This window comes from Notolepis coatsorum, assembly GCF_963971535.1.
Source record: "Notolepis coatsorum genome assembly, chromosome: 7".
Classification (NCBI taxonomy): Eukaryota; Metazoa; Chordata; class Actinopteri; order Aulopiformes; family Paralepididae; genus Notolepis; species Notolepis coatsorum.
The window spans coordinates 114,304,207-114,424,183 of record NC_140171.1 but is presented as its reverse complement, the minus strand read 5'-3'; the positions used below and the strand labels follow the sequence as shown (position 1 = coordinate 114,424,183).

The 119,977-nt window shown below is 44.2% G+C and overlaps 2 protein-coding genes across 2 annotated transcripts; both read right to left on the bottom strand.

The window, feature by feature from the left end:
• Positions 1 to 23,568: 23,568 nt before the first annotated feature.
• LOC311232114 (protein AF-17-like) lies at positions 23,569 to 86,998 on the bottom strand (the record flags this gene model as incomplete). The annotated part of the gene is made up of 20 exons (XM_084318801.1): positions 23,569 to 28,107; positions 29,229 to 29,441; positions 30,197 to 30,290; positions 33,148 to 33,440; positions 33,885 to 33,946; positions 34,652 to 34,852; positions 59,731 to 59,879; positions 60,151 to 60,217; positions 60,394 to 60,511; positions 76,560 to 76,765; positions 77,606 to 78,457; positions 79,750 to 79,897; positions 79,991 to 80,104; positions 80,182 to 80,289; positions 80,484 to 80,577; positions 80,864 to 80,967; positions 84,124 to 84,233; positions 85,747 to 85,801; positions 85,928 to 86,007; positions 86,890 to 86,998. 20 exons carry the CDS (start codon positions 86,996 to 86,998, stop codon positions 28,072 to 28,074), a joined length of 3,213 nt encoding a protein of 1,070 aa, XP_084174927.1. The 3' UTR covers positions 23,569 to 28,071.
• Positions 86,999 to 94,045: 7,047 nt separating this feature from the next.
• Positions 94,046 to 116,013, bottom strand: LOC311231371 (zinc finger protein Aiolos-like). Its single transcript, XM_084317940.1, has 9 exons — positions 115,949 to 116,013; positions 113,181 to 113,283; positions 111,732 to 111,789; positions 111,001 to 111,093; positions 104,273 to 104,707; positions 101,862 to 102,029; positions 99,613 to 99,729; positions 97,475 to 97,585; positions 94,046 to 95,377 (listed from the first exon to the last, which is right to left on the bottom strand). The coding sequence occupies exons 3-9, from the start codon at positions 111,781 to 111,783 to the stop codon at positions 94,761 to 94,763; spliced, it is 1,593 nt and encodes a 530-aa protein (XP_084174066.1). The 5' UTR covers positions 111,784 to 111,789; positions 113,181 to 113,283; positions 115,949 to 116,013; the 3' UTR covers positions 94,046 to 94,760.
• Positions 116,014 to 119,977: the final 3,964 nt, after the last annotated feature.

Here is a 119,977-nt window from a genome sequence, read left to right as displayed (position 1 = left end):
GCTGTGCCGGAGCAAAGGGAGCGTGAGGAGGACTGGGGGGTGAGGAGTTCCTTGAGATAGGCAGGGGCACCACCTATGTACGCACTGGTGAGTGAGGAGGGAGACCTTGTACTCAATCCTGTGGTCCTCGGGGAGCCAGTGAAGTGATCTGAGGGTGGGGGTGATGTGATCATATTTGCGCACCCTCATCAGGATCCTAGCAGCGACATTCTGGATGGTTTGCAGTTTTTCAATGCTTTTACTAAGGATTCACATTCTTTTACGGCTGAGGTAGGGCATTCCACATTGTTGTGGCATAATTGCTAAACGTGTTTAGTCCCTTGTTTGAGCCGAATCTGGGTTGAACATGATTTGTGGAACTCCCTCTGGTGTTGTGGTTGTGGTATTCACTGACCTTTGGGAAGTATTTTGACATGTACATGGGTACCTTAGTGGTGTAGTGTATCTTGTAGACCAGGCCCATTGCAAGTTGCTGTACTCTGTCGTCTACTCTAAGCCATCCTAGGTTGTCAAAATGGGCAGTAAGGTTTTAGGAGTAAGGTCAAGCGTCTGACAATTTTTTTTTTTTTGAACAACTTTCTTTTATTATTTTCAATTTTTGACATGACATAAAACTAGACACACAAACATTAACAGTAAATATCCACAATAAATCACAGGACTATGCAGTCCAGTATTTGAATCAATATAAATGTAGGTTACGAGATATATGCATAATACTTACAATACAATACTATACATACATATGCTCTTGCTCGCTCTTCTTCCCCCCCCTCAGGACCCCCCTTGGATAATCCATCCATTATTTCGTTTCTAACCAAGGATTACAAATTCATATGCTATGCTTTATCTTCTCCACCACAACTGACCAAATTGCTATGCTGGCTTCATTAACATCTAGGATTCGTGCGGTAGATATCTCTAAATAAATCACATCAAGATAGGTAAGAATCCAAACCTTCAGGCACATTTTATCTGGCTGAATCCAACGTGATGCTATTAGCTTTTTGGCAGCCGTAATACCGGACAAGATTAGCCTCTTTACATGTACAGAGTGTGATAACTGAGAGACATTATTCAGCAACAATACCGAAGAAAGTACAGGTATGGTCAGAGATACAAATTCTGATAATTGCATGATTACTTCTTCCCAGAATATCTTAACAGGGGGGCATTCCCAATACATATGCATAAATGTACCGATATCACCCTTTAGACACAAGGAGCATAGAGAGTCTTGTTTAAGCCCCATTCGGTTCAATCTTATAGGAGTCAGGTAAGTCCTATGAATAAAATTAAGATTAATCTGTTGATGATCCGGGTTGCGTGACGCTAGTCGAACGTTTGCCCAGACTTCAGGCCAATCAAAATCTACTTCCAAGTCTGGTATATCCTTCCACCAAACTGAGTCTAGGGGAAGGATTCCATACGAAGACGTAAGTAAGTGATGATAAAAGTCAGAGACGAAGCCTCTTGATGTCTCCCTTTCATAAAAGAATTTGTGATATCTGTGGTGCTCAAGTGGTATCTTTAATGGGACTCCATGAGCCTTCAAAGTTGCTAATAACTGTATATAGAAATAATAAGTGGAGCTGGTGAGGTTAAATTGGTTATGAATATCTTGATAGCTACAGAAACCCCGTTCGTTGAAGATATCTCCCAATGTATGTATGCCCTGCTTTTCCCATTTGGGATATCTGATAGGTCGTTGTGCAATAAGGAGTGCATTGTTATTAAATAGGGGAGAATGGCTATGCCATTTATGTTGGTTAGTAAATTTTTTCTGTGTGTCTGGGTGGTAACGGCAACATTGAGCTAAAGAAGTTGATTCTAGGTAAAACATCCAATCTTAACTATTGATACTCGGGCCTGTACTGAGTTTTTAAGTTTTGACCACCTGTCAAAGTCATTTGTGATCCTATCTTGGATTCTTGTATAATTATACTTCACCGTTTGGCATATAGTAGGGAATATTTCAACTCCAAGACATCTAAAGTGTTCTACCATTGGTATATTTTCTGGAAGGAAGGTAGCCTTCGCAGAGACATTAAGTGGAAGGAAGGCCGACTTTGGCCAGTTTATCCTAAATCCAGATAGATTGCCAAAATCATCAATCAGCTTGAGAAGATGAGGCAGTGAGGTGGTAGGGTTTTGCATGAACAATATTACGTTGTCCGCATATAAACTAATATGATGCTGTGTGCCCTTAATTGAGATTGGCTCTATGGATTGGGATTGTCTTATATACTGTGCTAAAGGCTCTACTTTACTTACTTAGGCCTTTTTATTCCTTTCGGAACATAGGCCATTGATGAAAAGTTTCCACCCCCGTCTGTCTTGCGCCATCCTCTTCAGCTGTTTCCACGTCAGTCCCCTTGTCTTGAGTTCCTGCTCAGTGTCTCTTCTCCAGGTGTTTTTGGGTCTTCCTCTGCCTCGCTTGCCTTGTGGGTTCCAGGTTAATGCCTGTTTGGTTATTGCGGTTTTGTGTCTTCGAAGTGTGTGCCCAATCCAGCTCCATTTTCTCCTGGTCAGCTGGACCTCCACTGATTCTTGCTTGGTGCATTCCCACAGCTTGATGTTGGTGATTGTGTTTGGCCAGAAGATCCTGAGGATACGTCTCAGACAATGGTTGATGAAGGTCTGCAGTTTATTGTTGATGTTAGTGGTGGTTTTCCAGGTTTCAGAGCCATATAGCAGAATGGATTTGACATTGGAGTTGAAGATTTTGAGCTTGGTGTTGAGTTTGATGTTTCGGGTTTTCCATATCTTGTTTAACATGTTGAATGTTGCTCTTGCTTTTCCTATTCTTGCCCTTACGTCTTCCTCAGTCCCGCCATCAACAGCTATAACACTACCCAAGTATGTGAATTTGTCAACCTCTTCCAGTGTCTGGCCCCCGATGGTTATGGGGTTTGTGCTTTTATTATTGACTCTGATTACTTGAGTTTTTTGTCGATTTATTTTGAGCCCAAGTCCAGCTGCAGTTGTTTCTAGCAGCTGGGTTTTGTCTTGCATCTGTTGATGGTTGTGTGAGAGTAGTGCGATGTCATCCGCAAAGTTCAGGTCTTCGAGGTGCTCCGTTAGACTCCACTGGATGCCAGTCTTTTTATTGGTTGTGGTTTGCCTCATGATCCAGTCGATGCATAGGAGGAAGAGGAAGGGGGATAGGCTCTAAGGATAGAGCAAATAGTCCTGGACTAAGAGGACAACCCTGTCTGGACGAGCGCGACACAGGAAAGAGTGTGGAGGTGAATTTACCTGTTATAATCATGGCCGATGGCTCTTTGTATAGTACTTTTATCATATTAATGAATCCGTTTCCTAACCCCATCCTTCCGAGTACTGCCCATAAATAAGACCATTCCAACCTATCAAAGGCCTTCATCGCATCCAAGGATAATACAGCTGTAGGTGGCACGGCATCCTTGCTGGCGTCTAACACATGTAGTAACCGTCTATTATTATCCATGATCAGGCGGCCTCTTATGAAGCCAGTCTGATCAGGATGAACTAAAGATGTCATATGCTTTTGAAGTCTGATGGGGTCTTTGTCTTTTTTAAGGACAGATATGAGTGCAATATTGACGTTCCTATGGAAATTCCCCTCTTCGATTGAGTATAAAATCATATCAAGTAATAGGGGTCCAATTACATCCCAACATGAGAGGTACAGTTCTGGAGGGATACCATCCCATCCAGGAGCCTTACCACTTTGCATTTCAGATATAGCCTCCCTAAGTTCCTCTAGTGTAATAGGTGTATCTAACTGTTTAGCGTCTTCCTCTGAGAGTTTAGGTAGGTTAATTTGATTAAGAAATGTATCCAGTTTATTATGATCGAAAACCACTTCTGATTTGTACAAGTTGGAGTAAAACTCTGAAAGTCTTGTTAATTTTTTTTAATGTTGTCTTTTGCTGCGTATTTGAAATTCAGATTGTTGTCTTAAAATGGAGTTAATCTCTTTTTTTAACACATTAATTTGAGACTCCAATCGAACCGAGTAGTTGCGTTGTAAAGAGGAGAATAACGAGCCGCGCAGGTGAAAAGATGCGACGGCTGTTACCTCGAAAAAGTGGATAAAAAAAACATTCTGGGGTCCTGTACCGAACCTGCATTACTCTGCAGGAATTTAATAAGTTCAACTTTGAATTGTATAATGTATTCATTGTTTTTCAGCAGTGTCGAGTTAAATCGCCATCTTGGGGCTCGGGATGACAGTCTACCAAATGATCCCTTCAGGAGTAAATAGCTGTGATCTGCATTGGGTACCAATTCCATGTCATAGCTATCAAATAGTTCCTGGAATCTCCCGTAGACATTCTGCCGGTTGTCGACAAAAAAGGTAAGCGTTGGGCTTGTTATTATAAATATCCGTCAGAGTTTCTGCGGGAGGAAAAAGTGAGCTGGCTGTGTGAACTGGTTTTCGGATATGGACGACTAGAAAATGAACACGAGTGGAAAATGAACGCCTCAACTGTCCCAATTCTAGTTAACTGCCTACCAGACACCCTCTCTCCCTTCCTCTCTTACTCTGGCCCCCTTGATCTCTTTACAGACAAACTTAATGCCGCCCTTCGTAGCACCCTCGACATTGTCGCTCCCCTTAAACCTAAAATTAAACGTGCTCCGCAAAAACTAACTCCCTGGTTTACGGAGGAAACGCGCTCCTTTAAAAAGGCTTGTCGCAAACTTGAACATAAATGGCGTTCGACCAAACTCGAAGTATTCCGCCTCGCCTGGAATGATAGTTTACGTAACTACAAAAAGGCACTCTCACTTGCCAAAACCTCTTATTTTTCCAGGCTCATAAATGAAAACAAAAACAACTCAAAGTTTCTGTTTGACACAGTTGCAAAACTTACGCAGAAACAACCAAGTGCCCTAAACCATGCGTTCTCGGCTAACGAATTCATGACATTTTTTACCAAGAAAATTGACCTCATTAGAGATGAAATTGTTGCTTTACTCAACAATCAGAGTCCCTCCCAACCTTTGACGGGCATTCCCCCTGACTTTGATTCCAGTCATACGCTATGCTGCCTTGAAAACGTCTCACTTAGTGCCCTCTCTAAACTGGTTGGCGCGGCTAAACCTTCAACCTGTCTGTTTGACCCTCTCCCAGCAACTCTCATCAAAAAACTCTTCCCAACTCTAGGCCCTGCCCTACTCAATATCTTCAACACCTCTTTGTCTACTGGCGTGGTGCCCCTGGCCTTTAAATCAGCCGTCATTAAACCATTACTTAAAAAACCGAACCTCGACCCTCTAATCTTGAAAAATTACAGACCTATCTCCAATCTCCCATTCCTATCCAAAGTGTTAGAACGGATCGTCGCAACGCAACTTACTGACCATTTATCAAACAATAATCTTAATGAATCATTTCAATCTGGCTTTAGAGCCTTACACTCCACCGAAACGGCGGTTACCAAAGTCACAAATGACTTACTGCTCTCTCTTGACTCAAACCTCACCTCTGTGCTCTTATTACTTGATCTCAGTGCAGCCTTTGACACTATCGATCACTCGATTCTTCTAGGTCGGCTTGAGAACCATGTTGGCATTCGGGGTCTCGCACTAGCTTGGTTTAAATCCTATTTAACTGATAGAACACACTGCGTGGTCTATAATGATTTAACATCTGAGACCCTCCCAGTGCAATGTGGTGTCCCACAAGGCTCTGTCCTGGGCCCTTTGCTATTTTCGATTTACATGCTACCCCTCGGCGATATCATACGCAAATTTGGCATAAACTTTCATTTTTACGCTGATGACACCCAATTATATATACCTATTAAGCCAAATGATTCCTCCCAACTACAAAACCTTGAGGCCTGCTTGCTTGCCGTCAAAAAATGGATGTCGCAAAACTTTCTACTCCTTAATGCAGATAAAACTGAGATGTTAATTGTTGGCCCCCCAAACCACAGAGGCCTGTTTCAGGACATCTCCCTCAACTTTGATACCTGTCATGTATCCCAGAGCTCCACCATAAAAAACCTCGGAGTCATTTTTGATTCCTCCCTCTCATTTAATGCACATATAAAAAACGTCACCAAAATTGCATTCTTCCATCTTCGTAATATCGCAAAAATACGCCCCATTTTAACTCTGGCTGATGCTGAAACCCTGATTCATGCTTTTGTCTCATCACGTCTGGACTACTGTAATGCACTTTTTTCAGGCTTACCTAATTCAAGCATCAAAAATCTTCAACTCGTGCAAAATGCGGCTGCACGGATACTAACTAGAACTAGAAAATTTGATCACATCACACCAGTTTTGTCCGCCCTACATTGGCTTCCTATCCAAGCCCGCTCTGACTTTAAAGTGCTACTCCTCACCTACAAAATTTTAAATGGGCTTGCACCGCTCTATCTATCTGATCTCATCTCCCGATACTCGCCCGCTCGTGCTCTGCGCTCACAAAATGCGGGGCTTCTATCGACCCCTAGGGTTAAAAAGAAATCCGCCGGCCACAGAGCCTTTGTCTACCGCGCTCCCTACCTGTGGAACAAATTACCTGCCGTCATCAGGGGCGCCTGCTCTGTCGAAGCTTTTAAATCCCTGCTTAAGACTCATCTTTTCTCTCTCTCCTTCAACCTACCTTGATCTCACCTGGTCGGGGACTGACCTTTAGATTAATCTGTGTAGTTTAGTTATGGTACAGGGTACTACATGGTACCACTGGGTAGTTTACTATAGGGTAGTTTAGTTAGGGTACAGGGTACTACATGGTACCACAGAGTACTACTTGGTACTGCATGGCATTACAGGGTACTACATGGCTTACACAGCTCTACATGGCACTACAGGGTACTACATGGCACCACAGGGTACTACATGGCACTACAGGGTACTACAGGATACTACGGGGTACTACATGGCACTATGGGGTACTATAGGGTACTACATGGCACTACGGGGTACTACATGGCACTACAGGGTACTACATGTCTGCTCCTTTGCAGCACCACAAACATGGGAACTCTCTAACTCTTCCCCCCCCCCCCCCTCCCCCCCCCCCCCTCTCCCTCCCCCTTCTCTCTGAGTACCCGTCTCCTGGCGCTGACCAAGGTGATGGATGCCTCGGGGTCTTGGCCAAGCTTGTAGTGACTGCTCTACATGCACCTCCGAGGCATTGGATCAGTTATTCACCGCCGTCTGTCCGTGGTCCTGTCAACTGATTAACAGACTGTTAACAGATTAACAGTCAACGCGGTTTCATTGCTGGGTTAAGTACTTCTATTCTATTCACATAATACGCTTACTTCATATATCTACTCCATTCACATATATGCCTACCACTTGTATCTATTGCTATGTCCGCCTACTACAATCTCATGAGCTGTCTAACGCCTGTCCCGTCTCCCTGTCTTCCTATGACTTGCTGTCCTGGAGTGTTGACCGGAGTGTTGGACGTCCCGTGACGAAGGCCGGGAGATTGCGACCCCCTCTGCGTGCCCCCCTGTCTTCGGAGGTTTCGTAGTGGTGACCGGAGTGCCGGATGTCCCGCGATGATGTCGGGGAGTTCGCGACCCTCTCTGTGCCACCCCCCCTTCCCCCTGTCTCCGGCTGTCCCTGAGCAACGACCGGAGTGCTGAATGTCCCGTGACTAAGACGGGGAGGACGTGACCCTCTTGCGCCGCCCCTGTGCTTCAAATAGATCCGCTATCAACTCTATCTTTAATTTTTCAAAATGTACAGTTGCTATTGCATGCACTCATCTGTGTTTCACTACACACATGAGTGCATGCTTACCAACTGTCCGTCTGCAACACTACTATCACCGACATCTAAGAAGGGAGATCCCCCCTTGAACGGCCCTTCTAAGGTTTCTCTCCTCCACATTGCCTGTGGAGCTTTTTTCCCTATTGTTAGGTTTTAGTGAGTTTTTCCTTACCTTCGCGTGGGGTATGTCTGGGAGTGCTTGCATTCTTTCATTTATTTGCATTCATCTAAAAAATTTTTGGACCCTATGGTGTTCTTGTTCTGTTCTTGACTTATTGTTATGTTGTCTTCTTGACTTGTTTAAAGAAGACCTGTACGGCCCATGGGGACATTAACGTGTGTTGTCGGGCCCTATAAATAAATTTGATTTGATTTGATTTGTGAGGTGTTTACACTAGGGCGAATCCTCTTTTAACAGGCTATAAGTGCGCCACTAATCAATTTTTAATTGCATGTTTTCGACCTCTGGTCAAATTTTTCTCCATCTGCTCAAACTTCTCCCTGATCCCTTTACGACACTCTCCACATTCCCCACTTCCTTGTTATAACTGTGCCTTCTGTCCTCTGTAGATAAGACTCTCGATTTTCAAAACAAAAACCGGTGCCGCTCTGCTGTTATTCAAAACACACTATTACAGCTGGCATTCTCTGTGTCAAACTAATTACGTTTACGGATACACTATTGTTCGTTTTCTTATTGGCTTGTGAAGTTGTTGCTACAGAGAGGCTAGCTGTGATAATATGAGCAGAGAGTAAAAAACAATTTGGGCAGCGTGAGACGAGACTCTAGCTTGTTTGCACTATTGGGCCTACACACACACATTCCTGTGTCACAATACACACATACAATACACACACATGTCTGTGCAAAGACACACACACACAGACACACACACACACACAGTCACTACACACAGACACACACACACACACACACACACACACACACAGTCACACACACACACACACACAGACACACACACACACACACACACAGACACACACACACCGACACACACACAGACACACACACACACACACACACACACACACAGACACACACACACCGACACACACACACACACACACACATTCCTGTGTCCCGGTAGACAGCGGGTTGTGACGCACACACACACAGTCACTACACACAGACACACACACACACACACACACACACACACACACACAGTCACATACACACACACACGTCTGTGCAAAGACACACACACACAGACACACACACACAGTCACTACACACAGACACACACACACACACACACACAGTCACACACACACACAGACACACACACACACACACACACAGACACACACACACCGACACACACACACACACACACACACACATTCCTGTGTCCCGGTAGACAGCGGGTTGTGACGCACACACACACAGTCACACACACACACACACAGACACAAACAGACGCACACACACACAGTCACACACACAGTCACACACACACACAGTCACACACACACACACACAGTCACACACACACACACACACAGCAAAGACACACACACACACACACACACACAGACACACACACACCGACACACACACACACACACACACATTCCTGTGTCCCGGTAGACAGCGGGTTGTGACGCACACACACAGTCACACACACACAGTCACACACACACACACACACAATCACACACAAACACACACACACACCGACATACACACATACACACACACACACACACAGACACACACACCGACATACACACACACAACCACACACACACACAACACAATAAACACACACACACACTAAACAACGATGCATACAGCAGAGGACATACTGTTAGACCGGAACCCGCTCATAAAGAACCTAATTCTCAAGATAGGTGTCCGTTGGCAGAGGCGTACAAAGGCCGGGGACACAAAATGGCCTTCCGGAGGTACTTTTGATCTCGACGTATGCGAAGAGATGAATGTAATGATTCGTAACCACAAGCCAGGCGACAACAGCAAAAAGAGGTTGAAAAAGAGGACAGAAGAGTTGGGGGTAATGAAGCTCTACGCCCAGAAGGGGAGAGCATACAGGCAGGAAGCTTTAGCGCTAAATCAGAGAGAGACGGATATAGGGAAACCAACATCCCCACCTTATGTCACGCAATTGCCGGTGGGCACTGTGACAATAAGAGGAGAATATGAGGAGACGGAATTAGGGACCCCCGCTAGGTCAGAAACCCCCGCTAGGTCAGAAACCTCCGCTAGTTCAGAGACCTCCCTTAGGCGAGATACCCCCCCCAAACTGACCCCGCAGGATCTCTATCCGAAAGCCCTGGCGGCATATGGTGAGACAGTACGTCGGAAGTTGTATACTGCAGAGGAAGAGGAGATAGAGAACCTGGGCAGGCAGAGGGAGGGAGTCGGGAGGAAGATAGAGGAAGAGCCCCGTCAGAGTGTGGCACAGCAGACATCAGAGAAACACGGAGCGTGTGGCCACACTAAACTGTTGAATGAGGAGGAAGATGAGAATGACACGAAACCAGGACAGGAGAAAGGAAACATTACAGGAACCCTGACTTTCGCCCCTACATTCGTGGGAAGTGTGACAAGCACAGGCCAGTTTCCCCTGCTAATAAAGGGGAACGATATCTTTCACATGCCATGGTCACCTCTAGACATCGATGGTTTAATAGTAAGACTACCGGACCTTTCAGAAGGAGCCTCCAGGTGGATCACGCAGTTTGAGGAAAATACGTCATCTTTTCTGCTAGCAGTGGGTGACGTCAAATCCCTGTTGACGCGTTTGCTAGGAGTTGGTGCCTGCCGGGACATCATGGGTGATACATCGATGCGAGTGGCATGCGACACGCAGGCCCATGATGGAGACATATTCAACGCGCATAGAGCGGCGTTGTGGTACAAACTCAGGAATCAATATCCATCACGTATTAATCCGGCAAAACTGGCAGGCAACCCCATAATGGAGACGGAAGGGCCTGGCGCCTATGTGAACAAAGTACTGAAGGAGTGGAGAGGTGAGCTAGGACACAACCCAGAAATTGACCCGTTGCAGAGAGCGATGTTTAGAGAAAGTGTGATGAGAGGGCTTCCAGAGGTGGTTAAGAATAGACTGGAAGACGTGGTGGGGTTAATGGACATGACTTATCCTTTGTTCTGTGCACATGTAACACATAGTGTGGAGAAGCAAAGGGCTCAGGAGCAGAAAGTCAGGGATCAGGATAGAAATGACGCAAGGAAGTTAACTCAGCAACAACTGCAGCCCCAAAGGAGGTTGCAGGCAGTAATGGTGTCATCTGCTACCTCTCCACCCATGCAGGACCAGGGACCCCCGCCTGCACCTCAGGTAGTGAGAAGCTATGGCTATAGTTCACAGAACCAGGCGTCCAGGCGGCAGGCAGGGAATGGGCAATCAGGCCCACGGTTTACACAGGGACCGGGGAACGAACAACAGTTTCCCCGTTTCCACTGTTGGAACTGCGGCATGCAGGGACACAGGGAAATGAGATGTAGGCAACCATACCGTCCCGGCTCGGAGTATGGAAGACCTGTGCGCCAGGGGGAGTCACAAGGGCCCCACGACCAGGGGGAGACAGGAGGGCCCCGAAACCAGGGGGGTAATCACTAGGGGTGCCCAGAGAATGCGACGGGGGGAAATCAAATGATTGTGGTTTCCAAGGGAGCTGAGCAAGAACCTATTCTGCAGGTCCTAGTGGAGGGCAAATTAACAGAGATGATGGCAGACACTGGAGCAGGTTTTTCCTGCATAAAGCAAAAATACGCCGCTCACTTACCCCAGTCTGGACAGTATGTTCGGACGGTCGGATTCTCGGGAAAAACACAATTAATACCCACATCAGATCCAATCTCTATGACGTATAACAACAAGACCATAACAATACCTGTATTAATTTCGGACAGCACCCCGCGCAATCTCTTGGGACGAGATGCAATGTGTAAACTAGGCTGTAAAATCCTATGTACGCCTGAGGGGATTCAAATTGAACAAGACGTGTACCAAATGATGCTACAAGGGACGGGGGAGAAAGAGGCCACTGTGTTCTGGCTGGGCAACATAGATGCAGAGCTGCAAAGGGTCTGTGACCCCTGGGAGCCATTTCTGAAAACCCAACTGCCTCAGTCTAGACAAACAAACATGGAGGCACATTGCACACTACAGTATTTGACGAATAGTGACCTAGTTAGGAACAAGGCATGGTTGCAGGGACAGCCCGAGCAGGTGCAGATTAACTCATCTACGATAATTGTAGGGAGACAGGGCGCGGCGTTGAGGGTTAACACGAGTAAGTATCTACGGGAACAACATAGACTAAGAGACGCCGCCCCACACATCACACTGAGAATAAATCCTGGTTACGAATCCGAACATCTAGGTTCAATGATACAGGAATCCGAGACTCAAAGGTGGGTCTCCACGGAATCTCCGCTAATTTGGAACAGCGCAGATGGGAGTTTCATAAAAATAATGATTTCCTTTTCAGTTTTGGCAAAACCGCAAGTAATCAGATTACCAGGAGACCCTTGCGTTATTCCAGAGGCGGATGCTTTGCTGGAACAGGACATGTTGGCGCGCACCCCGGAACGGTTGTGGTCAAAACACGACACAGATGTGGGTCTAATATTGTCGGCACAGCCAGTGAAGGTCAGGTTAAAGAAGGGTTGTAGACCACCCTTTATCAGACAGTATACAATGAAGCCAGAGTCGGAGGAAGCTATATCACATCAGATTGAGGGACTGTTAAAGGGGGGAGTGCTCGTCCCTTTCAAATCCAGATGTAATACACCTATCCACCCAGTGCTAAAGGCGGACAGGGCTAGGTACAGACTGGTACACGATTTGAGGGCGGTGAACGACGTGGTGTCTGGACCAGAGGCGGAAGTCGCTAATCCACACACCCTCCTGACAAACATCCCGAGTAGCTCGCAGTACTATACGGTCATTGATCTCACGCAGGCATTCTTCAGTGTTCCATTGGAAAAAGAGTCTCAGTATCTGTTTGCTTTTACCCACAGGGGGAAACAATACTCGTACACCCGGTTGCCACAAGGGTTCGCGCACTCGCCGCATTACTTCTCGAAGGCGCTCAAGGAAGACTTGCAAGGAGTGTGCGACACACTACTCAGCACGGTTTTACTGTATGCAGATGACATTCTAATCTGCTCGGATACACGTCAGCAGTGCCATGAGGACTCCATCAAAGTTTTGAGTGGATTGGCCGTGGGAGGCCACAAGGCATCCCGTTCAAAACTGCAGTACTGCCAGCCAAAAGTTGAGTACTTGTCTCGCGTCATTCAAAAGGGCATAAAAAACATCTCACCCACGCAACTCGAAGCTGTATCCAAGGCACCTAGGCCATTGACGGTCCGACAGATGATGACGTTTTTAGGGATGACTGGGTACAGCTCTGAGTGGGTGGAGGACTATACGATAGCGACAGCGCCGTTGAGGATGATGATAAAAGAGGCGGGTACAGACAAGCTTCGCGCTCCCTTGACATGGACCGAGGAGGGGGAGGACGCGTTCATAAACATTAAGCGTCTGTTGTTACAGGCCCCTGCCCTGGCGCTGCCGGATTATGAGAAGTGTTTCCACCTATTCGTCTCACATAGAGCGCAGCATGCGACAGCTGTCCTGACTCAAACACAGGGGGTGAGTGGGAAAAAACAACCGATAGCATATTACTCTAGAGCTCTTTCGCCGGTAGAGCAGGGTCTGCCACCTTGTTATCAGGCCCTGGCCGCAGCACATTTGATGTATGAGAAGGCAACGGCCGTGACAATGGGATATGACATTTGCATTTGGACACATCACAAATTGGCAAACTTGATTGAAAGAGGCAAATTTGTTCTGACCAGCCAACGGCAACAGGCTTACATGAGGCTCCTGCAGTACTCGGACGTTACGATAAAAACATGCCACGGCAGTAACCCGGCGGATCTGGTACCACTCCCGAGCGAGGGTCAACCGCATGAGTGCGAGGTGGAGGTACAGGCTTTCGTGAAACTCCGTCCTGATTTGGGAGTCGACCCGCTCGCGATAGCAGAACTCTCACTTTTTGTGGATGGGTCCTGCTATCGGGAGGGGGAAAATTTAAGGTCAGGATACGCCGTCGTACAGTGCAAACCTAACGGAGAAACACTAACAAGAAAGGCCGGACAATGCATGCAACCATGTTCGGCCCAGCTTGCAGAACTAATAGCACTAACAGAAGCATGCATAATAGCTAAAGATCGCACGGTTAACATCTTTACAGACTCTGCTTATGCGCATGGCGTATGCCACCTATTCGCGGCCATTTGGAAGGCAAGAGGCTTTAAGAAATCGGACGGCTCACCGATCCTTCACCACAAGCAGGTTGTGGCGCTTATTCAGGCTGTAAAGTTGCCCAAAAGCATTGCTATCGTAAAGTGCCAGGCACACAGAAAAGACCTGTCTTTTGTGACGACGGGAAACAACGCGGCGGACGAGGCCGCGAAGGCGGCGGCTGCGGTGCCGTCCACGGCTGTTCTGATGTTTGCGGCCGAACTGACGACTGAGGTAACTGAGGATAATTTGAGTGATCTTCAGGACTCAGCCACGCAGGCCGAGAAACAGTCGTGGACGGAGAGGGGGGCTGTAAGGGGGGCAGATGGTCTGTGGAGGAGTCATAACGGTTTGATAGTCGCCTCCATCGATCTTCTGTCCTTGGTGATACCTGAGGCTCATGGTGTTGATCACTGTGGAAGAGCAGAGACCCTGAAACGAATCACAAAAATGGGATTTTGGTCCCCAAAGCTTCAGGCACAAATTGACGTTACACTAGCCAGGTGTTTAACATGCTTACAGGGCAATGTGCGCAAAGGAGTACCGACAGTGGCGGCTTACACACCCCTCCCTGAGGGACCATTCAGACATCTGATTATGGACTACACAGATTAGGGAGGGGGTAGGCACCCCGAACCTCTAGTCTGTAACAGGCGGCAGTGGGCTCGCAAGAGTCTGGGCGCACGTTAAACACAATCCATATAGTGCTGGGGAGAAACTGAAGGCCCTCGTGCGTAACGAGGTATGAAATAACATACCACTGTGGTACCGTCTAGTCGGCCCAGGAAACGTCGCACGTAAGTTGGTGTGGGCACTGGGTGGTACGTGGACGACAGTCCACACCTAGGAGCAGGGCGGTGCACCGGAAGGGGCACAGCTCCTGCCGTGAACAGGCAAGGCTGGCGAAAACGGTCAATATTTCCATGCCCGGAGCAAGCGGGATGGGGACAAGACCGTCGGTTTCTAAACTGAGTGGCTGATAGGTACTACGGACAGTCAGCCGCTTGGGGTCCCGACTTGATGACGGACTATGAGGTCGCTATCGACTGGGTCGCCAGCCGGTTGGGAGAGCGTTATGACCCTGTTTATAGTCACAGACATGCGGGATGTGGGACCGTGAGTGACTGGACAACAGTGGCATGAATGCACCTGGCTCAATGTACAGTCAGGCCACAGTAACCTTACTAACCGATACAGGGTTAGTAGGCGAGTTGTGCTTCTGTGATCAGCAGGTTTGAAAAGAACCACTGGGAAGCAGAAGGGTAAGGGGTGTCAATTCAGAGGAATCTGGATTGTCTCTCCTAAGGTTGGAAAGGGACCCAGCCTTAAACTGCACCTGAAGGTAAAATAAGGGGACTGCTTCCGTTCATGAGAGGAGACCTTACCGCCGGAAGTGGAGACCTGCATCTCTGTTGGGGGAGAGGGGCCGACGTCGGACAAGGCAGTCCTAAGAAAGGAGCTGGTTGTTGCGTCGTAGCGGACTGCCTAAACCTTACGGGGAGAGGTGCATCTAAGTAGGGGAAGGAGTGCATCCGAACGGGAGGAGGGTACTCTTAACTGGAAGGAGGTTAAAAGGGTCAAAGCGATGATAACGCCAGTGCAGGGCAAACGATACCTCCTGGTAGTAGAGGACTGCTTTAGTCGCTGGATTGAGGCCATTCCATCTAAACACAAGAACGCGGACACAGTGATCAAGTTCCTGTGTCGCGAGGTCATTCCGAGATTTGGAATTCCCACGATATTACAAAGCGATAATGGCCGCGAGTTCATCGACAAGGTGGTTAAAGGGCTGATGCAGAAATTAAGTATAAAACAGCGCCTTTCCTGTGTCTATAGTCCCGGGTCGCAGGGAAAGGTGGAAAGGGCCAATCTGGTCATTAAAAACAAACTGTTGAAAATCTGTATGCAAACTAAGCTTAACTGGATTGATGCTTTGCCACTTGCTCTGATGGCTATTAGAAGCAGCGTAAACCGCCAAACACAGCTAACACCGCATGAAATGCTTACAGGCCGCAGCATGCCAGCACCGCCATTTAGACACCTGGCTAGGGGCCCGGCATTAGATATTTTTGAGCAAGATCTGAAAAAATATCTTCAGCAAGTGACTAAAATACATGAAGCTGTGTTTCGACAGGAGCAGAGAAAGGAGAGAAAGGGGGTGAAGGAGGCGGAGAAGGAAGCCACCAAACCGAGGCTGATCCCTGGGGATCTGGTCTTCGTAAAGGTCCACAAGAGAAAGTGGTCATCACCCCGGAGAGAGGGCCCGTACGAGGTGATCCGATCGACTGGAACGGCAGTCCAAGTCAAAGGATCAACGACCTGGTTCCACTTCAATCACTGCATAAAGGCGATCTCTTGGGGGATACAATCGATCGCAGTTATGCAGAACCCGACATGGAGGGCCCGAGACGGCAACTGGAAGGTGCAGTGCCTGCTGATGCTCCCGCAGATGTTGGCAGCAGTGTGCGGACGGTCGGCCGGGCGCAACGACGTCATTGAGAACCGTCACGGTCGACCCGTCCTTGAGGATGACGGGTTTGAGTGGGTAGGAGTCCCACGGGGTCCCGCTCAGGCTCAAGTACCGGCAGGCTTTCATGACCAGGCTCAGAATCAGGCGCCCCCTCTGCCCCCCATCGAGGAAGGGGGGGAGAAGATAAGACTACAACCAAAAGGGGTGTTTCCCGGAGGACCGCAAGGGCATGTTTTTGATTTTGACCATTCCCCCGTTACAGGCGGGGATACTTACCATTATACTAACGAGGATCGGGTTGTGGGGGTAGATAGGAGGGTTGAGCCTGTCCCGAACCAGGCACAGGGGAGAGGGGTGAGGGGAAAAAGGGAGGTCAAGGACGCTGAGTCGGAAGAGGTGGGGGGACAGGATATGTTCCAGAGGACAGCCGGAACGTTGAGGGACTCAGTGGGCTCACTCTGGGCCAGGTTGAGGGGTTTGCTTCCTTCCGGGGAACAAGATGGGGGCGACTATGACTATGACGAGGAAGACCCGGAGGCTGACCCGATGTATAGGGCGGCTTTAGGGAATGAGTGGTTTAAGTGGGTCCAGTACACGAGCGCACAGAATCAGATAGAGGATTGTTATGTCTGCTCCAAGGCACGTCCGGATAGGCTGCTGGTGAAGGGCACGAAGTTCAGTTGGGCTCAGTGTGACAGGGACGCAGAGGCATGGGAGGGGCCCCATAATAGTCGCCCTTGGTGCGAGGCAGAGTGTTTGGGGTTTCTCGGCTCTAGTCGTTTTAAGGCGGCAGGAAACGTCACGGATTTCAAGGATGTCACTATGCGGGAACGTTGTAGGAAATTGGATGTACGTGTGCAGGGGGTAGCGACGGGGTTGCCAATACCCAGAGGTGTCAAACTATGGCTGACCAAGGATTTCGAGTGCTTGCAAAAGGAGGGGACCCGGGACGTAGGGGAGGTGGCAGAGGGGCGGTGCACTACTATTTGGAGCATCACGACTAACTGCACGAAAGAAGGAAAGTGTGGACACGGGGTCGTGTTAAAGGGAGTGGATACCAACCCACGGCCTGTAGCTTGCCCTTTTCATGTCCAGGATATGGCACTGGCGGACCAATACTGGCTCTGCGGCGGTAGGAGGTTGAGGAATACACTTCCTTTAGATTGGTCAGGTAGATGTGCCCGGGTTCAGGCGATCATGCCAATGGTGGTCCTACCATTATCAGTGACGGAAGGACCTTCTGAGTCTCCTATCTCTCGAACGAAGCGTAGCTACAAGGCAGACCCAAGGGTGTATCTGGACAGCATAGGACAGCCAAGGGGCATTCCAGCCGAGTTCATGGCTAAGAATGAGATTGCGGCAGGGTTTGAGTCTATTCTGCCATGGATATCGGTCAATAAGAACACCGGGTGGATCAACTATTTGTTTTACAATCAGCAGCGGTATCTCAACTACACCGAGGAGGCGTTGGATGCAATGGGGGACCAGATGCACGCGACCAGTACGGTGGCGTGGCAGAATAGACAGGCTCTGAACTGGTTAATGGCGGAGAAGGGTGGAGTCTGTTCCATGTTTGGACAGTACTGCTGCACATTCATTCCGACGAATGTGGGGCCAGGGGGAAAGTTCTCCGAGGCCATGGCTAAGCTGAAGGATTTGAGGGAGGAGTTGAGGGGGAATTCTGGCCGGAATGAAGAATGGTGGGGGAGTGGGGTGTTGGAAAGATTGGGACAGTGGGGAAGCATAGTGATGCAGACGGGGATATCCATTGGGGTGGCAGGGTTGATATTGGTTCTCCTTTTCTGTTGTGGTATGCCTCTCTTGGGTAGGCTGGTAACTTCACACGTAACGAGCCGAATGCTGTGGTGGGACAGGAAGAGATTGAGCCACAAATCGGGCCATGCCCTCAGCTTTATGCTGCCTTAGAGGGAGACGAGGGGATAGAGGATTAGGGGTATGGTGAGGTAGGGACATTTTCTTTTTGTTGGTTCAGTTTTGTTTGTTTTATTCCTTTAACTAGGCGTATGGTGAGGAAGGGACATTTTCTTTCTGTTTGGTTCAGTTTTGTTTGTTTTATCCCTTTTGCTTCAAAAAAAAAAAAAAAAAAAAAAAAAAAAAACATGTAAAGGTTTTTTGAAGACATTTTGTATTGGTTCTTTCCTTTAAGAGTGACGGGGGATGGTCTGAGTGATGGTTTATTTTTTATTATTTTTGTTTATTTTACTCATGGTCCTGGTCAAACCGGAATGGGAAGGGGCATCGGTATGGAATGGTACGGAGTGTCGGTTCTGAGCCTGAGGAAGCATTGAGAAGAAGTGTTCTGGGGATCGGTTCTGGGGACTGGAGGGACAAAGGGGGGGGCTAACGCAGTGGGCAAGATGGGCACCTCCCGTCGAAGATGGGGGGACACGTGGTGAGGTCGGTACCAGCGCCTCCCGTCCAGGCATGGGGACATGCTTCTACGGGGACTGGAGGTGTGGCGTGGTGGTTGCTGTATTGGCAAAATGTGACTTTTGGCAATATGGTGAGGAGACTATGGCGTGGGCATGGAAGGGGGGCTGAGCGATGGACACTAGGACTCAATGTTATGGAAGAGACAATGTCATTTTTTTTGGGGGGAGGGATGTTCTATGTTTAGTTCTGACGGTCAACTTCTCCTTTCCCTGATGAGAGTCGCGGTTTCCGGCCGGAACTGTGGCTCATTTGGTAAGCGGTGGAGGTTGGGGGATTTGTCTGTCAGGTTAGGATTATAAGTTGGGGTGTTTTTTTTTTTTTTTATGTTTTATTATTACTCTTGTTTTGAGCGGTTTTGTGTTTATTGTGAGAACGGTAGTCAGCCTTTGTTGGTCCGTTAGGGGTCCAGTGAATGAAGTAAGCGTTCTTGTTTAGTTAGACATTTAAAATGTATTAGGTTTCTCGTTTAGTTAGACGTTCACATTTTCTTGGTTATATGATTTGGGTGGGACTAGGGATAGCCCCAAATGGGGGAATGTTGGGGAAAATGTGTATATGAGGTGAACTAGTTTAATATGGGTCAACTAAGCAGTGCTGAAAGACGGTCTGGCTGACGTTCTTAAAACAACTTGGACAGATGGACATTTCAGTACGGCACGTTGTGTGCTTGTAATCTCGTACATCATATCGCTTTCATATCTTGTTCTTTTCTCTCTGTCATACATACACATATACACGCACACATCTCATCTCTATCTCTTTCATACACACACAAACCTCACTAATCTGAACTCTTTCACACACACACATATACTCTTTCACATTCACACACACACACTCATTTTCACATTCACACACACACATATACTCTTTCACACTCACACACACACACTCATTTTCTCTTTCACTAATCTTGACTCCAGACTCCAGCTTTGTCCCAGGACGATAAACCTTTAGACTTATCTTCTGTTTTTATTCTCTCTTCTATGTTAAATCTATGTGTCATCTTAATGTACGTCATGTCATATCTGATATAATATGTTACGTCATCATATCTGTCATGTCGGGGCAGGGCTGGGAAGGTATTATCTGGGGGAACGGGGGGTTGAGGAGTCAGAGTGTTTTCCTTCAACTGTGGTGACCGTCTACTGAGCCATAGCTTTTGCTGTTAAAACTTCTTTTCCTAAATAAATTACCTACTTGTTAAAATTGGAAATATCGTCTCCTGCTGTGTTAAACAACCATCAGCCACAACACTTACTTACTTACTTACTTACGCCTATCGCTCCTTTTGGGGGAGCATAGGCCGTCGACAACAGTTCGCCAGGGTCCTCTGTCCTGTGCTTTGCTTTCCAGCTGTTTCCATGTCAGTCCGCTCTGTGTGATGTCTGTCTCCAAGTCCCTGCGCCAGGTGTTCTTGGGCCGGCCTCTCTTCCTTTTGCCTTGGGGGTTCCATCTCAGGGCCTGTCTGGTGGTGCTGGTGTTTGGTTTGCGTAGTGTGTGGCCGATCCATCCCCACTTTCTTCTCTTGATTTGTTCTTCCACTGGTTGTTCGCCCGTTCTCTGCCAGAGATCATTGTTGCTGATGGTATCTGGCCAGTGGATGTTCAGGATCCGCCTCAGGCATCTGTTGATGAATGACTGCACTCTAGTCATTGTGATCTTGGTTGTCCTCCACGTCTCTGATCCGTATAAGAGTACTGGCTTGATGTTGGATTTGAATAGTCTGATCTTTGTCTGCTGACTGATAACCTTGGAGCTCCAGATGTTCTTTAGTTGGATGTATGAGGCCCTTGCCTTGCTGATTCTTGCTCTGACATCTGCCTCCGTGCCACCCTTCTTATCTATGATGCTACCTAGGTAGGTGAAGGATTCTACTTCCTCAAGTTCTGTTCCCTCCAGGTTTACTGGGTCTTTGTTGTTTGTGTTGATCTTGAGTATTTTGGTCTTTCCTTGGTGGATGTTGAGGCCTAGTTGTGTTGAGGTGTCTGCCAGTCAAATAGTCTAGGGGATGTAAAACATAATCTATTCTGGAAAATGTCCTGTGTCTTGCAGAGCGAAAAGAGTACTCTCGGGCCGTTGGGTTGAGTAATCGCCATAGGTCATTTACACCTGTATTCTTGGCCCAATCCTTTAGTGCATTAGATGCATGTTTCTGATCATTGGAAATGGTGGGATTAGATTTATCAATCAAGGGATCCCAAATGGCATTCAAATCCATGCCAATTATAAATGAATACTCAGGAAGGTCCAACATTGCTCTAGTGAGTGTAGCGTAGAAGTTAGCGTCGTAAAGATTAGGCATAAGCCGCTACCAACGCGATTTTCCTGTTACTGTATTCTATTTTAGCAATGGTTACTCTACCATCTGCATCAGACCATACGTCCATCAATTTAATATTCAACTTCCGTTTCGCGACTATAGCAACCCCACGGGATCTCGTTCCAAAAGATGAGTAGCTAATGCTATGATATATTTTGTCCGCCAGCTTTACATTGTCAGCCACTGAAAAGTGCGTTTTGCTTAAAAGAGCCACATCAACCTGTTTGCTTTTCATCAGTGTAAGCACGCTTTTGCGTTTATGTTGTTTGTTTAGTCCCCCAGTATTCCAAATCATTATATTCAAACTAGCCATAATCTAAACATGTTGCTGTATTCTTGTGTGCAATTCGTCTGGAGTACCAATTCACAATAGATATATATCCAATTCTTGAGGTCATGTTGAGAGCTGAGCTTGAGAATGATAACATATAAAAAACCCATACATATAATCCCGTATTCCCCTTTCCCCCCCTCCCTTACACGACCAGTCAGCCCAAATTGAGCCATTTATCCTTAACTTTCCTATGCTTTACCAGTTTGTTTTGTGATGTTTGTAGTCTTGTTTTTAGTGCCTTTAAGGACCTTCAAGTCCTCCTCGGAAGCTCCCACTTCAGTTTAGGAAGTGGCAAATGTTGTACTCATAACTCATAACATAAATTTGGATGTGGTAAAAGAACGTGTCTTTTATGTCTTTGATGATCTTATTTAATTTTATAAATCATGCAACACAAAACTATATTACACATAACAAACGTAATTTATGTTTTAATTAGTTGCTTTTGAGCCAATAATAATATCTTTGACCTGAAGCATTTGTGTGCGTTAGCCCGCGACGCGGCAACTCTCATCTCGTAGAAAAATCCAACTTTCCAAAGCGTAATGCTGCCTTCAAGTCCTCCTGGGAAGCTTTTACTTCCCACTTTGGAACAGTGGCGTCGCGTGGGTAAAATAACAGGGGAAGCCAAAAAAAATTATTAAAAAAAAAAATTAATATTTTTATTAATGTTTTTTTTTTTTTTTTTTTCAATCAGTCACCATGTACACTACAGTATGGCTCGGCGGCCAGTCAAACTTTCTTTTTATTTATTTAACAGATTGCAGAATGGGTACAATACAGTACGGCTCAATACACACAATTGTATAAGGGGATGCAGACCAGAGAAAGACGTTTGTCTTGTTTACATCAGGGTCATTAATACTGCTGGAGCATTGGTTCATTTTTGGTCAGATTTTTCCTTGCACGATTTTGCGCGCCGCGTGGGAGCAAATTCGAGACACATATTCGGTTGCAAAAAGGTGTCCCACGGTCTCCTCTATGGCCGTGAATATTTTCACGCGGATCGGAATCACGGCGCGCCCGTGGGACACTTTTCCGTTTCGGCGAGTTTATTCCACGCTTTCGGTTTTCCTTTTCTAAGCATTTTCGGGGCTACATGTGAATGAGTAAAAGTTGCGGGACGCCCAGATGTTTCCACGATAGAAAGCTTGCATGGATCCCATAATAGGCTCACTTAATACAGCGTTTTTAAAATCACGCGACCTTTTCCCCTTGTTTTCGATGATGGAAGTGATTTAGGAAAAGCTTCGGCACGCCGAGAGGTACCCGTGGATTTAATCTCGCGAGGATCGGGGCAATATTCGGCCCGTGGGAGCAGTCACGGGTTAATACAATGTTCAGAGTGCAGAGGGGAGGCCACACTCAGGATTCTTCTCACAGCCCCGTTTTAAACTGTGGCAGTCAGCTCGAATCTGATTGGCTAGGATCGGATTTGGACTCTAGATACATGAATCACATGGTTGAGGCTGGAGAAAGAGACCTACCCCCTGCCTCCTCTCCTCTATAGCTGCAGTGAGCACAGTGAGTCTGACCGTGTGTTAGAGGGAGTGAGGAGAAGAGGGAGACATTAAAAAAAAAAAAAAAATTATAACACAGATGCAGATGAAAAAGAATGTAAACTATATTAAAAAAAATTATATCTTTTTTTCTTTTTCATATTTGATATTAATTCATATTTTAATAGGGAGGCATGGCTTCCGTTGGCTTCCATAAGGATTCGCCACTGCTTTGGAAGTCGTAGATACAACATGTCATGCTGTGCCTTTGATTGTAAACTTGGAATTAACAACATGGACATGGTAAAATATTGTTTTAGGTGCTTTGTTTTACCTCAGAAATACATAGGCTTTCAGTTATTGACAACCCAAGAGAAAATTTAAACAACTCAGCAAAATACATTTGACAGTAAAAGTTCAGTTGTCTTAATTGTTCCTTTTAATTGTACAGACAAAAATATCAAAATACTTTACAGGGCATTAATCTGAATATTGTCAAATAATTTTTCGATTTCAATTCTCTCAAACAAATACATTGTACAATGACGACGTGCTTGTCCTTCTTAAAATTCAGTGCTCATTTAATTTAATTTACTTTTTCCTTCAGGGAACAATGCATTTAAAATCTATGCATAGTCATTACTTGGTATTTAGCAATTCTTTTTGAGAGACTTCACTGCATTTCATGCAATTCATATCCCAATAGGTAACTCGTTCTTCATCAAACATCATTCAGAGCCAGGTGCTTAATAAACAAAGTTGTAAATATATAAAACATAAAAAGATACAGTACAAGATTCATAACAAGGATTATCTTACCCAAAATTAATGTCGAAGCTTAAAAAAAATTAACGTGACTTCATACAAACATGTTTTGAATAATACAATTTGTACTCAAACAAAATGTTAAAAAGTACAAAAGAATAACAAACAGATTTACAATTGGGCCAAAAGCGCCCCAGTGCAACATGGGAAAGAAACCCCTTCATAAGTCCTATGCAGCACACCTTCAGACATATTCTCGCCTATTTTTCCTAAAGTGGTGCAACGACTCATAAAGACATACTTGGTAAATTGCAGACCTCCAACTAGGAGGTCCTGGCAACATGTAGGCTCATGGGTTATCAACATAATAAAACATTCTCCTTCACTCATTGCTACAGTATTTCGGAAAAAACAAAAAACAAAGAAATATTTAAAAAATAGTTTCTTGATGTTTCTTAATGACACCTACAGTAACTATGAACAGAACAAACTAGCATTCAGATATCACATGTATGGGAGATCACTTTCCAGGTTGCAAACACAAATGTTAAGACAGAATTCAGGAGAAAATATGAGAAAGTAAAAAAAAAAAAAAAAAAAAACACAGGTTAGAGTAAATGAGTTTCACACCATGTGTCAAAACAATGAAAGAGGGAACACACTCCTAAGTATGATTTCTTTCTGTAAATTATTACTGGCTTTCAGGTCAGAAAGTGCCCATGGAGGGCTAACAGTAACTTCTGTGCTCAGAATAGAAACCTATACTATTGGTTGAAAATAGGAATTACCTAGCTCAACAGAACAATGTAATTTTCACAATAAAGGTATATCTTATCTTAAAGGTGCATTATGCAGTTTTTGGAGGGGGATTTGTTTGCAGAGACTGTAAAATACATTTACTGTAATTTGTAGAATTATTCTATCTCATGTTATCATGAATGAAAACAAAAGAACTTTAGGCAATATGAACCAAATGTAAGCCTAGAGTATGTTTGTTAACAAAATTACGGGCCCTGCCTTTGTAAACCACAGCAGTGAAATAGTAACTTTTCAGGTAGCTTTCCAGCTTCAAACAGTGATCCGGGGATCCACTTTTCAGGACAGTTTGTTTTTTCAGTTATGAAAATATACCTTAGAAATTATTCACTTATCTTACTCACACAAAACTACATAGTGCACTTTTAAAACGTGGAAGGGGAAAGACCAACACTGTGGCAATGAGTTTCAACCATTGTCTTTAGGTGAAAAAAGAAAACATCCCGCTTAAGAGTGTGTTTCCCTTCTCTCTCTCTCTCTTTTTAATTTGATAAAAACAATCCCTTGCCTTGAAAGAGGACATTTAGGAGTGGCCTTTGCTAGTGAATGATCTAAGACACCTAACGTGGAAGTGCGCATTGGAGGAAGAAGCAAAAGTTCAAGAGTGTTTCCTCAACTTCAGCTTTAACACAACAGCACAACCGTACAGACCAACACTGACCATATTCCACACGGGGCCCATTTTGCTCTCACGCTCACCAAGCTGGGAACAGGGTGGAAAGGTTACAGACCCTCATCTGCACCACTGTTTATTTTTCTCATATTTCTATATTCACAGTTAATTATATTGTTTACATTGTTTATTTTTTCTCATATTTTTATATTAAGATCTAATTGTATTGCCTATATTTATTTATATTTCTACTATTACCCTGCCCATACCTGTACCTCCCTTCCCCCCTCCCCCATGCTGCTATGATGCCCGAATTTCCCCAAGGGGATCAATAAAGGAATATCTTATCTTATTTGAGCGTGACATAAGAGCAAAATGGCCACCGTGTGAATATGGTCAATGGCTGTGACACAATAATTACATCGGCATCCCTATGTCCCCATGTCCTAGCTACCTAACAGCTGACACCAGCTACATTGTGAATTTTACATTGTTATGACCTTACTGTAGTAATAACATTTGACCATTTTACCATGACCATAAAGCCAGTTGAATGTCTGTTTAGAACATCTCCCGTCACGTTACTTTATTATTACTTCCTGTGGGAGGTTCAGCAAAGTCATTTCTCAGTTCTCCACGGCACAAACAAACAAACAAAAAAACATTGCATCTTAAGACATTACAATACAAAATGATTCGACACTAATTATCACTACAGTTATTCACACGTTGAAACTTATTGAAATTATCCTTGTTACCTATCAAAAGTATAAATGAGTTTAGGAGGAGTGCTTTCCCCATTTACTAAGTACTCATTGTACCCCGTATAAAAAAATACCATTAAAGAAGAAGAGGAGAGGGGGGGGGCCTTTTGGGCTCTTGATTCTCTCTGTATATCTAGCATCATTAAGGCAGTAACTATCCAGTATTGCTAAAAGAACAACTAGTTTCTAGGCAACAAAAATAATATGTATGTACGACAAAAACTTAACAAAAGAAAATAAACTGAGGATAGAGTGCAAAATACTCAAATGAAAAGAATAGTCAGTCCCCTGTGGCCCGTTAAGTACCAGATGTCCTTTATAAGGTACTATTGCTGATGGCTAATTTAATTTGTTAACTACTAACATGCAAAGTGCACACTGGTTTAGGAAATACAATTAATTTCTCACTTACGGCATTAAGAATTTTACAGTTTCCAAATGTTTGGTTTTGTCTGCTTAATCTCGGTAGCAACTGGTAGGATATACAATTATTTAAATACTGGGGGCAATTAAATAAATCTTAGTAGGCTACTCAACTTTTCGAGTGTTGACGATGCCAGTCTTTAATGAGCAATAGCACCATTTCTGACACACGGGTCCTGTGTTATTCTTACCTTACTAAGGAGGTAATAACTTATTAAACATATTATTTTCCATTGTTGATATTTGGTACCCCTTTACTGCATATCCAGTGAAGGATAAATGAATCTGCACAAAATGGCTACCAGCTGTCTCAATAATGGAAAAATATGTCAAAAACAGTCTCAAAACGATACAGAACCCATGTAAGAAATGGAGGGATTATGATCATCCATTACAATAGGCGCTTTCGGACCAAACGGTTCTGGGGACTCCCTGAGAACTACATACCTTCAGGGCTTTTTTTCTGTTTGCATTCAGCCAATAAGAACGCTGATGTGATGTTGGCCGACCGTGTTTCTGCCTTCTCTCTGGAGAAGAACAGTGGCTGGGCATGAGAAAGCTTGGCTGTATTCTAGTCTGGCCAAATTGGGCGAACATTGGGAATAACGTTACTTCACCTATAAACACAACAACACTGTTTAACTTATACAATCTTGTTGTAACTAAGAGATTAGATGGAAAAAAGGAATAGTCTTCGTGCATAGATCACACTAGATTGATCAACTTACAACATAAGCATTTCCTGGTCGATAACAAGATGAGATGCTAAAATGGCCAATAGCGAACTTTAAATACTTAACCTACAAATATGAGACTGTTCCGACAGCACAATATTGATGTAACTGAGAGATCCGCAGGGAAGATATTTATAATGCATAGGTGTTTCAATGACGTAGGACGAGGATGACTCAGGCGCCAACATGTCTGCTCCCCAGCCCCCGCACAGCTGAGCGCACTTAGGTCTGAGACCATGAATTGACGTCTGGACCAATCGTACAATTACGTCACTCATGGTTCCCCTGGGCTGGGACTCTGGGAGAGTACCTAGCCTCAAGTAGGAGCTAAAGAAGTCCCTAAAAACAGCATTCTAAGAGCTACGATCATCCTCAGTTCCTATAGTGTCGCCAAGAGTTCAAACTCATAAGCTGGACTCACTCCAGAACCCTGGAACACGCCAGCCTCAGGGCGGAAGAACTCTGGCCTTTGCCTACGAAAAAGCAGCCCCATTGGTCTTGTTGACAAATTAGTGCAATTTAATGAGAGACCACTGTACCCATGCTCTCCAAAAGCTGCCTACACAAAGAAAGATGCTACAAGAAGAATCTCAGATGTACAGAATTTCACAACATGAAAAACATTTGCTAAACGTTTATGTCCATCCCTATTATACATTCATAAAAGAGGGTGTATGACAGAGAGATGACAGAGAAGAGAGTTCATGAGTGACAGACGAGAGGTCAAAGGTGAGACCTCTCATCTCTCGATAGGGCAGCTCAGTTTAAGACCACCTCCCGTTCTCCTCGTATCAGCTGCTCCGATTCAAACGAGAGACGTCAGCCACTCTTGTCTCCACCCTTCTCGCCCGCAGCCTGAAAACAAGGGAACACATTTATTTATAGAATAGAATAGAATAGAAATACTTGATTTATCCCGAGGGAAATTCAGCACTACAGATCGCTCACAGTAAACAGTAAACTTTATAATGCATCAATGTGCCTCACTGCATCACTGAGCACAGGGTGACAGTACTATCTTCCTGGACTTTTACTTTTAAACCGACATTGTAAAATGTTATACTTACTGTATATTTCTGTATATTTTACTGTATATTTTATATTATAATATAAATATATATATATATATACATATGTATATACATATTCTGATATGTATATACATTCTAAAATATACAGCCAAAAATATACAGAAATATACAGTAAAATGTACAGTAATAAGTGTAAAATAGTAAAGTGTCGATTTAAAAGTAAAAGTCCAGGAAGATTATGCCAGATTGTACTGTCACCATGTGCTCAGTGATGCGTTATAAAGTCTGATGGCTGTCGGAATGAAGGACTTCCTGTGCCGTTCACATTTATTTATTTATTTATTTATGTATTTTAAAATAATTTTTTGTTTTGCTTGATGCTTTTTTCCTATGAGAATTGCCAGCCCCACGATGAAGCAATACAAAACATGCATTATCCGGGAGCAGCAGTAAAAGAGGTTAAAGAAGTGGGCTTGTGACCAGAGGGTCGCCATTCCGATCTCCGGGCCTGCGTGTTGTGGGTGGAGAGTGAATGCTTCCTGCAAAGCCCACAGCTGAAAGGCCCTTTAGCAAAGCACTTAACACATTGGGTGCCAATCACGGCTTTTTACGTTTCTGGGCCCCAACCGTTGAGTGCTTTGATTCCCGCTATACACAGTTGCCCAGAGCGATCTGCATCATTTAGGCACGTCCCAACAATTTTGAACTGCATTCTGATCGACCATCACCAGGTGGCAGTATCGTCCCGTGTCTGAACTGCATGGGGCTCTGGTCTGGTAGCCAGATTCACTTTCAGTTTCTCCTCGCGAGTGGCCACTCCTTCTCCCGGGACAGAAATTCACAGTCCTCGCCTCTGGATTGCGTTGCATGAGCATATTTGACCATCGAAACAGAGTACAGGCAATAGTCCGCAATCCTTACCAGGACAAAATGGTAAAAACTCACCCCAGGTTTATGAAGTGCATTCTCTTGCAGGCCAAACAGTGGGCTTCCCTGGCCGCCCTGCAGGGGCGAGGCTGTCGCTGAGGGCAGCAGGCTGGGTGACTGGGCGATCAGGGGAGAGGTCGGGGTGGAGGTGAGTGCTCCCGACAGCGTGAGGCGCTGTAGCTCCCTCTGCCTCTGCTGCTGCAGCATCTGGTGCACAGCCACCTGCTGCTCCTGAGGGAGGGGGCAGACGGACACCTCAACACACCAATACACTCAAGAGTATTCATCTATTTATTTATCCATTTTCACACTACATTAAAAAAAGGATTACTCTTACTCAATGCTCGAAACTGGTTTGAATTATTACATAAAATCTTTCAAATGATTGCGCATTCCGTACGAGCTCTCGCCAGATGCACCAGGTCCCAGTAGCCCAGCAAAAAAACAACCACTTGAATACAAAAACATTTAATATTTCATATAATTTCATCTGCCGACAGCCGGGCTACCCCCCCCCCCCCCCCCCGTAAAACATATAGAAAATGTGCACGAGGCCACTTCATGAGGAACCACAGTGAGAGGTGATAGTAATAGACCTGTTCGCTATTTACAAACATACCGTGTTCGAGCCAATCAGCAATACCAACTGAGTCACGTGACTAAGTTGCCCCCCAACCTGCGTGAGCTGCTGCGCTAAAAAAGTACAACAGGGCTCTATGGAGAAACCATGACACTCCCCTGACTAAAAGTAGTTTCAAACGAAAACTGCTGGATGTCATTTAGCCAAATCAGTGTGAGTGTGAGTCTTTCACCTTTTACATTATCTAGCTTCGGCATGGATTGATTGTTTAGATCGCTATGCAAATATATTGTAGTCTACCCCGCTGTTATGACCAGGATTACGTTCCTTTTGCCCCCTTGATGCGCGCGCACACAGAGTCTGACGTGGACAGCGAACAGGTCTATAGCATTAGTCGTTTCATTACGGGGGTGAAGTTCTGTGACGTGAGGAGCTGCTGGAGCTGCTGCTGTTGCTGCTGGACGAGGAGCAGCCTCTGGTGCTCTGACAGCAGAGACGACCTGCGGGACAGACAGTGAGGAGACAGACAGTGAGGAGACAGACAGTAAAGAGACAGACAGTGAGGAGACAGACAGTGAGGAGACAGACAGTGAGGAGACAGACAGTGAGGAGACAGACAGTGAGGAGACAGACAGTGAGGAGACAGACAGTAAAGAGACAGACAGTGAGGAGACAGACAGTGAGGAGACAGACAGTGAAGAGACAGACAGTAGAGACAGACAGTGAAGAGACAGACAGTAAAGAGACAGACAGTGAAGAGACAGAGTTAAGAGACAGACAGTAAAGAGACAGACAGTAAAGAGACAGACAGTGAAGAGACAGACAGTAAAGAGACAGACAGTGAGGAGACAGACAGTGAAGAGACAGACAGTGAAGAGACAGACAGTTAAGAGACAGACAGTAAAGAGACAGACAGTAAAGAGACAGACAGTAAAGAGACAGACAGTAAGGGGACGGTTGAATGCTAATCACGTCACACGTTAATGCGTGTTTCACACTGTGGGTTCTGTTTCAGAGGAATCAACACCGACCTCGTTAGCATTTTCCAGCAATGCTATTGCAAGTCTGTGGTTTATGATACTGTAAACTATGGATTAGTCGGTTGCAGTTAACCAGCACCTGCTAACGGGCCGGACCCTTTAGCTCAGCTGGTTAGTGCGGCTGCCTGTGGATCCTATGGTCACAGGGTCAAATCTCTCGGTTACATTGGTGACAGCGGTGGGATCTCACTGCCCTGTGAATCAGGTTCACGTAGCAATGGGGGTGGGATCTCAGTGCCCCCTGGGAAAGTGCATATGTGGATGAAAGAAAGTGCAAGGGCGCACTTCTTGGGGGGAGGACGTATGTAAACTATGGATTAGTCGGTCGCAGTCAACCAGCACCTGCCAACTGATTTTCAGGACTTGTGACTCGACTTGGACTTGAGCACTGATGACGCAGACTTGGACTCGAGCATTGACTTGTTAATTTATAAATAGTTATTATTATTCTCTTTTTGTAATACGAGATAGCATATCTCAAGGGGTTTATCCTTCTAATAAAAATTTCAAAATAATAGGCCCTAATCATTTGGCATAGGATATTGATGGCTATATTAACACTTTCGCGGCCAACCACGTATATATATGTTATTGGGCGCCAACGGTTAATGGCCAAAAGCGTATATATATATATATTATATATATATATTAATATCCTATTCAATGCCAGGGACCTGTATGTTGCCGTTAAAAGGCATACTGGGACTCCGAAGGTGCAGTACCGGCCAGATCCTGCTAGTAGGCAGTATCGAGAGTGCAGTAAACCCTGTTCCAGACCGGGTGCTACGTTTAAACCGCTCCGGGCGCTCTTTTCTAGTAATGGGAAACCTAGGGCTTCACTCGATCACATTGAATAGTTTTCGGGACTCCCGATCCATATGTTGTGGTGGGTTATGTTGTGGACCAGATGGGCATAGGATGGACCAGATGGCGATTAAATAATTGGAATATTCTTTTTGGAATACCACCGACCACAGGTAAGGACAATCTGACGTCAATTTCAGCTTGATCGTGCATGGTTTTCATACCCATCCCCCTGATCGGCGTGTGTTGTGGTAATAACGAATGCCGTTATTGGCAATCAATTAATCAGAAATACCCCCCCCCCCCTTTCATGCATTCATGATGAAACATAATACCTATCATATGCATTTGATTTTAAAATAGTAGCGTGTCCGGGGACGAAACGCCAATGGTTTTAGTAGAATTCACGTTGCGCCCTATAGCCAGCCTCCCAGGAATTAGCCCAGATCATTCCGAAATTATACTTATATTCACCACGGGATAACGCGTGAACGTATTCATGATTTTCTTTTTGCATCTTGAACGGAAGATAGTTACTGTCAAATGACCATGGTATTGTAGCCATAGCTATAATATAAAATATAGATTTAGCTCTACAAACAACGTGACGCACAGTGAAACTATGTAATGAAAACCTGGCCGTGCTAGAACATGATGGGGAAATCGAATGGCCCTGAATGGGTTAATACCGTAACATTATTTAATTTCATGCAAGGGCAGACACGTGTGTTCCACCTACACATGGATTCATGTAGATACCCTCATGTTCAGTACTTAAGATGCCTAAAGAGACGCCTTGAATCGTGCGCTTTGCTTACACAGATTTTACATAAAATTCCAGCAAGAACACTGGTAGATGTTCGATATGTAAACAAACTATTGAAGAGAAGACCGGGACAACCTCAAACTTCAACAGACATCTGTGGAGTGGACTCAACCTTGATGACTTGGACGTGGACTTGGACTAGGGTAATGGGGACTCGACTCAGGCTCTTCTTTGGTGACTCGGACTTGGAACACTGGGGACTCGAGACTCGACATAGACTCAAGAGTTAGTGACTCGACTACAACACTGCCCCATCGATTGGCATTTGCATTACTAATAAATGCTAACCGGAGGTCGAAGATAATGCCAATTTCTCTGAGACAAAAACCAGTGTGAAAACCTTTTGAATGTCCTAGGAAAAGGTTTCATGAGTGATCAATAGGAAAGACTTCTACAAATCCTGAACTCCCTTTAAACAAATTCACCTGCACCTTCCAAACACAACGACACTCAGACAAAAACAACCATTGACTGATCATGGGTTTAAATAAACCCAGTAAGCTGGCATAAATAACACCAACACACCCAGGCAAACTAACAATCAGCCGTCAGCGACTGTCCATATAAACAACAGCTGGTCACAGATATAAGGCTTTGATTGCATAGAGACAATCATATCAAAGGGGAAGTATGAAGCTTCAGACTACAGTCACTGGTAAGTCTGTGTTTTATGGGTCGTGTACGTACGGGCTCACGCTCTTCGGGAGCTGAAGACCCTGTGCCAGGGCCTGGGGGTTTAGAGGTGGAGGCTGGGGGCGGAGAGCAGGAAGGGTGGGCTGGGGGGCGTTCTGTGCAGGTGACTGGATCACCCCGTTCACGCCCAGCTGGGGGCTTCCGGCGGCCCCCAGGCTGTCACTCAAACCACGACCCAGTCCGTTCAGCAGGGGTTGGCCGAAAGAGGCGGGACTCTGTTGAGGGGGCGGGGTGCTCTGGAAGGAGAGGGAGGAACTGCTGCGCGAGGGACTAGCGGAGAGTAACTCCTGGAGGAGACACGGGACAAGCCACATAGACGTGTTTGGTTTGGGTATGTATGCATACCACCCCCCCCCCCCCCCCCCCCCCCCCAAGAGGCCAAACGATACAATATTATCACTATATTAGAGTCACAATATTGTATTGCGATATATTACGTTTCTTTCAACTGCAAATGATGTTCCCAATGGAAAACTGTCAATATCTGCAATAAAAAAAGATATATACAATGTCTGATACCGTTTTCAGTCTGTTAATCTGTTAACCTCACTCCAATAATTTGTACTGCAGCAAAATAAAAAAGGAAATATAATTTAATTTTTTATATATCGATACTTGTCAGTATATCAATATTATACCGGGACACAAAATATTGCAATATATTATAAACAGTAGGCTGATGTAATGGTATGATACAATGTTGGGGTTCAGTTGGATCCCCAGGTTCTCACCTCAGAGGAGGTAATGAAGGAGGTGTCATTCAGGAAGCAGGTTTTGTGAGTGCTTAGAGCGTCTGAGGAGAAAGAAGGCACAAACAAAGGGATTCAGAATAAAAGACTACAGTAATGTAGTTAAAACGTTTACTATTCTTCTTACTAGACTACATTATAGTATTACAACAATCAAGTAGGTGTGCTTGGTGTGTGAGTGCATGTTGCCAGTTCAAGCAATATGAGCAAACTCACAGGTACAGTATGAATAATGCATGCAGTACATATAGGCAAACATCTGAAAAGCTAGCTCATTCCAGTAACAAAGATATTAGAAAATAAATAAAACAATGGTCCTGACTTTCACTCAAAAACAGACAGACGTCCAAGTCCAGGGTATCTGCAGGTTTCAACAAGTTACATTTAAGACTTTTTAAGACCTTTTTAATACCACTTAGAGCAAAATTAAATACCAATTTCACAAGCATAGTAGCAAGAAAACAACAACACACTGAACGGCTGCAATTTAATTAATAATTTAAATGATTGCGCGTTCAATACAAGCTCTCGCCAGGCGCACCAAGCTCCCGGTAGCCCCGCAAAAAACAACCACTTGAATACAAAAACATTTCATAATATTTAATATAATTTCATCTCCCGACAGCCGGACTTTTTAATACCTTTTAAGGCCTTAAATTGAGATTTTAAGACTTTTTTATACCCGCAGATACCCTGAAGTCAGACTTATCCCTTTTCTAGACAGGGGAGATGGAGATTTAGGACCTGACCGTGAGCAGAGGACAGGAAGTTGATTTGGGCGGACATGTGCATGGACCCCTGGGCGGAGTGAGCTTGCGGAGGGAAAGGCACGGCCAGCTCCACGTTCAGCAGCTGCAGTCGCTCCTTCTTGGCCGTAAGGCTGAGGATCTGGTCCTGGAGGCGCTGGTTCTCCTGCTGCAGCGAGTGGAGAGACTGGAGCATCTCTACGACTACAGACAGGGAGGGGAACATGGCAAGAGTTAACCAATCAGAGTGTATGACTTTAACCCTTTCACTACCACACTACAGAGGGTTAACCCTTTCACTAACACACTACAGAAGGTTAGCCCTTTCACTACCACACTACAGAAGGTTACCCTTTCACTACCACACTACAGAAGGTTACCCTTTCACTACCACACTACAGAAGGTTAGCCCTTTCACTACCACACTACTGATTGATTGATTGATTGATTGAAAAGTTTATTAACAGATTGCAGAATGGGTACAGTACAGTACAGCTCAGTACATACAATTGTTAAGGGGATGCAGACCAGAGAAAGACTTTTGTCTTGTTTACATCAGGGTCCCCCATTTTCAATTCATCATTCATCATTCAATTCCTACAAAGGGTTAACCTTTCACTACCACACTACAGACGGTTTGAAGGTTCCCAGGCTAAATACATCTGATAGAATGGTAAGTTTCCATCATCAGGAACTCCTATGAGGGACTGACATGCAAGGTGGTCCACGGAGGGCAGCTCACAGAGGCATTCCAAATGAGGACCGGGGTCAGACAAGGTTGTCTGCTCTCGCCCTTCCTCTTCCTGCTGGCCATTGACTGGATAATGAAGACCTCCACAGCACAGAGAAGGTACGGGATTCAGTGGACACCTTGGACGCAACTGGATGACTTGGACTATGCTGACGATTTGGCACTACTGTTGCACACCCAACAACAGATGCAGGAGAAGACCAACAACGTGGCATCCACTTCCGCGCAAGTGGGACTCAACATCCACAAAGGCAAGACTAAGATCCTCAAGACCAATGCAGCTAACACCAACGCAATCATGCTGGATGGCGAGGCTTTGGAAGAAGTTGAAGCCTTTACCTACCTTGGCAGTGTTATTGACAAGCAGGGCGGCACAGATTCTGACGTTAGAGCACGAATAAGGAAAGCACGTACAGCATTCGTGCAATTACGGAACATCTGGAGCTCAAAAGAACTGACTTCCAACACCAAAGTCAGATTCTTTAACACCAACGTCAAGGCAGTCCTACTATACGGAGCAGAGACGTGGAGAACTACAGCTGCAACCATCAGGAAAGTGCAGGTCTTCATTAACAGCTGCCTGCGGAAGATCATTCACATCCGATGGCCAGACACCATCATCAGCAACTGCGAACTCTGGCAGAGAACAAACCAGCTGCCCGCAGAAGAATAAATTAAGAAACGTAGATGACGCTGGATAGGCCACACCCTGCGAAAGCCCGCAAGTACCATCACCAGACAAGCCCTAACATGGAACCCGCAGGGCAAGCGGAAAAGGGGCCGCCCGAGAAACACCTGGCGCAGAGACCTGGAGGCAGACACCAAGACCATGTAGATGACCTGGAACCAACTGGAGAGAACAGCTCAAGACAGACAGAGATGCTTGGAGATCACTAGTTGACGGCCTATGCCCCAGAAGGGGTAGCAGGCGTAAACAAAAAAACAAAACAGAATGGTAAGTTATGTCACCAGACATTGGGGTGCATCCCGTGTCACTGCCCAATCTTCTCACACTGTCCTATTTGCCTGACCCTAACAGATTCCTAGCGCAACATTAGGCTTGGGATGTAGCTGTACTTCCAGATAATATCCTGTGTACTGGATATGTGATATATATTTCTTTGAATACCCACGCCTGGGCCGGACACTTCAGAATGAAGAAAAATCTCTTATGCTACATCTTCGTAACATTTACAGTCAGTATTGTAACAACTGCCTCTTTGCACTGCTGTGGTCAGGACAGTACAGAGAGACTCCAAAGGAGCTTCTATTCCCATCAGGATGCTTAATGACTCTATGCAACACTAACCCATCCATCTACATTCATTGCACACACATCCACATGCACACAGTCACTTTAAAAATTGCACACACATCCACATGCACACACTCACTTTAAACATTGCACACACATCCACATGCACACACTCACTTTAAACATTGCACACACATCCACATGCACACACTCACTTTAAACATACACTCACCTTCAACATTCACTTTAGACACTTTAAAGGCCCACTTGCATGTTGTATTTTTGTTCAATAAACAATGTGACTAGGCCAACGGTGACTTTCATGAAGAGGGGGGGGGGGGGGGATTATCGAAATTGACCCAGTTTTAGCGTTTTTATCAAACATTTTGTCCGCCCAACCACAACCACCACGCACGTGGATATTTTAATCCATGGTTCATAACGTGCGTGTGTTCATAACGTGCTACTACTAGCCGAGGATCTAGTATCTGTTTCACCTAACACTATTGCTCCGTGATCATAGGCATTTATCTCTAAAGCTAACCACTATTTGTAAAAGCCACAACCACGTTACCATATTTGTAATAATGTAAATCATTGTGTCGTTGTACATATTGTGTATATAACGTTAGTAGCTAGCTAGCTTGCTAGCCAGCATTCTCGAAACTCCTAACATGCCCCGATTTAAAATGGTTCTCTCCTCTTGTATACCTTTGTCCTCACAAACAAAGTATTCTGCCAGGGAACTTATGGACACGACAGTAGTAGTAGTACCGTACTTTTCGGACTATAAGCCGCGGCTTTTCCCCCCATTTTTCGACCCTGCGGCTTATATAACGGTGCGGCTTATATGTGACTCGACGTGACCAAACCCGAAAATGTTAAAATCAAAATATTGCTTTTTTGACTGCATTGAAATGTTATTTATCTGTTCCCTTATTTGCTAAACTTAATACAACTTGTAAATGAGTTAATTCTTGTTATTTGTCCGACAGTATTGTGTCTCAATGCTAATTACATATGGTAATTAAACATTAAAACACCTGCGGCTTATAGTCCAGTGCGGCTTATATATGTACACATCATTCAATTTAGCTGCTGCGGCTTATAGTCAGGTGCGGCTTATAGTGCGAAAAGTACGGTAGTTATAAGGTGTTTGAGCTTGTAACGTTAACGTTAGTTAGCTATCGTGGTAGCCCCTTTCGTGATCAGTCACAAAAGGGGCTACTATTGTATCAACATGCCGTGACGTGTAGCTTGCTAGCCGGCATGATGTGTGCAGTGCTTGCCCCACAGGTCTGAGAAGAGGACCTGCACATTTTACTCGTTTTCCGAAACTCTTTTTTTTTAAACTTTATTTTTTAGCGTTTATCGCTTTTCTGGTCAAGTATGACCGACAGAAACAGGTTGAAACGGGATGTAGAGCAGGGGAAGACATTCTGAGAAATGACGGCGGGTCCGGGAATCGAACTCGTGTCCCCCAGATCCGTGACGAGCACGGTTTTCCCCGACGCAGAAATAGCGCCGAGATATGCGGTGAGCTACTGGAGCTCCCCTTCCGAAACTCTTTTACATGCCCCGATTTAAAATGGTTCACGACAGTAGACATAATGCTAACGTTAGCGGGGTAACGTTAACGTTAGCCAGAGCCATATAGCCAGCTTGGTACTATGACCCGCGACAGCCCACAGACCAATAGCGCTGCTGTACTGGACAACAGGCTGCCTAGTGGTACATGTAGTTCTTTTTTTTACGACATTAAAAACCTTATAACTACCTTGTTTCAACCAAAAATGCAGTTGTAGCTGGTCCATCAAAGTCTCTCCGACGATTAAACCCATTTGAGTCTTGTAAGGCGTCCATTTGGATCAAGAAAATAGCTTTCTACACTCTTCAAAACTCCATTGTAGTGGATCAGAAGTAGGGGAAAGTTACCTGCAGTGACGTCACGGCCCTGATAGCGTCTGATAAGCTTTTTGATTGGCTCCATGTTATTCGTGCATGGAAATTTTTAACCCTTTCTGAGTGGAATTTCCGGCGTCAAATGGAAATAAATAAATAATGAAATTAGATACCAATGATGTAAACTACCCATAATTGAAGAGTAGGGTTTAACCTGCAAGTGGGCCTTTAAACACTTTTTAACACTACACCATATTTTCTATCTATTTATTACAAAAATATTTGCACTACATCCATACCTCATTTTGCATTTTAAAAAGTTAGCATTTTGTACCTCATTGTTTGCATTTTGTACTTTAGTTTGTATATTGTATATTTTGTATAGTGTTTGGACCTTATTCTTTTAACCTTGTTACTGTATGAAGCACATTATCAGGGGGCTCATACAGAACCAAGCATTTCACTTTAATGTACATGTACAGTACTTCATACGTGACAAATAAAACAAAACTTGAAATTATCGGATCAAAATAGCACATTACCTGAAATACTATTAAATATGTCCAGTGAACGTCTATCCTTTGTGAGATGCTCATGGTTTTGGCTACAGGAATGCAACTCAAACAACGCTGAGTAGCTACTGAGAGAATGGACTTAAAGGAACACGGCAACATTTTGCCAATGGTTAGCCTAGGCATTGTCCAGCTAACACCTCTCCCCAAGGCTAACAGGTACTGTCCGCTTCCATTCATTGTGCTAAGCTAGGCTTACGTGCAGCCAGATAGCTTTCTACTGAACGCACAGAGAGGAAACTAGTATCTATCTTCTTGTCTCTCTCTGGAGAAGACGATAAGCTAATTTCCCAAAATGTTGGCGTGTTCCTTTAAGGACTCTGACTGCATGCATGCGTTTAACCCTCAGGGGCCTTGGCAGACATTACTGTCTCTTTCAGAGGCTGTAGCGGGCTCAGTTTTAAGAGCTAGAGTGAAGATGCAGTGGTGGAAAGTAACTAAGTACTTTTACTCAAGTACTGTACGTAAGTACAATTTCAAGCTACTTGTACTTTATGTGAGTATTTTCATTTGAGGGAACTTTATACTTTTACTCTACATTTCAAAGGAAATATTGTACTTTTTACTCCACTACATTTATCTTAACCCATTGGTTACTAGTTACTTTGAAGAAAAAGTAATGGACCTGTATGTTGCCGTTAGAAGGCATACTGGGACCCCGAGGGTGCAGTACCGGCCAGATCCTGCCAGGTGGCAGTATAGAGAGTGCAGTAAACCCTGTTCCAGACCCTGTGTTTCACTCAAATGTCTCCGGGCACTAAATTTAGACGGAGCCGAGTGAATCGCTTTAGCAGACCACTTCGAAACGCATCTGGCACACTCGATCCATGGACACAAATACTGGAAATCGCGATCAGACAATTGGAATATTCTTTTTGGAATACCCCCGACCAGAGGTAAGGACTATCTGACATAAATTTCAGCTTGATCCAACAATGTTTTCATATCGATCCAGCTGAATCCCATGTAGTTTCTGGACAAAAACCATGCCGTATTTTTTTCATGCAGTATAAATGTGTAATTTTTCTCCTATTCTAAAAATGGTGTATTTGAATATTTCTGCACACTGGGGTCTCTAAACAGAACTGCATAGATCGGGTCTGACTGGAAAGCGGAGACTCTGGATCCATTGAGCCCAAACTGTGTTCACGTGTGATGATGTTAGTCCCCATAGTAACAAACTGTGTTCACGTGTGATGATGTTAGTCCCCATAGTAGCCATTTCATTGTAGCGAGAGCATTTTTTGGAACTTGACCTCACTGTATAAAATTACCTATTGTGATTCTATCATTATCTAGGATAATCACAGCCTCGTGAAACTTTACAAGCACAAACTAAAGACATAGGGCATTCAGAGGTACCTGGCTTCCCTAGGTATATATTTTCAGTACAGTAATACAATTCTTACAGAAATCTCCAAATGTAAAAAGTTATTGATAACAAACCACAACATGCATTTCTACGATGTTCCTCAAGGTCTTGGTGTGGTATTTTGGAGGAATTCTTGATCATGTTTATAAATTCTAGAGCGGTACATTTTTTTAGGATTTTGCATCAAATCTATGTAACAAATGGTATCAACTCAGAAATTGCTGCTGCAACAACAACTTATGAGACATTACTGAGCATGGGAATGGCCCTGATACACTTCCATCATAATGTTCTAAGCCCTTGACTCTAACATGTCAATATCACCACTTCTATGTGGCTTCTACTGTTGACCCGCTATCTCCCCCTAAAGATCTACTGTTGACCCGCTATCTCCCCCTAAAGATCCTCTAAAAAGACAGAATTGGGTCAATGGCGTGTCTCTAAGGCGTAACTGAATTAATTTAAGAACATTGTTCTGCTACCTTCAAGAAGTGAATTGACGAGGAGGAGATACGGTGCCAGTCAGACATTGACCTTCTACACAATGACCTTGTCCATGTGCACCAACTGCACCTTCAACACAATTACCCTACCTTCAACACCATGCACCAACTGCACCTACTAAGCTACTGGCAGTGTTCTCAGTGTACTCAAGTCCGAGTCCTGGACTGATTTTCTTGGACTCGAGCATTGACTGCATTCGGACTTGGAAGGTGCAGACGAGACTTGTTAATTGATAAATAGTAAATTTTTTGTGATAGGCCCTAATCATTTGGCATAAGATATTGATGGCTATTGCATTTGTTTGGCTATTGTGTCACAAAGTAAATAAACTCCCTTTGAAATGGTGACCGCTGTGTCATTTATGTTTAATGTAGACCTTTTATTTTTCTACTTGTATGTCAGCTCTTTGACTGCCAGAGTGGAGTGGACTCAACCTTGATGACTCGGACAACAGGGACTCGACTCGGGCTCTTCTTTGGTGACTCGAACTCGAACACTGGGGACTCGAGACTTGACTCGAACTCGAGATTTAGTGACTCGACTACAACACTGCTTTGTTCTATATTCTATTATTATTACTACCTATCCTACCTGTACCCCCATGCTGCTATGACACTTGAATTTCCCCAAGGGGATTAATAAAGGAACACTTGACTTGATTTATGCCCAGTGTCCTTCTCGCAAATTAAGTAAATTATATTGTTTACACTGTTTATTCGTTCTCATATTTTTATAATCAGATCTAATTTCATTGCCTGTATTTATGTCTTTCTACTGTTACCTGTACCTTCCCCCTCCCCCATGCTGCTATGAGGCCCGAATCAATAAAGGAATATCTTATCTTATGATATTCTTATAATTAATTCTTCTCTCCAGAATATATTCAGTGATCACAGCGGTACAGTGACCCACAGATGCAAGGGGGGCATTTTAAACGATGCGATAGCGGTCATAAAAATGAGTTGTGTGGAAAAGGTGTAGAAATGGAGGTTCAGTTAAACAGCACGCTGTCGCCTGCAGCTTCTCTAATGGTCGGTGGAGCCATTGGTTACTTTGCGGCTGGGTGAGGTGTGCCAATATTATAACTTTGATCATTTCAATAGTGGCCACAGGGTTACATTGATGACAGAGGGGTGGCTATGAGATACTAAGCTGTAGAAAATTATAATTTTGTTATCATGTTGAAGTTCAAATACAGGAAGCAGGAAGTCCCACCGAGAAACAATATCTATTTTAGAGAGACCTGGCCGCAGTCCATATATAACTCTTGAGTACATACATATTAAGAGGCTGACAATGAATGGGTGACTAACTTTGTGGACATGATATGAATGTTTTAATATTTATACCCAAAAGAGGTACATTTGATAGTTTTACTTTTGTATGGCAGTGAATGCTGGACCTTGAAGCCCACCCTGCAGAAGTCCTTGGATGGGTGCTACACCAGAATGATGCGTGTGGTGCTCAACATCAACAGGGATGAGCATGTCACTAATGCAAACTTGTATGGGGGGGTGCTAAGGGTGAGCGAGAAAGTGGCAGTCAGGAGAATGAGGCTGGCAGGTCACTGCCAGAGACACCATGAGATGCCAACCAGCAAACTTGTGCTGTGGGAACCAACACATGGGCATCGATCACAAGGACGTCCCACATTAACCTACGTGGACGTACTCAGGAGAGATGCAGGAACAGAAAGCACCGGCGAGCTAGCCAGATGCATGGAGGATCGGGATGACTGGAAGCACCGATGGAGGGCCCGTCCGAGGACGACCTAGATAGATATAGTTTTACTGTCAGTTCTGAACTAGAAAATGTACCCCTATCCTCTGAAACTCAAGTTCTCAAATTGATAATTTTTTTGTATCCACTTTTTCTCCTCTTTTTCCCCCCTCTATTTTTCTCCCATCCCAATTGGCCGTGCCAATTATCCCCTCCCGTCTTGATCGTTGCTCGCATGTGCCCCCCACTGGCCAGTTGTAGGGAGGATAGAAGCCCATCGCATTTCCCCTCCAATACATGTGTAGGCAGCCAGTCGCATCTTTTCACCTGCCAGCGCGGACTCTCATTTGGCGAGGAGTAACGTGTAGGAGGCTCACACTGCCCCCGCCATTTTCCTGTCTCTGCTGTGCAGGCGCCCCAACCGACCTGTAGGAGTCGCTGTTTACAACGTCCAGATTACCACCCATCGACTTCCCACCCGCTAACTCTGCCAATTGAGTTAGTATGACGGCCGGCCCAACCCGGAGGCAACGCCGATAGCCGGATTCGATGCCGGTGTCTCATGCGTTGGTGACGAGCACAATGTCCGCTGCGCCACCCAGCCGCACCCTCATATTGATTCTTAATGGAGCCGTCAGTGTGACATGACTGAAATCAGAGACACAATTAACCTGGCTAACGTGCAGCTCTCTGTGGAATACAGAGCCTAGAAAGGGTCCTTTGATCTTTGTCGGCAGGTCCTTTGATCTTGGCAAATCCACGGTAATGAGGTGACACATCATTCTACTCCACCACCACTATGCTCTGCCATACACCCGGCATGGGGCACTATCACAAGGCAGAAATAGCTAACATGCTAGCTAGTTAGCGGGGTCAGCCCTATGTTCCCACTGCCCAATAGTCCCACAGCCCTATGTTCCCACATTTCTAAGATTATTCCAGAAATTAGGCCCTATGTTCCCACAGCCCAATGGTCCCACAGCCCTGTGTTCCCGGACGAACCCTCTACTACCAGAGGACAATTGGATAATAGGTTGGGTGTAATTGGCTACCAAATTAAGAAAAAGGGGGATAAAATCGGATACAAATGTATGAAAAAAGGAAATGTGGTAATATGTAAATGTATGTTTGTGAGTGGTAGCCAATCACCACCCTTGCACAGTTTTGCAGAGGAGAATATTGTACCAAATCTATGGGTGTAACCGTGTAACGGTACACAAAAACCACGGTTTGGTACGTACCTCGGTTTTGAAGTCATGGTTCGGTATGGTAGCCTACATTTTCGGTTTGGCTCAGGGGTGATGTAGTGTGCAGTTACTGTTAACACTATGATCGCCGGGGACGAGTTAAGACGTCATTCCTAGCCATGCTCATTCTGCCGAAGACGCCGTAACTCGTCTTTGATGTCAATATTTCAAAAATCTGTGACCGAAATCATATTTCCCCTCCGGAGCCCTGAGACACACTGCAAAGCTCCACTCAACTCTCTAGCGGTTCAAGAGCGCCATCTGGTGGCCGATCGGCAGATCGCCAACCGGAAATGAGCCTTTGAACTGGTAATGCTCATCTATATGTGGTCCGGGCACTCGCTATCGTTAGAGAGACTCCGTATTGACACAGTGAACATCAATCGGTGCAAATAACTCGAAAAAACAACATGATTTGGACGTATATACTATTATACAACCTGGAAATGGATCTGGCATTTCTCCATCCCATAATAGAAAAAATTCTGTTCCACGCTCATCTGCCAGCGGCGCGAGGTAAGATTCAGCGTTATATTCTAACGTGTTCCATATAAACTGCTATGATGAACATATGACCCACTCTGGATGAATCATCTAACGCTGCCCACGGAATTATAAACGATCCCCCGCCCATCCGGTCATCATCAGATGATACGTAGAAACTTCTAGAAGCACATCCAGTTGACATTTTTTATCTCGCGCCGATTGCTATCAAACTGTATTTCATCATCAATATAATGCATTTGGAGCTATAAATCAAGTTCTGGAGAAAGCTGCAGAAAATGATAAAAACATACTTATACTTTAGACCATATTTTAGTATGAATGAAAAAGTTTAACGTTGCTACACCCTGAACAATACATATAGGACATTGAATGGGCCATAATAATGGCAATTTAGCAATAGAATTTAAAAAGTTATAGCCCTGCAAAGAAGGGGAACTTCTCCATAGACAAATAGAGCTGGCGAGGGATGGTAAATTATGAATTTAACCCATGGCGATCAAAGTGTTAACTAGGGCTGTCAATGAATATTATATATTCAAATGAATAATCAATTTGTAAAAAAAATAAATAAAAATTATAAATGAATATTAGATTGTGAACCTGTGGACCTGAATGTGCTGCATGATGGATAAGAGACACGCAATATCACTTTCATTGAGCTGAAGAACGTGCCAAGAGTAACAAATGGACAACAACAACAACATCAACATCAACAACCGTGACCATCGGTCGCAAAGACAGTGATTTACACTCTGAACCGAAGGTCCCGTACCGAAACGGTTCGGTACGAATACGTGTACCAGTACACCCCTAACCATATCTATATATACAGTCACCTTTCCAGAATAGTCAACCAATTTGGCAAAACTCCCTTTGGGTCAACGTACTTGCACTAAAGCCAGGGAATCTGCCCACAGGGGATGACGGTGAATGTTATTGATAGCCGGCAAAACGGAACTGTAAAAAGAGGGAGGGACAATGTTTAATGAAAATAAAGAAGGATGAAAAAAGTAAAAAATGGAGAGAAGGTGTGTGAGAGAGAGATAGAGGGGGAGAAGGTGTGAGAGAGAGATAGAGGGGGAGAGAAGGTGTGTGTGAGAGAGGGGGAGAGAGAGAGAGAGAGAGGGAGAGAGAGATAGAGGGGGAGAGAAGGTGTGTGAGAGAGGGGGAGAGAGAGAGAGAGAGGAGAGAGAGAGAGAGAGAGAGAGAGAGAGAGAGAGATGGAGAGAGAGAGAGAGAGAGAGAGAGAGAGAGAGAGAGAGAGAGAGAGACGTGTGTAACGTTGTGCCATTGCGTCTTTGAAGTATCGTCCGTACAGTGTTGCTGTCTCTCTCTCTTTGTGCTTTTTGCCTTTTGTTTCCGACAGCGTCCTGGAATACATTCATAATATCTGAATAGCACCAGGCACCGTATTCACAGAATAGCACAGAGAGTGGCGATAAACAGAAGCAGGTGGATTAAAAATGCAACGCTGCTTCAAACAGTGTGTAATAATAACTCAGCGGCAAAGAAAGAAAAGCTGTCTATTGTGTCTTCCTGGCTCAAAGGTTGCCATGAAAAAAGAGTACTACAGAAAACTGACAGACACAGGCATAGAAAATACTGTGTTTGAGTAGACTCCTGTACTGCACCCGTTAAAAGAACTTCAATGTAGATGTATTTCAGACTCAGGGTCTGAGTGGAATATAAAGAGCTTGAAAGGAAACAAAGAGCAAGGAGTTATTTGTAAAGTCCTGTGAGATACTGGGCTCTCAGATCCAACATTTATGTTGGACATTTGTAGGGCTGTCCCCGACTAAGGATTTGGATAGTCGACTATGATTGGCCGAAATTTTCTTTTTGAATTTTTTTATTTATTTTTTATAATTATTTATATATATTTTTTCCATTCCATTTGGGCTGTGGGGGGTGCTTAATGTCTGAAGGAGTCGACTGAAGGCTTCTTGTCCTCTGCAAAAGCATGCAATTGGTCCACTGATGGATACATCTTGATATTTGTCTAGTCTAGTGTGTTCATTAGATGGGTGAAATCCTCTTTCAGTGCCTCTGTGCCTGTTTTCTTAGGCAGTTAGCCTCTGGTATGCATGCCATTAGCGTTAGCCATGCTTCTAGGCCTCTTTTATTTTGGAAAGAATGATAAAAAAATATATATAATAGGGCGGCTACGTGGCGTAGTGGGCAAGGCACTCGCCACGAAATGCTGGAGACGCTGGGCTCGTCGGTTCGAGCCCAGCGCTCCACATTTGCTTTCAGTTTAGCTGGTCGTCCGTACTAATACACATTGGCCGTATTAGGGGGTGGGAAACTGATGGGTGGGGATCGGGCGTTGTGGACAGCGACTCCTACAGGTCGGTTGGTGCGCCTGCGCAGTAGAATCAGGAAGTGTCGGGGGCAGCGTGAGCCTCCCACGCGTTACTCCTCGCCACTGAGAGATCGAGCTGCGCAGGTGAAAAGATGCGACTGCTGTTACCTCAAGTACCGGAGGGGACTTGTGCTATGTATGACTTAGTCCACATTGCAGCCGGCTTGTGGGAGGCAAGAAACAGCGTCCGTGACAGGGGAGGGTTGAATTGGATGATACGAAAATTGGGATGGGAGAAAAATATAGAAAATGGGAGAAAAAGTGGATCAAAATATATATATATATATAATAATTATAATATATATATATATATATTTTTTTTATTCGACTAAGAGGTTGGCAGTTGACTACGGCTCCTTTCGATCGATTAGTCGACTATTCAACTAATAGCAGGGCTGTACGCTGCGATGATCTCATCGCAAATTGCCCCTTTAATTGGCCGTTGCGATTGGTAAATAATATTTGGGGGCGGGCTTGCGAGTAGGGATTTCAAGCCTTGCATTCGCATTTCACTCCTAAATGATCCAAGGCGTGTGATGACGCTGAGCACTCAGGTATGATCAGCGGGGAAAATCAACTGAGCACTCACTCTGATAGACTGGCTGACTGTCTGATTTAGCTATGAAGAAAAGTAAAGTTAGTAGTAGGGATGGGAATCGATGGTTCCTAACTGGGTTTTGGCCATATGCTCCCGAAATTCTCCCGCTGTTTGGCTGCTTCTATGTGCAGTGAAAACTACTCGAAATGATGTCATTGATTTAGTTCAGGGTTAGCCGCGGAGCTAACGCTAGCTAACGTGAGCTAATCAAGCTCACAGAGAGAGATAAACAGCTGACAGCAGGTAGTACAGGTACAAATACAATAAAACAAGGGGTGGGGGCTGTTGTGTAAACCTTGTGTCGCGTCAATCTGGTCCACACGTTACTCGTTCATATCTCAGCCTGTGCTGAGATATGCCCATTCCGCGGTCTGTTAATAAAGTTTTCAATCAGACAGATGTATGGAAAGGCTTTTATTATAACATTCGTTGAGGTAAAATCATTATGCCTCATTTAGTCATCCTGCAGAGCACTGGTCTCCTACTCGTGGGCCGCGGGGAGCTAATGTAAGTAGCTTTGTTGATGTCAGCACACGGGACATTCAGGAAGTCAAAAACGAATGCGCTTGCCGATTGGTGCTAAGAACAGCAGGGCGGGTGCAAGCGTTGTGACGTAATTGGCAGACTCTACTGTCAATCAAAATTATTCTGTTGTCCGTCAGAATGAATGAATGAGAACTTTATTAACAGATTGCATAATGGGTACAATACAGTACAGGAGGATGAAGACCAGAGAAAGACTTTCGGCTTTTTTACATAAGGGTCCTCCATTTTCAATTCATCAAAACATTTAGAGACATACAAATATACAGTAGTTTCATAAAAATGCTAAAATGCTATTTATTTATTTATTTATTGATTGATTGGTTTAAAACTTTATTAACATATTGCAGAATGGGTACAGTACAGCTCAATACATACAATTGTTAAGGGGATGCAGACCAGAGAAAGACTTTTGTCTTGTTTACATCAGGGTCCCCCATTTTCAATTCATCATATTTCATATCTAAATCATATAATATCTCATTGCTAAATATATGCAATATATAATCTAATAATCCAATAATCTAAATCTAATATATAATATAAAAATGCTAAATGCATGGGTATTTTATTTTGTCTTTAATGTTAGCTTGCAAACTCATACTGTCTTGGTAAGCCTCATAATGAATTGTTTGGGGTAAAAAAGAAAAACATTGTGATGTTTATCGTGTATCGCCGAAAGGTCAGAAAATATCGTGATATCATATTTAGGCCATATCGCCCAGCCCTAGTTGGTTCATTATAAAAGATACAAACTTGACAACAAAAGCACTTAAATGTTAAATAAAAGGACCACAGTAATGAGGCAGGAGGAACATATTTTTTTGCACTATAATGGTAAAATTGTTATTTAAAAATGTGCCCCTAAAACATATTTTTTGCCCCTAAATTTCTAATTTAGGGGCAAGTGTGCCCCTAGTGAAAAAGCTTAGCGTACAGCCCTGAATAGGGGTCAGCCCTAGACATTTGTAAACTTAGCTTATTTACAATATGAAAATGTTTTTATGATAGCATGAAAAATAGACATGGCTAAGTACATGTATGTCAAAGTTCACTTTCAAATAACAATTGTGACTGGAAATACTTATTTGATCCCATGTTTTGGCAAGAGAAGAGCAACTATGTAATTGAAATATAGTATTATTGAAACATAGTGCTGTATATTGAAGGATTTGGGGTGCTTGGGGTGCTTTTTCAATGTATGTGATGTATAGATTGGGGGGAGTGACCACAGCTAAAACGGTGCCGGGTCAGAGAGGTCGAAGTGCATGCGGACGGTAGAAGCAGGAGACGGTGGTTCAGTAGAGCAGGGTGATTGTTGTGAGGCACACTGCCAGCGAGAGAATGTTTGTTGACATTCCTTGTAAGAACATCTGAGATAAGAGCAAGTGTCTCCCAGAGCGAGGGAGAGCGGTTTATTTTAATGAAACAGTAGAAACTGCATTTTAATGTGTGAAAGGTTAGCAGTTGTCATGACAACACGGCACATGACAACCAGAAAGGGGTGGGCTATCGTTGCTACGGCGAGGATTTATAAGTCGAACGGTGTTTCCGGGTGTAAGGCAGACTAGAATCTGACCAAGAGCGAGTAGGACTGAGATCACACAGAAGACACTCTCTCCTCTCATCACAGAGAGGAGGGGGGGGGGGGAAGAATGCCACATCATCAGCATTAGCTTCGGCTACCACGAGGATGGTCTCGGCTAACGAACAGGCCTGACCGCTATTGGACTGAATAACAAAAGGACGATAGACGAACACACCGAAAGATCATTAGAATAGACTCTTCAAGGACAATACAATCTGTTAACATCTGAGATGAGGTTTCCGTTTATCAAATAAAACCACGCTTTTCCTTGTAAGGTATTTCACGTTGTCGAAGTGTCGGATTCTTACGGAGGTGGAGAATTAGTATGGTTTATGGATTGCACTAACGGGGGAGATAGGATCTTATCAGCCAGTGTCGTAGACGTCAGGACCATTAAAAGTACACAACGCAGAGGAATTGGATGGAGAGCCAAACAGACGAAGACGTGATACTGGCCAGTTTGATCAGGATCTTACAATATATACATACATAATTCTGTCAAAACATTTAACATCATAAATATAACAATTTGTTTTTTTTTGATCCACTTTTTCTCCCATTTTTTTCTATATTTTCTCCCATCCCAATTTCGTATCATCCAATTCAACCCTCCCCTGTCACGAACGCTGTTTCTTGCCTCCCACAAGCCGGCTGCAATGTGGACTAAGTCATACATAGCACAAGTCCCCTCCGGTACTTGAGGTAACAGCAGTCGCATCTTTTCACCTGCGCAGCTCAATCTCTCAGTGTCGAGGAGTAACGCGTGGGAGGCTCACGCTGCCCCCGACACTTCCTGATTCTACTGCGCAGGCGCACCAACCGACTTGTAGGAGTCGCTTGTTCACAACGTTCGATCCCCACCCTTCAGTTTTCCCTCCCCGTAATACGGCCAATGTGTATTACTGCGGACGACCAGCTAAACTGAAAACAATGTGGAGAGCTGGATTCGAACACGCAAATCCTAGCGTCTCCACACTGGTGGCGAGTGCCTTGCCCACTACACCACCTAGCCGCCCATAAATATAACAATTTGTATATTTTTCCATACTGAAAGTATATCTTTAATAATAATAATAATAATAATAAATTCAATTTGTACCGCACTTTATATTTGTGAAAATCTCAAAGTGCTCAAATCTTTAGTATATAAAAGTATATTTCTACCCATATGTACTTGCAGTATTTTTGGTGCTTCTTATGTGCTTTTATGTACTAATTCATGCTAGTTATTAATATGATCAAAACAAATTAAGATTTAATTAAATTGTACTTTAGTTCACTTATTTAAAGTGTACTATTTTGGTAAGCAAAAGTTACCAAAAATACATCAAAAGTATCATTTATATACAGGGAACTGTACAACTTATGTGGTTTCAATTTAACACAACTTTAATATACTTTCTGAATACATAAGTATACTAAAGTACACACACACAGAATAGAGGACTAGACATCAAAGCAAATATTGGTAACAATATATCACAGTGCTCTACAATTTAATTAATTAAGTTTGTACTTAGTTTTTGTAATTACATACTCATTGTTACAGTGTACTTACCGCATTACACTTCCTTAACATTAACAATAACCCTAACTATATTCCTAATCCTGACCTTATTCCTAGGTATTGAGTCAATTCAATGCAGTAAGTACATTGCAACAATGACTAAGTACAATACTTGTTATACTGTCATTACACAAATAGCTACACAGGAACAGAGAATGTAAAGTGTGACTGTCTGGGTGGGTGGGATGTTCGTGTGGGGACAGATGTTATTGGATTAGATGTTATTTTATCACACACCACACTACTGACACTTTTTGGGTCGGGGCGCGCGCGAGTGTGGAGAGTTTTGGCTGGTGAAAATGCTGAGCTGCTAGTGACTTTGGAAAACCACTAGCCACAGTGGCTAGTGAGCCAAAAAGTTAATGTCAAGCCCTGATTGTACCCATTCTGCAATCTGTTAAATAAAGTTTTCATTCATTAATTTATTCATTCACTATCTATCTCTCTCTCTCCCTCTCTCTCGCTCGCTCGTTCTCTGCCTCGCAGTCAAACCAGTTTGAGGAAGTGTCGGGTTACACTATGCGCTACAACCCCTCTCTCTCCCTCCCTCTCTCTCTCTATCTCTCTCTCCCTCTCTCTCGCTCGTTCTCTGCCTCGCAGTCAAAACCCGTTTGAGAAAGTGTCGGGTTACACTATGTGCTACAACCATAGAGCCAATCAGATCACAATAAGCTCCATCAGCTCCTTGCTACGTGACATTGCGAGTCAAATCAGAATGACCTAATTCACTGGAGGAGATTGTCTCAACTGAATTAGAGCAATCCGCCAATATGGTAATTAGAGACAGACCCATCGATACTAACCCCATATTGCTATAAAACAATGCTAAACACTGGAAAAAACCATTTATAATGCACGGGACCTTTAAACAAAACCCAGCAGCTTTAGCCTGGATATAAAAGGTTCTACCATATCTGATAAGGTGGAAGGGTGGAGAAGGATTCTGGTGGCGATGAGATGGAGGGTTCCCCCTCTTGGGGGGGCCCTCCAAGAGAGGAGATGATGTTTGTATTGTGATTGTATGACAAGAGGAGCAGAGAAGAAGGAGACAGACGATAGAAATGTGTTTTGAAGATGAGAAGAAGAAGAGGAGTGTAAACTTTCTCAAGTGTGGGCGAAGCAAGAATTGTGGAGGGCAGTAATACGCCACGATGCGTCTACACTGCCGGAAATTCAAATAAGAAGAAGAAGAAGAAGAAGAAGATAAGGTGGAAGTGGCAGAATGCTTAAATTACTATTTTACTTCTGTGGCAAGCAACCTGGTTAAGGAGCTCCCTTGCCACTCTGGCACATATGGTGGATCACATGTTCAGAGTTTTTATCGTCAACAAGGGCTTCAAGCCAACTCCTTTCATTTTAGCAGGGTAATGGAGAGTACTGTTTTCAAGAGGCTAAATGAACTAAAAGACAACAAAGCCACAGGTCTCGATAATATACCGGCCAGGTGACTGCAACTTGTTCCTGTTTGCGGACGACTCAGCCCTGCTGGTCTCTGACAAGAACAAGTTACAAGTTGAAAAAACCCTCCGCTCAGAACTAGGCAAAATCTGCATATGGCTCGCCAATAACAAACTATCATTACACATGGGCAAAACAGAGTCCATTCTCTTCGGTTCAAATAACAAACTCAGCAAGACCGACGGCTTCTCAGTTACAGTGGGTGACAATATTGTCACAAGGAAAGAAGATATTACCTACCTGGGTTCCATCCTAGAGGCTAATCTTTCCTGGCATCCAATGTAATAAAAAAAGTCAACCAACGAACTCGATTCTTGTACCGGATCTCCTCTCTGGTAAACAAGAATACCCTGAAGACTCTGGCAGGAGCACTCATTCAAGGGTACTACGACTATGCTTGCACCTCATGGTACCAAAGCACCTCAAAGGCACTAAAAACTAAATTACAAACATCTCAAAACAAACTGGTCAGACTACTGCTTGACCTGACTCCTAGAACCCACCTAACCCCTGCCCACTTTGACAACCTAGGATGGCTTAGAGTAGACGACAGAGTACAGCAACTTGCAATGGGCCTGGTCTACAAGATACACTACACGACCAAGGTACCCATGTACATGTAAAAATACTTCCCAAAGGTCAGTGAATACCACGATCACAACACCAGAGGGAGCTCCACAAATCATGTTAAACCCAGATTCGGCTCAAACAAGGAACTAAACACGTTTCGCAATTATGCCACATCAATGTGGAACGCCCTACCCAAAGCTGTAAAGGAATGTGAATCACTACCCACTTTCAAAAACACTCTCAAAGAACACCTACAGGAGACTGCAATTCGAAACTGGCCCCTGCAAATGTCCTAACCCAACCCCCTCCAATGTACAGTAAATGACCAAGTATGGCTTTTTCAATATTCCAATGTACAGTGTACAGTGTCCCCCCCCACCCACCTCCAATGTACAGTTCTTCAATTTTTTTAATGTTTTTTTGCTTTTATTGACCTATAGTCCATTCATGCTGAGTGAATCAGTTCCCCCAGCCACATTTGTGTATTCAACATTTTTTGGGGAATTAACTGATAAAAAATGTATCAACAATTTATCGAAAATTAATTGAATCGAATCGTGGTCAAATGAAGAGATTTCATGATGCATTGAATCGCCTGAAGAATCGTAATCGAATCGAAGTGAGGTCGAATCGTTACACCCCTAGTCGATATAAATGTTACCTTTTCCTCCCCCAAGAATGTTAGCTGTGGGGTCCCTCAAGGGAGTGTGCTAGGGCCTAGGGCTGGGCGATATAACGATAACGATAAATATCGCGATATATTTTAATAATCGATATCGAATATCGAAGTTAAAAAAAAATCGAAAAATCGTTGTTGTTTTTTTTACCTGCAACAGGGCAGTTTTAAAACCAGAGACAGTGGACAGACTTGTCTTTCTTGCCTGCAACTTAAAGTAATGGCTTTGCTTGTCCAAATGACAATACTGACCAAATTCAGATTTCTTTTTCTCTTGTCCATTTATTTTGTTTGCTTTCTAATTTAAAATACATTTTGAAACCGTCTGTACACAGTAGGTTATGTGTGCTAGCAGAACTAGACTCCAGTCACGAGTCACAGTGCACATGTGCGGTGGTTTGTCCACCAAAAAAGCACCAAAAGATCGAAAATAAACGAGCAGAGCCAGAACTGTTCAACTCCTCTGGAGCCACAGCCAGCAGAGAAGCCGGTTTACTTTAGCTTTTAAACCAGCTGCAGCCTGAGAACTAGAGTGTGAGGGGATGTAACACTAAAGATGGCGGCAATGACAAAGAATTGCTGCAAAATAAACATACATCTGTTATAATTTTTTTTTTTTTTTTTTATACTTATAACAATTCGATAATTATCGATATCGAGAAATAAAATAAAATTATCATATCGTTATCGCGATATGATTTTTTTCCATATCGCCCAGCCCTACTAGGGCCACTATTTTTTGTTATTATATATTAATGACATGAAATCTGCCTGTATGTCTGACCTGTTTTTATACGCTGATGATTCTGCCATTCTTGTGTTTCACCTTAAGACCTTAAGTAAGGAGCTTCAGAGTGTGGGAACATGGCTGGCCAACAATAAGCTGTCTCTCCACCTCAGGAAAACTGAGGCCATACTTTTTGGATCCAAAGTAAAGCTGCGAAGGTCCCCAGGGCTGAAGATCCAGGTAGGAGAGTCGGTCATTGCTGGTAATGATTCGGTAGTGTATTTAGGATGCACCTTGGACGAATGTCTCACAGGGGAGGCTATGGCCTTGAAAGCCCTGGCTAGGATAAGCCAAAGGACCAAATTCCTAGCACGCAAGTCTGAGATGTTGGATAGTAAAACACTTAGGATGTTGTCAGGTGCCCTGATCCAGAGTCATTTTGACTACGCTGCCCCCTTCTGGTACAGTAATGCACCCCAGAAAATAAAGAATTTATTTCAGACTGCCCAAAACAAAATGATTAGAGTAGTGATGAAGCTTCCTACCCGCACTCACCTGGATGTAGCCATATTTAAACAACTTAACTGGCTCCCAGTGGAAAAACGGGTTATTCAAATTAAGTTGGGCCTTACCCATAAAATAATGTACAATAGGGTCCCCTCATATCTATCAAATAATTTTATGTGCTTTAGGGACACCCACTCCTATGCAACCAGGGGCAGTTTAACTGACATCAAACGTTGCAATTTCAGGACCTTAACTCAATGGCCGCCAACAACGTTTTAATACGTGTTAGTCCGCCAATCGTTGAACGCCAACCACGTATATATACGTTATTGGATAGTTATTTCTTTTATTCGCTATTTATATTCATAACACATGCAGGCAACTGTGTGTTATCACTGGGGATGGGCCTGAGATCGCAAAAGTAAAAAAAATAAAAATAAAAAGCCTGCCACCTTGCGGCCGCTATTGCACTCCATTTGAAACGATATGGCTTGGTGTCTGGGCCGATCTGCGGCCTGAGTCTAAGTACTCGGGCAAGCAAAATGCTTATAACGCATGCATCAACGAGGGTCGGGCCCCCCGGTTCGTGTTCATTGCTGGATTACGTTGGCAACACGGTCGACATCAGTACTTGTGGCGTGTTCCGTTGGTAGCGATCAAAGCACGGAGGGGCGCCCCCCCCCCCCCCCCCCTTTCATGCATCCATGATGAAACATAATACCGATAATCTAAATTTGATTTGAGAACAGTAGCTAGTCCAGGGAAGAAACGATAACGCTTTTACTAGAATACAGGTTGCCGGCCATTACCCAGCATTTTGGAAATTACACCAGACCGCCCTGAAACTACACTCATATTCACGACGGTATAAAATGGGAATGTATGGATGGAAAAATTATGTGTTTTTTGCATCTTGACCGGAAGAAACTCACTGACAATCGACTATATTATTAGATCCATAGCTATAATATATAATATAGCTTTAGGCCTGTGTGGGATATTGTATTGTGAATATCCTGAAGAATGTTCTCAGTCAACCGAGGTTCAGCTAATAACAAGGTTTATTAACTAGACTAGATTAACAGATCGTCCCAGGTGATCAGCTGAATGACCCAGGTAGAGACCTCGAATGCTGTCGGGAGGAGCCCTTTATAGTGAAAAAGGGGGAGGAGGGGGGACCCATTTGATAGGTCAAATGGGTGGGGGGGGGACACAGGATAGGAGACAAAGGGGAGGGGAATGTCTTTAAATGAGAGTTGGGGAATTAATATATTATTCCACAGTTACTCACTTTATTAATTCCCCAACTCTCATGTAAAGGCATTCCCCTCCCCTTGGTCTCCTATCCTGTGTCCCCCCCCCCCCCCCCCACCCATTTTACCTATCAAATGGGTCCCCAAATCAAATGGGTATTGTATGTAATTTTGATTGTCAAATAAATTCAATGTGCCACCTGCAGAAGTTCTCCGATGACTCCTCCATCGCCAGCTACATCATGGATGACGATGAGGCTGAGTACAGGGCTCTGGTGGAGAGCTTCGTAGGTTGGTCCGACAGTAACCACCTCCAACTCAATGTCAGCAATACAAAGGAGCTGGTGGTGGACTACCGGAGAGGCAGGAAGGGTCGCCTATAGCTTATTCCCAGCGGAAGAGTGCTGCCGAGTGCTTCCGCGTTTTCCCTGATTGGCAGAGCTTGCGGCATTATGTAGCCGTAATCCCAGATGTTTTTCATTCGACGCTTAGCTCAACTGGCAGCGCTGCATTGCTGTGGATCGTGCGGTCCGTTGGTGACAAGTTCGAATCCCTTATATATTTTTTTTTTTAACGTGCATTCTTTCGCCGGTTAAGTTTAGGCATGTTAACTTTAAGCATTGTTTCGGAGTTGGTTATGGTTAAGGTTAGGCATTGTTTCGGAGTTGGTTAAGGTTAGAAGGGTTAAGTTTAGGCGCTGTTAAGGAGCTGGTTAAGGTTAGAGTTTGTCTTAGAGAATGGCAATAGACAGCCTATTTCCGCGCTGCAGCTCTCGCGCTGCCGTGGTCACATGGGCGTCATGGCCAATCAGAGAAAACGCGGACGCACGCAACGCACTCTTCCGCTGGGAATAAGCTACACGCGGAAGGGTCCCCCTTCTCCCATAATCCTCGGAGGGGAGGAGGTAGAGATGGTGGAGTCCGACAAGTTCCTTGGAGTACACCTGAACAAAAAACTGGACTGGTCGGACAACACTGAGGCCCTCTACAAGAAGGGGTAGAGCAGGCTGTTCTTCCTGAGGAGACTCAGGTCGTTCGACGCGTGCAACCGACTGCTGCTGTCTTTCTACCAGTCGGTTGTAGCCAGCGTCCTCTTTTTTGCTATGGTGTGCTGGGGGGGGGGGGGGGGGGCAACATCAGCTCAAGGGACTCCAGCAAGCTGAACAAGCTGGTGAAGAAGGCTAGCTCCGTAGTGGGTGGTGAGCTGGCTAATCTAGAGGTGGTGGCTGAGAGGAGGATGCGGAAAAAGCTAGAAGCCATCCTGGAGAAGCCCTCCCACCCCCTCTATGAGGAGCTAGCCAGAATGAAGATCACGTTCAGCCAAAGACTCATTCCTCTTGTTTTATGTTGTGGGACTTGTACAGCACTTTGTTCAACTTTGTCAGTGCTGTAAAGTTTAAACCTTTTTGAATCTTAGACAAACAAAACACTTTCTTTTTCTTTCTTTCATGAAATATTGTAAGTCGTCATTTGAGGCTTTATAAAAGCAGCACAATGAACACAAATCTGTCGGTGCAGAGTCCGACCTCATCTTAAATAACAAACAGCATCGCTTGTTGTAGTTAACAAAGAGAGGCAGAGTTGATTTAGCAAAAAAAAAATCATATATATATATATATATATAATATTTGATGCAGCCCAGCCTCACCCAGACTCTACCTCCAGCGGCCCCCAGGTAAATTGAGTTTGAGACCCCTGCATTACACACATACGTTCGGATCGCAGTGAAGGAATTATAGGATCAACGCAAGATTGATACCATATAGCCCTTACCTTGACTAGGATGTACTCCAAAAAGAATATTCCAATTATCTGATCGCCATTCCAAGTATTGATGTCGATCGTGTTGCCAACATAATCCACCAAAGAACATGAACCGGGAATGCTTGATTCTCCTCAATCCATGCGTTATAAACGCTTGTCCTGCCCGACATGGAAAACCTCGCTCGGACACTTTAGATCAGGGGTCTCAAACTCAATTTACCTGGGGGCCGCTGGAGGTAGAGTCTGGGTGAGGCTGGGCTGCATCAAATATTCCACAAAAAAGGGTTTCAAGTATTCAAAAAAAAGTACAACTGATCTAATCTTCTCAATCTTTAGCAATAACATTTCAGAACATGAACAGTTCTTCAGAACATGAATGGTTCTTCAGAACATAGGCTTCTCATTTGTGTCAGTGGACTCATCCACAGCTATGGAAATGCACTGTGCATTTTTTTTATTCTATCACAAAGCTGTTTAATCAAATCACCAGCCAGTATTTCAGTTATTCTGGTTGCTGTGCGATCTGAGGGGGATTTGCTTTTGTTTGCCTTCAAACATGGTCTCCATCACTCAGTCATACATTATTTTCAAATTGCCACCCTACAGCTACAGTTTCTTGGCATATAGTCACATTGGTTTGGTGCTGGGACTCAGGATGAACGCATATTTTTCAGTCCATTCACCTTTGAATTGCAGTCGACTTTTCTTTTACTGACCATCTTTGAAAATGCCATCTTTTCCCGCTGGCTGCCTGCTGGCGAAACTAGGCTAGTAGCTACATTTATCTCACGGAGATAAAACTGGGAGCGAGTTTACTGTAGATGCGCTGTCAACTCTGCTCTGACTGAAAGAGAGAGACGACTTGCATTCCGTGAAAACCCGCCCTACTCCCCTACTCTGCATCTGATTCACAGACTGTGGGTGAGGGGGGAAAACGCTGACGGGATGCTGAATGTGATTGGACCAGACCCGTACACAGACACAGACAGACAGTGTGGCAGTGCAGCCGGACATGCAGAGCACTGCTCGCAGTCAGAGGAGATAGCGAGGATGCATTTGCCTTCCACTTTACTTGATATCACTCCGGAATCACGTTTCAACCAAGTCACTAACATAACGTTGCTGTCATGACTCATGAGCCTGCGCTATGGTAGCCTACAAGTGATAAAATAAATCAAACTTCCAACTCTCACGCAACGACTCGGCAAACAGTTGCGCGCGGGCCGCATTAACACTAAACTTTGATGTCATCCCTCGGGCCGCAATTGGCCCGCGAGTTTGAGACCCCTGTGTTTAGATCGACACAGCCCAAGACAGAGTTTCAAAGGATGTGCAATACCGGCCGCAAGGCGGCCGGCGGCGGTATTGGACGTTTGCGATCTCAGACTCATTCCCAATGATAACACAGGCTCCCTCGATGGATTATGAATGGGAATATCGAATAAAAGAAATAACGATAGAAAACCCGACTTTTCTCTGGTTTGGCGCTCAAGCGTCGGCGAGTTAACCCGACTTTATTCATGAGTGGCGTCCAATGAGTTAATGTCCAAAAATCCAAACGATCGCTTTAAACACAAATACTGAAGTGGAAACACTTTCAAATGGCTGAACTAAATTAAACTGTAAATGAAACCCACTCACTGTTGACTCCCATCTCTCCGTTGCTGTGCTTCTCCAGCAGAAGCTCTATATGGGAAGTGGAAGGAGGAACGTTCTCTGGCCGCGCTCTGAACCCTGGACCCACCCCATCCCTCTGGTCAAACAACAGAGGAAGACAGCTCATAGGAGACCTTGGGGGCAGAGGAGAGGGGTGTAGGTGATCAATTAACAGCGCTACAGCTACAAGGTCGCTAGGAAGAAGAAAAAAAGGTTTAGACATTGACAACGTTTCCTTGACAACAATGTGGAAATTCAGCGACCACACGACAGCGCTGGGACCACAGGATTCTATTTAAGTGAATGAAAGGTTTAGAACGCTGGTCCCAGTGGTTGTTTTGCTTCACGGCTACAGGAAGAGAAGTCACAGAATGCTGTTGCTATAAGATGACAAGTGAGGCTTACTGTGAGGACAGGCTCTCCCTCGGTGAGTTCCCCTGGCACGGGAAGCGACAGTCATCGAGGTCGGACTCTGAGGGGGGGAAAGATTACTTAATGAGATCTGGAAATTACATCATATCCTCTCTATTGATGTCTGTCTGTCTGCCTGTCTGCCTGCCTGCCTGCCTGCCTGCCTGCCTGTCTGTCTGTCTGTCTGTCTGTCTGTCTGTCTGTCTGTCTGTCTGTCTGTCTGTCTGTCTGTCTCACCTGGCAGTGAGGTCTGGGCTTGGCTCAGTAGTGGTGGCAGTGTTGAGGCTGAGGAGAGGCAGCTAGCGAAAGGCTGAGTGGAGGTCAGGCTGTAGGAAGAACTGGAGCCCAGGTGGACCTGCAGCACCACGACACAGAAAGACATCTCACTGAGAAGAGACCCACGGAAGATCTGCATTGGACACGCTTATAGGAAAGAAAAAACAGTTGATACTTGAACTTTACACTTGAACTAACTTTTTCCACAAGGAGCACTGGCGCTACCTACTGAACGTTTTTTTTTTATCCACTTTTTCTCCCATTTTTTCTATATTTTCTCCCATCCCAATTTCGTATCATCCAATTCAACCCTCCCCTGTCACGAACGCTGTTTCTTGCCTCCCACAAGCCGGCTGCAATGTGGACTAAGTCATACATAGCACAAGTCCCCTCCGGTACTTGAGGTAACAGCAGTCGCATCTTTTCACCTGCGCAGCTCGATCTCTCAGTGGCGAGGAGTAACGCGTGGGAGGCTCACGCTGCCACCGACACTTCCTGATTCTACTGCGCAGGCGCACCAACCGACCTGTAGGAGTCGCTGTCCACAACGCCCGATCCCCACCCATCAGTTTCCCACCCCCTAATACGGCCAATGTGTATTAGTATGAACGACCAGCTAAACTGAAAGCAATGTGGAGCGCTGGGCTCGAACAGGCAAGCCCAGCGTCTCCGTCATTCGTGGCGAGCGCCTTGCCCACTACGCCACGTAGCCACCCTACGCTACCTACTGAAAGTTTTAGTAGCACTGGTCCTACCTACTGAAATTCTTAGTAGCACTGGTCCTACCTACTGAAAATGTTAGTAGCACTGGTCCTACCTACTGAAATTCTTAGTAGCACTGGTCCTACCTACTGTTAGTAGCACTGGTCCTACCTACTGAAAATGTTAGTAACACTGGTCCTACCTACTGAAATTCTTAGTAGCACTGGTCCTACCTACTGTTAGTAGCACTGGTCCTACCTACTGAAAATGTTAGTAACACTGGTCCTACCTACTGTTAGTAGCACTGGTCCTACCTACTGAAAATGTTAGTAACACTGGTCCTACCTACTGAAAATGTTAGTAACACTGGTCCTACCTACTGAAATCCTTAGTAGCACTGGTCCTACCTACTGAAAATGTTAGTAACACTGGTCCTACCTACTGAAAATGTTGTTAACACTGGTCCTACCTACTGAAAATGTGAGTAGCACTGGTCCTACCTACTGAAAATGTTAGTAACACTGGTCCTACCTACTGAAAATGTTAGTAACACTGGTCCTACCTACTGAAAATGTTAGTAACACTGGTCCTACCTACTGAAAATGTTAGTAGCACTGGTCCTACCTACTGAAAATGTTAGTAGCACTGGTCCTACCTACTGAAAATGTTAGTAGCATTGGTCCTACCTACTGAAAATGTTAGTAACACTGGTCCTACCTACTGAAATTCTTAGTAGCACTGGTCCTACCTACTGAAAATGTTAGTAACACTGGTCCTACCTACTGAAAATGTTAGTAGCACTGGTCCTACCTACTGAAAATGTTAGTAGCATTGGTCCTACCTACTGAAAATGTTAGTAGCACTGGTCCTACCTACTGAAAATGTTAGTAGCATTGGTCCTACCTACTGAAAATGTTAGTAACACTGGTCCTACCTACTGAAATTCTTAGTAGCACTGGTCCTACCTACTGTTAGTAGCACTGGTCCTACCTACTGAAAATGTTAGTAGCACTGGTCCTACCTACTGTTAGTAGCACTGGTCCTACCTACTGAAAATGTTAGTAGCACCAGCACAAAACGTTGTAGCGCTAATTCAATTGACCTTCAGCACAACACGTTTAATTATTTCCCCATTCTATTCAAATGGGCTGATGGTGCTTTACAAATGCAGACAATTAAAATGCATTAGACGTTTATGTCATTAGGGTGCAGAGATATTCCATTTCAAATGTCAAATGGTCTCAGTGTCTACTTCTAGCACTGTGCCATTGCAGGATAAATCTGTGCCTGGACATTTTATGTTCTGTAGTGTTATTGTGCTTTATGAGTGCTTCATGTTTTAAACTGTGTGGCTGATTCTGCAAATTTACGGTAGTTTTACCCATAACTGTTTGGCCACACTGAGGACAGTACCTTTCCTGTCTGCCGTGTAAATCGTCAAAAAGCCATTACTGTGGGAGAGAGTCTTTTACTGGATCACCTCCTGATGACTTGCCTAAATTGTCCTCATCATATTTATGGGACTACTGTCTGTGGCATGGAGGTCTCTGTATGATCTCTTCTTATGAAAAAGGAATTAATGTGTTTTATTGCAGGAGACAAGTGGAGGAGATGGAGAGAGAGAGTGAAGGAGATGGAGAGAGAGAGAGAGAGAAGGAGATGGAGGGAGGGAGGGAGGGAGGGAGGGAGGGAGGGAGGGAGGGAGGGAGGGAGGGAGGGAGGGAGGGAGAGAGAGAGAGAGAGAGAGAGAGAGAGAGAGAGAGAGAGAGAGAGAGAGAGAGAGAGAGAGAGAGAGAGAGAGAGAGAGAGAGAGAGAGAGAGAGAGAGAGAGAGAGAGAGAGAGAGAGAGAGAGAGAGAGAGAGAGAGAGAGAGAGAGAGAGAGTGAAGGAGATGGAGAGAGAGTGAAGGTACTGGAGAGAGAGAGAAGGTACTGGAGAGAGAGTGAAGGTACTGGAGAGAGAGTGAAGGAGATGGAGAGAGAGAGTGAAGGAGATGGAGAGAGAGTGAAGGAGATGGAGAGAGAGTGAAGGTACTGGAGAGAGAGAGAAGGTACTGGAGAGAGTGAAGGAGATGGAGTGAAGGTTGTCTAGTCCCTTCCCCTCTCTCTCTCAAACACACAGCAATTGTCTGTCCCATGATGATTAATATTTATTTTTTAATAAAATAAAAACAGGGGTATATTTGCAAATTGCACTGGGTCGCCTAGTTATACATTTTAGTCGCACCATTAAAATAAAAAATAAAAAGGTTGCAAAATGAAGCCCTCTGATTATACAGTAAATATCTTCCAATATAATGTATGTACGAAAATACAAATAGGTGCTAGGGATGCTCATGCTCTAATGCCCTTGTCAAGAATCACTCCTCCAATTACAACCGTTGTTTGTCCGAGGGTAGCAGCAACAGTCGTGATTGGATCAAGAAAAGAGGGGCGGGGTTTGAGATGGATCCAGGCTACTAAAACTATTCCCCATTAGGCTATATTAAACAACTCAACCTCCCTATTGGGTAAAGCTATGGTACAGAGCTGAACCAGAGCAGGCCAGGCTGGAGGCGACGGTGGTTGAAAAGCTTACACTAACAGCTGCAGCTGTTAAGCAGCGCCGCAGAGTGTACACACACACAGCATACAAGTTTAGTATGTGACGGAATGTCTTTAAAATAGGCTGCCTTATCAGTATACAGGAGATGACTGGAGCTATCAGCTGATATGCGCAGCGCATGACTTGGCGTGTCCTGCCTCAGAGGTCGCCACGCCTGTTCTTAACTGCCGATACTGATTATATGGCCTTAAAGGACCGGGGATGGTGATAAACCATTTTACATTCGATTTTATTTAACCAGGCAGCTCAGTTAAACATTTGGGGAAATTAGATTATCGTCTTCTCCAGAGAGAGACAAGAAGATACCCGTTTCCTCTCTGTGCGTTCAGTAAAAAGCTATGCTAAGCACAATGAATGGAAGCGGACAGGCATTGTCCAACTAACCTCTCCCGAAGGCGTCTATGCTTTTACCAAGCGGTTCGTGTTGCCGCGTTCCCGTTTTGTGCTCTGATTGGCCATGCACGTTTCTGGTCATGTGACATGTGCGCCCAATCGCATGACGAGCAGTGTCTTAGCCCATTTCCACGTCGAACAGCCTGCAAACGACCTAACGCCTAGTTTATCACTGGTTAAGCTTAGGCGACTCTTTCGCAGTTGGTTAAGGTTAGAGTTTGGAATCAGGGCTGGCATTCTATCGCCATGCTCTAAGACATAGGTGTCAAACTCATGGCCCACGGGCCAAATGCGGCCCGCCACGTCATTTGATGTGGCCCCCCAAGAGCTCTGGTAATTTTTTTTTTTACATTAATCTTGGGTTAAAAAATAGCGGCGTTAAAATAATTGTGGGTTAATGCGTTAATAAAGCTTTGACAGCCTTAGTTATTACACATTCTTACACATACATGTGTGTTGAACATCTGAGGTATTGATGAAATAACAAAGGAAAAAAGCCAAAAGCACTTACTCCTCAGACATTCTTTGACAATTTTAGAGCCCAAAATACAAAAAAGATCCAGGCGGAATAGGTAACAAAGGGTTGAAGAAATATTGTCTGAACTGTCAGATGCAAGCTGGCTGTGTGACATAACCGAGCATCTCGCTCAATTGAATAAGAAGCTGTAGGGACGCAAACAAGTCCCACCCAAAACTTGACCAATATAGTTGTGAACTGAGACAACCCTTATTTTGTTATTTTTGAGTACAGTTACAGTTGTGTGTTCATGCAGACACATAATAGCAATTTCATTACGAATTGAAAATGGGGGACCCTGATGTAAACAAGTCGAAAGTCTTTCTCTGGTCTGCATCCCCTTAACAATTGTGTGTATTGAGCTGTACTGTACTGTACCCATTCTGCAATCTGTTAATTAAAGTTAATTAAACTATCTTCCATTAGTTGGATGTATGGCCTCTGCAAGGTTGTGTGCAGCCATTTGTTTTTGTAACATCTGCTACATCTGTCCCACGTGTTCTTTGCAGCTCACAGTTGTTAGTTCTGCCCCGCTTGACTGTGACAAAAAGGTTTTGAACAAACTTAATGTCATAGCTTGTATTTGATGATATTCTTCTTTGTTATTTACTTGAATGGTTTGATCATTGATTGATGGAGTAATATGGGGTTCTGATAAACTAAAATTATTTGTTAAAATAACATAAGCTAACATATATTTTTACATCTATGCAAATGCATATGCAATATGTATAACTTGAATAAGTAATAAATACAGAAACAACATGTTTAACAATATGTAAATGAGTAGCTACATTTATTTTACATTACATTAACATTTATACGGTCTTTGGCCCTTTGAGGGCAACCATAATGCTGATGTGGCCCTCTGTGAAAATGAGTTTGACACCCCTGCTCTAAGACAAACTCTAACCTTAACCAACTTCTAAAGAGCGCCTAAGCTTAACCGTCCAAAGAACTTGCCGTCACACGATTGGGCACACATGTCACATGACCAGAAACGTCAGTGGCCAATCAGAGCGCAAAACGGGAACGCGGAAACACAAACCGTTTGGTGAAAGCAATGAGGCCTCCCGCAGGCTAACCGGTCATGTCTGCTTCCATTCAGTGTGCTAAGCTAGGCTAACGTGCAGCCAGATAGCTTTCTACTGAACGCACAGAGAGGAAACTGGTATCCATCTTCTTGTCTCTCTCTGGAGAAGACAGTAAGCTAATTTCCCGAAATGTTGGCGTGTTCCTTTAAGAACACATTTTTATTTACAATGTCGGCCTGGTGAGAGGACAAAAAGGTCTCTCGAAGGGTAACAGGGAAAGGGGACAATACAATAAAAAAAAATATATCATAGAAGTAAGGGAAATAATTAAAACAAGCAACCAAATAAAATGACATGGTATGTAATACATGAAGCAGAACAGACAAATTACAGCTAAAAAGGTTAAAAGTAGTGAGGGGGATCAATTTGTCCATTTTCAAAGTATTTTGCATCTCGTTCCAACTGCTGGGAGCAGCAAATTGGAAGGAGGATTTATCAAAGGAAGTGTTAACAGGGGGAACATCTAGCAATATATGGTGAGCAGCTCTGGTGTCATAGGGAGTAGATGACAATTTGAACAGCTTATGTCTGTCTCCTGGTTGTGCTAAAAAAGACAGTCTCTTATAAAATAAATTGATGCGTGCATGGGACCTTGCAAAACTGAGTTTAGCCCTTTTCACACAGCCGGCAAAAAAGTGGCATTCTTTAAAGCAACACAAGCACAAGTGTTTGTTTACATATCAGCTGTTAACACTTTGAGTGCCAACGATGAGATCTCGTTTTTTTTTTAATTTATTAGCGATTTCCATTCATATTTCATCAATCTAGCCTCACGTTACCACTGGAACTCTCTCTGAGCTCCATTGGGAAAATACCGCCCCCTATCGTCTCTCCGGATGGTACTGCACCCCTTTGGATTGGATTGAATGAAACGCATGGAAAAAAACAAGTCCTGCTTCCACATTTTACTTCTCAGGCATGTAACTCGAGCCGATCGGATTCATTGTGGACCATCAGAACAGCGTGGAATCGGTGTTTCGACCACCCAGCGCCAGCGTTGGATCAATAAACGCGATCGATATTTGGAATGGCGATCAGGAATTGGAATAATATTTTTGGAGAACATCTGATCTGAGGTAAGGAATCTATTTTACCAGTCTTGGGATAATCTGAGCTTTTTTCACCTATATATCAACGTGGGCCCTATGTGTGTGTGTGCGTGTGTGCTGATCAGGAAATGGATAATCGATTTTTCAGCCCGCTTCTAAAGCGTGCATAAGTACACATATACTATCGATAATCTAGCGTTTATTTGAAAACGATTCATAAATAGGCAGAAAAATTACAAATTTTTTTGTATTCCAGTGTATTCCACTAAAGGGCGAATCTTTATATTTTCCTGAAACTTTAAAAAAACAAGTTTTTCAAAATGGTATAAAACGGAAATGAACCGATTAAAAAACAATCCGTTTCGACAATGTTGACTGCAAACAAGTCATTGATAAGCGACGGCCATATTATACACATAGCCATAATTTAAGATAGAGTTTATGCGTTCGCAAATATGAGAGCTCTATCATTGAAGTGAGTGTTGGCACGCAACAGGGTTCCGGGGCACCGCATGGCTGGCACGGAAAGTGGCCCAAACTGTATATGGTAAATAGACTGCATTTATATAGCACGTTTATCCAAAGCACTTTACAACTTATGTCTCACATTCACTCATTCACTCAAACACAGAGGCAACCATGTAATGTGCCAACCTGCTCATGGGGAACAGTTAGGGGTTTGTCTAGTGCCTTGCTTAACTCATTCCCCGCCAACGACGAGTATACTCATTATTGGCCGCCAATCGAATAACGCCAACAACGAGTATACTCGTTATTTGATCGTAATTTTTTTTTTTTACTTTATTTTTTAGCGTTTATCGCTTTTCTGGTCAAGCATGACCGACAGAAACAGGTTGAAAATGGGATGTAGAGCAGGGGAAGACATTCTGAGAAATGACGGCGGGTCCGGGAATCGAACTCGTGTCCCCCAGATCCGTGACGAGCACGGTTTTCCCCGACGCAGAAATAGCGCCGAGATATGCGGTGAGCTATGGGAGCTCCCTGATCGTTATTTCTTTTATTCGCTATTTCCATTCATAAATCATCCAGGAAGGCTGTGGTACCATAGGGAATGAGTCTGAGATCGCAAAGGTCTGGTGGTATGCGGCCGATGTTGCATTTGAGACTCTGTATCTCTGTGCGTAGATGAAAGTCATCCGGGCGGAGTTTTCTAGTAACGTGGATCAAGAGCTTCACCCGATCGCATTGAATGTCTTTCGGGACGCCCGATTCATTATGCTGTGGGGGGTATGGCCCAAAATGGACATACGATCTAGCAGATGGCAATCAAATAATTGGAATATTCTTTTTGGAATCTCATTGGCCACAGGTAAGAGCAATTTAACGTACATTTCAGCTTGGTTGTGCATTGTTTTCACAGCCATCGCCCTGATCAGCGTATGCTGTTGTACTAACGAATGCCGTTATTGACAATCAATTAATCAGAAACGACCCCCCCCCCTTTCATGCATGCATGATGGAACATAATATACCGATCACATGCATTTGAATTTTTAATTGTAGCGTGTATAGGGATGAAATGCCAATGGATTAAGTATAATATGCGTCGCGGCCTATTACTAGCCTCCCAGGAATGATCCTAAACCGCTCTAAAACCATACTTATATTCACCACGGTATAAAACGGGAATGTATGGATGGAAAAAATATTCCTTTTTCACATCTTGAACGATAGATACTTGATGTCAAATGGGCCATATTATTGCATCCATAGCTATAATATTTAAATAGTTATAGCCCTGCAAACAAGGTGAGTGACTCCCATCGTTTACAGCGGTGGCGGTAGCTACTACAGGATGAGGCTAATGCCCGGCGATCAATGAGTTAAGGACACATTGACATGCTGCCGGGAGGAGCCACAATCAAACTGGGAACCTTCCGATTACCAGACGACCGCTCTACCTCCTGAGCCATGTAAATGAGCCACTGTCACCCCAGACTGTATAGAGCAAGTTGTGCATATTATTATTATATTTTTTTTATACTGTTTTAACACTTTGATTGCCAGGCAGCAGGGGGCACTGTGGGCCTTCAGTGCCAGCGTTCTATACAATGGATAGAATGGCGTGTTTGCACTGCTAAAAACTATATTTTATATTATAGCTATGGATCTAATAACAGTCGATTGTCAGTGAGTTGCTTCTGGTCAACAATGCAAAAAAACTAGGGGTGGGAATCACCAGTTTCATCACGATACGATACGATATCGATTCTTTGGACAACGATACGATATTATCCGATATCACAAAGTCTGCCACGATACGATACGATACGATTCGATTCAGGTGCCTGCGATCGATATGAGACGATATTATATGCCCATTTAACACAATCAGTAACATTTAAATCAACACAAAAAAAGGCAATGGAAATATCATTTGACATTTTTATTTTTGAGCTCTTCCAGACATTTAAATGAAAAACAATCTATTGTTTTTAATACAAATAGACCTCCTGTTCACTGTTTTTGGTTCGTTTTTCTTTTTTCTCTCGATATTAATATCCTATTTACTGTCACAGAGCTGTATTTTGGCTGGAAAAGCCGGCCAGATCCTGTTAGTGGGGCTATCCCGAGAATGCACCCTCCTTCCCAGTCCCCACTTCTCTCTGCCTATGGCTCTGGGTTAGCTTGTTAGCTTACGCTAACGTAACGTTATCTTCGATCTTTAATGCGACGTGGGCATAATGGAGTGGCGAGGATTGCAAAGCAGGTTAGATGCATTGGACCCGTTGCGGAATAAAATGGCAGGGACATGTTTTGGGTCACAGAATAGGCACACTAGTCTTGCTCGGCTCTGGGTTAGCTTGTTAGCTTACGCTAACGTAACGTTATCTTAGGCACACTAGTCTTGCTCTAGTGACGCTCTGTGTGCTGTTGATGTTAAACGGAGTTTCACAACACTGGGCGCGGGGCGATGACGTCGGCGGATTTTCAAAATAAGAGTATCGCAATATGAATCGATCTTTTTACGTTGAATCGATCCTATTTGATTATTGATAATAGATCGATATATCGATCTGGATCGATGTATCGTCCCACCCCTAAAAAAACAGATTGTTTTTTCATCCGTACATTTCCGTTTTATACCGTTTTGAATATGAGTATAGTTTGGGTGATTCTTACTATTCCCAGGAAAAGTTGCGATAATAGCCCTTTAGTGAAATCCAGTTATCACGTTGTCATTTTTTGCCTGATTATCTAATCATCCTGAAATCAACGCTAGATTATCATTATTATCCTTCCTCATGCAAGAATGAAATGTGGTTTAGACCGGCACAAGTTGCAGTATACACATGGTGCCCTAACTGACATCATACAGGGGAATGTTCTGAGTTTATAGGTACAGGGCTGTATGCTAAGCTTTTTCACTAGGGGCACACTTGCCCCTAAATGAGAAATTTAGGGGCAAAGAATATTTTTTAGGGGCACATTTTTAAATAACTATTTTACCATTATTAAAAAAATATGTTCCTCCTGCCTCATTACTGTGGTCCTTTTATTTAACATTTAAGTGCGTTTGTTTTCAGGTTTGTATCTTTTATAATGAACCAACTGAGAAAGTGTGTAAATCACTAATAGAACAAAAACAACAAACTGTGTGTGCGCGCGCTTGTAGTGCTCCTTGAATGAGATCATCACAACACACACACCATTGCATTAATCAGGAGGACAAGAAACTCTGCATACCTTTGTTTCACAATGAAAAGTGCTTTATATATAAAATGAATTATTATTATTGTAAATAACCACATGAAAGGTTTATTATTTTTATGGGTAATTACCCGCTTCATATTTGTGATGTTACTGGTTTCAGGGTGTGCCTAAAGTGATCAATGTGTTGGGCCGTTTATAGAGATCTATGCCAATTAGTGTTTATGTATATCTGGGACTTTTTTGTATACGAATTGAAAGGCCTACTACGGTATTTGTATGTGACCTTTATTTTGAAAACCGTGTTGCGACGCAACCTTGTTTAAGTTTGTGCTTTTGACAGTGAAATGTTCAGTTCAACTTAGCTCGAAGGAAAGACTCTAATCAAAAAGCTTTAATTGACCTGTATGAGAGCAAAATTAGCGGCTTAAACTTATTGAAAGGAAGTTCTTCTTTGACGATGCAACATTCAGTTTCGTTTAGATTGTTTGCTAGGAATTATGGGATTTGGTGTTGGATGTATGGACTCTACGCAGACAGGACATGGTATTTAATCGCACGATAGACTACAACTACCAAGTTGCGTGGGCCAGATTCACTCCACACGCAAATCTTTTTTTCCACACAGGCTCATCGCCGACAGATTCTTTCATAGCATGGGCGTGACATTATGTCGCACTGTACAGCCCTGGTTGTAGGCTAATGTTTTACTATTTTTTTTATCCAATTTGTATGGATTAATTTAGGAGTGAAATGCGAATGAAGGGTTGAAATCACTACTCGCAAGGTTGCCCCCAAATATTATTTTCCACTCGCACGGGCCAAATTAAGGGGCAATTTGCGATAATCTCGTCGCAGTGTACAGCCCTGAGGTACATGTTCTGTTTCAGAACTGAGACCACTACTATAGAATAAAGCTAATAATTTTTTTCTATCCTCTTTTTCTCCGCCTGATTTTTCTATTTTCCTCCCCATCCCAATTTTGTCGTTATGCCAATTCCCCCCTCCCCTACCTGGTTGTTGTGCGCATGTTCCTCCTACTGGTCGGTACAAGGGAACCCTGAAGTCCACCACATGCTTCCTCCGACACATGTCAAAAATCAATGCTGATTTATTTTGCACATAATCTCACACGCATCCAGGAACTATAAACTGTTTTGAACACATTCATTTAGTTTGACAGTTATTGAGTAAATGTTTAAAAAAAAGAAAAAATGTAATCCTCTTTTTCTCCTCCTGATTTTTCTGTGTTTTCTCCCCATCCCAATTTAGTCGTTATGCCAATTCCCCCCTCCCCTACCTGGTCGTTGCGCGCATGTGCCCCCTACTGGTCGGTCAAGGGAGCCCTGAGGTCTACCACATGCTTCCTCCGACACATGCGGAGACAGCCAGTGGCTCTCTTTTCACCTGGCAGCGAGGACTCTCATTGGTGAAGCGTAACGCGTGGGAGGTCACACTGCCTTCACCATTCCCTGCCTTTCGCTGAGCAGGCGCCCAGACCTGACCTGTAGGCGTCGCTGTCCACAACGCCAGATTACCACCCTCGACTTCCCTCCCCCTAACTCAGCCAAACGAGTTAGTATGACGATCGGCCCAAGCCGCAGGCAATGCTGACTCCGGGAGTCGAGACCGCAGCCTCTTGCATTGGTGACGAGCGCAATCTCCGCTACGCCATCCGGCCACCCAGAATAAAGCTCATTTGGATATAAAAAAGAAAACAAACATTCCGTCAGTTCAACAAAATCAGTTCATCCATTGTCAATAGAGCAGCTCCAGACTTGATCCTTGATCACAAGTTTGCGAATCACCGTCCCAGTCAGTAGCCTAATTTGGGGTTGTAATTTGTTCTTGGTTCTAGTATAGTCAATACAGGGAGGTTTTTTCTCCTACATTGTGAAAAGATTAACACCATCCGTGATTCATACATTTTAAGATTTTAAATTATTCAAGATTTTTAAGAATCCCAAACTTTTCTCTATTATATATTATATTATAGGGATCAGCGTTTCCGTTAGCCGGTAATTACCGGTATTTGACCGGCAAAATCTGTTGAAGTCCGACATATTTAATCTCTCCGGTCTTAATGTCCGGTGAAAATAATTCCCTGAGTCTAAGCACAATTTGATTATTTGAATTGTATTAAAATAGGCTAAAATTAAATAGCCTATGCGATGAACGAAACAATCATTACATTTGTTTCATCGTTGCTTCACCAAGCAGGTATAATAATGTTGTCAGCGAGAGCTTAGTGCTGGGTTTTGCGAGTGCATGTGTAGCTGCAGAGCCGGAGCAGCAGCGGCCATTACAGCGGCCATTGCAGTACTCCAATTCAGCCATTGGCAATTCAATGTTGGGTGGGGGGCGCTGCTGTGCGGTCCCCAGATAGAGCCAGAAAAGAGCCAATAACAGCTGAATCTGCTGCTCTGCATCGACATACTCTCGCAAATAAGTCGTTGGGAGGTGGAGAGAGAGAGTCGTCACGCAAACCCACGATAATGTTGCCGTCTCTCTCTGCCAAATTTCTCAGTTCTTCGCTTGATATAATTAATACAAATGTCCAATATAACGGAATTCGTTAGCTCATAAAAATGTGATTATAACAGACTGCTGTTTATTATTGTCGGGCGACTGCCCACAGACACCTATTTGATTCGGCAGCAGCATGGAGTCTCTGGACTTATTTTATTTGGAATATAATGGCTTTATACGCAAAAGTAGCCTAGTTTTAAGTAAAAATATTATAAATCTACATGCCTTGATGATGTCATTCTTTTGTTTTGTTGTCATTCTTTTGCCTATCAATTGTTTTTAAGCTCAATAAACTCTGACCGGAATTTCTCTCATTTGACCGGTAGATTGAAATCTACCGGACACTGAGGCCGGCAACAATTTTTTCTAATGGAAACCCTGATAGGGATGCCCCGATCACGTTTTTTGCCACCGATACCGATCACCGATCGTCGTGAGCCATATCGGCCGATACCGATCCGATACCGATCGTTTTTGATTAAAAGAAATTAAAATTTATTTTATATAATTTTTTTTTTATATAAAATATATATATTATATAATTAGACTTGTACTTGTATTATCTGCGAGACATCGCCACCATGCAACAAGCTCCACTGTCTGTGTGTACTCTAGTAACCTCCAGCTATGGCCAGGATTCTCCGGCGCTGCACCTGGACCCTATTGGTATAACGTTACTTAACTGTGCTCAGCAAGCCCTCAGCTCGAATACGCATCGAATCAGTGTTATAAGACATTGATATCAGGAGCTATCTGTAGCTACTGCTAGCTGGATATATAACGTTAATACAACGCCTCAGTGAATTATTTAGTAGAATGGGACATTTCGTTTTTAACAGTGAACTAACTTGCGCTAACGTGAGCTAACAGCTAACAGCTAACAGGTATCATACATACCTACTATACTTGCTGGAGCGTTTGTTGATGTCAGGAGCTATCGGTAGCTGGCCGGCTAGATACCGTTCGGTTAGACAATGCCTCATCATGTATTAAACTAAAAGTGAATAGTTGACTGGGTCATTTTGTAACGGTAGCTAAGCTAACGTTAGCTCAAGGAGACGCCGTCCTCCCGTGTCCCGTGTCTCACTAGACTAGACCCGTGTTTACATGCGTACGGGAGGGGCTGGAGGAATGAGCAGACGCCGCACCACCGGTGTCTGAGACAGAACTCAGCGACAGCGAGTGAGATCGGGTTTGACGATCGGTGAAAATAAAGCATTATCACTGATCACCGATCGCATATTTATACTGATTATCGGCCGATAACGATCGGTGGCCGATCGATCGGGGCATCCCTATTATATTATATATATATTGTATAGTGGAGGGTGCCACTGCTGGACTAGCTGCCCAGGGGATCATCCCTATGTTCCCCGGGTTCTATGTTCCCCGCTTTGATTGATTAATAGATTGAACATTTTATTAATTTTTATTATTTTATTAATTATTAATGTCCGCCTTGTTTCGAACGGTTAAGCTTAGGCCCTCGTTCGAACTGGTTAAGGTTAGAGTTTGGAATCAGGGCTGGTGGTCTAAAATGTTCAATCAATCAATCAATCAAAGCGGGGAACATAGAACCCGGGGAACATAGGACCCGGGGAACATAGACATGCTCCCCTGCCCAGTATGTGTCAGCATGAGGGACTGCGTTGTGACTTAATGTCAAATCCTTTTAGGTACATTCTGTAGTGTATTGTACTGCTAATTTGGAGTCAACCTTTCTATTTATTATAATCATTATTACATTTTATGAAACTTGTGTTTTGTTTTGACATCCTTTTTTTGTATTATGTTATAAACCGCTTTGGCAATGTGACGGATGAGTCTGTGCGCCGCACCCATGTTAACTTGTTCCCTCACCCTTATTGTGTGGTTTAGTTCTCTCCCATAGTTGATGTTTGTACATGTTTACATTCATGATGCACATACAGTAGTTACACTATTTCTATTTCACATAAAGACACACAACACATAGATTTGCGTACTGATATCATATTCAATCTTTATTAACCCTTTCACTGCCGCACTACAGAAGGTTAACCCTTTACTACTTGACGTACTTGACTTCCATTTTATACTTGCTATACTTATTTTATACTTATCTATTTTTGCCTAGCACAGTCTCTGGAGCGTAACAGAAAGAAGCATTTTGTATAGAAGTATTCTGTACTTCTGTATGACAACTAATAAAGAAACTTGAACTTACTACCCGTTGGTCGGTAGTGTGATAGTAAAGGGTTAACCTTCTGTAGTGCGGCAGTGAAAGGGTTAACTGACTTACATGGCACGCATCCCGTTTCTCACGTGTTTGTTTGTTTGAGTCTGCAGCCACACCGTCCTCAGGGCAAAGGGAGCAGCTGCGACTGGTCCACACTAAATAGCCGGATGGGTGTGGTGGACCGAACCAAGTCGCGGGGGATGTCAGGGGGGGTTCATTCTTGTGTGATTTTGTTTGTTATGTTATGTATTTCTTTATTTCTTAAGATTATTGGTTGTTCAGTTCAGTAGATATGTTGTATGTTGTGTGTTTATTGTTTATTAGATTCATCAACATTTTTAGATATTTCAGTAAAATATTAATTGTATTAATTAACCTGCCTATGTTTATGTTTCTGGCCAGGACCTATATAGCTGAGTTTACCATTTGTGAGTTGGCTTTCTTTCAGTTCCGGTCTGTTTTTGTCCTGCCTTCTATTTTTTGGGCCCATTTATATTCTGTTTGAAAATTATGTATTTGTTAAACCTTTGTTTGGGTAAATAAAATCCCTTATTTTTGCCTGCACCATCTTCTGCATCTTCTGGCTGCTTGGTCCATCACAGGCAACATTGTTAATAAAGAAGCTTTGAATAAAAAAAATTTAGAGAGTTTTCTAAGGAGCTATGTCTTTGTTAGTACAACCAGGAGATGATTTCTGGCTTGGTTTCTTCTATATAATTCTATGATTTATCACCATAAAGTGCAAAAAAACTCAAATGTAAACAAAGCAAAATATTTGTAAGGGATGTTTAGGAAAATGTTCGCGGGCAATAATATAAAATATGTGTGCTGATTACTAAACAATAATGAACAGCATAGATTTAGATCATTAGTGACTCGACATTGGACAAAAGATAAATAGATAGATGATAGATTGGATCATATATTTATCTCCATCAGAGAGATCTAACATGCCAGGAATGAAGAAAACCAAGTCGTTTTGCTTCTTTGATTTCAGACATGTTATACACGGCTTGTGGTAGAAATGACAAAACGGGCAGCTCAAGTCAAGTCATCTGATTTGGTTCATAGTTCAAGTTTCAAGTTCAAGTTTCTTTAATAGTTGTCATACAGAAGTACAGAATACTTTTGTACAAAATGCTTCTTACTGTTGCACTCCAGAGACTGTGCAAGACAAGATAAGTATGAAATAAAAACATAGTAAAATTAGAAGTAAAAAAAGAGGTCACAGTGTTCAGTTTAGACATATGTACAATGTTCGATGCAGAAGTAGGTAGCGGCCTGATATCAACACTGGTGCATCCGTCATCGGTACTACTATACATTTCCTTTCTGTGTTTTTGCAGTACCTGTGCATTTGAGACGGAATTGACTGCAGGAAGAGACAGTGTGGAGGCGAGGGACGGGAGGAGTCCTGAGGAGAGAGGAGTGCTGCACACACCCCCGGCACCACCCAGGGACAACGAAGTACTGCACACTCCTCCACCAAGGGACAGAGCGGTACTGCAAACACCACCACCCAACCTGAGTGGGTCTTTGAGACTGGTGTAGATGCCTGAGGGAGAAAGAGAGAGCGAGAGAGACATTTTATTTTCAATACAGGCATAAGCACAGAAGCAAGTGCACACACACATTCGCTGGTTTCCTCGTGGTGGCGAGGTTGCCAGGAGCGGGGGAGATGGGGGGTGGCCTGCGGGGGTGGCATTCCCGTCGCTGTGCATGGTGGTGTGAGTGGCACGCACTGTTTGCGTTTTCCTTCGGTCATGATGTGCTTTATCAGGGGGTGTGTCTTGGATGGGGATGTGGTGGGGATTGATGTGTGGGGTGTTTGGGCTGCGGTCCATGTGTGAAAGGTGCTATATAGATAGTTATTATTAATTATTATTATTATTATATTGTACAAATAAAAATTTATGAATTAAAATATCTGTAAGTCTCAACGACATCGAAAATGAGGGTGACCTCAATTGTCCTTTTCGATAATAAATAATGGTTTGAATGAATGAATGAATGAACATACATATACACACACGGACACACACACACAAAGTGGTGATAGAACCAGGGAGTGTAACTAGGGCAGGAAGTCTACTATTGACGTATGTAAGAGTGTCGACAGTGCACCACCATCTGGAACAGTATCTCAACATCTTACAGATTACACAAATACTATGAGACAGCTTTACAAAACAGATTCTGAACTGCCTGAAAATCTTAAGAAAATAATTGTTCAACAAAATGTTGAAAGACTAACATTACTTTCGTTTTACTGTATCTCTGTGGTGTGATATCTTTGGAGCTAACTTGGCATAATTTTATGTTATCAGTCTCTAGTCAAGCTGCAAACACACACACACACACACACACACCCCCCCCCCCCCCCTCACAGACTCACCGGAGCCCAGCAACGAGTTGCCGCGGCTTGTGGAGAAACTCCCGGTTGAGGAGGAAGAAAAGGAGGAGGAGGAGGAGGCGGTGGTGGCGGGAGGCAGAGTGGAGGGGAAGGCAAGGTGGGGTAGGGAGGAGGATGTGCTGGGGAAAAGTGAGGAGGAGGAGGCTGGGGGCGGAGGAAGAGGAGGCGCTGCGTGGTGGTGATTGTGCTCCTCATCCCTCCTCTCCCGGTTCTTGCTCCCGCGCGGGCGCCCCGGGCCGTGGCGGCTCTTCTTGTTGCCGCGGTGCCTCCTTTCCCGGGGAAGTGGTGGCGGAGGCGTGGGCGTGGCTTTGTCCTCCTCTAGGCCCGCCTCCTCCAGGATAGGGGGCGTGGTCAAGTGCGAAGGCTTGCAGAGGGAAGGCTTGGAAGGCTTGTAGTCCCCGCCGCTGGAGGAGGAGGAGATCTTACGGATCTTGCTGCCGCCGGCCAGCCCCGAGGAGGAGGAGGTGATGCGCATTATAGATCCAAAGGTAGAGATGGTGACCTTGGTCTCAAAGGGGCTGGCATTGCCCTCCGACCTGTCGTGACCCTGCTGTGACCCCGCGTGGGGTCCCTCGGCGGGGGTCAGCGCCGGGGGCTTGTGGTATTTACTGTCCCCTTCCTCCTCCTCCTCCTCCTCCTCCTCCTCATCTTTCTCTTCCTCTTTCTCCACCTCCTCCTCCTGAGCTACTGTCCGCCGGTGACGCTCCTTGCGCTCCTCTGTACTGTGATCGTCTCCTCCTCCTCCTTCTCCTCCTCCTCCTCGGTCGTGGTCACGCTCGAGACGGGAGGAAGAGAACTGCAGGAAGTCCTGCGCTGACGAGAGGGACCCGCCACCTGGAGGAACACATTAGTCAAACACACAACATAAACCTGGCAGTTTAACATCATATTGACCCTTGTGCCGTGTTTGTGTTTTGTTTGTGTTCTTCTGTTATACACCACATGTCCGAGGGTCTGGTTATAAAACAATACAGCCATAACAATTTATGTACGAAATACTTAACAGATGTAACTTAAGCTATATAGACGGCACATATGGGTCATATTTACCATTTACCTCTGCTAGATCACATTTATCAATAAAAGTGCTATTTGTTTTTTTCCTTTTCCAGACATGAGTGGAATAAATCATGTTTATCTTCAACAAATATAAATGAAAGAAGATAGATGCAAACGGGTAAGGTACACAGTGAACCTTTTTGTTTCATATTTACCATATTTACTTGTTTTCACCTACAATTTCCACACTTTTGTGGACCCAAACACCACACATGTAATATAGATGTGTGTGAGGGGTGAGCATTCAATGAAAGTTTGCTCTTTCATATGCTCTCTCATTCTTCACAGAAAATTAGGCCAATGGGTCTCAGGTTGAAAATATATTTCATTGTATCATTTCTCTTTCAACACCACAACAGTCTTAATTAACAATTTTTCTTTTTTTTATCCACTTTTTCTCCCATTTTCTATATTTTCTCCCATCCCAATTTCGTATCATCCAATTCAACCCTCCCCTGTCACGAACGCTGTTTCTTGCCTCCCACAAGCAGGCTGCAATGTGGACTAAGTCATACATAGCACAAGTCCCCTCCGGTACTTGAGGTAACAGCAGTCGCATCTTTTCACCTGCGCAGCTCGATCTCTCAGTGGTGAGGAGTAACGCGTGGGAGGCTCACGCTGCCCCCGACACTTCCTGATTCCACTGCGCAGGCGCACCAACCGACCTGTAGGAGTCGCTGTCCACAACGCCCGAATCCCCACCCATCAGTTTCCCACCCCCTAATACGGCCAATGTGCATTAGTACGGACGACCAGCTAAACTGAAAGCAAATGTGGAGCGCTGGGCTCGAACAGGCGAGCCCAGCGTCTCCAGATTTCGTGGCGAGCGCCTTGCCCACTACGCCACGTAGCCGCCCCTGGTCTTAATTAACAATTGTTATTTAATCATTTAATTCATTACAAATATTGTGATGAATTGGTTTATATCATATACTGTACCACAAAGTATATGAGGTGGTAGAGCCATTTATGTCACCCTGGGAAGCTCTACCACCTCCTTAGCAAAGGTTAGCTGTGGAGTGCCCCAAGGAACTATTCTGGGTCCCATTTCGTTCCCCATCAGGTACCTGTGTTGAATGGACTAGAGGAGCAGGAGGAGGAGGAGCAGCTCTTGCCAGTGCTTCCAGTCTTCTTACTGCGATGACCCAAACTGTGAGAGCTCAGTTTCTTGGGTTTCCCTTCGCCATCTTTGCTGCCGTGGTGACTGGAGGAGAGCTGTGTCAAGACCAGACAGATCACAGAAAAGACATGTTAGTGTTAAGATGCCATAGGAGTCTATGCTTCTACCGGCAAGTTTACTTTTCTTACCTTGTCCAGGCTGCTGGTCAATGAAGAACCCAGGGTATCGGGCGACTTCTTGTACCGCTCCTTCTGTCGCATCTTGTCTTTATGACTCTGAAAAGAGGGGGGGCAAATAAAACTCTTTTAAGAAAGTTAACATACTGTACCAGGAAGGAGTGAGGACATCGTATCTAAATGACCCTCGCAAACAACCTTACCTTCCTTTGTCTGTGGTGGTGGTGTTTGTCCTGCAAAGGGGAGCTGGGGCGCCCCCTGGCGTGGCCAAAGGGACTGCCTGTAGTATCCCCGCTGCGCAACTTCTTCTGCTGCACAAGCCAATGGAAGACAAAAAGGAGTGTCTAAAAGCTGAACGTAAACAGCTGGCTGCGGATCACCTATTGGGCAGCGTGTGCGGAGTAAAACGATTCCTTTAGTGAAGCGGTGGTGATTCCTCGCTATGTAATGTATATGCGTGGTGTGCACGGCCTCTACATGGCCAAACCCCTTCCACATGTCTTACCATCTTGCTGTAATGATGCTTGCAGTAGCCACAGTATTTCACATTGTCAGCCTCGGGGCCCTCCTCCTCACACAGCAGACCAGCCATCTGAGCACTGCACAAGGTCACGGGGTCAGACAGGAGAGGAAAGGGGGAGAGCGCGCGCACACACACACAAATGCACGTATACACACACACAAATACACATGCACACACACATGCGAGCATGCACGTGCGCACACACACACACACACACACTCCAAAGAGTTCTATGTATACACACACACACACACACACAGACACACACACACACAGACACACACACACACACACACACACACACACACACACACACACACACACACACACAGATACACTCATGCACACGCTTAAATACTTACCAGGTGACATGGAAGGCCTGTCTGCAGCCCTGTCTGTTGCAGGTCATGCAGGCCCCGCAGGCAGCCTTGCTCTCCCGCCCGTGGTCCTCACAGATGTAACAGGTCTAGTGCAGCAAATACAAAGGGCTGAGTGAAATAATGCAGGTAACATAATAAATTATATTATATAAATTACATGTTTTAAAATGTTCATAGACACCAAGTTGACACCGACTACGTTTACTTAACAGTGTCAATACATCTGCATTCTTATTGTTGTGAGAGAAGTTGTATTGTCGGGGGGGTGGGGTGGGGTAGGGGGAGGTGGCAGACTGTCTGCCAGCTTGATTCAATGTGCAGCCAAGAAATTAGGATGGTGTTAATCCTGGGAATAATCCAGGGAAGGTTGCGCGTGCCATCAGGCCAAACTCACTGTCTGATATGAAATCTATGAAACATTCTACACACACTCACACACATGCTTACGTGCACACACACAAATGTATATATATATATATATATATATATATATATATATATATATATATATATATATATATATATATATATATATAAACACACACGTGCAAAACATGCATACACACAGATACATGCATGCGCACGCACACACAGACACACAGACACACACACACTGTCACTTTGTACTTCGAATCAGTCTCTACCCAGAGAGAGGGGGCTGCTGGTAGGGGGCAAGAGAGGCCTAGCAACAGGTGCTGGACAAAGGAACAGCGGGCTCTTTACCTTCCTCCTTCAACTCTCTCTCTCTCTTTCTCTACTCTTCCACCAGCTCCAGGCCCAAGCCCCCCCCCCCCCCTCATAAGATGTCAGCGATGTAATGCAAGGCCAGAGAGACAAGCATCTGGGTCTGTATGTAAGAGGAAGAGTGCTTCTCAAGTTTTCACTGTCCATTGAAATGCTGTCTAGGAATGCAGGCAGCAAATCTGGATGAATGGCTCTGACAGGGCAAAGCTGCATGCAATTTACTGTAGCTGACACAGTAATATGAAACCAGGCCCATTGAGAGTCACACAGACACTCGCATACATACAGTGCACGTATCCATGGATATGCTCCTGCGCACACACACACACACACAAACGCACGCACAAACACACACACACACACACACACACACATAGGGATGGGAATTGATAGGATTTTATCGATACGATTCCATTATCGATTCTGCTTATCGATTCGATTCTTTATCGATTCCCTTATCGATACCTGATCAATTTATAATTTAAATAAATAAATTGGAAATGCAACAGAACTACATTTAGTCATTTAGCTGACGCTTTTATCCAAAGCGACTTACAAGTTCTGTACGACAAGCCATCAGGAAGGGCACAACTCTATCAGCTGAGCAACAATGTTCATCAAAGTGTTGAGTGCTACAGTGTAGGTTAGTTTATTAGGACAAGTGCATGACAGTACGGTTAGTTAGGGTTAGATATATATTTTTTTATTCAGATAATGGTTGAAGAAGTGCGTCTTTAGTCGACGGCGAAAGATTGGACGTGATTCGGCTGTCCTAACTGGGGTGGGTAGTTCATTCCACCATTGTGGGGCAAGGACTGAGAATAGGCGACTTCTCTTTGATGACCCTCCCGGAGCTCGGATAGGAGTAGGTCTGAGGCGGCCAGAAGATGCAGAGCGTCGGGGTCTAAGCTGGTTAGAATAACAACATGCAACTTGACATTTCTGATTGTCATTTATTGTTGAGCCCCCATGTCAGAAAAATACAAAAACTGTAAAAAATAAAACATTAACTATAGCCTACACTTAAATAAAATAATGTATTTGAGATTCTCTTAAAATGTATTTATTTTTTTTATTCTTAAACGAATTTAATCTATTGAATAACAGGTTGTTATTCCTCTGACTTCTGTCTCTCACTCACACTCTCTCTCACACACACACACACACACACACACACACACACACACACGCACACACACACACACACACACACACAGAGAGAGAGAGAGAGCTCCCTCCCCGGGCCCCTGTCCTTTAAAGTATTGGCTTGTGTTGCTACACGGACACATTTGTATGTTGCACCATGGTACTTCCTGTCTGACGGACTCAGAGTAGACTAGTAGAGACTTAGTAAACAAACAATCCGGCTCTTATTATATGTGAACTAAAGAGTACAAGGTTTACACAACAGTCCCCACCCGCTGTTTTATTGTATTTGTACCTGTACTATCCGCTGTCAGCTGTTTATCTCTCTTTGTGAGCTTGATTAAATAGCGTTAGCTCACGTTAGCTAGCGATAGCTCCGCGGCTAATTTTAGCTCACCCTAAACTAAATCAATGACTGTTCTAAAGCATTCAAGTAGTTTTCACTGCACATAGAAGTAGCCAAACAGCGGGAGCATTTCGGGAGCATATTACCAAAACCCAGGCAATTTCGAGCCCTTAAGGAATCAAATAGAGTCTGCCATGGCTACATGCTAACGTAACGTTATTGCGCAACTGTAGGCAGCGATAAGGGAATCGAAAGTCACAGGAGCCACACGGTTCCAGGCATCGGCCAATTAGGAACCGGTTCCCAACGGGAACCGGTTTTCGATTCCCATCCCTACACACACACACACACACACACACACACACACACACACACACACACACATACAGGATGCTGGTAACCGGACATTAACTCCAGTAAAGATATAATACGATAATATTAAGCATTCATTCAAAGTGCGCATATGTTGAATATCAATATTTCTTTTTGGGGTAGTCGTGGAAATCAATCAACAAGACCATTATCTCTAAAGGCATTTAAGGCTGCTGGAGACGTAGCCTACTGCCACTTAGCACGCTACCAATGATCAAAGACTATACAGAGTGGCAGGTGGGGGTAGAGGGTGGGGCTATACGAGGGCTACAAAATACATCACATTCAGCGTATTAATGGTAAATGGCTGTATTTATATAGTGCTTTTATCCACATTTCCTCACATTTTACCCATTCACTTCACACACCGACGGCGGAGGCAACCATGCAAGGTGCCAACCTGCCCATCGGGAGCAATTAGGGGTTAAGTGTCTTGCTCAAGGACACTTCGACATGCTGCCCGGGAGGAGCGGGAATCGAACCGGGAACCTCCGGATTACCAGACGACTGCTCTACCTCCCGAGCCACTGTCGCTCCGCGTACAACCAACACATGACCTAGCAATCCACAGGTGAAAGATGAGGCTCACTGACACAGACACTGTCGGTTGCGCTCGCGGTGTGTGGGTCAGTACCTTGATGTATCTGTCGTGGGGCACGTACTGCAGGACAATGGGCTCCATGGTGAGGACGTTGGCGAACTGCACCTCCGGGATGTAGAGCGCACACACCACGTGAGCCCAGCCTGGCGGCAGGACCGGGGGGTACGGTTAGTGTGCGGAGTCATGCAGAGGCAGGCGTGTGTACAAACACGCCAAGCACACACACAACATAGGGTCTCATGTTCAAAATAAAAGGAACACTTGGAGAGTTTAAGGGGGAGAGACACTGGGGGACCAGTGAGAGCGAGAAGAGGTGGGAGTGAGATGGAGAGAACAGGTAGGAGTGAGATGGAGAGAAGAGCTGGGAGTGAGATGGCGAGAACAGGAGGATTGGTGAGATGGAGAGAAGAGGTGGGAGTGAGACAGAGAGAAGGAGTAGGAGTGAGATGGAGAGAAGGGGTAGGAGTGAGATGGAGAGAAGAGGTGGGAGTGAGACAGAGAGAAGGGGTAGGAGTGAGATGGAGAGAAGAGGTAGGAGTGAGATGGAGAGAAGGGGTAGGAGTGAGATGGAGAGATGGGGTAAGAGTGAGACAGAGAGAAGTGGTAGGAGTGAGATGGAGAGATGGGGTAGGAGGGAGACAGAGAGAAGGAGTAGGAGTGAGATGGAGAGAAGGGGTAGGAGTGAGATGGAGAGACAGGGTAAGAGTGAGATGGAGAAGGGTTAGGAGGGAGATAGAGAGAAGGAGTCGGAGTGAGACAGAGAGAGGGGGTAGGAGGGAGACAGAGAGAGGGGGTAGGAGGGAGATAGAGAGAAGGGGTAGGAGGGAGACAGAGAGAGGGGGTAGGAGGGAGACAGAGAGAGGGGGTAGGAGGGAGACAGAGAGAGGGGGTAGGAGGGAGATAGAGAGAAGGGGTAGGAGTGAGATGGAGAGACAGGGTAGGAGGGAGACAGAGAGAGGGGGTAGGAGGGAGACAGAGAGAGGGGGTAGGAGGGAGATAGAGAGAAGGGGTAGGAGGGAGACAGAGAGAAGGAGTAGGAGGGAGACAGAGAGAGGGGGTAGGAGTGAGATGGAGAGACAGGGTTGGAGGGAGATAGAGAGAAGGGGTAGGAGGGAGACAGAGAGAGGGGGTAGGAGGGAGATAGAGAGAAGGGGTAGGAGGGAGACAGAGAGAAGGGGTAGGAGGGAGATAGAGAGAGGGGGTAGGAGGGAGACAGGGAGAAGGGGTAGGAGGGAGACAGAGAGAGGGGGTATGAGGGAGATAGAGAGAAGGGGTAGGAGGGAGACAGAGAGAAGGGGTAGGAGGGAGACAGAGAGAGGGGGTAGGAGGGAGATAGAGAGAGGGGGTAGGAGGGAGACAGAGAGAAGGGGTAGGAGGGAGACAGAGAGAGGGGGTAGGAGGGAGATAGAGAGAGGGGGTAGGAGGGAGACAGAGAGAAGGGGTAGGAGGGAGACAGAGAGAGGGGGTAGGAGGGAGACAGAGAGAAGGGGTAGGAGGGAGACAGAGAGAAGGGGTAGGAGCGAGACAGAGAGAAGGGGTAGGAGGGAGACAGAGAGAAGGGGTAGGAGGGAGACAGAGAGAAGGGGTAGGAGCGAGACAGAGAGAAGGAGGTATGGAAGGAATGGTGTGCAACAGGGGCATCGTCCAGATGTTTACCTCCACTGTCTGTCCTCTTGAGGGCGCCATCTTTGTGGGGGCACAGCTCACATCTCTAGGGCAAGAGAGAGAAGGCTCAGCTCGCCATGCGTCGCGACAAGTTAAAACAGCGGCAGTGATGAGACAATAACAATAACAGAAACCACGTTATACAGGCTTGTTGGGCTCCTTCTGTACTCACTACTCGAGCCGCTCTCTCCTGTGACTCACACTTCCGACAGAACCACGGCCCTGTGGGCACCTGCACGATGCCGTAGCATGCTGGGAGATGACACACACACACACACACATTATATATATATATATATTGAGCTATAGTTCAGTTTAAGTGAAATGATACAGTATATACAGTTCCATCAACTTTGTTTACTGGTGTGACTTCAATACCTGTTAGTGTTACATATATTCAAAGACAATGGCAATGTAGGCCTACTTCAACCTTCTTGATATTAAGAGAGGATGACAGAAAGAAAGAAAGAAAGAAAGAAAGAAAGAAAGAAAGAAAGAAAGAAAGAAAGAAAGAAAGAAAGAAAGAAAGACAGAAAAAAAGAAAGAGAGAAAGAAAGAAAGAAAGAAAGAAAGAAAGAAAGAAAGAAAGAAAGAAAGAAAGAAAGAAAGAAAGAAAGAAAAATTAAGAATATAATCTGGACCAATACAAAACAAGTGCTTTAAGCAGTCAAATCATCATTTTGGCTTTTTGTTAGAAAGTATTTGGATAAAGCCAGGAATGCCTTATACTATGACACTGTAATTGCACTCTGCTGACCATCTAAACAAAGCCACGGGGACACATTGAAATCACGAATGACTCTTAACAATGTCTCCAAAAGAGGCCTCGCGTGTTCTGTAGCAAAAGCTAACGGGTATATACGACGTGCGTAACTTTGGATCGGAATAGCCACTATGCACTATCGCGACCCTCAATTGTCGGCGCCATCAAGGCTTGATGTGTCATTTTCCACCATGCCCCTATCTGATCATGTCAGCGCGGCGTGCAGAAAGGAAACAACACCCCCTCCCACACATAAACAGAGACACACGCACGCACGCACGCACGTAGCCAGGCAAGGGGGCGCATCATCATCACCACCCCATCCTCCCGCACGCACGGTAATTACATTGTAATAGCGAGCTTGTTGTTACCTTGGTGCACAGCAACACTGCACCCGTGTCCATCACAGTACACCAGCGGGTTCTCAGCCCAGCCGCGCTCATCGGAACACACGCAGCAACCGCCAACCATTTCCCGCATGCTGCTCCTGCTCCCATATGATGATGATATTTTACCCAGTTTCGCGATGGCCAAAAAAAAACCTCGACGGGGTGTCAAGTAGTCCCAAACTTTAACGCCATATCAAACATAGTGGTCGCGTTAGTCGTGCAATAGAGCAGCGGAGAACTGAATCTCGGCGTGGGGTTGTGATACGGTGAGCTCTCCGTGATGTCCTCCCCGTCCCCACGGAGCCGAGCTTGTGCGCATGCTCATGTCTGCTCTCCTGCTGAATGATAGTCACTGCAAGAGGCTCGCGGACCTGTTCTATTCAGTTGGTTTTTTCAGTTCGCCACGCTCTGTGAGTGGGCTAGCGTGTCGTGCGTGAGCTGGTGTCGGTATTAGAAAAGTCCAATTTGGATGTTGCGGTCAGACACGGTTGTTTTCGGAGATTAGTAGAACCTGTGATTGAAAAAGGCAAGTAGCCTACTGACTGTAAACCACTGGCTGTAGCCTCACCGCCTGGTAGGTCAATAGCGCCATCTTTAGGCGCTATTTCAGGCTGCTTGTTGTACCAATAGCATAAAACTGCAGTGCCGCAGTTCCATACACAGGGGCCTGTACTGTGCGTTGGCGGCCTGTACTGTGCGTTGGGGGCCTGTATTGTGCGGTGCACTACTGCGCATGCGAGAAACAAAGTAAAGTAATTCTAATCTAGTCTAAGGGTTAAGTTTAGGCCCTCATCCAGAAGAGGTTAAGTTTAGAGTAACAGTCAGGGCTATTCAGTTTAAGATAAAAATTCTAGTAGACAATTGGTTGCATTGAATGCTTTATTTGGTTACTCCTAATCCAATTGATATTCAGTTTAAGACAAAAAGGTCAAATTTTCCGTATGTTACTTTATGTTCCGTATGTTTCTAGTGTCCTATATTATATGTTACTTTGTTTCTCGCATGCACAGTAGTGCACCGCACAGTACAGGCCCCCAACGCACAGTACAGGCCCCTCCTATGTATGGGGCTGCGGCACTGCAGTTTTACCCTACTTGTACATCAATAAACAAATCGTTTCAGCATTCCATATCCTGGCCTGAAATGAAAAACATCCTGCACATACATTTTGTTTATAGACTGTGAACAATAGTTCTGTATGTATTGGCTACGAGCAGGTCCCCTGTACATTTTGACATAGATAATTTCCACAAGTAAAAAGTTATTGGTTCTGAAGTGAAATCCTTCTCAAGCTAAATCCCAATTCAGGTCAGCAGATGTCACCAAGTCTCAGTTTTTGTATTTAATTGATTTCTACTTCAAGAAGTCTGGCTGAGTATGTTGTGTCTGGTAAACCTTTGTTTTATGATGGACTGGGGACATCAAATCAAATTTATTTGTAAGGCCTGACAACACACGTTAATGTCCCCATGGGCCGGACACATCTTCTTTAAACAAGTCAAGAAGAAACATCACAATAAGTCAAGAAACAAAACATGAACACCATAAGGTCCAACAAATTTAGAATAAATGCAAAATAAATGAATGCAATGCGAACACTCCCAGACATACCCCACGCGAAGGTAAGGAAAAACTCACTAAAACCTAGCAATAGGAAAAAATGCACCACAGGCAGTGTGGAGGCGAGAAACCTTAGAAGGGCCATTCAAGGGGGGATCTCTCTTCTTAGATGTCGGTGATCATAGTAGTGTTGCATGCACTCATGTGTGTAGTGAAACACAGATGAATGCATGCAATGACAGACATGACAGACTTCTCATCAAATTGAGAGAAGGAACAAATAAATAGAAGCAAGTCCTCTTCTCATTCCCCCTCCCCGCTCCCCCCAATCAATACAAAATGTATATAGGGGTTACAATGAATGTTCTAATAATACAGCATTCACTCATTATTTCACAATAGATTGGATATGAAAGCAGCCATGCTCGTGCCAAAATATATTAGAGATAAGATAAGATATTCCTTTATTGATCCCTTTGGGGGAAATGCAGGCATCATAGCAGCATGGGGGAGGGTGGAGGGGAGGTACAGGTACATGGTGATAGTAGAAGACATGATACAGGTCATACAATTATAGTACAGTGGGGAAGTAAAAATACAAATACAAATAAAAATAGGCAGTGTAAACATTATACAAATATAATTAACTCTGAATATGTGCATATGAGCAAGTAGACAGTGTAAATAAGTCAAGGTGCAGATGAGGGTAGGTATGCCCTCTCAGTTATATTTGCATTACAATAAATATCCTACATGTATACATAGCCTACATGTATTAACCCTTTCACTGCGACAATACAGAAGGTTAACCTTTTACTACCACAGACAGTGACTTAATCCTCTTTACCCCGTTGGGGGGCATAGGGCGTCCACCAGAGCTCTCCATCTCACTCTCTTCTGGGCCAGGGCCTTTGCTTCTTGCCAGCTCACTCCGATGTTCTTTAGATCTTGGAGTGTGGAACGTTTCCAGGTGTTTCTTGGCCTACCACAGACAGTACAGGTAGTTAACCCTTCCACTGCCACACAACAAAGGGTTAACCCTTTCACTACCTCACTACCAAAGGGTTAACCCTTTCACTGCGACAATACATAAGGTTAACCATTTTCACTGCCACACAACAAAGGGTTAACCCTTTCACTACAGAAGGTTAACCTTTCAGGTGGACCCTGATGTAAACAAGACGAAAGTCTTTCTCTGGTCTGCATCCCCTTAACAATTGTATGTATTGAGCTGTACTGTACTGTACCCATTCCGCAATCTGTTAATAAAGTTTTCAATCAATCAATCAATCACTACCACACTACTCTGTAGTGTGGTAGTGAAAGGGTTAACCTTCTGTAGTGTGATAGTGAAAGGGTTAAGAGAATCTAGTTTCCTGAAAGCATTGCATTGAGAGTGAATTGAGACCAACACCGCCCTCCATACAAGTTTCTTTGGCGTTCAACTTTGATCCGTCGGTATAGCTGTGCCTGCCACGATCAATGACCCGAGACTAATCATTCTCTGATTATTACCCTATTCTAACATGATATCTAACCTTAGTAAAACCTATGCACATTTTCTGAGTTAACAAGATTACTTTCAAATTCCAACTCATCAAATCATTTGGTAGCATCTAAAATAGAACTAGCCCTGAACTCAATCTCTGAGGACATCCAAAGAGAGGGAAAGAGAGGACTGCCCCTTTTCGAAACGGTGGATTGAGCCTTTAAGTCGATATTTAGGCATCATGGCGTGTGATCGCAGCTCGCTTCACAGGCGTCACTTCAGAGAGAGAGAGAGAGAGAGAGAGAGAGAGAGAGAGAGAGAGAGGGAGATGAGATAGAGAGAGAGGGAGAGAGAGAGAGAGAGAAAAGGAAACTGTTGCTGATGGAGAGGACAGATACTGCGGTGACAGCTGGATTAGGGCCCACACACTAGCGAGGTGTGACAGTGTCCCTGTCACGTGGTTGACGTCTGCCATCACAGCCTGATGGAGTTGACATGCTGACTTAATGACTGCTACTTCCCCACATGCCAATACAGAATGCTTGAGAGCCTTACTATATTCCATTATATTTGTGTCAGTGGGTACCTGAATGTTGTCTTTTCCTTTACATAAATAAAGACATTCCCACCCTAAATTGATGCAGTAAAGGCACACATTGGTGCATAAAAGTACACCACAATGCAGGAAATTAAGTGTTTTCCTAGGGGAGGACACCCAGACCCCCTGCTTAAAGTGTCCCCTCCAATGTTAAAACCAAACCTACATCCTTGGGCATTTTAAAGGGAATTTATTTATTTGGGGCGACAGTAGGTACTCGGTAGGTAGAGCAGTCGTCTGGTTTTCTGGAGGTTCCCGGTGGCGGTTTGATTCCCGCTTCTCCCAGGGAGCATGTCAAAGTGTCCTTGAGCAAGACATTAACCACTAACTGCTCCCGATGAGCAGGTCGTCACCTTGCGTGGTCGCCTCCGCCATCGGTGTGTGAATGTGTGAGTGAATGGGTAAAAATGTGAGGAACAAATTGTAAAGCGCTTTGGATAAAAGAGCTATATAAATGCAACAATTGACCATTTATTTTATTCTCCAAGTCTTTTTATTATTTATTTTATTCCGTTTTAAACCATGTCTCTTATTGTTTTATATGTTTTAGCTTTCTAAACCCTCCTGGAGTGCTGATGTACAAGGATGCTTATTAGCACCAGTATGGTTGTCAATATCCCAGTGTACCCAACCCCCCCCACCCAACCTCCTCCAATGTACAGTTTCTACGTCAAATGTATATACTCCCTTTTCTTGACTCCTTCTGTATCACAAACAGTACTGTATTTGCAAATCTGGTATGTCATAAATGCATAGATGTAGCAGTACTGACTATCTGTATGTCATGTATGTCATATATGTCCTGATGAATTGAAAATGGGGGACCCTGGTGGAAACAAGACGAAAGTCTTTCTCTGGTCTGCATCCCCTTAACAATTGTGTGTATTGAGCTGTACTGTATTGTACCCATTCTGCAATCTGTTAATAAAGTTTTCAATCAATCAATCAATCAGCACTGTCGGGCTGAAATTCCCTTGCAATGGTCTATTCCTCCCAGCAGAGGGAGGCTGTCTGGTATAAACTGACTCGCCACTCACTTAGCACTATTAGCTCAGCATCCGGGTAAGAACTGCGATATCGAAATCCTCTGATGAAATCAATAGTATCCAGCTGCACAGCCGGAGAGCAACGCTCTCAGGGCCGCGCTGTGGGGGCTGCGCTATGAGGTCCGCGCATGCGCTGTGATCGACACTGTCAATCACTCCATTCGGATTATAATAATAATAATAATGATGCAGGACCTGTCGCAGAGGTCTATTCAAGGTCGCCGAGCGGCACTGCAGATGTACCCTACTCTTTGAATTCGAAAAAGTGCATTACCGGCCAGATCCTCTTAGGGGCGCTGTCTCGATAATGCAGTGTGCCCTGTGGCAGAACGGTGCATTATTTTTTTTGACTTTCAATGGAGTTTCCAGTTAGCTGGATTCTGGATGTGCAGCCTGTAGCTTGGAATACGTTTTGGATCGCGGATTTCAGTGTGCAGTAAAGGAATTTATCATCAGCCAATGGACATATCGATCTACCAGATGGCGACCGATAACTGGGAAATGGTCTCGGGGATCCAACCGGCTCATGGTAAGATCTTTTTCACGTAAATTACACGCTGATCAGGGCTGGTTTTCATACTCAACCAGCCGATCAATGAATGTGGCTGCTGAGGCGAACACGGTTATTGGTAATCAATAATCAGAAACAAAGTCGTCGTCGTCGTCCCCCCCCCCCCCCCCCCCCCCTCCAAGTGGTTTTTCAACTTACTCAACCTAGTTGGTTTGAATAAGGATGCATTGCAGAAAGGGCAATGAAAGTGCTAGCAGCATGTGGTACATCAATATTTGCCATTTTTAATGGTGATATGCATCTAGAAAAATAAAGGACATAATTGGTCAAATTGAACATTCTTATATGATTCCACAGACATAACTTTGCTCATCAAGACCACCTGACATACCCACATATAGCTCATAGTCTTATGCATATTGCTCATAGTTCATGTATAATACTGTATAATAGCTTAGACATGCATAGAATAGTCATGTATAATATTTCTGGCTGTACAATACTGCTGTATGCCTATAATACTGCTGTTCTTATCTAGTATACACATATTTACACATAATATTCACCATTCCTTATTTACCATCATACCCACATAGACTGTATAGCAAGAGTATACCGTTACCATATGTAAAGTAAGGCAATTGAAATATAACAGAACTTTAAACTAATGTTGGACTAACAATTAGTTTTGCAGGGCTGCAAGTCAATACTTAGGCTACGGTAGCTCAAGTTTACGTTGAAGTCAGTGCCATTAGTACACAATAATTATTATATACTCAATCCCTTGCGCCATCATAGTTAATTTTGTTGTCAAATTCTCCTATATTTATATTCCTTTTTAGTTATTCAAGTGTTAGTTATGCGCTAACGTTACTTACTTTCGATACTGTAAAACGAAGCTTCAGTTTAGGAACATTAAGGGATGCTCGATATTGGCTTTTTTACCGATACCGATATTGTCCAACTCTTAATTTCCGATACCGATATCAACCGATATCAACCGATATATGCAGGGTCCCCCCCCCCCCCCCCCCCAAAAACTGAATAATTTCAGGTAATTAACATTACATATCTCTTGTCGTGTAATTAACACAACATTATGCATACTTTGACAATAAATAAAATAATAATTTGTTCTTACTTGCTTGCATGGGTAAATAAATGTTAAATAAATGTAAAAAAAAAAAAAAAAAATTGTTTTGTTTGAAAACCGATACAGATATTTTCCGATATCACATTTTTATGCCAATATCGGCCGATAATATCGGACATCCCACATGAATGGCACTTGATATAATCTCAACTTTCCAATCTTCAAAATGTTGTATATTGTATAGTATATTTATACACACACACATATATATATATTGATCGATTTTTTTTCGTGCATGTGAAGAACGCACTCGTGTGAAGCTCAAATCATACCCACGAGGATTTCCATTTAACCATACTTTTTTTCATTAGCTATACTCCTCTCGACATATCATTGCACAAACGTACAAATCACGGAAAGAGTCTTGCATATTAATTAACGTTATATAATGTTAGTTTTCGGACTGTAAAAAGTGAGGGGGGACATGTCCCCCCTGTCCCTAGTGGAAATGTCGCCCCTGGCTGTATATATATATATATATAATGTATATTACAATGTATATATGTAATATCATGAAACAGCGTTCCTCTGACTGGGCGAGCTAAATGTGTATAAAAGAAACAAACACATGTTCAATCTGTCGCCAGAGGTATGAAGATGGGCTTGCATTGTCAAGCGATGTCTTGTGTGAAGCTGTGAAGTGCAGCACTCTCACACCACAGCCAGAAAGGAGACCTGTGACTCCGACATAAGGATAGTTTCTGTGCCTCTCTTGAATTGGCAAGTCTTTTTAAGTGCAGCGCTACGTCTCTCTCGCAATATATAGTCTACATGTGGTGAAAATAGCTGTGTATCTTTATTTTCTTTACATCTTTGTACAGACGACAGGAATACACATAAGCACACAGACTGTACATTGAAACACACTTCGGCGAACTTTGTCGAACATTTTAACACATTTTCACAAGAGTATAAACAGCAGAGCAGATACACGATCATACACAGTCATCAAATATTAAACTTTACACAATTCTTTATTGCCTATATTTATTGTAACATATACTATAACCAATAGGGCATACAAACCCTCATCTGCACCTTTGCTTATTTTTCTCTATATTCATAGTTAATTATATTAATACAAATGATATTGCCTATATTTATGTCTTTCTACTACTACCATGCCCATACTTGTACCTCCCCTCCCACCTTCCCCATGCTGGTATCAATAAAGGAATATCTTATCTTATATGATGGGGAAGAATAATTACTTCCAAATGAGAACAGGTAATCTTTTCAGATGAGAAGGAAGACATAACAGAGTATTCTGATATCCTCTATGCACCCCTTAACAATTGTGTGTATTGAGCTGTACTGTATTGTACCCATTCTGCAATCTGTTAATAACATTTTCAATGAATCAATGAATCAATGAATCAATGAATCAATGAATGAATCAATCAATCAATCAATCAATCAATCAATCAATCAATTCAATCAATCAATCAAACCCCAGCCCATCACACACGCTTGTCTGCATGTACTACTTTCATGTGCTACTTTAATTCCAGGCGGTGCTCGCCTCTGGCTATGTGCGAGGAGAACTCGTAGCGGTCCCGACTGCGGTGACCGCACATGTTGCACTCCAGGGGGTCCCGGAACCCATGGCAACCCATGTGGATGGTGAACATGACGTAGTCCAGGAAGATGACCCTGCAGTGACCACAGGGGTACATGGCACCGGGTAACACCCCTGTCTCCCCGTCCCCCCGCACCACCCGCAGCACCTCCAGGGGCGGCATGGGGAGCGCCTGGGTGTTGAGGTGGGGGAGTCCGTTGTGGGGGCTGGGACCCCCCAGCAGGTGTCCTAGGCCGTAGACGAGAGGCTGGGCGACCTGTGAACCGTCGCCGTGGAGTGAGTCCAAACCGGAGTGTCCCTGGGGTGAATGAGCCAGTCCTGGGTGTGGCAGGCCCAGCTTGTGACCATTGGTGAGCACCAGGGGGATGGGGTAGGCCGGGTGGGAGGGGGCGGGGTCAGGGTCTGGGCCTGTGAGGATGATTTGTTGCTGGTGGTGGTGATGGGGCTGGTGGTGAGTATCAAGGCCCGGGGAGCTCAGAGGCGGCTCCATCGCCTCTCTGCTGAAGCTCAGGTCCAGGCAGACACCATTGTCTCCTGTATCAGCCACACAGAGGAAACCAGCACTTAGGATGGAGTACATTTATATACAGGCCTCACACTAACCACACTTTATCCACCAACACAGCCACAGGAAGAGCACATACAGCAAACAACACGTTAAAAAGCAACACTTACCAGAGCAGGGTATCTGCAGGTTTCAACAACTTAAATATATTTATATATATATATATATATTTAATCTCCCAACCGCCGGGCTGCCCCACCAACATTTTTATACCTGTGCAAATCATACTTAAGACTTTTGAATACCTTTTAATTAAGGCCTTACATTGAGAATTATGAATTTAAGACTTTTTAATAATACTGTGGGGAAACATATGATATGCACTCTTACATGGCTCTTACTGACCTCCAGCAGAGACAACAAAGCATAATGTTCTGCTCCTTGAGCTGAGATGTTAAACCTGACCAGTGACCACGGACAGTGAAGACGACAGATGGACGAGACAAAAGGACGTTTAAAGCTGTAAAGGCATCTTATCAGCTCCTGACCCAGCAGCCAGGCTTCCTGCTGAGAGCACAGAATAGGTGCGAGAGGGGATAGCGCTGGGAGGAAGCAGGTGAGGGCCTCTCTGCTGCAGCTGCGACCACAGCAGTAAAAGGGGGGGGGGGGCACCTGCCCACGTTCCTCTCGCCCGTTCCTTCCCTATCTCTTCGCGGTCGCAGACACCACATCTCTTTTTCCTCTGTCGTCGTCATATTGAAAGATCTCACTTAATTTGTCGAGGTGATATAGATGCAGGGTTCCTTCTTCACCTCATTCACGCTCATTGTTTGCAAGCAGCGCAAGGCTCGATTCCGAAACTAAACACTACGTGTTGCCGAAGTGAGGTTTGTTTCACTAGAAGAGCTGTGTAGAAATGATCAGTCATTTACCGAAACTGATGGTGTGCATATGCTGAGTTTGAACTAAACCCTGAAACACAAGTGTTGCAAACCTATTAAACACTCTGATGCAGTGTGCTACTATGTTATGTAGGCGTACCATGTATACTATCATCACTATTACTGCTGACGTAATTGAATCCTGCCATTCCACTACTATTATCACTATTATCACTATGTTCTATGTTCATTACTGCTGCTATTATCTTTTCTGCCTGTCCCCCCTCCCCCATGCTGCTATGACACCTGAATGCCCCCAAGGGGATCAATAAAGGAAACTTGACTTGACATATTGCTGTTGTCTGATCAAAACCGTGTATCTAATTTTAGTGTTTAAGTTCTCCACGGCCCTTTATGCACCGACAACGAGTATCCATGAAACCCATTCAGAAACTAATGTGGAATAGTGAAAAAAAGACTGGGTGTTATTCTAAAAATAAGTTTATTTATTTAAATTCCTGAAAGACTTTTTGGAGGTGCAGGGTTTTGATCTGAAAGCAGTGATAGGTAAGTGTGCTGCTTGTGTGAGAGTGTGCAGGTGTTCATACATCTACATAACCTGGCTCCCATCCTTATGTGATTATTACCTATATTATGGTCAGCCATACCCACCTATTTTATAGTTCATGACACGCTGTGAATACAGGGCAGTGGTCTGCCACCCTATGGTGCGGTGCAGAATGTAAAGCCAGCGTTCGGCCCTGAATTCCTGTTTGTGTAAGAAATAGACAAGCAAATAGACAACGACAAATAGACAGACAGACAAATAGCTCAAACATATAACTTGACGTACTGTCTTTTCAAAGGAGCACAATCGGCATATAACTGTGATCATAAAAGCATAAACTAGCATGAATGCACGATCAAAGGCTTGTATGCATCAAGGAACATAAGCAACAACAGCAGCAGCAGCAGCAGCAGCAGCAGCAGCAACAACAAGGTTTAATGTATTTACCTAAAAGTTACTAAATGAATAAATAAAGCCAGATAACAGGTGTGCATTATCATACGAGACACAGTTAACACATATAATAAAACTTTAGCAATTAACTGAACAAAGATAAATCCAATAACACTATACTGCAACACCACCCCTCCATTCCCATTTCTTTTCAAGTCTGGTGCCTCCTGATAAGTAAGTGTATTTGTGCGGGTGTGTGTGGTGTATGTGCGTGTTGGACTTACCAGTAAACTTCTGTGGCATAGAGCTCTTGCGTTTGGCTACGTTGCTGGCCAGCCTGTCCAGTAGCAGAGCACGCTCAGTGCCCATCTGAGTACTGACTGTGTTACCGTCCTCTGTGTACGACGGAGAGAGAGAGAGTGAAGAGAGAGAGTGAAGAGAGAGAGGGAGGGAGAGAGAGAGAGACAGAAAGTGAGAGAGAGAAACAACTACCTCTTTATAATCAAGGTACAGTACGTGAGGAAAGCATGTGCTTTCACTGAGCAGCTGTCACTGAACCACGTACATTTGGAGTTGTGATCCGTTGCAAACACACGTTAAAGCGAGCCGATGCTACAGTATGAGGAACATGATATTAATTTGAGATAGCAAGTCCCCGTGACCTCACTTCCTATGGAGCCTGCTAGAGCGGGAGAAGAGACGGGGATGCGCTTCTACTTCCTCACCACCACGACCTGGCGTAAAAACGTAGAGCATTGGACTGCGAAGGCGGAGCATTGTTTATTCCGTGTTGCAACTGTCCTGTACGACAATTAGACAAAAGACATTGGATAGCGGTGGGGGAGACTATTGTCAGATGGCTTGGAGACACTTGTGCTACATCTCTTGACTTCCTCTTCGCTGGCACGGACACAAGAAATGGCCCTTAGCACAACGGCTCCAAACCACAGCACCCCCAACCTACATTTCTAATGAGGGGGTAACTGTCACAAGCTCATTTGTGTATTGATGCTTCAGAACAAAGGCAGAGGGGATTACATACAGCTTTACCTGCATGTTTACATTTACATTACATTTACATTTAGTCATTTAGCTGACGCTTTGATCCAAAGCGACTTACAAGTTCTGTACGACAAGTCATCAGGAAGGGCACAACTCTATCAGCTGAGTAACAATGTTCATCAAAGTGTTGAGTGCTACAGTGTAGGTTAGTTTATTAGGACAAGTGTAAGGTTAGTTAGGGTTAGATTTATAATATTTTTTTCTCATTTCAGATAATGGTTGAAGAAGTGCGTCTTTAGTCGACGGCAAAAGATTGGACGGGTTTCGGCTGTCCTAACTGGGGTGGGTAGTTCATTCCACAATTGTGGGGCAAGGACTGAGAATAGGCGGCTTCTCCTTGATGACCCTCCCGGAGCTCGCATAGGAGTGGGTCTGAGACGGCCAGAAAATGCAGAGCGTAGGGGTCTTGAGGGTGTGTAGTTAGAGACCATTGACCAGAGGTAGGCGGGAGCGGTTCCCTTTGCCACACGGTATGCCAGGTCGAGGGCTTTGAAGCGGATTCGTGCGGCAATGGGGAGCCAGTGCAGGTCCCTAAGAATGCATGATGCGTGTGCGCATCATGTGACATGTAACATACATTGATGTTTATACAAGACGCACGCGGGTCTACAAGTGTGTGTGTACTTGCACGATGTATGCGCATGCTTGATAGCAAGGCACGTTTGTGTGTCTGTAAGTGGTATATTTCTGTGTCTGTATTTAATATAACTGTGGTAGGTGTGAACATGAAGTAGAGACAGTGTTGTAGGACTCGAGTCCTGGACTGATTTTCAGGACTCATGACTCGACTTGGACTTGAGCAATGACTGCATTCGGACTCGGGAGGTGCAGACGAGGACTCTGACTTGTTAATTGATAAATAGTTTATTTATTTTGTATATTTTTTGTAATAGGCCCTAATCATTTGGCATAAGATATTGATGGCTAGTGCATTTGTTTGGCTATTATGTCACAAAGTAAATAAACTCCCTTTGAAATGGTGACCGCTGTGTCATTTATGTTTAATGTAGACCTTTTTTCTTTGACTGCCAGAGTGGAGTGGACTAAACCTTGATGACTTGGTCTCGGACTCGGTCTAGGGTAACAGGGACTCGACTCTGGCTCTTCTTTGGTGACTCGGACTCGAACACTGGTGACTCGAGACTCGACTCGGACTCGAGATTTAGTGACTCGAGTCACTCGACTACAACACTGTATACAAGACGCATGCGGGTCTACAAGTGTGTGTGTACCCGTGTATGCGCGATTGCGCGTGCTTGATACCGCGGCACGTTTGTGTGTCTGTAAGTGGTATATTTCCGTGTCTGTATTTAATATAACTGTGGTAGGTGTGAACATGAGGTGTGTGAAGGCTGCTCACCTCTCTCCGCGGGGCCCTTGCTCTGAATATACACATGGCACCTTTCTCTGTGCTCTTCCAGCGAGCTGCGCTGCTTGTAGCTGCGACCACAGTGGTTGCACTTGAAGGGCTTTTCCACTGCAGGCAGGAGTTTCAGTAAAGAAAAAGAAAAAAGAAGAAATCACACATTTAAAGCAAGTCAATTCATAGTAAAAGACCAGAAATGGATTCCATCAGTGTAGCTGATGGGTCACTGACAGCTAATTAGCCACGGTCATTCAGTACAAAACCAATGGGCTATGTACGAAACCGCTGACTCTGCATACTTTAAGAACACGCTAACATTTTTGGGAAATTAGCTTATTAGATAGCCAATGTTCAAGTTTCAAGTTTCTTTAATAGTTGTCATACAGAAGTACAGAATACTTTTGTACAAAATGCTTCTTACTGTTGCGCTCCAGAGACTGTGCATGACAAGATAAGTATGAAATAAAAACATAGTAAAAATTAGAAGTAAAAAAAAAGAGGTCACAGTGTTCAGTTTAGACATATGTACAATGTTCGTAGACGTAGTTACCATACAATATACAATACTGTGCAGTGTACTAATATACAATACTATATAGTGCAAGGCATAAATGGACGAGGTGCAGTTTAGGTACAATTCACAGTAGGTGTACGAGTTGTAGTGCAAATCCTTTATCAATAAATATAAAGTGTAAGTGTGTTTGTGTGATCTAAAGTGTGGAGAGTGGGTGCTGCAGTGTGTTGTTTGTTTGAGTGAGTGTGTGCGTGTGGGTGTGTGTGCTGTGTGCATTTGATGGTTGTTGCATAGTGATTATTGTTCGTTTAGCGATTATTGTTAGTTTAGCAGCCTGATGGCCTGGGGATAGAAGCTCCTTCTGAGTCTTTCTGTGCTCGCCATAAGACTCCGGTATCGCTTGCCTGACGGCAGCAGTTCAAAGAGGCAGTTGTTCGGGTGGCTCGAGTCCTTAATAATTCTCTTAGCCTTCCCCTTGCACCGCTTGTTGTAAATGTTCTGGAGGGTGGGAAGCCCCCCTCTAATTGTGCGTTCGGCTGAACGTGTCACTCTTTGTAGTCTGCTACGGTCTTGTGCAGTGCTATTCCCAAACCAGGAGGTGATGTTGCCGGTCAGGATGCTCTCTATTGTACATGAGTAGAAGTTCCTAAGGATCTTCTGACTGACTTGGAACTTCCTTAGGCGCCTGAGGAAGTAGAGGCGTTGTCGTGCCTTCTTCACAACACTGTCAATGTGTGTGGTCCATGTCAAGTCCTCGGATATGTGGGCTCCGAGGTACTTGAAACTGTTCACTCTCTCAACTGGTGCCCCGTCGATGCTGAGGGGGCTGTAGTCCTTGACCCCCGACCTCCTGAAGTCCACAATCATCTCTTTTGTTTTGCTGACGTTCAGGGAGAGGCAGTTCTCCTGACACCACTGTGACAGGTTCTCTACCTCTTCCAGGTAGGCCCTTTCGTCGTTGGCAGAGATCAGGCCCACCACTACTGTGTCATCAGCAAATTTGATGATGGTGTTGTTGTTCCGCTGTGCTACGCAGTCATGTGTGTACAGGGAGTAGAGGAGGGGGCTCAGAACACAGCCCTGGGGGGCCCCTATGTTGAGCGTGATGGATGAGGAGGTGCAGTTGCCGGCTCTTACCACCTGGGGTCTGCCCGTCAGGAAGTCCAGGACCCACTGGCACAGGTCATAGTTCAAGCCCAGGTCCCTGAGCTTGGCTATGAGTTTGGAGGGGACTATGGTATTGAATGCTGAGCTGTAGTCAATGAACAGCATTCTCACATAGCACATAGCAGTTTTCTCTCTGTGCGTTCACTCAGTAGAAAGCTATCTGGCTGCACGTTAGCCTAGCCATGTCCGCTTCCATTCATTGTGCTAAGCTAGGCTAAGATGCAGCCAGATAGCTGTCTACTGAACGCACAGAGAGGAAACTGGTATCTATCTTCTTGTCTCTCTCTGGAGAAGACGGTAAGCTAATTTCCCTAAATGTTGGCGTGTTCCTTTAAAGAACACTACATTTTAAGTGAATCGAGCGAACATAATGACAAATGTATTACATTAAGGATAGCGAGTATGCCATTCTGAACACAGCTCATTTAGGGCCATGCAAATTATTGTGCATAGTACAGTATGTGTGTGCAGGGAACTCAGTTCACGCAGGTGAACGGAAAACAAATCCATTCACACGTGCGAGGCGCTGCGCCTGTGTGATTGACAGGCGGCGTGCAGGTACCAGAGTGGGTGCGCAGGTGGCCACTCAAGGCGTCGCGGCGGCGGCAGGCGTAGCTGCACATGGGGCACTTGAAGGGCTTCTCCCCGGAGTGCAGTTTGATGTGGCGAAGCAGGTTTCCCTTCTGGGTGAAGGAGGCCCCGCACAGGGTGCAGTGGAAGGGCCTCTCGCCTGGTTGAAACAAAAACATGGGAGAAAAGCGTGGTAGCACTTACTACAGTATGATCAATGCAGTAGAATTACTCCAGACATTTGCCTAATTCAACGTTAAAGGATAACTTTGCTATTTTGGACCTTAGACCCTATTCGCATTCTGCCTACCTTGTACTTGACACACAGGGATCGGTCCAATATTGAGTTAGCTACAATTTTCTTGCAGGCTCTCACTGGGCTAAAATAGGCAATTGTAAATCCTTTGCAAAAACAACGATATGGGAAGCTCAGGGTGTATTCTTACAGATCTCAGTATGCTCTCCTGTGAAATGTATCCAACATGTTTACGTGTTGGAATGGCTTGGACATAAGCATTCCGGAGGTTTACAGTGTGTAGTGCGATCGGAAAAATAGTTGTTTCAAATGGAACTGTTGTTTTCAACATTCGGATTGCGATACATTTCACAGGAGAGCATACTGAGACCGGTAAGAATACAATGTATTGTAAACATTTATTGTTGTTTTTGCAATGGATTTACGATTGCCTATTGTAGTGAGAGCTTGCAAGGAAATGGTAGCTAGCTCAATACTGGACTCTATGGTGTCTATGTGTCAGGTACATAGTAGACAGACCGTGAATAGGGTCTATTGGTCTAATGTCCAAAATAGTGAAGTTATCCTTTAAATGACTGTACACGTAACACTGTGTTAAAGCTGGTATGACCTGAAATCTATATCATGGGGTATATTATCACATTTACTGTGATAAATATATATTTTTTTTTATCCACTTTTTCTCCTTTTCTATTTTTCTCCCATCCCAATTTCGTGTATCCAATTCTCCCCTCCCCTGTCTTGAACGTTGCTCGACTATGGTCGGTTGTAGAGAGGATAGAAGCCTTGCATCACGTGTGCCCTCCGGCACACGAGGAGGCAGCCTGTCACATCTTTTCGCCTGCCAGCGTGGACTCTCATTGGCGAGGTGTAACGCATGGGAGGCTCACACTACCCCTGCCATTTCCTGTGTCTGCTGTGCAGGCGTCTCCCAACCGACCTGTAGGGGTCGCTGTCCACAACGTCCAATCACCACCCATCGACTTCCACCCGCTGACTCTGCCAAATGAGCCAGTACGACGGCCGGCCCAAGCCGAGGGCAATGCTGTGACTGGGATTCGATACCGGAGTCTCTTGCATTGGTGACGAGCGCAATCTACGCTACGCCACCCAGCCGCCTACTGTGATCAATTATTATTATTATTTTCTTTTTTGCAATACAGCGAACAATCTCCATCACATCCCCTGTCAACATGTTTGTTGTGATTGTTTGTTGTATATTTGGTTGAATTAAAGCCAGGGGCACAAAATGAAACAACCTGTGCACTGGAATGCATGTACCTATAAGACATGGGCAACATGGGAGGCTACGTGGCGTAGTGGGCAAGGCGCTCGCCACGAAATGCTGGAGACTGACGAGCCCAGCGCTCCACATTTGCTTTCAGTTTAGCTGGTCGTCCGTACTAATACACATTGGCCGTATTAGGGGGTGGGAAACTGATGGGTGGGGATCGGGCGTTGTGGACAGCGACTCCTACAGGTCGGTTGGTGCGCCTGCGCAGTAGAATCAGGAAGTGTCGGGGGCAGCGTGAGCCTCCCACGCGTTACTCCTCGCCACTGAGAGATCGAGCTGCGCAGGTGAAAAGATGCGACTGCTGTTATCTCAAGTACCGGAGGGGACTTGTGCTATGTATGACTTAGTCCACATTGCAGCCGGCTTGTGGGAGGCAAGAAACAGCGTCCGTGACGGGGGAGGGTTGAATTGGATGATACGAAATTGGGATGGGAGAAAATATAGAAAATGGGAGAAAAAGTGGATAAAAAAAAAAGACATGGGCAACATAAGGTTGGTGAAGAAATTCACCAAAAGCCAGTATCAGTAAGTTCTTTGACATTACCCCTCAGCCCTACGTGAAGTGTCGACTTGATTGCTACAGTAAACAAGAGATATAACCCCCATTAAGTCTCACGTACTGACCGCGTATTATGACCAAAGAGGCTATTGCACCGCCACAAAGTACATCAAAGTTATACGTCATCGCACGACTAGCTGGGTCATTAGACGTCATGTGTCGCACAAGACACACAAGCGTTGACCTATAGTCGAAATGAGCCTTGAACTATCTACCCCGACGATCAACAACGGAGGGGTTGATTGCGTAACTGCTGTGGATTTGAGGTCAGGTGCCTGTGTTCCTGCAGCTCACCAGTGTGGCTCCGCTTGTGCACCAGCAGCACGTTGATGCTGACGCAGGAGAGGCCACAGATGTCACAGCTCAGCTTCGCCGCCGCCTGGCCGTACGAGGCCACCACTCCAGACGCGTAGGTCGCCGCTGCCGCTGTGTGGGCGTCCCGCAGGGCAGCGTTCTCGTAATGCGCATAATCCACGAGCGACAGGTCTTTTGGTTCAATCGGGGTGTCTCCCTCTTCGTCCCCCTCCTCGTCCATCACTTCTTCTTCTGCTTCATTGTCTTCATCCTCCTCCTCCTCCTCTGGCCTCTCTTCGCCAAATGCTTCCTCTGTCCCGTCCTCACTGACCTCCTCTCCCTCCTCCTTTGGCACGTGCTCCCTTTCCCCCTCTTCCTTGGAGGACTCTTTGTCCATCTCCATCTCTTCTCGTTCAGTGGTCATTGGCATTGTGTCTGGATGAGGGCGAGACAAAGAGTCTGTTTAGAGCAGCGTCTGGTGAATATACACTGAGCCCACAAATTCATAAAGGAATAAACTAGAAAGGTGCGCTCAGTAGAAAAAGTCTCCGCCAGGCGGCAGCCTACACACTGGGCGGGGCTTGAGTGTAGGGGCGGGACAAACATGGACCAATGAAAGCAGATCTCACCGCACTATTCCTATTACAATATTACTAGCACACTATTACATTATTACAAACTATTACATTATTAAACACTATTACACTATTACTAGCCTGGTGGAGATAAAAACTGACCTGGGTACAGTGGAATAGCCTAGTTAGTCTACATTGAATTTTGCAGACCAATCAATTAGTTGTGTGAAAATTGTGTTTCACACATTATTGTGTATCTGAAAATTATTGAAGTCATGCAGAGGGATCTCTTTATATCTTATGCTGATCGAAGACAAAAAGGTAGGACATTATTGAACACTGTTATGATGCCAGAGATGTGTTTTCCCACTAAATAACTTGGTTTGCAAGGGGCGACAGTGACTCAGGAGGTAGAGCAGTCGTCTGGTAATCCGGAGGTTCTTGGTTAGATTTTAGTTGAATTGAAGGTTTCCCTGGTCTCATGTTGGTGAAGAGTAGGGGAGTAATTGACCTATTCTCAAACCCCGCCCTCTTTTTTTTTTTTTTAATTAAAACAAAAAATGTATCCTCTTTTTCTCTGCCTGATTTTAAAATTTTTCTCCCCATCGCAATTTAGTCGTTATGCCAATTCCCCCCCTCCCCTACTGGTTGTTGTGCGCATGTTCCTCCTACTGGTCGGTACAAGGGAACCCTGAAGTCCACCACATGCTTCCTCCGACACATGTGGAGACAGCCAGTGGCTATTTTTTCACCTGGCAGCGAGGACTCTCATTGGTGAAGTGTAACGCGTGGGAGGTCATGCTGCCTTCACCATTTCCTGCCTTTCGCTGAGCAGGCGCCCAGACCTGACCTGTAGGCGTCGCTGTCCACAACGCCAGATTACCACCCACGACTTCCCTCCCCCTAACTTAGCCAAACGAGTTAGTATGACGACCGGCCCAAGCCGCAGGGCAATGCTGACTCCGGGAGTCGAGACCGCAGCCTCTTGCATTGGTGACGAGCGCAATCTCCGCTACGCCACCCGACCGCCCGCCCTCTTTTCTTGATCCTCCAATCACAACTGTTGCTTCCCTCCAAGCAACAGTTGTGACTGGAGGATCAAGAAAAGAGGGCAGGGTTTGAGATAGGTCAATCAGGACATGATTTGATTTGACACACTGAGTGCGCCATTCTATAATATCGTATTTTGAACAAAACTTGAATGAATACAATTTATAAAATATCTCCTTTCATTTTATAGGCATCAACTATCCAAAACAATGTCATGTACCGTATATGCTCATTTAAAACTGTTGTATTATTGTAGCATGTTATAGCCTAATAATATCGTCATGAATGTCTGATGTTCTCAGCGGTTTTGCTGGTATGATTACAAACTATTAATTTGAATTATTAAGACATAATTAATAAGTAATTGATGATGATGATGATGATGATGATGATGATGATGATGATGATGACGATGATGATGATGATGATGATGAGCTGACATCACAACCCATGTTTTTTTGTTTAAATTATGCATATTGTCACATTTGATATTGCGATATATTGTGGCACGATATATTGTCATACCCCTTAACCCAGGGGTCTCAAACTCAATTTACCTGGGGGCCGCTGGAGGTAGAGTCTGGGTGAGGCTGGGCCGCATCAAATATTCCACAAAAAAAGGGTTTCAAGTATTCCAAAAAAAAGTACAACTGATCCAATCTTCTCAATCTTTAGCAATAACATTTCGGAACATGAACAGTTCTTCAGAACATGAACGGTTCTTCAGAACATAGTGGTGTCAGTGGACTCATCCACAGCTATGGAAATGCACTGTGCATTTTTTTTATTCTATCACAAAGCTGTTTAATCAAATCACCAGCCAGTATTTCAGTTATTCTGGTTGCTGTGCGATCTGAGGGGGATTTGCTTTTGTTTGCCTTCAAACATGGTCTCCATCACTTCAGTCATACATTATTTTATTATGTATGCATCAGAGAGAGAGAGAATGGCTTCTTGCCACTGAGTGAGGACTTGGTATCGGCGAGTACACGTAAATTCTAGCCTCCGATCCCATGACGTCATTTATCTCCTGCGGAGAGTGAGGATTATAAAATGAACGTGTTTTAAAGTGTGTTTGTCATTTTAACAGCAGATACACTTTCTTAAATTCCATTCTCCCCGACAGAGCGTGTGACGGGGAGCTCGGACGGGATGTGTTTTGCTTGGTGTTATTATAGCATTAGCTGAAAAGCTAGCTAGTTGGAACAACATCCGCTTTAACGTTACATCAAATCAGATGATCGCCTGTCCTTTCTCCAGGACCTGACACTGTCCGTCTATCAACAATAATGCACCCACGGTGAATCGTATTTAAGTCAAGTAGCTACTGACTAGCGTTAGCTGACTAACGTTATTAAATGTCAATGTGAAAACCTTGCGGGGAAGACGAGCTAGGTCAGCTAGCTTAGCTTGACAACGGTACCGTGGCTAAAGTTGGTGCTATTCATAATCCAGCAATAATGGCTGCAGACCTGCAAGCAAAGTACAGCAAGTTCCAAGTGGATAAGAGTCTGAGGCGGAGTCTCAAAAGAGAATGTTGAATATTTATTTTGCATAGAAAATCACAACATTCGAACGTTACTACTAGCCAGAGCCTCTGCGACTGCTACTAGCTTACAGACCCTGGGTAGCGAGTGCAACACCGTCTAATGTCCGTGCGGATCATTGAAGTAGGGTATATCTGCAGTGCCGCAGCCCCATAAAACGTCCAACTCTCGCGCAACGACTCGGCAAACAGTTGCGCGCGGGCCACATTAACACTAAACTCCGCGAGTTTGAGACCCCTGCCTTAACCCTTTCACAACCACCAGGTTAACCTTCTGTAGTGTGGTTGTGAAAGGGTTAACCCTTTGTCGTGTGGCAGTGAAAGGGTTAACCTTCTGTAATGTCGCAGTGAAAGGGTTAACCCTTTGGTAGTGTGGTAGTGAAAGGGTTAAGAGTGGTTCATCGTGATCCTATAGGGGTTCATGAACCCCATTTAAAACTCCTCAACATACAGTATTAAAACAATGTCACTGTCATCAATGTGAAATCATCGTTTCTCTTCATTTCTAAATTCAAAAAGCCTTAACGTTTTCACACAACGAGAACAATAATGCTGTAAATACCGTATAATCGTACATATATTTATTCTTACCGTATATATATATATATATTAGGGCTGTCAGTTTATCGCGTTAATTAGATTAATTAATTACACAGCAAATTATCACGTATGAAAATTAACTCAAAATTAATTAAAAAATAAATAATTATTATTTTTATTTTGAATACATTTTTTGTAATACTTTTTTATCTCATTCATTCCATAAGAACGTAGAATAAACATTTACAAACTTTTTTTTTAAATGGTCCATTTGCATGTTCTTGGTATCTGATTCTAGGGACATCTATGGATCTCAGGGAATGTATTCCCAGTGTCAGAAATACTGTGTCTGTTACTAGGCTTGAGTAAATTGTAATGAACCAAATGAGAATATTAATTCAAATATAATTTTTTTGACTGTGAATAACACCATGCTAAAATTGACCAGACCTGAAAAATCTAAGCAAATGAATAAAGGGAAGATGATTAAACAGAAGGTTTTGTAGATACAGTACTGAATTCTGCCATCCGGACACATGCAATTTGAAATATGATTATAGAATATAAAATATGAGGCCTAAAATGGTTATGCGATTAAAATGCGATTAATTTGATTAATTAATTACAAATCCTGTAATTAATTAGATACATTTTTTTAATCGCCTGACAGCACTAATATATATATATCCATATCTGTCTGTACATACCTGTTAGATACTATATCTATACATATCCTTTACCTACTCTGACTAGTTACGCTGCTGGTCATGACTACTACCATATTGTCTTTATACCTGTATCACTGTACATTAATACTACAGCTCTGTACTTATATCTGATTAGCACTATTACTCAGTAGTACTAATTTATACCCAGTTTAATCACCTGCACATTGTATATTACTATTGCACTTTACTGTTACATTTGTACTCTGGTTGGATGCCAAACTTATTTTCATTGTACTGCTCTTGTGCTGTATAATGACAATTGATTTGAAGCTAAATTGAAGAATTAAACAAGACAGACAGGCAAAAGTTCCTAGTTTGCGCTCACTTCCAAATAAGGAGCTAAGTACGCTTGACTAAACTCCATAGGGTGATGCGCCAGACAGGCCGGTGACACAGACGTCTCTACTTCTACATTTGTATTTATGGTCTGATGGTTTTGATATTAACAACAACACGTCTCCAAGAACGTGGTTAATATGGGCCAACGCACAGAAAGTCAGAGAGAGACTTGAGAAGATGTGTGCCTGAGATAAGGGCAAGGCATTTCCTCTAAACACAGAGAAACTCAAACCGGGGCAGGAGAAGATGCTTCTCAAGCAGACGAGACCAATTCCTCGTCTCCTGCGTGAAAGAGATCTCTCAGACTGAACCTCTTGTACTGAGAGTTTAGTGAACAATCTGTCCTACGTTCTACATCATGAACCGTTTTTATCTTAAAATGCAAAAAAGAATATATATTCAGTATATATTTACAACATATTTTGAAATAACCAAATATAATCCATAACTGATACCACTACTGTACCTCCAAACACCACAATACATGGTTACATGGTTACCTACAATTGCAAAATTAAAGCCTAAATGAAAGCCAAAGTGTCCCAAGGTCTTGTAAAGATTATTTCCAAATATTTATAATGATCTTATGATACCGAACTGAATGAATCAGAAGATGAACACACAGTGGTATAGAATACATTGTGCTTGCAACTACTATATCATATTTCTGAAACCAATGCCGCCGACATCACACCTTTAGAGTGTTTGCTTGTCGAATAGTCACTCATGCCATACCCTGACTCCTACTCTGATCCCCACACCATACCCTTGTGTGTGTGTGTGTGTGTGTGTGTGTGTGTGTGTGTGTGTGTGTGTGTGTGTGTGTGTGTGTGTGTGTGTGTGTGTGTATGTATTTTTGATGCCATAGCTGTTGACACCCAGTGGTCCTGAGGTCTGCAGGCTTTTTAAGTCTTTTAGCTGAGTGTCAATCAACTTGATGTGCTCGACTCCATCCGGAGAGGAGTGCACTGTGGTCTCTGTGGTCGCTGATGATGGAGGCAAGAGGTGCTATGGAAACTTTCCACACACACATACACACACACACACACACACACACACACACACACACACACACACACACACACACACACACACACACACACACACACACACACACACACACACACACACACACACACAAAGACACAGACAGACACACACACACACACACGCACGCACGCACGCACGCACACACACACACACACACACACACATACACACACACACACACACACACACACACACACAGTACTTTTAGACTAAGAGATACATTCAGGTCTCAAGATATAAAAAATATTTATAAGATATAAGTATTTGGACATGGTTCTGAGCAAAGGTGTATTTTTGTGTGTATTGTACACCATATAGATATCTACTAAGTCTAGGCTATTTAAAAAATACCATGTACTGTATAATAATGTTTTCAGTGTCATGCCACCAGCACCCCCCCCCTCTCTCTCTCTCTCTCTCTCTCTCTCTCTCTCTCTCTCTCTCTCTCTCTCTCTCTCTCTCTCTCTCTCTCTCTCTCTCTCTCTCTCTCTCTCTCTCTCTCTCTCTCTCTCTCTCTCTCTCTCCAGGTGTGGCTGTGACTTTGTTCTTTCTCCTTTGTTCTTGTCTCCCTGACTACCCCGCCTGGGTTTTTTGGACGACTTTATTCCCATTTTTGTTTTCTTGTTTAGTTTACTCCAATTCCTAGAATTCCCCTGTTCCATATATTTTGTACGAATAAATGTACCTGCATTTGGGTTTTACTCCTCATTCTGTGTCTGCGTTTGGGTTCTGGCTCTTGAATACATGTTACAGTACGTTTCATCATACAGTGTGTGTGTGTGTGTGTGTGTGTGTGTGTGTGTGTGTGTGTGTGTGTGTGTGTGTGTGTGTGTGTGTGTGTGTGTGTGTGTGTGTGTGTGTGTGTGTGTGTGTGTCTGTGGATCAGTTTATCCAACACACCTTCAGAATCATCCATTCCATTGGCAATGAGTGGGTTAATGATGTCACCGTCCTCCCCTTGTAGCTCCACATGTGTCACTCCACTGCTAGCATCTGAGAAGAAGCATTTCATCATTTAGGCTCTTTGCAAATAAAATATTTCAGTGACTATTCGGTTTTAGCAGTGGTGGAAGAAATACACAGTTCCTTTACTTAAGTACAAGTAGAAATATGCAGATTAAATAGTACGCTGGTAAAGGTAAACGTCCTCCATTCACTACTTAAGTAAAAGTACAGTAGTATTTGATATTGAATGTACTTAAGTAAGTAAAAGTACACGTTCTTATGTGTATTCATGCAGCTTGGGAGCTTTCAAGCCTTGATCCACTGACCTCTAATGGTCATGTTAAAGTAGTATGTGGTCCAGTTAATGCTGGCTCTGATTAAAGGTTATGTTAAAGTGGTATGTGGTCCAGTTATGCTGGCTCTGATTACATCCTCTTGAAGTTGTCAGGTTTCAGAATTCCAAGTACATTATCTTCATAAATCTTTTTGCCACGTTTTGTCTTTTTCTTCAAGTAACTAGTAACTGATGGGCTCAGATAAATGTAGAACATTTCCTTTGCAGTGTAGTGGAGTAAAAGTACAAAGTTCCCTAAAATGAAAATACTATAGTAAAGTAAAGTACCTTTTTCAATAGGAAACATATAGCCTACAGCATAAACAGGTTTTGGTGATGATCAGATACTCACTTGTCATATCAGCCTCTAACAGATTCAATTCAGGTTGGTCCTTTGTGTTCATTGTGGTCTACAAATAATCACAATGTGACAGAACAATGAGAAGAATGAATGAATGAAAACTTTATTTAACAGATTGCAGAATGGGTACAATACAGTACGGCTCAATACACACAATTGTTAAGGGGATGCAGACCAGAGATAGACGTTTGTCTTGTTTACATCAGGGTCCCCCATTTTCAATTCATAGACATTTATGACATACACAACATACATGACATTTATGGCATAGGGACATACAGGTATTTAGTACTGATACATTTGTGACATAAACGGTATTCAAATATACAGCACTGTTACCCATAGTTCCTGACAGAGTATATACATATGATGGGTATACCGTCATATTAGTGAAAAATCTGCTCCCAAAACAAAACGAACATTTTCTTTGAGGGCTACAGTTTCCCCAACAATGATCTTTGACTTAAGGTAACCTCAGTGACTTTATTGAAAAGTGATATAATAGATTATTCAAATGCTGTTCACTTGTGTTGTTCCCAGAAAGCTGTAAATGCTGAATATGCTAAATGTGTTGTATTAGCATTGAACGTGTTTTGAAGCTGTTATTATATAATTATATAATATTGAAGAATATTTGTGGAACTCTGGAAGATTTTTGTGACTGGGGCCCTTTCACATTTTTTTTACAAGGTGCACTCTTTTCAATGTTTGATTTTGAAGTAATGCAAAAGTATTCAGATGAGATACAAAAAAGAAGGGTAATCCAATGGATTACGTTACTAATTACAACAATTGTCATGTAATCTATATTCAGTAACTGACATTTCAAAGTAATCTGACCCAATCATGGTTATTGGTTAGTTTATTGTAAAACAAAAGATGGCTGAAATCCCACGGCTGATCAACTGCTCAATGTACGCTAGCATTTAATTGAGCCTACTGAAAACCAAATGACGTTCTCTGCACACATGCATTTCCTGCCTGGTCTTGTAAAGTGAGCAAATGTGAAAGAGCCCTCCAAACTGTCACAGTGCTCCACTACCTGCAGCAGCCACTGTTTTGTCACAATAAACCAAGAAATAGTAGTCTATTAAAATGTGCCTATGCAGATATAATAAAAAATAAATAAAATTTTAATAAATTAACTGCAGGTCATAACGTCATTGTTACTATCAGTTTAGACAAATCGATTCAACACTCAACAGGGGCCTACTTAACTAAACATGTAGTTGTAAAAAGCGTGGCTTTATTACAACTAACAACTTTATTACTTACAACTAACAAACTAATACAGTAGCAGCATGTGTCAAAACAAGTTCACAACCAATATGCATAGTATAATTGACTTATAATTCAGAGATTAAAAAAGAAGAAAGAGAAAGAAAAAGAAAAAAATCCTTTACAAATGAATAGGGTTAAATTATCTCAAAATCATCTTACCTGCGTTTACTCAACACCTGCAATAGAACAACTCGCGCATGCAATTTAAAGATGCCTTCCTCTCCCGCCGTGAGATTCCCTTCTCCGCCACTGGAGCGTCTCGCTATGGAATATGGAATCTGCTGAAGCCAGCGTCATTGTGCTGCTGTCCCTTAAAGAAACAGCAGCGCGTTTCTTTCTCTTTTTTAACCAATGTTGAGCAACATATCACATTACACAGGCGAGGAGTGCCAACAGTCTAAACGGCTATTTAACGTTTTAGACATGGATTTCGACAATTTATTTTTATATTTTCAGTATAGCTGCCTTGCTAATAAACACGATTGAAATGCAAATCACATATAACATAGTCGACCTACGACCGATGGAATAAGCTGTTCACGGATGCCACCCTGTTCTATTTAGGGTATTATTACTCCATCTTGTGGCCAAAATGTGCTTGTTGATCTGCTTGTTCCATGTGGTGTGCTTGTTTTTATTTAGTTCTATGGTTCTTCCACCTTAGGAGCTGCCTCCCCCTGCAAACAAATCATCATAATTACCGTGACTGTAAGCAGCGTTGACCAATATCAACAGACTGGCTGCAATATTGGGTACGTTTATTTATTTATTTATTTATCTGCTTTCATTTTGATTTCATATTGGAGGTTCATAATCTATTTAGGAAAAGTATACAGTATGGTACATAGGTAAAGGTAGTGTAGATGTTGAGCTATTATTATTGGCAGTGAGGTTGTGAATTCACTGTGGACTCGGAGTCCTTTGGAAGTTTCTGAGTCCAACTTAACATAACACCTGTGATATCATCAGTGCACACTGTGAACTCTAGGTGATAATCACAGTAACACAAAACAATCACCAATAAAATATAGAACACATAGTTATGAACAATTTAGAATAACAAATTTATTTTTCAGTTTTATTGCCTATATGTCTTTCTATTATTGCCCTGCCCATACTTGTACCCCCCCCCCCCATGCTGATATGGCGCCCGAATTGCTTGGGATCAATAAAAGTAATATCTTATCTTGTAGTATGAATAGGTTTTATTTCCTATTCTTGAGACAGTCTGAAACTATGTATCAATCTGACCTTTTCAAACTTGACAACATAAACATTGTAATTGAGCTCAAGATTACTTCCTGTTGCAGTGTGTTGCTAATACTGTATAACAGGCAGCGGAGAGCAAAGCTGCTCTCCTAACGATGGAGCAGCACTGAAAGGGTCTGTAAGATACTCTGCATTTAGGTCATGAAAATTTATATCAGCTTAAAAAGGGTTATGCCTCAATTCCACAAATAAAACTGAGTTTAGGTGTGTTTACAGTACCTCCCACCACATCACTGGATTCCGGAATCCCAACCTGAGCTCGACATAAGAGCAACATGGCCACCCCGTGGATATGGTCAATGGCGTCATATGCAGCGTATTTGGTAAGTGGTTAAATTGGGTTGGATTCCCATCGCAAGCAGTGGCCAATGAAACACAGATTCTCATGCATTTTTGTGGTGATTACTTTATAATCCACGACAAGCAAGGTGTGTTTAATTATGTGTGTTTGGCTGCTAGTAGGAAACCCCTGCTAGTAAGAGGCCTCGGGGACAGTTCAGACACACACCCACAAACACACATGCACACACATGCACACACACACACACACACACACACGTGCACACACACACACACACGTGCACACACACACACACACACACACACACACAGACACACACAGACACACACACACACACACACACACACACACACACACACACACACACACACACACACACACACATGCACACGTATGCACACACACACGCACACACACTCACACACGCAGCTCATTATAGCAAGCAACCACCTACAAAGCATCATCATCACTAACCACTGTATAACCTGTCTCTCTCTCTCTCTCTCTCTCTCACTCACTCACTCACTCACTCTCTCTCTCTCTCACTCACTCACTCACTCACTCACTCACTCACTCACTCACTCACTCACTCACTCACTCACTCACTCACTCACTCACTCACTCACTCACACACACACACACAAACACACATGCACGCGTACACACACACACACACACACGTGCACACACACACACACACACACACACATGCACGCGTATGCACACACACACACACACACGCAGCTCATTATAGCAAGCAACCACCTACAAAGCATCATCATCACTAATCTCACACACACACACACACACACACACACACACACACACACACACACACACACACACACACCTCATAAAGGACACATGTCCTGCTTCGTTGCTGGTGCTGGCTACAGTGGGCTGGCTGGGAGAACAATAAACACCTCTACTAATTACTGCAAACCCACAACATGTCTACCCTCCCATTACTGCAAAAAGCATGTCAAATTGACCAGGTGGTGTAGTTATGCTTTCCAATATTTGACTTACATTGAACGTGAGCAGTTGAATTAAGTTATTCTATTAAAGAAATAAAGATTCAAGGTCAGATTTATTTATAGAGCACGTTTAAAAACAACCGAGGTTGACCAAAGTGCTGCACAATAGAAAGTACAGAAGTACTTACAGATGCAATACATGTAAATACAATACTAATACAAATACAACACAAGGTGCGCAATTTACACAAACAGAAATAGTACTGCAAACAATACTACACATTTAAGAATACAAATACCAGTGAGAAGCCAGTGAGAAGAGAGGAGTCTAAGACTTAAAATGATTACAAATAAATAAAAGATTGTTCTTCTTCACACACCTGGAGAGACCGCAGGTGGATGGGTCAGAGTGTAGGACGGTCAAGTCAGAGACACATAAACCACAACCAAACACCGGAAGGCTGGACATCAATATCTCACGGAACATTTGTTGCAGATCTATAAACACATCACCGACATGTGACACGATTGACCTATCTCAAACCCTTCCCTTTTTTCTCCATCCTCCAATTACAACCCACAGTGGGTTTACTGACAATACATAGCCCCCACCTGAGCGCCACACAGGCTTGTCTGCTGCCCACAACCCGGCTATGGCAGCCAGCCACCAGTCTCCGAGGAAAACAGTCAAAAGAAAGCACACACACGCACGCACACACTCACATACACACACACACCCACACACGTGCGCACACACACACACACACACACACACACACACACACACACACACACACACACATTACAATACACGCTGCGTTACCATGGTAAAACGGATGCAAAATAAGATTAGAAAAAGAACAGACATGTCCTGACAATACAAGCTCTCTTTGTATATAAAGCCATGAATCAAAGCCCTCAAGACCGGATGGAGTGCATATTATCTTTACACTCTCTGAACAACCAGAACACACAGAGTGATAACCCTCGTTCACACACTCCTCCTGACGAGCGCTCGGAAACTCTCCCAACTAGCACTGCCGTCAAAAGTGAGCTTACGAGCCCACTGTGGGAGGGGGAGGCTTTTTAAAGACATGTGGGGGCAGGGCAGCAGTGTGGGGGGTACTCTCTATTTGCCTTTTATAGCTGCCCACTCTAGTAGTGCGGTGGCTTAGCAAAAAAATGTGGACGCGCCGGACAAAAGCACCAAATTTTTTCCATGTGTTCCCCATCACCATAGCTTTCATTTTGGGGTAGGGGCCACGTCATCATGATGGATTTCAAGATGGCCGCTGTTACGTGCCCCCGTGGGGAGACGCAACACTAGGCCACAGACAGGATAGGTGAGGATGCAGTGACACAAAACACCGTAGACGGGTTGTAAAATAACAATATTTATTTTACACAAAAGTGAGATCAGCAACACAGAGAGCAAAGAGGACCTACCAGTGAGCACCAAATAATATCAAAATAAAACAAAGCCCCCCCCCCCTTTACAGGCGCGGACGCCCCAAAGTACAGGAGGTGGTGCTCACTCTAAGCTGGTGTCTTTAACAGTGGTTCTCCTACGTGATGCAGATGTAGACCCCAGGGTATCTTCACTGCCCTCAATGTCCCTGTGTGCGAAACAAAAGATTAATTACAAGAACACAATCACCATAGGCTGGGTGACAAACAAATATACAAATGTTAACAGAAATGTGCAATAAACGAATGACCTAAATACAATACAATAAACCAGAGCTTCAGGTACCAGCTCTACACCAAATACACAACACTGACAATAATTCCTATATGCTAACAAACAATGAACCAGAGCTTTCACCAGCTCTCACACACAATGAGCTCACACAGAGATTTGACCAGCTGCACCGGGGTGAGTTGCTGATTGACCAGCTGCTGCTGCAACTGGGAACCTGAGAGTGGGATATGTAGACACAAGAGGGAGACAAGACAAAAACAAACAAAACATGCCTATATACACAACAGATTACATACATTACTCCCATATACATATACATAAGGACACAGTCCGTAACACTCCCCCCCATAAAGAGTCAGCCCATGGCTGGCGACAACACAACACCCAAGTACCCCATTTGTTTTTCCCAAAGAACACAGATCATAACACAAAACAAAACATCCACCACTGCCACCAACCAAACAGACCATCACCTTCCGCCTCTTCATACCTCTCTTGGTAGCATTTGACATGATCAGGGGTGCTGTTGACACAAAATGTCCAGGGGTACAGCAGACCCAACACCAACATCAAGATTTAAGACCGTGGTCTGAGAAGGCACCTCACAAAAGAAAACAGAGGGACGGTTCACGGTTAAAATGCACAATGGCAGACTGCTGCCCTTTTCCTCCTCACAAAGTAAAATACATAATACAATGTGAGAAAGACCACACAGCACAGCACAAAATGCAGCGTTACAATACGCTGAGCAGCAGAGAGACCCCCCTCAGAGACAGCACTAGCCTCCTGCAGCCACTTTACAAGCCTGCACACACAAGACAACAAACCCCTCACCTGAGGTTTGTTGTGAAGAGTCTCTCCCATCAGCTGCTTCCTTAACAGCCTAAAAGGGCTGCTCACTGACCGAATGCTATTCACCACCGAACTGACCACCTCTCTGCTTCCAGCTAACCCTGGAGCAGGAGCAGTAAATGAACATGTGCCCAACCCAGCGTCTTCACTCTGGGCAACCACCAGCTTACCACAAGTCCTGGGTAACCGTGGTGCCTCAGAGGCTAGTGTTCCCCGTCGAATTGTCACCCTGTCACTCGTCACAACTACAGGTTGTGGAGCACGGGTGATCGCACACACTGGCACATCTGGGAGAAACGGAGCAAACACATCAGGGCACAAAACATTAGGGTGATCCAAAACACATGGCATAACTCTGCCACCAGCGATGTCATTACCTAATAGGAAAGTGACACCTCCCACTGGTAACGATGGGCGCACGCCCACCTTGAACACCCCCTTTGCCAACCCGCAGGTTAAATGTATCTGATGGAGGGGCACCGACACAAAGCCCATGCCGATCCCCTGCACCAACACACTAGAGCCAGTCGATGACTCATCACAAAATGGTAACATGTCTGCTACGATGAATGACTGTGCTGCCCCAGTATCCCGCAGTACGCGTACTGGACGCTGGTCCAACTCACTGCCACTGAGCGAGACCAACCCGTCCGACATAAACGGATCGTAACGGGACCTGGGATGTCACACACTGTCTGGACCAAACCAACCGCTTTAGGTCGTCCATCTGTCTGAGACTGCTCCTTGCGTCTCAGAACAACACAGTCACTTATTACATGGCCCACTTGATGACAGTAAAAACACTCCCGCTCCTCCTTGTAGCGGGGAGACACTGAGCGGGGCGGACTAGTCTGTCCAACATAGCCACTGCGGCGGATCTGCGGCGGACTAACATGTGACCTAGCTGGAGTGTGAGCAGAGGGATAAAATGTCCTACTCTCATGTCGGAGAGTACCAAAAGTTTGCCTATGGGTCAGCACAAACTCGTCAGAGAGCACTGCAGCCTGAGCCAACGTACCCACTTTTTGCTCATTCAAATATGTAGCCAAACGGTCAGACAGATTACCCTTAAACTCCTCCAGTAACATTAATTCAGACAGAGAATCAAAATCAGCTACATCACAAGCCCTGCACCACCGATGAAATAGGGATTCTTTCTCCCGAGCAAACTCCACAAAAGTACTGCCAGGTAACTTTCTGTGAGTCCTAAACTTTTGCCTGTACGCCTCTGGCACTAACTCATAGGCCCTAAGCACAGCCGTCTTGATCAAGTCATACGACAAACTGTCATTCAGAGGGAGGGCAGACAGAATTTCCTGGGCTTTTCCCGTTAGCTTACATTGCAGTAAGAGAGCCCAGACCTCTTTAGGCCACTTTAAAGACGTAGCCACCCGCTCAAAAGCATTAAAATAGGAGTCTACCTCCGCCTCACGAAATTGAGGTACTAAAGAAATAAGCCTACTTACATCATAAGCCCCCACAGCCGTGGAAGAGGGTTGAGCAGGACTCCCAGCCTTAGCAGCGTCGAGCTCCAGTTGCTTCAACTTAACCTCCTTCTCAGCATCCACCCGGCGGTTCTCAGTGTCCAGCTGGCGGGTTGAGACCTCAGCCTCCAGCTCCATTTTTCTAATAGCCAACCGATGACTATATTCACTCTCCCTCTCCTCCTTCCTCTCCTCAAATTGCAACCGTGCTAAACTCAATTTAAGATTGTCCTCCTCAGCACTCCCACTAGGGACAGATGCTGCACGCCCGTGCACTGGAGACGTGATGCCCGAAAGGGGAGGCTTATCCTCTACCCCGTCTTTAACCGGGTCCACCACCGGAGGATCCTCGCCCTCCTCGTCTGTGACTA

Excerpts from the sequence above, each read along its gene's own strand:
- LOC311231371 (XM_084317940.1), bottom strand. The coding sequence starts at position 111,783 with ATGAACACAAAGGACCAACCTGAATTGAATCTGTTAGAGGCTGATATG. Across the intron at positions 99,730-101,861 it reads CCACCTGCGCACCCACTCTG|TGGAAAAGCCCTTCAAGTGC; the intron begins GTACCTGCACGC and ends TCCTGCCTGCAG. Across the intron at positions 95,378-97,474 it reads TATGCCACAGAAGTTTACTG|GAGACAATGGTGTCTGCCTG; the intron begins GTAAGTCCAACA and ends TGGCTGATACAG.